Below are 141,251 nucleotides of genomic sequence, written 5' to 3' on the forward strand. Positions count from 1 at the left end.
GACGAAATAATCTTGAAATTATTGGCAAACAGTTTTTCACGTGGAAATGATTTGAATTATGTTGTGTTTGATTTTATTTCTATCGAATGACAGCAGAAATTCATAGATTTAGTTGTATGCTTTTTTATCGTGCTCTACTAGTTCGTGTTTCATTATTTATGTTTTTATTTAGTTGTCATGAGATAAATTAAAGAATTCCTAAAAGCCTTAGAATATTTCTAAACATTCGAATACACTGAAACCTTGTTTCCCTGTTTCATGGAACCTTGCTGACAAATCGATCCAATAGTCTCTGAGTGTCCCTGTTCAAATAGTCGCCACCGATACCCATTAATCAATGACGATGACGAATATTTAGGATCACTGGTGTTTATAGTTTGTTTAGCACGGGTGTTTGTTACCACATGGTTTATTAACGCCAATGGATTCCTACGGGTCGGTATTTACTTGCATCGCTCTCCATTGTTCAGTCGGTTTGTCGAGCTCGAAATCGATCGGTCAGTATCGAATCAGTCATACGGCCTACGTAATAATTCTACCGCGATCTGAAGATATAAGATTACCCAGCAAAGTATTGCGTGACTCTGTACATGCGACTCTATCGATTACCGAAAGAATTGTAGCCTTTTCTCACGTTCGAGCAATGTTCTTTATTCCTGAGTTACGTATGTGCCTGCTACGTGCGTCGTTAAAACGAGACGTGTTTCTTAATTGCGACACCTATTATGGCGAAGAAATAAGATTGAAGGAAAAATATGGCGGCATTATGATACGATAACCACAGGATAACACGTTGTTTATCCGTTCTCGTGAAAATAATCTACTGTGGATACTAAACGTTGTTTATGATTCTGATATAAATTCTCAGAGAATTAGAAGTCATTAAGCACTGTGAATTAATTTATTTCGATTTTAGAAAGTGCATGGTCTATATTGGAAAGGAATTCGGAGTATATTACTCTTTGGAATTTTAAATACTGCATTTTCAAATAAACTTAAATTATTATCGTTATAAACAAAAATTTATGAACCAAATTGTATTTCAAGATTTATTGATCCTGTTTCACCTGAATATTTCACGGGTTGTAGAATATAATAATTCATTATAAATATAATATCAAGCTCCCTCGCATTCTCAGTTGAAACGTTGACAAAAGTCACATTTAGCACACGAGCCTGAATTTTCGAAAAAGTGTATCGCTAAAGGATCGTAGAGCATATGGAGAACGCGATCTCAAAAGACGTACGATCGTCGAATGTCCGACGCTGCGTGAAACGTGACTTCTCGTGCAGGATCACTTGTCTCGTTGGAAAATGTTTATTGGTTAATTGCATCATTCTTGGCAAGTGCCCGGCTGCCAATTGGCTCTGGCCATCAATCGCTACGCGGCCAGAACGCGTTTGTCCGATATCCGAGCGAAAGCGTTTCGCGCGACTCTCGACCGATTTCCTTTTCGGGTCCCCGCCGAGCGCTCGTAAAACTCTCGCGTGTTTTGTCGCCCGATGATCATTTAACGACGAGTATAAACCGATCATTGTCGCAGTTGGTTTACGACACCACTTCTGCGCAACAAAATTTCATTCTACGTTTTCGATAGGGAACACCTGTTATTTGCTACAAGAGTAATCTGTCTTTAAGGATTAAACTCGCAGGCAAATCTCCTTACAGGCTTAAGTTCGTTAGTGACTGTTGAAAGTAGTGTAGACAGTGAAATAAAATTGTACATATTTGTGTATTATAGATGGAGGACAAAAAGTAGAAATATATGTAATATTAAAATTACTTCGTTTACTAAGAATTCATTTTTATGCGAGTTTGTGTGTTTAACTTATCTAGTTTGATTGCAACTTCCTGCGCACAGAAATTGCAGTCACGAAACTCAGAAAAAATGATGTTGATGTTAATATGCTACCTTGAAGTAATACAGACGACTCATTTGATTCTGTTTAGCATAACATGTAGGTACCATGCGCACGGGAAAATTACGTATAGCTGGGCACAACTTGCTAACATCACACTGATGCAATCTACCAGCGCATATACGTACATAATTTGATAGTCAGTGATAACCTAACGATAACATCTATTAAATAACAGCTGCTATACTTATTTAAAAAAATTAGTACGTTGAGAATTTGAAAACTCAAACGTTTTATTAATTTAAAAATTTATAATTTGAATATTTAAAGTTTTCAAAATTTCAAAATTTAAACACATGAAATTTTGAAATTCTGCAACTTGTCTATACAAGTTGTCTAGAAAAGTCAAATGAACCAGTATCCCTTACGATTGTTAATACATTTCATCACACTAATAATACAAGTATATTACTAAATCCCAAAATGATCAGAGCATAAAAAAAGAATCCCCGCCAACACTATCAATAATTCCTCGCGCCTAAGGGGTCAGAGGGAGGTGGGTTAATTCAAAATATGTATCCCAGAGTGATTCCAATTTCGGTGAAGCGATCGAAAAATGATTTTCCGCGAAAACACCCATAAAGCCGCGATGTGCTCCGCTGACCGTCACTGTTGCCACGCTCTCTGATAACGGACGCACACCAGAACGCGCCGATATCAGTCGGCCGCGCAAGAATTAATTGCCGAACCGGCGATAGATCAAGCGGAAAGTTTTATCGGGCGTCGCGAGCGCGCAGTTAGACGGGTGAACGCGTGGCCCGTTTCGAAAAAAGTGTCACGGCACACAGAACACCCGCGCGTACACACAAACGCACGCCCCTCCGCGCCGGTGTATGGAGAATCTTTGAAGCGACGTGATGCGCGGCGGGATTCGACGCGTGAAGAGTCGTTGGGACGCGTCGCGTCTGAAAAGTCGCTCCCGCGGAACAAAAACCGATCCCCGTGTGCAGGGGGGAGCAGGGCCGATAAACCGGTTGGAAAAAATAATTCTGGCGCGCGTCGATAACGCCTCGCGAACGGCAGGAATGGAAAACAGAAAAGGGTGTTTCTTTGGTCTCGCGGAAAACGCTTTTTATCGGCCGTGCCCCCGCGTTTCCCGTCTGTCGGGGACGAGACAAAGGGATGAGACGACGAATAAAAGGGGAAAAAAGAGTTAGCTCGGCGAAGAAGAAGAAACACAGACTATTACTTTTTAATATATCGTCGCTTTTTATTGCGCTTTAATCGTTCCCTATTGTCCGACGACGTCGACGGCGACGAGGATGAATGCGGTCGCGGTTCATGCGCGGCCAGATACCATACGATGAAATAAAAAGGGAAAAAGGGAGAAAGTCGGGAGGGGGAGAAACGCGGCTTCTGCGCTCGGTAACCTCTTAACAGAGCGCTCTGACATTGCGGTAAGTGCAAGATAAAAAGAAGAGGGAGGGTAGAGCGTAACGGGGACGATATTAAAAACGAGGATGGGGTAGGGAAAGGGGTGGAGAGGGGGGAGAAATCGGTAGGAGTGTTTTCGTCACAGCGCCAAGGCGAGGAGAAATGACATTACATACCGTGAAGGCGCGATGCAGAAAAAGCTCTCGAGCTTCGAGCAACGCTTCGCGCCCCCGTCGACGACAGCCCGACGACGACTACACACCGACATAGTCGACGACTGCAAAAAACCGCTTGAAAAGCCTCCGAGCTCGAATGATCGCCTGGATCCGAGGCGAGAGCGCGCGCCCGCACGCTCACCGATTACGTACAAGCGCCCGCGACGTTTACGCGCACAGAAGTGCTCGTCTCTACAGACCTCGGTGACTACGGCCAGCTGAGAATACTAGATATGCGATTCGATGATTCACAATCGACGTGACCGTAATGACTGTTCATTGTTAAATGCGTAGTCGCGGAGTTTAATGGCTGTGATTGATGCGCGACCTTTTTGTGTGTGAAAGTAAGTAAATACGAAAAGCTGGTGATATTATTGCTGTTATTATTGGGAGTGTGTATTATATTCATTTTCAGGGAGTTTTTGGAGGAATACTCTGTGGTGGATATTTGATATGGGTTTTTGCAAGCTTTTGTTTGACTACTGATTTTAGGTTTCAATGAAATTAACGATGCATTGGTGGCGATCTTCAATGTAAAATATGACCTCTGAAACGTGACTATTGCGAAATCGAATTTTATCTTCACGTGTATATATATATATACCATTATAAAGAATTTTCCAAACAAGTTAATTGATCTTTCCTAAATTTTCATTACTATAAAGTCCTCAATCACTACATTATCATCACTCACTCCAAACTCACCCCTGAGACCAGCCAAAAAGGGTGAGCTCCAAAGGCTCGCTAGGACAAAGTGCAGACGCAGAGTCAGAGAAAACCGACAGCGCGCTTCTGGAAGCTCGCGAGGTCTAGCTCGAAACAAGCGGGCTACAATAGCTTTCCCGATGCCGACGCGTCTATTTACGACGAACTCAGTGGCGAGGTTCCATCGACATCGTCTCCACCCTCCTCGGGTTAATAACAACCACCGCGCGAACGTTCCCCTCTCGCATAAAAACTGATCGTTGGAAACGAAAGATACGAGAAATGACGAGTTCTTCGGGAGTGCGTAAAGTGGCGCGTATACGCGCGTGCTAAAAGGAGGACGTCTGAAGGGGAGACGGGGATCGGCGAAAGCAGGAGCGAGAGAAAGGAAGAGAGACGAGAGCGGTACGCGTCGAGGAACAACGTTTCGATTCGTCTTTTAGCGTGCCGATGATCGTCGAGACGCCTTCGCCGCCGCAAAACCATAATTCCCCATCGGCGAGGAGAAACCTCGGCCGCTTCTGACGACCTCGGTTACTTTTCATCCGTCAAAATTCAACGGGCGCAGAACACACAGAGCGATACGTGTGTGCGGACGCGCCGCGGCGTCGGGGGGAGAAGGGGGTAGAAGGAGGGTGGAAGGGGGGGAGGAGGAAGAAGAGCCGCGAGGAGGACGGAAGCAGGAAGGGGGATGAGCGGGTATCGAGTGCAAGAGGAGGACAGACGTTTGAACACGGTACACGGCGCGAAATGCTCTTCACTGATTTCCTTCTCTAAATATGGCCGCCTTCGTACATCCTCTCTTTCTCTGCGCCCGAGCATCGCCGCGCGCCCCCTTTCCGATAACCACCCATAACCGCCCCTGCTTGCCCGAGGTTCTACTTGATTGCCAAGGCGTCTTAACCTCGGCCTCGTCTGGTCCGCGCGGACTCGCGCGTCTGCCTCTCGGCGCCGCGGGAAAAACCGCCGAGACGGGCCTATAAGAGCGGCGAGCTCGCGGCGACAGCCAACCTGCGCGCGGAAAAATCGCTGGCGACGCCCAGTGGGCGAATAAAGAGGCGTAATCGTGAACGAAAAAGGCCAATCCTGCCGGAAGAGCGCGGCCACGTCGACCAACTGGCTTCCATATGGCGCGAACGGTGACAGCCGAGCATTAAGTCCGCGCGGACTGCTCCCCACGACCTTTATTATGCCTTTCTACGTGCCGGTATACGTGTGTATAGACACGGCTGCACACAGACCTCGACTGGCCTATACTCCCGCTGGGTCTCCTCGAGTTCCGAGTCCCCGTCGCGACGCGGTGTAGCGGCGGCTGGGGGAGGAGTGGAAGGGGGGAACCGAGAAGAAGGAAGAGGCTACGACCCCTGGGGTCGCGGAAGAAAGAAGACAGAGGGGGGAGCGCAGGACGCGGACGGTCACCAAATGAACGAACATTTCCGTGGCACGGGGACCGCGAAAAACGTTCAAACGCGGAGAATGGCGTTGGTAGAGTAGTGGTGCTGCCGCTGATAGTTCCCGAGGTCTGTGTAGTGGTGACGCTCGAGTCGCCGGGGCCACTCCACACGGACTGGTCCAGCCAATTAATACCAACGCCTTTCGCTCCCAGACTCCGAAAAATCCTCTTGTTCCTAGCCGCGACAACGAGCAGCCACGGGCTCCATTCGACGATATCGTTCCCTGGTAGCCCGACCGTTTCGTTGACAAGTGCAACGAAGGTGTTATCCCTCCTCTCTGCCCCGCCTGCCAACCGTGAAAAAGTTTCGTCGAATCGGATGTCGGTCTCGAAGGACTGTACTGGGTGTCCCGGGGTTTATCGATCAAACGAGGGGAGTCTAGACTCTGGCAAGGTAGTAACTAGGGATGTTGGAGTATGTATGTTGAGATGTTTCAGATTTCGAATGTTTGACGTTCGAGTCGGGAAAAGTTTGATCTTTTGCAGCGATCTGGAAGATGAATTAAATTTCGAGTAGTTTGAATTTTTCTACAGTGCAATTGGAGTAGGTTTCTAATATTTTCAGCTTGGAGTATAGCTACTAATTCAAATATTCAAGTGTCTACCTGTTCCCAACGAATTCAATTCTCAACTAATTTTAAGACTTATCTTCTTTGCCTTCATTTATGAATTTCGAAGTACCTATGATAAAACACTAAACTGTATATTTGCAAAATTGTTAAATTAGAACAGTATGTAGTTTAAAGAGTTCTGAGTCGTTATTCCACATTACTTCCAAATTAGATATCTGTTATGTAAAACGCTCTAACTACTTATTCAACCAAATCAAATTTCGTCGAAGATGCTAAACGTATCAAAGTTCGATATTCGAGTACCTACTCAGCTGGATTCAGATATTTCAATTTCTCTCTTATTCTCATTCTATGTACACGTATAACTTTTATCTGTGTACTTGTATCGTAAAAGAACGTTCCACACCTATGATCTTCCTCGAGTGGAAAGCTTTGAAGCGAGACGAAGAAAAGAGAGAATCCAGTTTACTTGCTAATGAAATTACTCGTGCTCGATTCCGTTAAGCTATTCGAATCGATCCCACGCTATCGGCCGATTATGGACTTATCGCGCGAATCGGAGCTACGAGTTCGCGTTCCACGCGCAAGTTGTTCGATTTAGCTGGCGGCTCGGGTTAGCGTCGAAGTTTTCGATGATGTCGAAGGGCAACGCTAATAAAGCTCGGGGGGACAATTGCGACGCGTCGGCGCCGGAATCTAACGAATACGCCGACGCGGCCAATTATATCGTTACCGAGGGTATTTACGAATGTGGCGACGCGCGGACGGCCCGCTTTGGGCGCGACCCCCCTGAGCCCCTCGATGAAATCGCGAAAAATCGACCGATACGAGGCGTGGCAACCTATTATCCCGAAAATAAAGCGAAAGAAGAGCTGTGAAGCGATTCGCGATACGCGCTCGGCTTGTTATTTTCGAGAGCAGCTGAATTCGATATATGGGATGTCCTAAAAGTATGAGATTAAATTAGAGTATGATGACCTGTTCTGTTACTGTTCTGTATTTTAAGCGGGATTTTTAAGCTGCGAATATATTCTTATTTTCGTATTGGTGAATGGAATAGGAATTTATATTAGTAGATAGATTGATGGTACGAAATGATAAGTAATAGATTTCTATTTTTTCAGGCAAAATATGCAGAGTGTCTGAAAATACATGGCCCTAATTTCAGAGGTCAGCATATGATATAAAAATAGAGAAAAAGATTTGTGTAAATAGGTATTTTAACTGGCACTGTTTCCAAATGACAGGTTGTTTCGTATTTCTGATTAACTGCAGCTATAAACTGAGCTAATGCAGTCAATTTCACTCAACTATTTATTAGTAATATATAATGCCTCATGTGTGGTCTCTCTAACTATAAACTCTTTCATAACATTCTATAAATCACTTTAGTCCGTTCTCTTGACACGAACAGTATTTTAAGTATTTTCTTTGACGAGAAAATTCTATGAAAATATTATGCAAACTTGTAGAAACATTTTTTATTATTTTTATGCCTTTAATTCAACTCTGAAATTATGTTCGTAACACCAACATCGGAACTCGTAAAACACTGCAGTAAATAAAAAAATATGATATAATAAGTCCTAAGAGTGATAGACTGATGACGATAATTCTTTCCCTCATTTAACAAATATGTATAAAAATAAATCATCAAGACACTTCTACAATATCGCATAACAACAGGTACACAATATCATGCAAAAAAGTCAAGCAAAAATGACCTCGATTCCCGCAACAAAAATGTCAGACAAGAGAAATCTGTTAGCGGATTTATCGGAAGCTGACGAACCTATGTTTACAACATTTTATCCAGCAAATTGTGACAACTCATCCCCACGATGAACACCCCATATATATGTTTGACGTATCAATAAATTATAATGAATTTTGGCACGAGGAATGTTAACAGGCGTCGCCGCGTGTTCATAAAATTCCGCGCGCGAGCACGCCCGTAACGCGCCGCGTTCTCACGAGCGAGCTCTGTCAATGCGCATCGTTTCGCCCGATATTTTAGGGAATTCCAATGGGTTCCATCGCGACCGGTCCAGATTAAATTAATAATCGATTTTACAACGGGGGCCGATTTATTAGCCGGACCCCGACTGTTGTACATAAAACTGCACTTATCCTTCTCCCTTTTCCCTGCCTTCGGGCCACCCTTCTCGCCCCAGAGCCCGCCCTTCCGCCCCTTCTTTTCCTCCGTACCCGGAAATTCCGTGTCCCCTTCTCGGCTCCTGACCGACGCTCTTTCTACCGGAGATTTCGATCGATCGTTTTCAATGCGGTGTCATTTCGACGAGGGCCACGTCGAGCGAACACTCTCGACGCTTAACGATCGTTTTATAAAATGACGTGACCCTCGTAATTTCATTATGCCTTAATCCGGCGGGCGCTCGCGTTTCGACCACGGTTGCCGCGAGAGAAAAAGAGAGACTCGACGAATAAACAGGGGTGGAAAGGGTCGAAGAGGGGGATGGAGGGCGGGGAACGGTGAAAAAAAGGGGAAAGGGAAGGTAGAAACCTCTCCTCGATATTCAAGAGTGGCACTCGCAATATTAACGAGCGCCTATTAGCGAGTGGCAACCGGTTGAGGGAAGGGAAATCCGTTTTGCCTTTCTTTCTCCGCTATTTCCCTCTCCTTCCCGTCTAAATACAAGAAGGGTTGGCGCGAAGCTTCCCCCGCCCGACCGCGCCCATTAAATCATCCACCCTGCCTGGCTCTTCTCCGTTCTCGTTTTACGAGACCGTTTTTTAATTCGAACGTCCCCTCGCCACGGCGTTCAATCTTATCGCGCGATAGACAAACTAAATGTCAAGCACGACACGGCCGAGACGTGCCTTAACAAATGTATTCCGATGGTGGCGGCGTCGTTCGCGCCCTGAAGAACTTTGCCGAAGAGGAGCGAGGATGCAACTGGTTAGCGCGCTATTTGAAAAGTGACACAACTTAAAGAGAGAAGAATGCAGACCATAACCTACCATTTAACGTAATTCTTAATAGTATTTTCTTGTTATACTTGTCATCAATTTTATCTAGAATAAGAGTACGACATCACTAACGGTTTTAAAAATTACATGCTCGCAGAAATATGTAATTGCATAGACATTACAGATCAAACAGAAGTAACCCTTTTCCTGTGAAACGCCTCAGACAAGTCTACAAGACTGACCGAATATTTAATGGACTTTCGTGTCTCATGTTTTGAAATACCTTCCTCAGATTTCTCAGAAAATCATTGGTTTTCGAGCGTCCTCTGCGATTTTTAGGCGGCGAATATAGGAAACGCAATGTTTCCGTCACTGACGCTGGTAATAGTAGCAAATGAGAAAATATTCCTACCATACCACCCGATGTACAAGATGTCCCACTAAACTATTCTCCTTATTCGTTTCAATTATAATTTCAAATAAATGCTATTTACAGGAGTGGCTATTTCAACGATCTTCTCAAGTATACGCAGTAATTGAAATATGTTAATTCTGAATTACTTTTTTCTAGGTCTAACTTTTTTTTTAAGCATTATGTTGGCAATACTTTGTTAATTGCTTAAAATAAATGAACTTTAATATTCATCAATTCTTAGACAACAATTATATAATTAGATCTATGCATTCAATGAAAAATGTATTATCAAGTTATGAAACATTCTTCATTTTAATAATACATATACATTTCACTATTTACAACGATGTGGAAATGCAGAAAAAGTGTCTAATCATCAATGTACTAAGTAATTTGACTACAGAAGGAAATTCTTAGGAATAAATGCAACTTTTGTAGAATTACCATTGACTGTCTTACATACACGTACATAAACAATTGTATCTGATTAAAGTTCTGTACATATTTCAACTTACCTCAAATAGAAGTGCAGCTTATGAATCGTAAATACAATTTCTGGCATCTGAGAGAGATAAGTTCTGATTTCTTCTTAGTACACTCCACTTATTTCACTTTTTATAAAACACTGCGTAAAAACGTCAAGGAAATTATCCTTACAGTTTGCCGAACGCGCGTAAGCTAAGGACGCTATAATTTTCTTGAAGCGTTTCAACAGTGCTACCTATAAACGAAATCATGAACTAAAAAGTTATACATTGCGATCAATTTAGAAATTCAAATCTATACAGCCATAATTACACGCAATAACAATCAATATGATTTCTTAAAGCTAAAGCCGTAAAATTACTTCAGTTACTTTATTAACATTATATATGATCTATCAAATATTTTCTACTCGATGTTACTTAATATTAATACGAATGCATTTTTCATTTTTTTATTAGGCTTTTTGCTAGTTTTCTCCTTGTTGGTGACCAACTGCAAATTGCTTGTCAGTTAGAGTGATTGAAATTATTTCGTGTGTAGAGGCTTTGTCAGAATTTTACATAAAGTAACGGGTATTTTGATTCGTATAAAAGATTCGTCCCTGAATTAGCAACGTTGGCATTAATTGAAATCAATTATCTACATAAACCATACAAAGATGTATTATTTGGGTAAAGTTTTATAATGCATTAATCAACAAAGCTTACGGGGTATAAACTATTGTCTTAAATGACGAGTGATTACAGTGGAACGTATTAAATCAGAGCTAATCGTTTTTAAATACCATCGATAGTTTAACATTTTCCTCTTTCTTTTAAATTCAATATTGAACTATGAGTTATTACAGGTGATATTATTTCGAAAGTGTCATCGATATTAAACGGACAGAATTTGTATTAAAAAAAATCATTTTAATATCGACGACACTTAAATAGCGTGTAGAATATATGCATAGGTCACAAGATAATAATTAATACATATCACCATCTGTATAATACCTACACAGGTGTCATTTGAGTAAGAATACACTTTGTTTACATAACAATAATTCTACGAAAAAACGCGCCTTAATAATAAAAGTTCTGATATAAAGGGCGTCTTCGGGGTTAATTTATGCTTAGAGTACGACGGGAGAGAGCAAGGGTAGCTAGTTACCTGTAATTTTTAATAACACAAATGATACAGTATTAATTATTTAACATATTTATACATTGAAAAATCATTCCATATAGTTCGTAAAACTACAGCCTATGTAGATTAAACAAATAGTTTCCATAATATTATTGTGTGATATTATTCAAAGATACGTTTAAATTTATCAATACCATTGTGTTCCACTAAACTGACGTATAGAGATACTATTATTATCGTGATATCTATGATTACAAATTATGAATATATCTGGTATATTCCTTGGTCGCTCTGTAATTTCTCAACTTTTGTTTTTGCTACCTCGTTTCTCCTTTACAGATACTCTAAGCCATTCGTAAATTATATCCTTCTTATAAATTATTACTTCGGTTGTTTATCTTGATCCGCGAAATATTTAGTCGCGTTAGGGAAACGTAAAGGATCGGGGAAGTCTGGTGTCCCGTATCTGCGTGGGTTCAAGCAGTCTCTAATTGCTTGTCCAAATGCACGTCTGACACCAGGGTCTACGGCCACAGCAACCGCAGCACCTTCGACCTCTTCGACACCCGCTCGTGACACCCCTTCTCGTACTAAACGTTCCATAGACGCCGCTATTGCTGAATGGTTAGGGGTTGGACTGACTAATAGTCTTGGTTTTTGTTGTTCTATTAGTTTACGACGTTTGGTAGGCAATGTACCCAAATAGGCGTCGCTGAACGTTGCCACACCACCGTTCATTCCTTGCATCTGTAATTGACGACGTTGCCTCACGCCATCTCGGGCAATAATTGGTAACCAATCCTAGAATTAACAATTTCTTCTAGTTCTGTTTTTTTTAGAATACATTATATGCATACAGGAATTTAAACTTACGGAAGGTAGTGCTTCGTGGCCTGGAAATGTTTCTGGAATTTCTTCCCCGTCATCTGGTGAAGATGCCTCAAAGCTTGTTTTTTCTTCTGCTACATCAGTCTCCATAGGCTGTGATAATAGGAATTTTTTTAAATTTCGTACTCTGTTGTTTGAAGAAGATAATCATGTCCTATTTTTATATGAGCTTACCTCCGCATCGGGTTGTGTTTGTGAAGGTTGATGTGCTGTAGCTGAAGGCACTGTAGACTGTTGAGAAGGTACATTTTTGTAAATTAACAGTGGAAGAATCTCCGAGTCCGGTGGCTGTGCGAAGTGTAGCAGATAAGCACGATACGGGCCAGTAATTGTATTGAACAGCCAAGGACGTAATATAGGATTACGTCCTAACATTAAACTCTATTCAACATACAAATTGGTTATATAAGTATTGAAATTAAGAATGTAGTTGAAGGGCTCGATGCAAAAACCGGTCTGCTCCAGTTTTTAACAAAAAGAGGACTACTAAATACTACACGTACATTAAAATCCGCACAAATAGTCTTTTTTGTTAAAAATTAGAGCTGACCTGTTTTTGCAGCGATAAAATAATTTTGTGAAAAAAGATTACCATTGAACGTGTGACAAAAGCTTCCAATCCTGCCTGACCACCACGAATGGAATATCGAAGTACCGCACATAATTGCCTTCCTGCGTTGTTCACGATATTGATAGTTTCTTGTCCAAATCTTGCATCGGTAACTTCTATAAATAAAAGCTAATATATAATACTGCAATTATAATTAAAATTTGATTTTCTACACGGTTTTGTGAACTACGAACCACTATCAAATAGTAATTGTAGTATTTCATTGGCATGGCGACGAAGTACAGCTTCTACAGTTGCACAGATATCTACACATAAACCATTTCTACTACTAGTCTCCTCTTCTGGCATAAATAAATTCTGAAGGTGTGGTCCAAGGTTTGAAAACACTCGCTCTATTACTTGCTCTTGTAGCACTGCCGGTGTAGATTGTGGAAAATTATTTTGGAAAAATTCTTGCAACGGTCTTCTTAAATTCGCAATTGGTTCCGAATTTCCAATTTGTAATCTTAATAAATCCATCGACGTTATATTTTGTAACTAAATAGTTTTGAAAATAGAAATTATTTGATATTTAGTATACATACAAAATGTTAAGTATATATTCAGATTTTGTGTAAATATATTAACTTACTATTATTATTGATAAACTCGCGAAGAAATTTCCTTCATTTGCTAAGTCTTGTGCCGAGAAAAATGATGCAAAGGGAAGCAGAAGCTCTGCCAGGGTAAGAGCTTCTTCAACGACATTGCCGTTCCTACTAATAGAACATAATACGAAAGTTGGTACATGATTTAATAAATAGACAATCTAAGTAAGCGAAAAATGTCAATTGTACCTATTTCCTCCTATAATTCCCACATGAACATTTCGGTTATTAAGCATCTGCATTATATTTCCTAAACTTCCCGCTATATCTGCATCTACAATCAATGAAAAAGTATGTATAGTAAAAGAAAAAGAAATTTGTACATCCTTAGTTCAAAACAAGTAACAGGTATAATTTGTAATGCTTACTGTTACCGTTAATGCTTATACTAGCTTGATTACTTGCACCTCCTACCATTTGTCGCAATAAGTTCGCGAACTGAGAATTTGCACTTGGAGTTTGTGATGTTGTTACAGGCGTTGTTGTGTTCGTAGAACTAGTATTACTAGCCGTAGTCGATGTCGTCGCTGAAATGATTAATTTCATTAATACATATTTCTAATATGCTAACCAGCAATAAAATTTATTGCTTATAATATTTAATTAAATAAACCTGTTTGTGCTTGGGACTGAGTTTCTGTCGTAGGTGCTTGACTGGTCCGTGTTCCCTGTGATGTAGAAGTGACAGTACTGGAAGTTGTGGTCGAAGTACGACGAACGTGGTGTGAATTACAAGGAAGGAACGGATCAAAATCCAGTCCTTGTCCCATACTCATCCCAACACCTAAAGGATGAGTCTGTTGATGAAATATGTGCGGTCGTGACGTACTTCTGGTTTGTGTGGCCGTAGTAGGATGGGTATCAACGTTGCTTCTACAATAGAAAATACAATTGAAAACGATTAGAAGTATTAGAAATGATTACAATAGAAAAATTTTCTTGCAGTAATCATACCGTGCTTGTGTACTTTGTCCAGCATTTGTATTTCCATCGAGCAGCGAAACTGATGGTTGTCCACCTGTTGAGGAATTTGGAATTGCGATTGTCGTACCGATACCACCGCCTTGTACCATGTGACCAGCAACACTTTGCATTAAATTTCGTATGAAATCAGTCGGATGTGCAGAACCCCAAGGGAATGTACCAGTAGCACCACCTACTCTTCCTGCAAACAGAATGTATAGATAACATTGAAAATATCCATTTTTTAGATCTTCAATAATGATATTCTTTTATTGAGAACACACCACTGTTATTGTTATTGTTGTTATTGTTTTCACCAGCTTGACTTGGTTCGCTTCCCGATGCAGCGTCCATAGTACCTTCAGGACTAACTTCCATCAGCACTTCAACGTTATTTGGTAAGTTGAAAACTGTACCTGGAGAATGATTTTCATTTTGTTACCTATTATTTTATTTCATTCTAAATGTAACAGAATTATGACACGCACCAAATGGAGATTGTGACTGTTCTTGTTGTTCTGCTTGTTGCTGAGTGCCAGCTTCAGCCTCTGCTTGCTGATTGCCTTCTTCAGTACCAGCTTCATTTGTTTCTAATTGTGCAGATCCACCCGCATTGTCGCCATTTTCTTCGGCACTGTTATTGTTATTTGCGTTCCGACCATGTAAACTGATATGTGCCTAATAGAAACACATTATAGAATAATCTCGTTACGCACGGTACCGAATTCAAGTGTTACAGTGATCCGATATTATCCTCACCTCTACCTGAATTGGTATTCCGGGTTGTAAAATAGCCGAGTGCTGAATAATGATTGGTCTACATCTCAAATTTCTAGGTGGCTGCTGGCTCATATCGACAATTATGTCGCTCAAAGCATGACAAGCATGAGAAATGTAGTGTAAACTTTCACTGACGCCGTCTACGATTCTCTGATTTTCTTCTACACCTTCAGGTCCTGCCTAGATATTAACGAGTGTTTTATTTCAAACTTTTCTGAAAATAAACCAATGTATATCTGCATCACATCTTGAAAAATAACATGCACTTACTCCTGGAGGTAAAGAAGGATCCGCGAGCATAAGTACGCAATAACGTTCTAAGTAAGGTCGTAAACGATCATGAGTATTTGATAATCTGTCTAATAATTCCGCCATTTGTGGAGGTCTTGGAAGCCTGAAAATTATGAATTCATGAATCACGTATCACAATCGAATAAAATTGCGACTTTCAAATTATAAAAAGCATGTACGAAATGATAATTATTGTGATCTAAATTCTTTATTACTTAATTGCCTATTATTGTCAAATGTTCATGCTTACTGTTCAGATTGTGATGGTTGTGACTGTTGTGCATCTGACCGATTCTCTTCATTAGCATTATTTGCCTGTCTTGCCTCAGCACCTTCATCACTTCTTCCTATTTTAGAAATGTAAAATTATAAATAAAAATATGTACAATATTTTTACTTATAATTTGCATATATGTACAAACCTCTGTTTGTTGTGCCATTATTTACTTGCATACCCATAAAGTTTGCTGCAACTGCCTCTGGTATTATGCCAGCACAAAGTGTTCTTCTAGGTCTGTTATTATTATTTTTAAAAAAGCGGGGTTTATAAGTATTATAATTTATAAATGAATGATTTATTTGTACTATTATAAGAATTATAATTACCGCGATGCAAATCCTCTTTCACTTGATTGCCCACTATTATCTGATGTTGATACTTGTTCGGAGCTTGACTGTTGTGGTTGCTGTGTTTGTTGTACATCTGACTGACTACTGTTAGCATTATTTACTGGTCCTGCCTCAGCACCTTCAGCACTATGATTAAAAAAAGACGTAGTTCATATTTACGAACACTATAGTTTATAAACAAATGCGTTACTTATACTACTACAATAATCATAATTACCGTGATACAAATTCTCTGTCACTTGATTGCCCCTCATTATTTGATGTTGACACTGGCTCTGGTTGTGACTGCTGCGATTGTTGTGTTTGTTGTGATTGTTGTGCATCTGACTGATTATCGTCAGTAGCGTCATTTCCTGCTCCCAATTCAGAACCTTCATCACCAATTCCTTTTTTTCCAGTTTACAAGTGTAAATAGAAATACATTCTATGATTCTGTGTAAATTGTCTGTATACAAACCTCCAAGTAACGTGACATAAGCTGTTGCAATAGCAGTTGCGAGAGCCTCTGCTAATCTGGCACCAACATTCGCTCTACCTTCAGTATTACTGAAAACAATGAGCAGTTTACAAGTTTATTCTACCATGCTGTATTAATATTATATTGAATTATTATTTTTATTCACAACTGTTCTGGTTCTAGTTGTTGAATTTGCACTTCCTGGGCTAGTGGTGGTTGATTATTTTCTGCTGGAGGAGGATTCAGGGAACAGTTGGGATTATCAAGTCTGTCCATAAGTCCATTTGCACGATCAAGCATTCTCCTTGCAACGATTAAGCGACTGTTGGACAAACTGTTGCTCAATTGTGGTACTGGCAATCCTATTGGAAGAAATGAAACAGGAAAAACAAATTGTTAAGTATACGAATCACATTGTATATGAATATTAATTATTATACCATGTCCTTCTACAAATTCTGCTGGTACTGCCATTGCGCCCAAGTACATGGCATTACCTCGTACTTGGGTACGAGTGAGCCGGTAATGTGTTCTCTGTGGATTCTGCCAATTCTGCGCGTTATTCTGACTCTGACTTTGACCTCCATCATTTCTTCGTTGACCAGGCCTAGGTGGTGCTCGCTGCACCAAATGTATAACTTTTCCATTGACATCTAAATTACAAATATTCAAATTATTGTGTAGTTCTGAATTAAATGCATGTACTGCTCGTCCATAAGAAGTTGGCAAAGAAATGTGGGTCTGATTTGTGTATAGATCCGCATTCCACTTCAGATGCCGATGTTCCTGATTTTATGCTATCCCATTAGCCAATTTTTCACAGACGAACAGTACCTTTGAATACTTTTCCTTACCATAATCTTTTAACTTCTTTTCATCTTGAAGAACTCTGCCACAATAAATAAGTCTCTGTGAATCTGCTGGTACAGCCACTGAATCTGCTATATGTTCTTTGAAACCTCGTACTGTGATTTGCTATAGAAATAAAGTCAATTATAATGTTTTACTATAACTAAAAGTACTTTCTACTAATTATTTGATACTTAAATACATTTCTTGTATGTCATGTTAACCATATGTTGTTAATATTAAACAAGGGACAAATAAATTCTATATTACTGCTCCTTAAATTTCATACTCATCTCTATCATTACATCATACATTTACATTTTTTATAGAAACAAAAAAATCTTTAGATCTAAAGCATTACAGTCTTACACAATATTATGATCATATTGATAATGGAAAATTGTCTAAGTTAAACATTAGATATGAGAATCACCGAAATGAAAAGACATACATTTGTAACGGACATATTAATAATTCCAAAAGTCATGCAAGAGAGGTTAGCTATCAAAAATATCACAGAATTATGCACAAACGCAATAAATTTCTCAATATACATCATCCGTACGAAAACAGTTTCCAGAATATGAATGAACTAATATTGCGAAGCATTGCATTAACAGTCAGTAGACACGCCACTGGGGAAGTTGCAGGCAATAACATCGTTCAAGTCACAAACAAGTAGCTGTAGTATTCGGTATCGAGAAAGTGGGCTGAAAAAAGCGAACACTTACGTCGTCTTCCAACGAGAAGGCGTGATTTTGTGAATCCAATGTTTTCACCGTAAGATCAATCATCGTGAATCGGCCGTAACTGACACGACACAGCTAAAATTCAGGAAAATGAACGACAGATTAGAGGCGGGGGGTACGTAATATAGGATCGTCTCGGTACACTCACGCAAACACGCAGGTATGACTGTAAACGACACTCGATGTTACTAACGAGTTAGTAACGAAGAAACTGTTCGAGGTCCGAATCGCGCAGAAACGTTTGATTTTCACGTAAATCGAGTCGTGGTTATCAAGAAATTACGTAATTAAATTCTATCGCACCGATTTTACCGTTTATTCGTTTTTTCAATGAACTCACCGATGAAATTTAATTGCGACGGCCGACACGATACACGTTATTTTACCCAGAATTCGCTTCACCAGCGACACCGTGCAAGTCTTGCCAATTATCAAGCAAATTATTCCCTAGAAATATTCTGTAGGTTCGAATTTGCCAAGAATCACTAGTTTCCTGTAATACCCTGCGATCACGAAGTTTTTCTTGCTTTGGTTAGATGGCGTTACCAATCGAAAGATGAATCGATTAAGATCCATTGATTTGAATCGATGAATCGAGTGTTATCTTTCTTGTAACACAGAAGAGAGGATTTGATAAGGAATAGAGTAAAGAAACTAAAAAATAGTAACAAGGTACACTAGTAATGCAACAAATTTTCTACTGCCTTATAGTTAGGTTTAATGATTACCTTTTTTATGTAGAAATAATTATAGTCCAGGCACAAGAGCTAGTTCCAAATGTGTCATTACCTGCAAGTTGTTTGCAATATTCACTTCTGTGTCAACAGGTTTTATCTGAATACAAAAAACGAATTAGCTATTTTTTTGAAAAGTCAATTTTCATATAAATAGCAGCTTATTTCTACATTCGCGCATTAGAGCTAGTAATTTTTATACAATAAAAAAGAACCACAAATCATATGAAAAATCCGGTATATATACTTCAAGAAACTAATTCCTTTCTTGCATTCAGGTAAAACCTGTTGATATAGGAGTGGGCAAACCACTACAGCGAATGACACATCTCGAACTAGCTCTTATATCTGAAGTATATTACAAATATTTTTATGTAAAAAACTGAATTATTTTACGTTCCTAAAGACAGCCTATGACAATCAACTTTGGTCCAATAAAAGCTGTAAATGACAGTGTACTCGAATATAGTCTTGTCACTCTAAACTCTTTTACTTAAATTTAACTAACTTGGCTAATCTAAATAAGCCTATAAAGTATAAAGAGATCGATATCGTCGTTCGGTAGCAAAGAGTCAACTTTCTTTTTTTTTCTTTTTGATGGAAACATCGATTCGAGCACGCTACCGTCGAACGCATCGAAATCCACGATCGGCCTGCCACTGGGCATCGCGTGATCCAATGCGAGGATGAAAAAGAGAAGCGCAGAAGACTCATGGCAATCCGATCGCATTATTCAGATTAGGGCATCGACTGAGCCACGCGGGTATGCGAGCGTACACGCGTTTCTTTGTATGCGTATAAACGTGTACATACTTATATCGGTAGAAGATAATACGGCCGATCGTGCACCGCAGAAGAATGTTAATGGTGCTTCAGTTTTGTATGCAGGAAGTGACGGCGCGTCCCGTCTCATACCGTAGCGGGCCCCGGCGCCCCGGCGTCCGAGCAGAAAAAGCCCCAATAAGACCGATAGAACTGAAAAACCGAGAGATTCACCCGTGGCCGTGTCGGAGGAAGGAAAGAGAGATGCTCCTTTAAATCCCATCATAAACACACACTGCCAGGGGCTCTCAACGCTTCTCAAAAATATACAATCCACGCGCTACTTTACGCATGTCATTATTCCTCCACTCCCCTTGTCACGCGTGGCAGCTGCATTTTTAAATTACTGCATCATTTTTACGAACAGTGTGGTAACAGTGTGGTAACAGTGTGGTAACAGTGTTTTCATTGATGAGTAACGGATTTCTAAGGGCACAGGTTTAATACAATAAATTTTTTATGGAATAGAAATCTTTTTTAATTTATTATTGTAATTGTAGGGAATTGTTTTGTGAACTATGTCACCGAAGACTATTTTATTTTTATTTTTAATCTAAAGAATTAGAGTTAAAAGGCTATGATCGTAAAAAGGCGGGAAAAAATTTGAATTTAAAATAGTTTTGGAGCACTGAATTAATTTGTGTATCTAATACAAGCGATACAATTGAGAATACAAAATAATTCGTGTTGGAACAAATTTGGAAAATGTACAGAAGCCAGGTATATATTTTCTCCTGTCTATTAATGAGCGTAATTCTAGAGTAAAGAAAGTTGGCGGATGAAGACCGTTGCGTATCAATGTGGCGATAGAAAAACTAAGGGTTACATCTTGGCCCTATGAAGCAAGAAATAGAGAGGCGCCAGTCAGAGTTGCAGCTTCGTAATGATGTAGTTACATATCTCGATTTAGCATGGCTCGCAGTCTTGTCCGTTACTGGGTACTTAACTTACTTTACTAGCGCGAGGTTTGCCGCTCTCCTACCTAGGAGCGAGCTGTAGACACAGCTCGCTCGAACAATAACGACAGGACGTAGAAAAAGCAGCTGAGAAAAAAAAGAATGTTACACAGAAAAAAGAAACAAGGTTAAACGGTAGAGAGTAAGCATTCTTATTAAAATAATCATTAGCAACATGCTGTAAGAGGAAGAACCCATTACTATCTGATACTCGAATTAATCGCTACCTAATTCGCTTATCCTACTCTTCGACGCTCAAGAGCTTCTCGCGCTAATGGATCACTTCAATACGATAGCAGAGGAACAGTTATTGGCTTCTGGATTATCTGTTTCCTCGATAGTTACATGGATTCGTGAGTCAGCTGTATTTGCTGTACGATGTGCATAGTATTCGACAAAGTAAAATATTGATTTTTGCAACGTACCAGCAGGCTTTAAGGTAGAACAATAAGACCTGAAGCAGTGTATGCGGAGTACGAGTATCAAGGGGAAAATGGTAGGTGTATTATTGACAAACAGACAAAGTTGTCTGTTTACATAGAAAGCGCTTTTGTATACCGAACTGATTTTGTTCTGGCCACGTAATAGTAAGCCATTTTATGAGATACCTACACATATAAATTGGTAACAGGATGATAAAAGGTCACTGACCAAGATGGAAATTATCATAATTAAATTAAGTTAAGTTTCAAGATTATTTTCAAGACTATTTCTAAAAACACTAAAAACTTCACAGGTGGTTTAAATTGTGTCTTCTATCTTGTATCTATGCTTAATTATTATAAGTACTTGAATGACTAAAGGATCCATAAACACGCGACCAGAATAAAATAGACAGACCGTACCCCGAAGTACAAAAGGCAAGAACGAACGAAAGCATTTATTTTCACAACTACCATTAAATCGCAACGGAATGACCCCTAGATATCGGAATCGATCGATGTTTCAGTCCCACCACGACTCCTAAGCGCAATCGGTATGCTCCAAATACCGGACCCCAAGCGAATCCTCCGAAGAATTCGAAAGGCCAGCAGGGGCTTTGACTATCTCGCGCCACCTTAATGCCCCTATATGCTCTAAACTGCTACTGGCTGCTGCCTCCTTCTCCCGTCCTCGTCCCACCTTCACGTCCTTCCTCGTTCTTCCACGACAAAGAAAACGAGGAGTTCGCGTGCGTGTCTCGAAGCTATGCAACAGGGAGATCCAGGGAAGCTGGGAGGGAGGGATAAACCAATATACCGAGGCCGGTAGCAGCGAAGACTGCGTGACACGTCGGACGCGTGCGTGTGCGTTGGCGCCAGGCCGCATTCTCGCATTCGTTAACTAACACATCGAATTAAGTCCCTCTACGTCGAAGCTCGTGCCTTCTCCCTTACAGCCCCCCTCCTTCCCTCCCTTTATCTCACTGGTCCGTACTCTCTGCTGCGATCCCTCTCGCGAAATCGTCTCCCCTTTCGGCCCCTTCGCTCCCTCGCGATATTAAGAGCGGTCACGGATCCCAAATTTGCCATCCTCCGGGAGGGGGGCGGGGGTAACCGATTTGTCCTCGTCCCGTTTGCACGCCACCGGTACGTGGTTAAGGTGACCGGTTTCCACCGGTGCAAATCGTGTTTCGGGACAAAGCGGTTCTCGGGAAGAGTATCGTCATCCCAGTCTTATCGTCCCGCGAATCGAGACGCACTGTTTTCGTTATCGATGATGATATAATTACTAGGATGCAGTTCTGGATCGAGGAGTGGGCTGTGTCTGGCTTCGGCTGGTTTTTGTTGGGCTTCTTCGTGGTAGTAATTATTGCATTCTAAGGTGATTGGTTTTTGGTATAGTAGTGTAACAGGGATATTGAGTTCATAGCTTGTTTCGAGCCACTCAATGGTAAGGGGTTGACAGTAATAGTACATCTGGTCTTGGCACAGTTTAGAATTCCTGAGTCTTGTATGCAGTATTAAGTTTATAGGGCCAATGTATTGTTTTCTATTTCTGAAAGCAACAATATCCAGTATATAAGTACATATAAAATTTGAAAAGCGTGTCTGGCTATAGGGTCCACAATTTTAATTTATGCACTGAAAGGGTGATTCAAGTATTCAATCCTTTTCAGACTAATAATGTAGGATGATAAAAAGGGGTCGAGAAAACAATTAAATTACTAAAGTCACATAGTCAATTATGAAATGTCGCTGTTTCTTTCTGCTATCAGTACATGCGTGGACTCGAATGCAACTTCTTTTTTTACCACTTCGTCCTACATCGCGACCAACTTCTTGTAGCGTGCTCGTTCATCTTCGCGTGGTCGAGACGAGATTCGTTTAATGTCATCGTTTAGTTGACAGAGCACGATACGACATTCACGGATCATTAATGATATGAGCCGAGCATGAAGCTGTCGCCGATTCTTTTTCACACTGATGTCCAGGGAAAAGAGCGACGGATGGAGACCGTGCGGAGATCACGCCGTGGAAATGCGGCGTGAGGGTCGTGAAATATTTGCTTTCGCTTCAATGATCCAAGAAGAGACGCCTGATCGACGAGGTCGGTAATTAATCGATATCAGTTTACAATGAACGAAAGGGAGCGTTGGAAGAGCGGTTATGATTCCAGTGATCCCATAATGAATGTTAATTACCAGTTAATGGGTAAACTGTGCGGGTTGCTGACGTAGGAATTCTCGTCTGTTAAAAGTTTGCAGATTGATAGACCGTGCAAGTAGGTTATTGACTTATTATTTGTTAGATTTCGTAATATAATAATGTAAATTGAAGTGACTGTCGATATTTTATTGGAAACAAGGAAAAGAAAAAAATTCTGCTCCTCAATCCTTCTAGTAATTGTGTTTTATATTGGTGATCAGTTAATTTATGATTTTTTGTCTATTGAAGTTAATGGTAGTAGCACCTTACTCATTTGACAATAACCCAAATCTTAGATCACCCTTTGAACCCCTCATAAGGAATCCCCATACATGAAAAATATCACCTTTATTTATATATACACAATCGTGAAACATATCAGATATCAATATCTAGTTCAGACATTTAAAAAGGATCAGTAATAGCATATGTGATAGCAACCGGATTAGTTCCTCATCGCTTTCCCAACATTTGCACAGAGTAACACTACGATAATGATGATAATAACACTGGGGATATCAAGGATGATATGATTATATGACAACAAAGGCATTACAACGATGACAACAACAACGACAGTAGTACGGTAATAATAATGGTAACGAGGACAGCTACAAGACAATGAAAATCCATTAATGGTGATCATGAGAGCAACAACAAAGGACGACAACGGCTACTACGATGACAAGAGACAACGCTGACGGCAATGACGGAGGACAATGACGACGATATGGGGATACTACATCAGAACTAGCATTCCAGAAGCGTCCTAAACTGTTTGTCCACTTCGATATTTATCATCTACCTCACCCTGGACACGGTCCCGACTCACAGTGGGCCCCAAAGAAAAGGGTGATGAGGATCTCGCCATGTAGACAGGCTTAAAGGGGGGACAAGAAGGATGTCTGGCTATAATAGAGGCGCCGTGTAACAGCACTCATGCATCTCATTAATATGCTACAATTAAGTATGCATCGTTGTACGCGGACGTTGTTGATTAAAATTGACTGCAAAATTGACACTTGTTAATATTTATTAAATCACATCGTATGAAGATGTACAATGTGTAACATAGTTTATATGTGGAATTAATAATAATAATACCTTATTACATCACACGATGAAAAGATTGTATACGAATAATGACAATGAAGATATAATACATGAATGACTGATTAGTATGCAAGGGGCAAGATTCAGCGATTATAGCCATTATAAAAGCTGATCCTATTATTAATTATTGACCCCACTAATAGGATGATTGAAAAATACTTATAGGTTTTTGTGTCAAAAATGATCAATTACCTTTCATTATTCAAATGAGCTGTTAGTCAGAGGGAATCATGTATAATATATAGAAGATGAGGAAACAAATTAGCTTTAATAACAACTTAAATTGTCACGAATACTTTGATTACCGCGTCATCCGTACGTGGATGACAGTATGATTTATTTGACACTGGACAATATTAATAATAAAAGTCTCACGAACTTAATAAAAGTCGGTAGAAATTCTGTCAAATGTTTGAGGAAACTTCGCAAACCAGGAAATAACTAGATAGATCTAGACATCTTAGAAATCACACGATTTTTCTCGTTCTTATTTTTAATGTCACAAATAGTACCAAAAAATTGATATACTTGGAGGATTATCCATTCCCAATGTTTAAACAAAACAGCACATATCCGAGACGTTAGTCACCGGCACAATCACGCCGGTGAGCATCTTAAACACAGCTCGTACGTCAACAAAATGTATCGTCTGAGGTGTTCAAGGGATTACGCGCCTCACGCGTTCGATTGTTGAATAATCATCGAGATACAGTACGCGATACGACTTTGCTTTCAAGGTATCAGCCGTTTACGAGGTCCGAGCGTCGATCGTACACGTCTACTAGCTACTGCAGACGGAGGAAGAAAGACGCGGAGGCGAGCGAGAAAGAGGCAAACAAGAATCAAGCAAGGAAGGAGCGAGAGGCGCACAGCGAAAAAGAAAGAGAGGGACCCACGAGCAAATTATCTGGTATTTTCTTTCTTTGCGGCTAAGCAAAGGTCAAAAGTTGAGCAATGCTCTCGTTATCGGTGCAAACACCGCCTTCGCAAATGCAGCAACGGAACGGACAGATTTACGACTTCATCGGCTTGCGCGAAAACGTAGTTCCCGCTCTATCCTTTGTCAAACGAACCCTCCTCAATCATCTGACAAATCTCTCTCTATTGAACTCCTCTAGGGTCACTGACAAATCACAGGATTCATGAAGGACGAGATGGGTCGAAATGGGTCCTCCCAGAGAAGTGACCATCCTGAGTGAGGCTCAGTGTCCCCAAGGACTGGCAGAGGCTTAAGCCAAAGCCAAGGGGTTACTCTGGATCGTTTCACGTGCGGAGCTTCCGGTTGTCTGCCTCAGCGAAACGGGAGATAAATAGATCGACGGTCACCGATAAAAAGCGACGAAGGGAGGAGGGAAAAAACGTAGAGGAGAGACAGAGAGAGACGTGTCGTGTACGCGCATAATGTACGAGTCCTGAGAGGAGCTGGAGTCCCTCCCGGAGGCGCGGCGCCGCGCCGCGCCACGGCACGACGTTGCGACTATAAGTAAGTCTCGCGCGGCGCGCCGCGGCTTAATGCCGTTGCCGCGTTCGTGGCGCCAAGAGGAGGGCCCATTGGCGACGATAAGCCTCCTTCGTGTCCGGCACGGACGAGAAAAAGAAAGAGAGAAAAACGGAGATAGACACACAGCAGCCAGCTTTCACCCGCGTTTCAGCAGCGGCTACACATATACACACACAGAGACACGCGTGTACGCATATACCCCGAACGGGGTGTGGATCGCGACAGTGTAGATAATACGTAGCTGTCAGTCGTGTTCGACCAGTGTCAGTCTGCGGTTGGTGCCGGTGAACAGTGGCCGCGTGTCTTTCCTCACCAACTCCCCTAACAGCACACACTCCAACCCCTATCGAGGGGCCTATCCGAGCGATTTCAACGGCCCGCTTCCTTCTTGAACCGTATTTCGTATCGAGGTGTTGCAACCCGACCGATGGTTTCGTAGAAACGCGAGCGTGACACAGTTCATCGTTCAAGTTCACGCGGAGTGACACGGTCGAAGGCTTCTATCGTTCTTCACCCGTCGAGCAGTGGAAAAAAACGCTTCGAACCGAAAGAGTGTTCTAACTGGTGCCCTGGTGGATCCGTCATCCGGTCGTGTTCGCTGGTAGCGGGATAAAAGAGCCGGGGTGCAAGTGTCAGTGACAGAGGAAGAGGGGGTGCGCATGGTCCGTGCGGCCCGTGGCGAGATTCACCCCTGTCCACGAGCGCGGACCCTTCTACTGACCGTTTGGATGGTGATCGTCGCGGTCGCGTTTTGACGTTCCGACGACCATGTCCGGTCTGTTTTACACGCTTCTGGGCCTGGCGGCCAGCACCAGCCTCCATTGCGCCGTCCGACGAGAGATAAGCCCGTGCACCTGCCGACAGGAGGAGTTCTCTAGTCCCGTTATCAACCCGGCCGCGGCGGCCGCCGCTGCCGCGGCTGCTGCCAACACCGCCAGCAATGCTGCCCACCACGGACACGGGGAACGGATCGAGGTGGTCTGCGAGCGCATGGATTCGTTCGAGCAGGTCGCGGGGGCGTTAAGGGGCAAGTTCACCGCCGAACAGCAGATCACTCTGAGGGTCTCGCACTCGAACCTCAGGGATATATCGCGGCACGATTTCAAAGAGCTGCGGATGTCCATCACCAGGCTCGAGCTCAACCACGATCATCTAGGGTGAGTGTAAGTTTGCACGCTCACGAGCCGGTCCCTCGAGCTTCCTACGTGTCAGGCGGACTCTGTTTTCTACGCGACGCGAGCGGTAATCTCAGTCTTGCTGCTCTTTGCTCGTCTATCGTTGATCTTCCTTGTGTTTATTAGCACCTTATCGCCTCTTTCGGAACGACCTCCCGTCTAACGATGAGTTTTACCAAGCGTTATTTTTTTTCGTCTTTCGATGATTCTTTGGGAAGTTTCACGAGTTTTACGTACTTTCTTTCGAGATGTCATTCAATATTTCTGTCAGTTGAATTTTATGCACTCGTGCACTGTTCATATTCTGTTGCATAAAATAGTACAAATTGTATGTTAATACTTATAAGAATGTATACCTTATCAAATGTCAACGAACTTTACCTCACAATTAGGTTCCGTGCCAAAACAGTGCATAAGAGCTAAAAAAATTTCAGCGTTTGTGTTAAATTTGTACTCTATATACCTAGATTCGTTTCTTCCAAAATAGAGGAATTTTTATCTCGGTTAATACGTTCAAATTAAACCTGAAAATAGTGTAATTAATAGTCCTCTATTTTCTCTCTTTTTTCTGCCTCTCTACGGTAGTCCTTAAAGACACATATCGATGATTGAAAAGTAAAAGTCGCTCCCCTGAGTGTTTCATTCCGCTTTATTCTTCAAGAATGCAAAGGTTTCGCGTAAGGAAATGCGTGTCGCTACGAAACAAAGCGCTCCATCAGCCAATGTAGCAGAATGAATACTTTCGCTCGCGATTGACCTCGCGATTTCAAGGAATCCTCTCCCGTTCATGGAAGATGTAAAATCGAAGAAATTCTTTCGGCCCTTTCTGACGAGCATTAAAGGAAATCGTTTGACACGATAATAGTGATATCAGCCACGCTTGCTCTAATCATGCGCGTGTACACTCGATCCATCAAATGTGATTCTAAACTTTTGAAACTTCCTTTTTTATTTATTTTTCTCAGAGTTTTTCCGTTATTTCTGTTTTCATACATTTTAAGCAATTCAGCTCTTCTGACAGTCGCAATTCTGTGACGCATCATTAGTAAATACGCGCAACTAGAGATACTTTGATTTCTAGAATTTATTGCTGCAGCTATCAATGATTAGCGTGTATCTAATCGAAATGATTAGCTTAAAAAAAAATTATAATTCTTTTTAATATTTCTTTTCTTTCTTTTTTTACTTTTATTCCTCGTTGATTCAAAACGACGTTACTTTGACTGCCTTAGTAGCTTCACTGCTGAGCTCTGACAATATTTAAGAAGAAGTGACTCGATGGGTGAAATTTGATCTGATAAAAGATTCGTAACGCTGAATAATAAAGTTGACAGTGCATTTCGTTCGTTTTAACCACGAATTTCTCGATCATTTGCGAAATAACTTTCGTAAAGCGTACGATACAAAGAGCACGTAGACAAAGAGGTGAAAAAGTCAACGAAACTATGTACACGCAGAGTCAGCGCAGAAAGTAATTATCGCAGGTATTTCTGCGCAAACATTTGTCATTCAAGGCTCATAGAGGAGCACGCGTGCAAACGCACCACATGCATTGATACGAACGACAATATCTTTACAAAAGGTCATCGTCTGATGTTGCGAGCACTGAATAAAGATGTTTGTATATAACAAAGAAGTGGCTCCAATTAGCGTAATTATTTCGCAGATCGACGGTTACATAGAATGCAGAGTGGCAGCGGGAAACCTTTACGAGCGTCCTTCAATTCGTAATGTGTTCACTCGAACAGGGAATGTACACCGCTATCTGGTCCAACTATTTTAATCTTCTTCTTTATCTACAGATGCCACTTTTTATTTTTATATATTTTTATATCGTCAAACGATAATGTATTAAATAATACAGAGATAAATACGTCAGAAATCAAATCCTTTTCTGCCTCGAAAATTCCCCCATCGAGGTGATTAAATTAACTGAATTTTATTGAGAATTACCATAAAAGAGAGGCGGAAGAGGTGGGATAAAAGCGAGAGTAATTAAGATAAAGCTGAGGTCTTTGTTCGAAACGGAGCAAAAAGGATACCTTCGAAGAAATAGGAAAGAAAAAGAAGCTCTGTTGCGCGATACACCGATACGCGAAATTGGCCTTATTAATGCCAACTTCCTGATTAGAGTCGAATGTGGCGGGAGTGACAAGTTTTCGCGTTTCTATTATAGAAATTACCTTTGTCATAGTAAGAATGACACAAAGGACGAGCACTGGTCTTCCTTGATTATCCTGATACGAGTACTTTGCCGAGAGAGATGAGAGAAAACGAAAGTCCTTGAGGAGTGAACGATCATCGAGAATGCGTCTTCTCACGAGAGACAGAAAAGGAAAGAAAGAGGCGAGAGCGGGCGCGAGAATGAAATCTTAATCGTGCCTGACCTTTTCGACGACGAGTTATCGACGGGCTCAGCGCTTATCGTTTCGGAATAATTAAATAACGAAATGCTGGCGTGAACCAACATTATGTGAATAATCGAACGATAATGACTGCCAACGCCTCTGTTTCGGACATTCCATTGTACCTTTACCTTTTGAGAGGGCCTCAAGATTATGTAAAATTGCTATATAGAAACTAAGCTGAATGAAACACTTTTATCAAAAAGAACTATTTTAATTGTGAATTGTCTAATTTTATGGAAATAGTGTACTCTAACTTTGACTGCTATGTTAGTCTTATTTAGGCAACAAGTGTAGAAAAAAACTATTAGAAAATAAATTGAAAAGTTAATTAAGGAAGAAGTGGAAGAAGCCTTGGGTTTATATAATATTAAAAGCGCTGTGTTTGTTTTGATATAAGTTCTGGTAAATATAGCCTAGTAGTTCAACTATTAAATTACTATGCAGGTATTTTTGTAATAAAGGGATAGTTCTCAAAACATTCAGTTTAATTAGTATTCACAGAAGTCTCGTGACAAGTTGTTTATACTGAGTGAATAGTTTAACGCAATCCTTCTTGCTCCATAAGTGGAGCATGACGGAAAAATTCGAGTTTCCTTCTTTGGTCCGTGACTAGGACAATGAACACTAACTTTGTTACACCACTGATAATTGGTAATTGATTGTATATCACTCGTTAGCAGTGTGTTTACAAGAACACATGTTGTTCGGCGTTTGATCGCTTACAGACGAAGATAACGTGTTATCGAGAAATGGCACTCGAGGAGGTTTAAGTTTTTCGTGTTCGAGAGTTATCTGGGGAGATCGATGGCCTAACTATCTCGATTATAATCGGTCCAAATATATGTAGCAACTTACCATGAGTTTTCATCGATTGATTAGCATTTTTCACAAAAAATTAATTCCAGTTTTTATATTTCTCAGACATTTTCCATTCCACGCATAGTAATTTTAGTTTTAAACAAACCAGTTTTTAATTAACTTCTCTTTTTATTTATTTCTTAATTCTCTGTTTTCCCAGTTGCCTAGGTTAAAAATTCCTATCTTTTTTTATTTTAATTACATAATTTAATATTATTTATGATGTTATGTAGATGAAACTGTCACTCACATATTGGTAACGTAGTAGTCAAAAGGTTAAACTTTGGAAGGGTTGAATATTATCACGAATCAATTCATCGTAGATCCATCGTAGATACTTCATTACATACTGAATAATAGGATTAAGGAGCCTGTTCGTGTTTTGTAGGTTCGTAGACGGCAATGTTTTCGCGGGTTTGGGAAGAACGCAGTATCTTAGTCTCGCGGATAACGAGGTACCGTCTATACCGAGGCATATTCTGTCGCATCTGTCATTGCTGAGGACCCTAGATCTCAGCAGAAATCGGATAAGCCGTATAGACTCGGATGACTTTAAGGTATGCATGTATACACAACTCATAAAAATCTGCTTCGCTATTCTACTGTCTCTATTTCCAACAGAGATGGGCAGGATTTTATTCTCTTAATTGTGCTGCAAAGTGAATCAATTTTTACTCAAATAAGAATGTATCTCATTAATTATATTAATCAAAATAATTTAAATCAATGCCCAACTCTGATTCAACTTTTATTATGTACAAAATCTACATATACTCGATTTTATGGTCCATTGCGATGGAATGCCAAATAGTTGACACGTGAAACACGTGCGTGAAAATGAGACACGTAAAAGGGATATCGACTGGCAATCGTACATACGGAGTACCTCGTAAACAGGAAGAATATGAATGCGATATTAATGATGATCAATTATAACCGTTGATGTAACCTTTTTGACCGTTATAGCGCTGACGCTTTTATCGAATTGATTAAATCTGATCTCCTTTAAACCGAATAACTTCTGGGATGTATGAATCGTCTTGGACGTTCATTACGATCCCTGTTGCATGAAAAGGGGAAACTTTTTATTTAAGGCTGTACTCCAAACCTAATTCAATCCCCCTCCAAGTTCCATAACATTTTTCTAGAACACTTCCCTCACAACTAAAAAAAAAAGGAAACATAAAGGACAACATTTCGTAAGAGATGGGTAAACATGAATAATCAAACTTATGCTAACAAACTCGCAGTGGGAAATAGGATTCACTAGAGATTACACATTCTTTGCGTTTCTTTTCCCACTGGAACAGATAAACTGAGCGAATAATATTTTCTCCTAAGCACGTTTCGCGGTCTACGCGTGACTCGATGATGTACTCGCAGCCGGCGTATGAACGAACAATTCATCTCGAGAAGAGGAAGACAGGCAGCAGAGGTTGGTGGGGTTCCCCTGGCGCTTGACGCGCACGTGACCAAACACGTGCAGAGAATTGTCCGCCAATCGTTCTCCAGACGATTCGTGCTACTTGCGAGCCTCTTTTTTTACAACTGCCTCGTGCTGTTTACCGCACGTTCTGTCCGCTGGAACAAAAAATAAAAATACACCAAAGCCTTCTGTTCGCACCTCTGACACCGCTGTGCTTCTACCATGTAACTTTTTCTTGCTTGGCAGCGTATAATCGGTAATGTACGCTACAAACTAGCCGCTCTTCGTTACATAAGATTCTTTCTGGGATATATCATATTTGCAACTTATCTTCGAGTTTGCAACTCAATTATTTACGTACCGAGTTATAACCTTTGTATTGCTTGTTTGTATATTTTAAAGCAAAGTAAGCATTTTATTGTCGCGTATTCATTTAAAAAAGGAGGGAAATATAGATGGTGTTTTAATTATTGTTTAATTATTTGGAGAAAGAATGTGTATGTTTATCGTACAGCGGTGAACAGCTGAATTGTTGATTCGTATCGATTGGTTTCCGCAAATACAGTGCAACATGCATACACCTACACGCTTTGGACATTCCAACCACGTAACAATGCCTCTTCAATAATCCGTTCGCACTTGTTGGTGATCCGTGTCGCTGCCGCTCTCGATTGAAAGCTACGCGTCCTCGGATTTAATCGTCTCCAACGACGTTAATCGCGATCCCTTTTAAAATGTTGTCTCATTTTCTTTTTGCGCATAAATCGAGTGTTCTGTCGCCTCTAAATAGTTTGCAGCCCGAAAACGCATTCTCATCGTATGATTTTCAGTACAACCCGACGCTGCAGCATCTCTCGATGGCCGGAAATGCGATCTCGGAAATGGTACCAGGTTCTTTACCGCCATTGGTCAAGCATCTCCATGTCGGCAGGAACCACTTGCAAAGCCTGAATCGAACTTTACGGTACGAGAACTCTTTTTTTTATAGATGATGAAAATAAAAAAGTAACCACTTTTTAGCATTTAGCATAAAAAGAACACAATCCAATTTTTCAAAAAATTATGTCCGAGTTCTATCTTTCTTATAGCAAGTAAACGATTATTGGATTGCTTGAATAACAAAAATGCTGATTTTTAAAAATATACTTAATTTATTGGAAATGTAGAATATTCGATAGGCGGAAGATTTCAAAGTTTAATTTATATCTGAAGGATTTAAAAATGCAATATAGTTTTTGGATTATTAAAAATTCATGTAAGAATACAACGAGCTTCTAGAACATATCCGGACATCCTGTTTATTGTTCTGTCACTGCTTGTTGCTTAATTGGCTCTATTCGTCGTTAATGCAACGGGCAGTTCTTGGGATGACCGAACGATCGAGCAAACGTGTACTGGGATTGCATACGGAGGAGAGAACAATTAAGCTTGCGCGTTTAATGTTCACTATACAGAGTGAGTTGAAGTATGGAGTGTAATTGAGGATTTAAAATAAATCTGTGTGATTTTTAATATTTGCGCTTACATATATAATAGTTATTTACTATAATTTGACAATCTTGGGCTTGTGCTAATTAACAATCAAGACATTTATCTAAATATCTTGTTATTATTGCATCAACTGTTTAATCTTATTGTAAAATCCAGTACAATCTCTTTTTTATTTGCACAATCTTCTCCAATCCACTCTGTGCATCTCAAAAAGCAGCTGCTCTTCATCGAATTGAAATCAAAGAAACCATTCGAGCCACTGGAGCAGAGCTAATTTGATTTGTTTTAAACTCTTTGGGAACGAAAGGCACGCGATCCACGTGGCTCAATTTTGTTACAGAGATCTGAATCAGTTGGAGTGGCTACTAATTAACGCGAACGAGCTGACATCCTTGGACGGCGAGCTACCGTCCTCCGGGCACAACTTGAAGATGCTGTATGCGGTCGACAATAAACTGACTCACCTGCCCGCGGAATTCCGCTATCTGCATCGTTTGGAGACTCTATTCCTCCAGCACAATAAAATTCGTAGCCTGGACGGAACGTTGCAGAAAGCTCGACGATTGAAATTTCTCGAACTTTCGTACAACGACCTGCAAGAGGTAATTTTCGCGCGTGTTTCCCGTAATCTGGTATATTATCGCAATTTTTTCATTCCTGTGTTTTTCCATCGAAAGCGATGATAAATTTTATTCGATTTGGAAACGTAATCGATCATGTAAGATTGGCACACATGACCCAGTTTGATAAAATTTACATATGTTAATTTCTAAAAAAAGTGAAAGTAAACTTCGCAACGATAATTCTACAATAATGTTATCTTATATGATATGATTGTTCTGAAATTGACTTTGCTTATCATACAGATATTATTGATATATTTTGTAGAATTCTCTGATTCCGTATGGCAGAGAAATTTAAACTTCCTTTTAACCAGTACTATGTATCAATCTTATTGCACGTTTCAGTGAACCGGGAAAAAGCTATTTTAATTTAATAAGAGATTATCCTTAATCCCCTGTTCGAACACAGCGAAGCGTTGTAAAACACGTAGATATACAGTTGCGCAAAGTGCAAGCGCACGATCGCGAAGCATGATAACGCGTGGAGGCGTTCGTCCAGTGTTCCGTGCATTAAGTCAATTACTGCATCCTAACGTAATTATTATGTCGTGCGTTTCCGTCCTGCGGATTAAATTTTTATTGAAACGGACGGGTATGCGCCGGTCTTCGTCATATACATAATTCGTTCCACTGACTTATCTCAAACGGCCGATATCAAGGGCTTCACATATCACGACTGAAAATATTTAATTGAGAAATGGGTGAAAAATTCTATTACTGGAATTCTATTAGAATCTTATCTAATGGTAATGGAGTAGAAGTTCAAATTTTTAAATATTCAAATATTCAAATATTAAAATTTTTAAATATTCAAACATTAAAATTTTTAAATATTCAAATTTCAAATGTTCAAATATTGAATTTTTTAAGTAAATATTCAAATATTCAAATTTCATATTTTCAAATTTATTTAAGTCTTTAATACACTGTGTGTTGCAACTTGTATTACGTTCCTAAACGAAAACTGGGTATCTAAGAAACAATTGTTATGATTATGAGACATATGAAATGAACTCAGAAGAGATATCAGTATTATAAGAAAAATATTTTCCCTCAGCTAACAGAGGAAGACTTCATAGAGGCAGAGTTGTTGGAAGATCTCGAGCTCGGACACAATTCTTTAAAATCGCTAGGCGGTGGTGTCGGTGCTAACGGTGATGGAAACGGGGGCAACAGTGTCCTTTACCCTCTCAGGTCGCTGAAGAGCTTGAACTTGACGCACAACGAACTTCACGAGTTCTCGTTTGCGTCCCTTCGTGGTCTGCGCGAGCTACGGTTGCTTGATCTCTCGAACAACAGGATCACGAGGCTCCACAGAGGGAGGACACCTTCTGAGGTATGTGTTCAACGTCTCGATCAGAAATAGATCACGTTTTCATAGAGTCACGAATAAAATTTTACAAGAATAAAATAGAATCTCCATTTTCAAGTATTCATTATTCGAATACTCCACTATCTGAAAATTGAAAAATTCCAGAGGATGTTAGACTCACAAAAGAGTTCACAAAAAGACGAAAATGTTTATGTTACTACACCTAACAATTTTGGGGTATTTTACTTTAGCTTAGATATTGGCAATTCTACAGTAACCAAAAATATATTGTTTCTACTTGTTTCTATCGCCTTTATAGAACCTAGTAGAGGAGGAAGGAGAAGAGACAGCAGGTAGCAATATCCAAGACATGCGACTGCAGCACAATGAGCTGAGGAGCTTGGACGGGTCGTTGTTTCTGGGAATGAAGGAGCTGCAGAGGCTGAATCTCAGTCACAATGCTCTGGGGCCGACAATTGGGCCGCGCGATTTACGGGGTCTCGACGGTCTCAAAGTCCTTGATCTCTCTCACAATGAGCTCACCACTTTGGAAGACACGTCAGAGGTATGTCACAAAATGAACTCTATCGATAACATCTTAATCGACGTTCCTCATTGACAATTGCTACACGCGTAGTTCCCCTCAAATGTACATGTGTCATCTCCATACAATTGCTCTCACTTATACTATACCGATAGCCTCTTTGTAATGACAACTGTTATATGTTAGGCTCTAACAATGAGAAGAAAAATATATTTGTGAGATTAAGAAGAAACTGACGTATACGAATTTGGTAGAAATAAAATGATGAGTCTTTAACATGAGAAATGTGACCTGTAGTACCCTCGAGAAATTTCTCAGGTTTTAAGTTTTCCTGACTGTGGTTATAAAACAAAACGACATAGGTTACATATTTCTATCTTCAAGGCATTGACGAGCAAAACTTTGAACCTTACTTCTGTATCATGGACTTGCATCTTATTGTAATTCTTTATAAGAATAAATTTTTTCTTTATTTTTTCTTTTTATATTTTTTCTTTATAAGAATAAATTTTTTCTTTATTCTTTATAAGAATAAAGAATTACCCCATAATTCTTTTACCCCTTTACCCCTTTATAAGAATTATCCCATAGATTTCTATGACAACAAAGTCTAAACTTCTTAGACTGAATAACAATAATAAACTCCATTTTTTAAAAATATGATATGTCGTTTTGCCTTGTAGCCATAGATACATACTCTCATATTAAATCTCGAACTAGATTTGTCCCTTCTGCCAAAATCTATATAACGCAAGAAAAATTATGTGCAACTTAGACGTGGCTCCCCTCTCTGGAAGAACTGAACGCGTCTCACAACCGTCTGGTGACGCTGTCCGAGAGGGACTTCCGTGGGTTTCCGGTTCTCTGCTGGGCGGACGTCAGCGCGAATCGGATACGGACCCTGATGCCCGAACTGGTGATGAACACTCGTTGTACTGTTCACGGCGTGCAGGATGTGCTTCGTATATATCTCCAAGGTAAGCGGAACCCGTGCTAGCGAGACGATTTTTTCCAGAAAGCACGACGCGTAATCGTGTTTGCGATCGATAAAAAGCCTCGTGGAAAATTCAAGAGCATCGATGCCCTCGCCCCGTTTAACCAACCGTAAACACGATTGATAAGGGCCAGAAAAGGCGAAGGTGACGCTCGAATGAAGAAAGAAGCGATGGTAAACACAGGTGTACCGCGGCAGGCACGCGTGTTACTGGATCGCTGATTCGATAATGACGCATGGGGACGCATGGGGACGCATGGGGGTGTTTGTTTCTCTTTTTTATTTTTCGTAGAACACTGGCTTGATTTATCGAGTAAGACAAATTCGAGGGAATCGGAAGGTCGTTTGGCAAACCTAAGGAAATTGATTTCCGTTGCCACTTGTTTGAACGATGATAGATAGGATTGTGAAGTACAGGTGATTGGATAATTGTATGCAGATTATGCCATATGTGTAGGTGCTGACGAACTTAATATCGTGATAACTTTGTTGCGCTAAGCTTTATCTCAAAAGGATTTAGAATTTTCAAAATGCTTTTTCAAAAATTGTATGATGCTTGTGGACCATTTAACTCAGGAAATACAAGCTCTTTAATGAGATCATTTTCATTTCAATCTGTACGATACTTCTGCAGGTGAATATGCTCCGTTTTTGCAGTATTAATTATAGAGTCTTCGTCCCTTGCAGCTCAACTCCAATAATTCACTACTTTAAAATTGTTTTCCCTAACTCGCTCTTAAAGATTCAATATCGAAAGAATAAAAATCAAGATAAAGAATTTCTGTATAATTGAGATAAAAACACGCTAGTTGGTCTCGGGTCAGGATACAGCATTATGCTAATTAATTTGTTAAGCTACGAGTTCTTACCAAATGGAAGCAATTAATTTTTCCTACACCTAAAATCCCAAAAAACCTCTATGCCCACATTAATTCTCCCAATACTATAAATCTATGGCCTGTGGTACAGTCATCGTCGATGTCTCGGTTTCCACCCTCGCAGGGATAACGCGACGTTCGGCATGCAGACGCGCTGAATGGGCGCCAGCTTGTAATTAATAAACACGTCGTTAAGTGTCGCGAGGACGGGCGAGAGAAGCGGCAGATGGAAGGAGACAGAAAGGGAGGACGGGTCATGAGAGTGGCCGGTGCCGGGAGAAAATAAATTGCTGGCTGATAATAGCGGTGGCTCCCGTTCGCCGCTGGTGCCGTGCATTTATTATTTTGTTATAAGAGTTACATTTCACGCGATAACCCCCGTTGTGGCGCCATCTCGTATTATTTATTGTGTACCGAGGACGGTTCATTCGCTGTTGTTATTGTTCAAATATACGATTTTTCGTGGCGCCGTTATCGTGTCCAATCCCGTTATCTCGGCCCCGGTTTCATTATGTCTCGAACTCGCTTGTTCCTCGTACGCGGACGACCGTCTCCAGTCTGCTCTGGCCGAACCTTCAGCGATCCGCGACGTCCCCTTCTTGTTATTGAATCCGCGACTCGATTATGTGTTTACGCGGTCTTAACGACAGCATAAACAACCGTCGACGTAAGCAAACAGCTCGCTCGTCGTCGTCCTCCAGTCGATGATCTCTCATCGTCAGCGATGATCAGAGAAATCTGATAGAATGAGTTTAAACCCTGCTAAAGCGAAGCAGATGCTCGATTATTTGGATGAATTAGCGCGATAATCGAATCGAACGCTTGAAAAGCCACCCAAGCGGTTTAAATTAATCTCATTAACTTTTGGAGATGCGGTTTTGTGCTTCTTGTCGATTTCGCGGCAATTGAATCCTTTCAAAAGAACAATTATTAATAAAGTAGTACATGCTTTCTGTGAAACTAGGGAAGATTATGTCGGACATGTACTTCAAAAATGACATAACTCAAAACACGTGATTTTTAAAGTATTTGAAGGATAAAGATGCATTCTAAGTATACACTCTATAATTTTCAGATTTAATGTCCAATCTTCACAATCATTATATTATCCAAGTTCGATTGAAAACGATTAAAAACCCACTTCAATGATCAAAATGACCCTATCTATACCGATAGTCAATATTGTAATTATTTCAGAGAGTATATTTATGCTAATTAACTATCAAGTGATAACTTTGAAGAATATATAAATTGAAATTCCTCTTTGATGAATTGTACCGTAAAGCAATCGTCGCAAGTGTTCCCAAGGCCGTCTCTTCTATCGTTTCTATCCGTTATTTGTTCTCTTCGTCATTCGGCCACAGGAAAAAAGGCCGCAAGGAACGAAAGAAAGTTTGCGATCTCCCGATCCGTTTTCTGCTTACAGATAATCCAGTGCTGTGCGATCCAGGCCTCGCGGATCTGACCGTGGCCCTCGAGGTGAATCACGCGAAGGTCTACGGAGTGGCCAACGATTGTCCAACCACCGCCTCGACGCCTACCGAGCAGACGTCGCCTCTTCCACCGTTACCCGCGACGCTGTTGTTGGCCGCGGCGGCGGCTGCTTCCGGCGGAAACGTGTCTTTCGCCGCGACCCTCGAGTAAATCGTCCACGGCCGCGGAGGATCGTGAGCGATCGACCGGATAGAGAGCTCGAGGAGGGAGAGGTTCACAGACGCGAAACTGTTGGGGGAAGTTGTTCCGAGTCGTGCAGCTGGCCATCGTCCGCGCAGGCTGCGCGTGCAACGAACAGTTTCGTCGCAATGGACCGGAAGTGCGTGGACTCTGATGACGGTGGAGAAGGTGCCACCTCGCCTCCTCAAACGTAACGCGCCTGCTTCAGTTGGTTCGTTTGATACGCTCGTCGGGAAACGTGCCGACGGGCGTCGTTGTATAATGCGAAAGACAGATGCTCGTTAGCTCTTTGACTGTAAAGCAGAAGCTTTGGCACGCTTGGGAATTCCACATAAACGCGACACAGTTTGAAAAGTTCTCATCTAATTTTGACAGGACTCTCCGCTATGCGCGGTATGACATTAATGCAGTTTTCGATGTATAGTTATTGGTTCGTTTGCTGTGCGTCATATAAACGATATTTTCAATACTATGTCACTTTCGTAAAATAGTAAAAATGTTATACTAAGGGCGTGTGTACGTACGTACATAGGTGTACACGCCTTTCGTTATACATATGTATTAAATGAAAAGTAGCAAGTCTCATTAGTCTTACTAAAAGAAACACATTTGTCTTCAATATGATTCTTACTATTCGTAAGGGGAGGTGAATGTATGTACATATACCCCATTCGCAGTCAAAGGGTTAATTTGAGAAAAGCGAAGAACCAACGAGAAACTTGTCGTTGAGGTTGATCGACGGCTGGCCACTGTTCGATAGTGGAAGAGTCGATCCCCTGATCGATGGACGTGCAGGTGTCCACTAGTAGATATTAAGCGACGAGAGATATATATTTATTTTAACGAGCTTCGATCACATATCGCGAGAATGTGGTTCCTTTTATCACGGAGGGAACCGGTTTCCGGCGTTTCGCGCGGAGGAAATGGTATGAGGACTACGAAATGATCCGCGCTCTGAAGAAAGAGAGTGTATATGCCTGTGTGCGTGTGCGCGTGTGTGAAAAGAATGAAAGAGAAGAGTGAAGAATGGAAGAGTAACGAACAATGAGTAATTGTACGAATTTAGTAGCAATCTACTGAAAAAGTCTCTGTTTTGTAATAGGACACATAACTACACGCTGTAAATAGTCATTAATCCAGCTAACTCTTAAACCATCATACGTCCCGAATTTCGCGCATATCATTCCTGCCTACATTTTTATTAATATCCTTCGAGGTAATTGCGACTACGTAGCACAAGTTACGATAACGAAACGGTATAAATTCGGTAGGGATAGTTTCGAAGTCGATTAGCCTTTACACCTCCCCTTTCTTTCTTAATCGATCTCGAAACGATCGTTCACCATCCACGCTTCAAAGTATTATATCCGTAAAACTATGCCTTTACTGAAGCAACAACGAGGAATATCTTGTTCCAAAATGTCTCCAAGAAACATCTTACAGAAACAATTTATTCATACCGAAGCAATATTTCTGAAGTCCAGAGCCAAAATGTATTAAGTACACTTCTTCTCAGTATAATTTAATATACTTTGGTTCTGGAACAAACATTCTTCTTTTTCAAGATACATGTGAACAGCAACAAGAAGTTTCTCTTTGTTGCTTCAGTGAAGATATAGCTTAACGCTTGCGCGACGTATCGTGTATCATCATCATATTTCGATCGCATTAGATTATTTCGATTAACAGTATCGGGGTGATACGAGCGAGGTCCAGCGGAACTATGACTTTTGTATTATTGTTTTTGGTTAGGACAAGAAATGTTCATTACATGCAAAGTGTAATTTGCGTAATCCGCTAGATGTTAACCGTATCAGAACCGATCACTGAAAAACGACAACGGAAGACGGCTAAATGCGTTCTACATCATAGTATAATCTATCGACATTCCCATCTCGTTGACGTGTTCGATCTTTAATTAGATTCTTGAATGATCGAGTAAATGAACGATCGGCCGGGTCAATAGTGTAAGTGAAATCTGTTAACTTTACGTTGTATACGCGATATGGACTGATTGGCAGTGGGCGATCAATTGACCCTCTGGTTAACTCGTGCCAATAGGGATGAATTGTTATCAACGTGCTTCTACGCATACATAATCAATTGGCCCTTTTCATGTACCGTGTAAGGCACATGAATAATTTCGTACGTAATTTGCATTAATATTCTAAATTAATTGCATTGATATTCTAAATTAATGTGACGCGAGCGACAGGGAAAAAGGAGGAATTCGGTGTCTTGGAAGCCCTATTGGATGGAAGAAACCTGAATTTCAATGAAAAATGGTTATCTAGATGATTCGATGCTTAATTGCCTATTTAAAAATAAAATTCAACAGAAATGTAAATATTCAAAGTTCTTTTCTTTTAAAGTTATAAAAAAATCAGTGCCGATAAAGTCACATTGTTAAAATATGACTGTAATGTTTTGAATCTGTTTTCTCTCTGTTTCTTGGAAATCACTATTATTGGTCCTTCTTTCATACAGAAACTAGAGACAGTTAAAATTATGCACAGACAGAATTGTTGATGCAAACTGCTGGCTTCAAAATCAAAGTAATTTATCAGTTAAGTATTTTAAATAGGTGAATTATTAAATACTGCAGGAAACAAAGAACAGATTATTGAGTATTAGACAATATTTATAGCATTCATTTGATATGTATTTAAAATCTAGCAATATTCACGGTTTTAAACAAAACTTATTCTTGCATAGCCATGAAACCACCAATATAATTATGAATGTATTTTCATAGGTGCCATATATATATATATATAGAAATCAAATGGAGACCTGTTTGAAACGTTAGTACCTAAGTAATTTAACCACACTGTGATTAGCAGTTTACTGTTTCTAATGCAAATTGTAAGCAGATAGTATGTCAAAACACGTGACAAAATACATGTAACAATACCAGAAGATTACTGTGCTAATGATAAATATTATATTTTAATAAGATCATACCAATGTTAAGTCTGCGATGTTTAGCATCATAAGTTCAATATGTGTAATAAGGCGGTTTAGATATCTTTAGTTTTTATTAATAAAGGCTTTAATCTTATAATAAACAGGTTTAATACTGTAAAAGTATATATTTTCCTCAACATTAACATATTGTACAATTATTATTTTGTATTTAAGTAATATTTTATAAAAATATGCCTCAATTTACAAAGAAACACAGTCACGTCTAAAACTTCTGAGTTCTTAGAGAAGTCCACAATTCCTTTAAAATCATTCAAATATTCTTGTTTGAGCACTGGTTGAATTTGTTCCACTGAAAGAAACAATTTTAAATATATTTAAAACTGATTTTATTAATAATTTCTGTTTAAAATAAATTTCGTACCTCTCCATTGAGAATCAGAATTACATAAATCTACAAAATATGTTTCTTTTTTTACACCAGCATTAACAAAAAATGATACCCTTATTTGTCTGTTATCGGTATTATCAATTAATTGTATATGAATTCCTAAATATTGTTTGTAAATCAAACAAGCACGTTTAAGAGCATCATTATTCTTTAATTTATTCTCTTTCCTTTTTTCGTACTCTGAAAAGAATGTTTTTAAATGTTTAGTATATTTTAATTGATTATTTATATCTATATGCATACAAATATACATTTAAAAAAAAATACCTTGTTGCAAATCAACCATTTCAAGAGACAAATTATCCCTCTTTAATTTTGCATCCTCAACTTCTTCCTTCAACTTATCTTGCTGTTTAACAGCATTTAAGATCTTTTTATCTATTATCTTCTGGTTTAATTTTGTGGCATCAATTTCAGACTTTAAATTTTCAATCTCTTGTTGCAATTCTGCTATTTTATTGATATTTGAAGTTCTTTTTTCTATACACTCTATACACGTAACACAAACACATCTATATTTATGACAAGAATGGTTCATTAACTAATTTTTTACTTATTCATTATGCTATTAAATAAACTTTCAAATTTATTTTTTATAGTTTATTAGCTTTGTAAGATATTATAAGAGGTCAATTATCGAGATATTAAAATCCTATTAATGTTATTAAGAAACGAATGGAAAAAAGGAAGCATAGTTGGGCAATTCGATTTCTGTTTGAACAGAGAGGGAAAATGATTCCAGTTTGACGTAAACGTTGATGACGTCTAACAATCGATATTTATTTAACAACTCTGTTTTAGATAAGTAAATTTCTATGATTTCATTAATATCACATACATATACAGACATGTTTGATCAGAATTCAATAAAATTTGTAAGTTTAATTGTACTTTCTAGACGTACCTATTTCGTAAGCAGCTGCTTCTTCGACTTTGGCGGCAACTTTCCCACGAAAGTTGCAACAATACGACGCTAACTTTTGTAACACAGAAAAGTCTCTGTTCTGAAGAGCCTGTGCAATATCACAATTAAATTCTTCCATCGTCAGTACATTATTTTTTGTCAAAAAACTAAGAACTGTGCTTCTGTCGAGATCTTCACGAGTTTAACGTACAAACACAGTATTTACTAGAGTAGCCATTTAAGATTTAAAGAGTCAGTATTACCAATGGACCAACGAATGTCACTAGCTGATGACTTCAGCATTGAAGTAAAAATTACTATATAGCTGTACAAAAATTATGAACATATTCAATCAAATATTGCACTACAGGTTATTGTAACAACAATTATTTATTTTAAATATTCATGTGTTAAATTGTAGGCCTCCAATATTACAATTGAGGAACATTCTATAAAAGTTTACGAAAGTAACCACTGCATATCAGTACTCTGAAGTAGCTTCTAATGAAATAGTTCTAATTTAAATTAAATCATTTCAAATATTAAAAAAAAGTTTAAATTGCACTATTTAAATTTCGAATCTATTGCAGTCGTTTCTTGACTCATATCGATCCATACTTATAACACAAATGTTGTATTCCTTATTATTTAACGGAATTTATATCTTTCTTACTGAATATATGTATTTAAATTAAACGCAAACTTAATACTTTAATTAATTTTACCAAACGTAATCGCGATAGTATTAAAATTAACCTCATTCTCTTCCTTTCATCCTTTTTTACTAATCAAAAGGAAGACAGAACACATTCATATGTATGTTAAGCTTAAATAAATGTAACTTAAATATAATAAAATGCTAATTTAGGCATGACTTCGATATATTACTGTGTTTCATCATTTATACATAAATGAGGAGTAACAATAAATTATTAAGAATGTTTAAAGATTACATATGAAATTTACGTGATTATGTGTGGATCTTGTGGAGTGTCCTAAAGAAAGGAAATTTTATGAGCTATTTGAATTAGATAACAAGTATTATTCGCGGATTGCAGTAACAGGCAAATATTATGACGGACAGGCTATTCAAACAACTCTTGGCGCTCCTATGTAATATGGTAAGTTTGGTTTATATTGACACAGTTGTTTTTAGTAATGTCTCAGGTACCATATATAAGAACCGATGAAATCCGAATCAAGCACACATTTCCCAAAACTCGATCAGAGCTTGGTACAGAACAAGCACTAGTGAAAATGTTCAAGCACTTGCAAGTATTCGCCCTCTTCGCCATCGCTGCTGCTCTGGTACGTCCAAAATTTCCAATTTCACACGATCTCACACGAATTACTTGAACAGTTATTTTTCTTACACAAGATATACATTTCTTTTCCATTAAAAATAAATAATTTAGTATAAATGAAACATTTAGTATTCAACAAATTTTCATTATAGCGGAATACCTGTTTCCTAGTTATTTAAATTCAAACTTCAATTTATTACAATTATTAACACGCACATTTAAATATTCTTATATTATAAAATGTAGTATTGTTCCTACAGTTTCTACATTAAACTGTTTATTTTTTATGTTATACTGAGGAATGTGTTACAAAATATGAATTTTAATCAATCTTTTGAATACAGGCTGTTCCAGTTGCCAACAATGGAGCCCAGACTAGCAGCGCGGTAAGCTATAATACTTACACATGTATTAAACAAGTTTCCCCATATATTTAATATTCAATATTCAAATACTTCCTTTTTGCCTATGATTCGATATTAGACATTTGTTCATATGTCATCTTTTTTCTTAATTATATTCAATTACACGTTCGCAATTCAGTAATAAAATATGCGGTTCCATGGCAGCTTAATCATGCTTCAAATCCTGCGTCCAATCATCTTACCGCAATTTAAATTAACAATTTTCAGGGAAATTCCGATGACACCATTGGAGGCCAAATCTCTGGCATCATCACTGATGTGCACGATATCATTGGTTCCGCTGAACAATTGTTAGAGGGTGGAGTAAAGGACATCGTGAACGAGACCTCGAAAGTTGCCCACGAAGTCGCACAGAATGTCAAAAACATTAAGAATGACGTAGAAAAAGTTATAGCCAACGTGACCAGTGAAGTCTCACAGTCCCTGAAGACCATCAACAATGACACCGCCAAGATCTTGAACGGCATGCTCAAAACCGCCAAAGGACAGTTAGCCGACTTCGAAGACCAGCTCAAGATGGTTGTAAATGACATCGAAACAGACATCTCCAAACTCTCCAAAGTTCCCCCGAAAGTTGTAGAGGATGTTAGGAACAAACTGGGAGAGCTTGTGAACGCTGCTGGTGACGCTTTACAAGCCGCCTCCGAAGCTGTAGAAAACAAGATCCACAGTGTGCTGGCTAACACTGGCAAAATCATTGAAGATGTAACAAACGGTACGGCGAACAAGTTGCAACATGTTGGACTGGCGATCTCAAGTGGTTTGAAGGGAGGAAAGAATGCAACCGCTGACGTAAAGAATCACACTAAAGATTTGGTAGAAACAGCTAAAAACGAAACCACAACAATCGTCGGTGACGTTGCAAACATCATAGACCAGAACTTGCGCGACACTAAAGACAACGTTGACAAAATAGTTAACGTAGCCAAACAAGTTGTTAACAGTACAGTAAATGATATGACCAAAACCGCTGTCAAAATTCTGGATGGAATAGTAGACACTGGTGACACCGTCGGACATCAAGTAGCCGATCTTATTGACAACGGAATGAGTAAACTGCCCAATGCCACTGAAAGAATTGGTCTTTTCTTGAACGATACCATAGATACTGTGAACGACCAAATTGAGCACATAATCGGAAACACTCACGAGGTTCTCATCAGTCTTTCGCAGAACAGTCAAGATATGCTAGAAAACGTTCTCCAGCTGGCATGCGAACTTATTAATGGTACCGCTAACGACGTTAAGAGTGTCACCTTGAGGACAAACGCATTTTTGCACAACGTGACCGAAAGGATTATCAACCGCATTGGAGGAGTTCAAAACACAACGACCCATGTTCTGAAGGAGATCGGAGATGAAGTAGAATCGAAATTGGGATCTGTTAAGAAAGACATTGAAGGTTTACCCCTCGTACCAGCATTCATCAAAAACACCGCCGCTGATCAGGTTGACCAAATCACTCGCAATGTGATCTCAGCTGTTAACACCTTCGAAGACACAGTGAAGAACACGCTGCAAGATGTTTTGAAGCAGACTTCCATGATCGTGGACAACCTCAAAAGCTTGGCAGATGCAGGTACAAACGATGCCCAGGAGCAATCCCAGGCTGCTTTATCTATGGTCAAGAACATATTTGAAAATTTGAACGAGAGTGCAGGCAGTGGCTTGAGGAACGTAGTCAATGCGCTGAACAGTGACACTAGCAATGCTGTGTCCTCGGCAACAAATATTCTGCACAAGATTATCGACAATGTTAGCCATGCTGCAGGTGGTCTCTTTGGTACAGCCAAAGACACCGTTCATAAAACTCTAAATGACGCAAAAAATATAGCTGACAATCTTCGCGACAATGTCAAGAAAGCAGGTAGCAGTGCGGCTGACGGTATTCATGATACTATCGGTAACGTTTTGGGAGCTGTTGGAAATGCTGTGCACGGCGTCACTTCAGACGCTACCGAAGTTGCCTCCAATGTCGTTAATGGCGTAAAGGGTGCTGTAGACAATACTGTAAACGGATTGGCAAATGTTGGAGAATCGGCAGCAAACGGCGTTTTGGACACTGTTGGCGGTCTTTTTGGTGGTCTTTAGGTAACTAAATTATTCTATAAATAATAATTTTACAGAAAATTACAATTTAAACACGAAAAAATAATTGTTAACTATTTTTTATTTCAGACGATGTCACCTGGCCATACACAAAGTCACGGTATTTTTAAGGTGACTACAATGCATTTTCTTTTTAAATAATTTGTATAGAAAATTAAAATATCGACATCTAAATGTACTTTAAAAAAATAACATATTCATTATTTGTACTTATATTCACAGTTCCCATCTGCTGCCTGAATGAAGAACGGAAATACTCTAATGTGTAGGAGAGAATTCAGAAATCAAGAATTAAATCGCTAAATGACGAATTTTCCGAATATAAAGCATACAGTATTGGGAATTAAAATCCTTAATCCAAGAAAAGAAAGAACTTAAATGTTTATTGTATTGGATTAATACTGACTTTGTTGAAACCAAAAGATTGCATATGTAACTGTTATTTGTTATGAATAAAAATTAATGAATAAAAATTCTTATTAATTAAATAATATTAGTTTAAATTATTGAATGTTATGTTAGATTGCGGCTCCGACGATTGTAAATCGTTCCAGCAAGTCACTTCGGTCATTTCTAAATTTCCATCTTCTGTCAGTGTTAAAATTTGTTTCCCTGAATTATCTTTGAGCTTTATTGCTATGTCTGTGTCAGAGTTTGGCATTGTCATTATTGCAGAATTCGATGACTCGTTAATTTCTACAGGTTGTAAAACGCGTACATATATTGATTGACCAGTTGCAGGCGTACTATCTATAAATTAAGTATATTTTTACATTAAAAACATATTTCTTGCATATATTATTTTGTACAGTAAAATCCTTACCAGAAGTTAAAATATGTTGTATTGGTAGATTGTCTGAATTGGATAATCTTATTATAGGAATACTGTTACTATGATTTGGAATTTGTGATTCTGAATATGTTTGAATGGTCATAAGTGGTACATTTTGTTGCATTGTTTTATCCAAAATTGGAATGTTCATTATAGTGTCACTAAGATCTTTCATAGAAGATTCTGTAAAATATTTGTAACATAATTTATTAAGTTAACAGGAAGTTGGCTTTTAAAACAATACAAAATTAAAATTGAATAGAACCTGCTTGCTCATCTTCAATTCCAGTTTGTTCATTTGAATGTTCTTTCAAATTGCAGTTGTGCAAATCTTGCTTATTTTCAAAGAAATATACACCACATTTATCACAAAATATTTTCTGTTTTATCTGATCTCTGTTATGATGTGCAACAAATGAATTATGAGGTGTTGTGTATTGACACTTATCACATTGCAACCAAACATTATTCTTTTTATTCTTAGTCTTTTCATTAATGTGAGAAGATAAAGTGATGTCCCTTTTTTTACCCTGACAACTGGTTGCTATTTGATTATTGCATTTTGTAATCTGTGGTGGTTGTGAACGTTTTTGCTTTTCATTATTGCCAAGGAGTTCTCCCTTTTCCAAAGAATATTTTTGTTCTAAGAATCTGAGAACATTATCTCGCAAATTACACATCTCAGATTCCAGTCTATCAAGCGTGTTAATAAGATTGGCACAACTTCTACAAATTACATCATCTTCTGATATTACTACCATGTATCTGTATTATATATACAAAAAATATTAAACTAAATGTTCTATCTACAGAAAAAATTATGATACTACCTTTCGCCAACTAATTCCCCAAGTTTTTCTATTACTCTAGATCTTGATGTTTGTGTCCTACAAGTGGCCAATGCATAATGACGCCCTTGGATTTTTGCATCGCATACAAAACATTGCAACTCTTCCGAATTTTTCGAATCGGGACAACTAATCTCGATGTTGGAAACAGATACGTTTGTACAATTAGTAGTAATATCTTCAGGACAAATGTCATAATACTGTCCTATCGACAACATTGAAGATGTATTTGCCATTTAGTAAATGATAATAATTATTTTTATGTTAAAAATCAAGGTTAGAACACAGGAACGGGGAATGTAAAATGTATTATTTGCAAGAAGTTAATACGAAATAAGAAATCTATGCGTAGTTGTATTATGAGAATTACACTCTACTTTTTTCTTTCATATTTCGCGACATAAAGACTGAATTATTATATTTATATAACATAAACTTTTGCTCATTTCATGACAAAAAAATTAAATGTTATGCCATCTCGTGAAGGTTAATGAAAGTATAAAAAAATGATTAAGACAGTGAATGAGATTGAAGTCGAAAAGAAGAATAAAGTAATTTGTTCAACTGAAAACTTGTACATGTAATGTATAGATGCTACCTATACATATTCAAGTACTCGAATAGAGTAGATTTCCATGATATAAATCCAAAACAATCCAGATACTGAACTACTCAGACTCGACTATGAAGTCCGCATAAGATCTCTATCCTTATTACATCTAAACTACAGGCAAATAAGCACAGAGAATAAAATACAATAAAATATTATATAATAGTATTTATTATACTTATTTCTACACGATAAGATTTACCGAATTTATTATACGGCCACTTATATTAAGAATTACAAATCGATATTCATTGTTTCCCAAAGATATATCATCAAACAATTATGTGATACACAAATAATCGCTACTTTTACACAACTATACTTAAGATACTTGTACGAATAATTTCCTTTACAATTTCTGCTGACATTAATGTCACTAAATGTGCGTACATAGTGACTTTTTTGAATTACAAAGGAATTGAACATCTCATACACTTTATAATATCGAGTGTACATTTCAAACATGTCCAATAATTAATAAACGAAACATAAATCGAATTATGTTTGATCCCGTTAAATTGCTGCTCTTCGCTAACTTTATATGAAACTATACTAATTTCAAACTTTTCTACAAACACGACACTTGACCGGTCAATATCTACAACAAATTCATAAAAAACGAAAACTATTACTGTACATACTTCTGTCTTTGCGAGCTTCATTAAAAACAATTATATAACTTCGTAAAAATAATTCAATCAAGTAATATAAAACGCTAATCGTAAGCTGTTTAAGATTAGCATCTGTAAACTTTTACACATATACTAGGGGAAAAACGATAAAAAAACTTATCAGGATATGATTGAAACGTACTAATAATTCTTGGACTTTAGATATCTATCTTTTCAAGTTTTACTTTTGGCTCTTGCTTCTTTACGGTTTCTTTTTCATCTATTTCATTTTTCTCATTCTCCCTCTCTTTATCCTTCCCAATTTTCTTTTCTGAATTACGGAAACGATCGTAACGAGAATCTTCATCATCGCTTGATTTACCACCTGCCTCTGTTTCTCTTAAAATATCCCCTAAATCTTTGTCAACATCGTCCCACAATTTATCGCCACTGTCACCTGGATAATCGTCGTCATCATCTTCTTCAGCCTGCCCATTTTTGTTATCCTTCGTATTCTTCTCTGATTCAGATATATTTAATTTTGGCTCAGTTTTTATCGAAGAACCAGATTCGTTAGTATTAATACTATCAGTTGTGGTTGTCAATAATGCATTGTTTGCAGATGGTACTTCAGAATTAGTTGGAGATTTAGCGTTCTCCGTAGTATTAATGGCATTTGGTGTAGAAGTAGCATTGGCAGATGACGATGATTGTAAATGTATTCTCTCTGCTTGTCTACGTAATGCTTTATCGTCATTATCTCGCACATACCTATGTAACATATTTAAATAATGAGTATGTTTAAATTACGCGAAAATAAATAGATTTTTAAATTTCACGATTCATACCGTTTGAGGTGACTTCTTGTTGAACAATGGAGTGCTATCGCCCTTTCGCTATTTTCACTACGCGGCAGATATACCTTACATAATTCGCAGAATTGTACTTCAACACGTTTTATGTATTCCGCTCCAACCTTGATCATCTGCTTGCTCTTCGGTTTCTTTTCCGCATCATTTGTACCCTCGTTTTCCGTTTTTTCTTTCTTTTTTTCAGTCGACTCTTCATCTTCTGCTATAAATTGATCATGCAGTAACTCTCCAAAAGGTTAGAAATCATTCAATTATATCCAACGTACCGTCAACATCACCCACAGAGTCCAAAGTCATGAAATTATCGAGATTAACTTCCTTGTCATCTTCTTCGGGTCCGCTTGAATCAGCTTCAGCTTCACCATTGCCGGCGTTCATTCTTTCCTTTAACGCGCTTTTCCTCTGAAGAGAATAAGTGACGGAAATATATTAACGTGTTAACCATTGTTAAGCGTCTTGAAAAAGACAATACCTTAATGTGATCCAAAGAGCACACGTGAGTTTCAAACAACATTGGCGATCGAAATTGGATACGACAGATACGGCAAAATGGAGTGAGGAATCTCTTCATTTGACGATGAGAGTCTGATAGTTGATGCACAGCTTTAAGAGAGCGATAGTTAAGCTTGCAAATGGGACAGAACATGGTACGAGAAGGTAAAGTACCACGCGCTGCATCACGTGTCTCCACGCGTCGTTGCTCTTGTCGTTGCAAGACTCGCATACGAGTCAGAGTGGCTTTATGTTGAGAAGCGATTCGCCTCATCGCAGCACTGTGGCGACCGGAGTACAAATGTAGCGAGTACTCTTTGAAAGTAACACTCCTGTGAGCACAGTGTGGGCAAGTTAATTTAATGAACTTCCTTCCGTCCCTTCTACTAGGCAATTCTTCAGAACCAGTATTTCTACCATGCTCTCCTTTTTCATTTTCGTCCCTTTCTTCGTCATCACCATCGTCTTCATCATCCTGAAAATGTATGTAACAAACGGGTTCATTATACTGTAATAATTCTCATAAAATTGATAAAAATTAGATAAAAACTGTTTTACCTCATGCTTTCGATCATCATCTTCTTCTTTCACCTCATCTTCCTTTTCTTCTTCGTCTTCAGTATTTTGCCTTTCCCGATCTTGTTTCTCTTTCTTTCTTTTCTCATCTTTTTTCTTTTTCTCTTCCTCCTCTTCATCTTCTTCATCGTCACGTTCATGTGGCTGAATTAACGTCGATAAATGTTATAGTAAGTATCTGCTATCTTTAATAGCCGTACACGTTACAAAATGATAGGGGCAAATATGCTAGCAGTCTTATCGAGTTACCTTTTCATCATCATCCCAATTACTCTTGTTATCATCATCTTCTTCATCGTCATCGGAAAATTCAGCGTTAATAGCTTTGGTCATCTCTCTATCCTTGTCCTTCATGCTGGTTCCTGATCCTGACTCCTTTTTACTTCCGGATAGCCTAGTAGTACCGCTACTAATGACACAGCAATTTTGTTTTGATTTACATTATTTCCCTTCGTCTTGTTCTGGTTCCTTTGTCTTTCATTACATCATCAACCAAAAGTTTTTATATTTTTTTTCTTAGTTGTTATATAACAAATATCGCGACAGTATTTCTTTCTTTTTATCCCCCATAATGAATGCATTTCGTATTGCAATAAAGGTCTTTAACTATTTCAGCCTTTTTGCATTGCATTGTGCTCTTTGTCTTCGCATTTTCGCGCTTTTAAAAGTGTACATGTAAGAAACAACGTTCTTATACTGGCTTTTAGTCACCGCTATTACGTATAAGAATGATTAAACAATGGATCTCGTAAAGTACAAGTATTATAGTAGTTCTCGTATCAAAATTAATTACGTATCGTACATACATAGTTTCAATGATACGCACATTAATTTGCATTTATGCGTATCAGAATCGATTTCCCTTTTCTATTAGAACCCTGCGAAAAGTTTGCCTCTCGACAGTACAATATTATATATTGGTTTCGTGCGATCATTTGTGTCATGTTTTTTTTTTTATATACTTTTGTTTTCTTTTTACCATTTATGTCTATCATCGTCTCGACTCTCATTGTCATTATAGTCAGATATATGTATATGTATATAGTCAGTTCATTCACTGACAAATATAAGCAAGCAGGCTACTAGGACGGTATTTGGCGGTTTGGTAAGTGATTTATGAATTTTAATTACCTCCTGCGCATTTTGGTAGTGGTCATGCGCACACGCTGGATGTAGTCTCGCGATCGCGATCCTAGCAGCTTGCGTCGATAGTCGAGCGAGTGCAGAGTACGCTTGCGAGCCATGACGACGTCCGATCGAGAGCTCATGCGATGGAATCCACCCCCTCTGCCGCTGCCGCGTGTGGAAATGCGACCTCTGTAGTTTGAGCTTTGATGCGATATTCGCCCTCGGCTCGAGGTATATCTTTGAGTTGGAGGTGCCATTTCGCTAATCCGAGGGGGTGGTGGAGGTGCATAGCTCCGTGACGCTGAATGACGGTCCTCTGAGCGATGGTATGACGAGGCACGCTCGCTCTGTCTCTTGTCCTCATACACGGCCGAGGATGATGATCCCTTATTGTCGTCATATGGTGTTGACGTTGACGAACCACCGTACGACGAAGAATACCTCTGTGAGCCGCTACCGCTACCTCCACCCTGCCAAATCAAATTCAATTGTGCTCCTTCCCATTGTATTTTTCTCTCTTTTTCCTGCCCATCGTCTTTTACTCTAGCATACATTTCTCCCTATTTTGTTCCCTCCTATCACATATATTTATCCTCCATACAGATACATCTCTCTAATTCCATACTCTGTTCTTTCCTTTGCGTTCCCTCATATTTAACTTTCTTAGTGCCAATCGCTTAGTATTAAAATCATCCAACATTTGCACCGTTACGGTCACTACACCCATTCCCGTTGGATCACCAAATTATATAGATTTTACATTCCCTAAAGCTTAAAAGCCACCTAAGTTACCATGTTTTTATCTCTCACGTCTCAAACAGAAATAACTCTGCATACCGGTTTTTTTGTAGTTTATTTTACAGTGAAAACGATCGTTATTTTTTTCAAAAAATGTAATAGTATTCTTGCCATTTCGTTCGTTGACACGATCTCTGAATAGTAGCTATAATCAGTATTTGCTTCCTTGAAGGTATCGAATGAAACTGAATTCTGTATAATTCTCTATTTAACTGCCGATAGACCTTTCCAATTTGAATGATATTAAAAACGGATACTTGTGTTTTTATACATACTCTTATTTGTAAAGCACTCTTTCATATGTTCTATGTCTCGTATATGCTTATATGGATCAAGGAATCAAATAAAAGTAATAAAATTGTAGTTCTAATGATTATGTCCTTGTACAGTTTTCTTTAAGGGGAAAGTATGATGGAAAATGCTTTGTGTACTTCCGTTGCTTATATAAAGCTTTCCAGCATATATTCTAGCATCAAAGTTTACCTCTAGGTACATGGTAAAGTATATAGAAAAGGCTGATGGTTTCTCGGTCATTCTTAATCAAACGTAACATAGGATGCATGATCCTTTATATTGGAAAGGTCTATGATTACTTTGATATTACTGACAATTTCATTATTTCCAATAAATAGTATTAACTGACGCAATTTGGAAAACTGCACAAGGCATGGTTTTGTTAGAAATTTCTGCGATGCGGCAATGCAGGGACGCTGTCAATGTTTCGATAACTGATCTGCATTGTGCAGGGAAGTTGGTTCAGTTGCACGTGCTGTTATACACAGAGAACAATACAGATGTAATGCCAGCATTTTAAAATTCATACTTTTCTATATATATGTATATATATATATATATCTATTCATCTGTTCACTCTGATATTTTTCAGGTTGTTCTCGTAATGCAACTGTGTGCAGGTAATAAAAGTACCATCTAGGTGTATTTCATCTTTTAATTATGTGATGTTTTCGCAGTGTTCCACCAGTAGTGTCCCAACGCAAAAAGAATGGGTGTTCAAGTAGCCGTTGGCTCGTCGCTTGAAAGGAAAGTATGACGACTTATGAATGCCTTGCCTACTATTTTTATGATTTTTTTCTTTTTTTAAAAATAAATATAAATATTGAGACGAGTGTCCTGAAAATACTTTTTACATAGAACTGAATATTTTACATTTTATACTAAAACTTTTTGAAGAAAAACTTTCAGGACCATCGTTCACTCATCTTATGTAATGAAAAATTTAATAAGTTTCTGTGAAGCAGGGCTTTCAAGATGGCAAATCAGTTCTTGACCACAGCACGGCAGGAAATTGAAACAAAGTAGACTAGTGCTTACTTCAAATATGTCTTGTAATGAAAATATCACAACGCAGATATTATAAAATACATACCTGGTAAGAATCACTTCTCATCCTTTTACGGGTTGAATCGCTTGACGATCGATGCTCATCTCTGCCAGAATAAGAATCCTAAGAAATAAAACACATTTGACAACACAAACTTGCATACATTTAATTATCAACTTCTTTGCATACTTACCCTAGGTCTTTTATAGCTGTTCGAATGCTCACCTCTTCCCCCTCTGCTAGAATATCTTTCAGATCCTCCTATTACGAATATAAATATTTTTTAACATTACCGGTTACATGTTTAAGTCAATTTATAAAGAACCACAAACTTTAACTAACCAGAATTATATTTTGAACGAGAATCATAACTGGTTGTTGAATATTTAAATCTTCCTCCTCTAGAAGAGGAGTAACCTCCTCTGCTAGACATATTTCCTCCTGTGGATCCACTATTCCATTCATTTCCACTACCACCACCTCGTCCTCTATAAGAACTACCTCCGCGAGAATTAAACCCACGGCCACGAGAACTCATACTAGAGCTATAAAAGAAAAAACAGTAATTTTAAAATATTTTGAAGTTTTACTTATAATTATTACTGTTATTGTGCATTTCTTAAATAACAGGATCATTGATTTCTTGAGTAATACATTTATAATTAACAGGCAGAAACAAATGTAGCATAGTTGCGTAATGATGCAATATGCATTTCTTAAAGATTAAAATTTATGTAAATACACATTCTTTTAAATAGATAAATAAAAAACATATGTCAGTTGAATCATGTAATATTGAACTTAAAAGTATTTTGATCAATTTTAACAATACAAAAAATGTTTGACTCAAACAGATATATAACTCTAAAAAACAAATAGCATAATATAGATAACTTACTTCACAGTTAGAATTGGCAACACTTTAGTTATTTAAACTTTATCTGATGCAAGTGGAACATGACTACTTATGGCTTTCATAAAAAACAATCATCATTATTTGCCTTACTAGACTAAACTTTTTTTACATGCATATTCTTTTCATGTTCTTGAAAAAATATTAATTACTTTTATACTAAATAAATGACTGTGTATATCTGCACAAACAAATATATAAAGTAACTGTTACATAATACATAAATTTAATAAAGCAAAATCCTATAGTATTAAAATTTATAAGCATATGGTCTAGACTATTACCAACCTGTATTTAATGTAGCTGTAACTCATAATTATGACTTACAGGTGAGTTATAGGTGAGTCAGAAATGATGTCAATAGTCTATAGACAAAACAGGAATGTTTATATATTACGTTAAATCATTTATACAGGTTCAGGGAATATCAGTATATCTATTATAGTCCCTAATATTTGTTTTACATTTTAAATACTTAATAAACATCATCTATAAAACAATCACAAGAAGATTGTTGTGTAAAGTACATAATTAAATCTAAATATTTGATTTCTTAGAATCATTAACATAATCATAACATTATCATGCAATATTCTTATGATATGTCTATTTAATGATAGTTAAGTTCGTAAAATATATTCATAGAATAGAACAATTTTAAAATAATTTATTAATCATTTTGCCACACTTCATTGCCACCACACTTAAGACCTGCACATCATTTTGCAAGAATAATCGTTTCTACTATTATCTACTTGAAGTATCAAGGGATACTGTATAATTTTTTCTTATTAGTAAAAGTATGAACACACTGCGATTACAATTATTACATTACGATACGTGTATTTCGTCTAAATACAATTAAGAGAAGCACGATTTAGAAGTATTTCCTTCGCGATTGCACAGCTCCGGTATCACTACTGCGGCATATATTTGCATTTAACAAATGCAATTTATAAGCATTTTGCACAAAAATACGCGATAAAAATGTTTCTATGTTGAAATGCGAAGCTTTCAATAAAATCGAACACGTTTTCGTTACGGAGATCAATAACTTAATTCTCTATTCTCAAAAATTTAATGGCTTCGCTATACGGAAATTTTGAAAAATATATAATCGTTCATCACCGAAAATGCATACTTGTTACCTAAACGAGACTTACCTTGCCTATAACACGTGATTTTTCCTTATCAGATGCTAATGAATACAATTTGTATAGTATTTCACACGAAACTCCTCAGACATGCCGTGGACGCGCGATTCAGATAAAATGTCTTCTCTGTGGGGCTGTGGCGTCACTCTTCTTCCAAATCTGGTGATCTAAGGGAACAGCGGAACGGAACCGGAAATGAACGCCATCATTGTTCACACTTGTATTTGTATTTGTATGTAGTTTATTTACGTTGATCATACGTTGGATGATTTATTTGTTGATCTTGAAGTACATAATAAGTGTTACAAATTAATGATTTTGAAAGTATTTTTTTTGTTACTTGTTCATAATATTTTTAGAAAATCGGTTCTCGGATCTTTAATATGTAGTTGTACAGATTTATTGAATTCAAAATGCATTATGTATCTGAAACCTACCTTAATTTGAAAAATGTAATATAAAAAATTATTTTTTCCGTTATTTTACAAATATTGTTTATATATTTTTTTATTTATTGTGCTAGAATATGATTTTGTATGTATATAGTTACTATACTATGTGCTGCAATATTAGTTTTTGTATATAATGTGTATGTTACTATATAACTTTCTACAGACTTATTTGTAGTTTCCACTGTACTGTTGGTATTGTGCAATAATAGTAAAAAGCTAGTATTATATTAAAAAAAAAGTAAAACATGCAGTTGGAAGGAGAAATGATATTTTAGGGCTTAAAAAATGAGAATGATAATTCAGTCTTATACAATCTTATATATTTTAAACAGATCAGGAATTTTTGCAAATTCATTACACGCATACATTAATATTACATAACGATTATGGTAACAATCATTTAGTGATAATTTGTGTAATTTTGTCAAAGATATTCAAATCTATAACCAAAATCTATAAATTCATTGGAAGTCGGTATGTAATATTTGTTTTGCCACGTAATTTTATTTGACAATAGCATCACTGTATCGAAAAAATTTCAATTATAATTGTATGAATGTACAAATGCGTAAACCTAATTGATTTTATATCATTATTTTCATCCTTAATTTTATTTACATAAGAGCTTAACGTATTTTTTATGTAAAGTCTTTTCGCGAATAAAATTGAATGGCAACCAAAAAAAAAAAAACCATTTATGATACAAATATGTACAAAGGATTCACACACACATATATATGAAACTTAACATAAGCAAAACGTCAAACTTTTGTTTCACATTGTTATCATAAACGGAGAAAATATCATTTTAATCTAATTTTATCATTCTTCTCTTTTATAATATAAAATGTCTATTTACACACAACTGAAAACATGTTAGGATTTGAATATTATTTATTACGATTGATAATAAATATCAAAAATATCTCGTATGGGCTGATTAATCAAAAATATGATAATATCTTTCCACACATATTCCAGAAATATTTCGTAACTTGTAATAAATAAAATATGTAACAGAATGTTCATGTAACAAAAATGTGAGTAAGATGGTTTGAGCATTCATTCAATTTAAAATTTACAGTTGGGCAAATAAACATGCAAACACTTTAATTCCTGTTGTTCGAACCTTACTCACATTTTCTTCGTATAGAAGTATAAATATAAAATATTTCATTTTTTATGGTATTTAAATCATAATTATGAAATTTTATCTTAACCATCCAAACCGTATCCTTCGTGTATAGATGATTCATTTGTGTCATTGGCATTGGAATTGATACTATAATGACAACAATTTTCAACCACACAATGTGCAAGTTCTTTAATACGTTTGTATGGTCTCGGATCTGTTAGCAATGCGAACAATTTTTCAAGACCTCCCTCTTTTATAACCAACATACAATACCTTTGAGCTGTTGAAATAATAATTAGTTTTAATACAAGTTTTTATACAAATAGGGTGGAATGAAATTTAGGAATATATACTTACGATAAACAGTTGTGAGATTAGCAAAGGCCCAAACTGCCCAGTGTTGGCATTCTGGTGTATGATATATATCTAATAAACGTAGTAATGGTGAAAATGAACGGTAATTAATGTTACGTTCGGAAAATATATCCCACTGTTCAATAGCGTCAACCATAAGTTCAAGCACTTCACTCCGACTTGGTCGTCTAATTGTCCATGCTTGAACACCATCAGATGCTATATGAGCTAATATACCAGCAGCATTATAAGGTATCTAACAACAAAATAAATGTTTTAAATATTATAGTATTACGATCATTAAAAAAGGTATCAAAATACCTCAATGCCTTCATTGGTCGAGTGTAATAAATTTGCAAAAAGCCTTATATTTGTCCGTTGCATTAATTGTACTCTGAGATGTTTTACTTCAGCGACATTACCCAGTAATCCCATCATGTTTTTTAACAAGTCTTCTCTATTAGGGTATTGCTACACAAATTTTATTCATAAAAATTTAATATCTTATTATTATTAATTAAATAAAATTGAAAGCATTTATACCTTTACACATTTATGAAATAGTTCCATTCCCTTTTCATCAAAAAATCTTTGACAATTTAGGGGAGTTTCATCAGTTACATTCCACATGGTTGACCATGCTACTGCCAAAACATCATCAAATATGTCACACTCAACTCTTGTTTTTATTAAATTAAGCATTGTCTTGATGCAGCCGAGTTGACCTAATAAACTCTTTTCTCTGCCTGTTACATGGCATGCTAAGCTATTTAGAAGAAATATTCCAATACGCTGTACATAGCTTCCATGCTCTGCATGTGTGGCTGAATGCAACAGTAGTTTCACTAATGCTTCATAATTTGACATCTAAGAAAGTATAACACATTAATATTAGCTATTTAACTTTTGAATATACCATATCTGATACATACCATATCTTGCGGAATACGGAATTGACATAATGTTAAGCAACCATTCCTCATCATAGTGTCTTCATCCTTATAAATACTCATTCCAGTGAGTAAAGTACGAATAATTCTTTCCTTGAGTCGTGGTTCTAGTTCACCTTTCTCTTTCATTTTTACAATATAAAAAAGTATTGCACTATAAGAAAATATATATTATTATACCAAGCTTTATATAATTTTATGACATATCAGTTATTATATTATTTCCAATTGAATACCTTCCAGATATCTGTATGTATTTCTCTTTTGGATGTTTCTCCATTGCTTCTAACAGTGCACACAATGCTTGATCCATTCTATGAAAGTTTTCATATCTATACACATGATAAAGATCATTTAGCACCTTTTGCAAGAAGCCAGGTTTATTATTCATGCAAACATGAGCTGCGACCAATATTTGATCTTCATTTGCATCTCCTGCTATCTGTTATTTAGAGGAACAATATGAGTAAATAAAAAGAATAGAATACAGAGATTTTGACACTTGTAAACTATATGTAATATTTTGGTTGCCATTACCAATTTTGCTGGTATATTACGTCTTCTGCAAGCTCCGTCATTTGTTCCATAGAGTCCCAAGAACTGCAAAGGTCTGTCTACTCTTGAAGCAAGACCCGGGATATCGCAAAGTTCATTATTACTTACATCATCGAATTCAGAATAAGAAGAGTGTTTAACTGTTTGTATTCCACGATCTACTATTTGTACTCCTGCTAGATTTGTGCCACTAATATCTAAAGAAGTTAATTGTGGCAAACCTTTTACAATGTCTGATAAGATTGTATTAGGGTTTTCAAATCTTCCCTGTGCTGGATTGAATTGAGAAATGTCCAAATGCCTAATCACAAACGTCAACAGATTAAATCATACATTTGTCTCAAATTTATTATGTGATGAATTGTGATGAAAAGAAAATAAGTACCTTAATTTTTTTAAACTGCAAACATTCTCAACAAATGTTGGTGCCTGAGTATTAATCCTAACATTATGTAGAACTAAAGATACTAAATGAGGGACCAGTTCACAAAAATCAAAGTTTATAACTAAGTTACAAGATAAATCTAGATGAGTTAAATTTGTTAATCCATTCAAAAGTATATCATATTTTGGACCACAAATTGAAAGGTATTCTAAAGCCAGACTTCGTAAGTTTGGTATCTTAAACACGTATCCTCGTTCCTGATATTCTGGCAATTAGAAGAAATATTTATGTTAATGTCACAGATACATTGTAAATAATGATACAATAAAATATATTCTTACCAATAAACTTTGTTGGTATATTAGAAGAGCCCATTCCACGAAACGCTAAGCTAACCAAATTATCTGCATTGGCATTTATGTGTTCGACAACAGCTTCTGTTATAGCAGGACAGTCTCTAAGCTCCAATTCAACAAGTTTATGGGATGCTAAGATTTTTGCCGAATAATCAGTCATGTTAGATCTCTCAACTTTGACACGTTTAACTTTAGTTGCCGATGTATCGCTGAACATATGAAAGAATTCATCGTGATGTTCCACGATGTTGCTTCGCAGAACATGTTCAATAAGCTTATCGCAAATTTCAGAAGGCAAAACCAATCCTTGAGAAAGGCTTCGTAAAGGGATTTCTTTCGATAGAAATTGTGATTGCTTCTTTACCGAGATGACGTCTAAATTTTTGCAGATCACTCGAAAACATAGTTCCACGAGAGATTCTGGTCCTACGTATTGATGTAAACGAAACAAGTCATCTAAATCCACCATTCTGCACGGCAATTTAGATAAATTGCGTAAAAAGTCTCATAAGAAACTACTGGCAACAATTACGCAATTTCAACTGTCAAATATGTTAAAACACAGCTTAGGGCATCATTACTGGCCAAGTCCTGTGGGAGAGAGCCGTCTTGCTAACATTTTATTTCTCCACAACCGAGCAACCAGATCATTCTACGTTCAATCGGTCTAACGCCGAATCGTTCACGAACGAGTCCAAAATAAGTGCGATTGCCTTAAATGTTCGACGAAATTCGTCCGATATAACTGACTGGTGCGCAACTATGTATACACATACACGCTTCTGATTTTGACATTTAACTTGACTACCGTAGTAACTTTGTCCCTGAATATTTGACTATAGCGTTTAAAATACAGTTATCAGCATTGTTCATGAATCATTTTAAGTTCGTCGCGCGAAATTCTGAATTATGAGACTTCCGAATTTTTGTTCGTCTTTTTTATGGAATTTTTCAATAATTAAAATAAGATTATGGATTATAGAATGGAAAATATGTATTATAAAATATTTTACTTCAGATTCTTTTACAGATCACACATTGCTATAAAAGGTACATTTACAAATATAATACTTAATTAAACGTATAAAATACATTACACTTATTATGTTTCTAGGTACAAAATTTAACTTAAGTACTGTTTATTAGTATAAATATTTATGTTTAAGAACTGCAAGCCATACATGCATCTCCATTCTCTCGAGAACACACGAGTACAGCTTCAATATCTTCATTATTTTGATCCTGTAGCCAGCCATTATTTTGTGCAGTAGAAAATTTGTTATCGTTTTCATTTTCGGAACTTACAGACTGATTTGCTATATTAGTATTAGTATTTTGTAATTTTGATTTATCGACTGTGAATTGAAGAGCATTTGCTGCCGGCTTCGTTCTTAAGTAGTACATCCCAGTCTTTAAACCCTGCGCATAACAAAAAATATATATATTATGAACTACTGTATTTGATTAAAATCGATGAAAAAGAATGTACATCAATTTAAAATTCTGAACTTACCATTTTCCATCCATAAAAATGCATTGATGTTAATTTTTCTGATGTCGGTTTGGCCATGTGAACATTTAATGATTGTGATTGATCAATGAACGCACCGCGATCTGCTGCCATTTTTAAAATCGTTTTTTGTGAGATTTCCCAGACTGTTTTATAAAGCATTTTCAAATCATCTGGTATACGTTCAATGTTCTGCAGAATACAATTTGTATTAGTGAATATTCTTTTTGACATTAGCGGTAAAAGTTAAAGCATATGTTAATACCTGAATAGATCCATTATTTGCTATAATTTCATTTTTCATGTTTTCATCCCAAAGATCTCTTTCTGTTAAGTCTCGTAACAAATGAGGATTCACAATTTGAAACTCTCCAGATAAAACTCTTCTTGTATAAATATTACTGGTATAGGGTTCAATAGATTCATTGTTTCCTAATATTTGCGCAGTAGATGCAGTAGGCATTGGCGCGATTAATAAAGAATTTCTAACTCCATGTTTGGCAATTTTTTCTTTCAATGCACTCCAATCCCACAAATCAGTTGGTGTAACATTCCACATATCGTATTGTAAAATCTAAACATGTGTAAATATAGTTAGTATTCTGTAACAGTTTAATTTGGCACAGTATGGGCCAATAAAATGGAAAATGAACTGCTATTTAAAATTACTTACTCCTCTACTAACAGGACTACCTTCGTAAGTTTCATATGTACCCTTTTCCATAGCAAGCTCACAACTAGCCTCTAGTGCACCGTAATATAATGTTTCAAATATCTGAATATTAAGTTTTTGTGCCTCTTCGCTTTCGAATGGGTATCGCATCAAGAGAAACGCGTCCGCGAGTCCCTGGACTCCAATACCTGCAATACGTATGTTAAATATTTATTGATATAAGTGTACGATACTTTTACTATATATAACAAAAAATTTACCAATAGGTCTGTGTCTTAAATTTGATTTCTTTGCTTCTGGAATTGGGTAGTAATTAATGTCGATAACGGTGTCCAAATTACGAGTGACAATTTTTGTTACTTTTCGTAGTTTCTCGAAGTCGAAAGTCTTATTAGTTGCATTTACAAACATATTAACAGCGATAGAAGCCAAATTACATACAGCGACTTCATCTGGACTAGAATATTGTACAACTTCTGTGCATAAATTACTACTTTTAATCGTTCCTATATTTTGATGATTCGATTTACGATTACAGTGATCTTTATAAAGCATATATGGAGTTCCCGTTTCAACTTGTGCTATAAGAATAGCTGTCCATAGATCTCTGGCTTGAATTTGGCGTTTGTATCTCTTTTCGTTTTCATACCTAATAAAATATACTAATGTAAGAAAACAAATAATTCACTTTTTCTTGTAGGTCTCATACACTATAAAATATACTTCATGTAAAGAGCTTCAAATTCATCTCCCCAAACATCAGCTAAGCCAGGAGATTGATGAGGACACATTAAAGACCAATGGCCGTTGTCCAGAACCCTTTTCATAAAGAGGTCAGGAATCCATAAAGCATAGAACAATTCTCTTGCTCTATTTTCTTCCTTACCTAATAAATATTATAAATATAGTACTATATGAATGAAAAAAATATGAAATACCAATCAATCAGTAATTTACCAGTATTCTTTTTCAGATCCAGAAATTCAAAGATATCTGCATGCCATGGTTCCAAGTATATAGCAAATGCTCCTGGCCTCTTGTTTCCACCTTGATCAACGTATCGAGCTGTATTATTATATACTCTGAGCATAGGAACCAATCCATTAGACACACCAAGTGTACCAGCTATTGGCGTGCCCCTTGCTCGAATACAATGTACATTTAGACCAATGCCACCAGCTGATTTACTGATGAGTGCACATCTTTTCAATGTATCATAAATCCCATGAATACTATCTTCGCTCATAGTCAAGAGAAAACAACTGCAAACACATGAGTTATAAATTATAGATTAAATTAAATTTTGCTACAATTTGAATCACATACCTAGACATTTGTTGTATCAAAGTACAAGCAGAGAAGAGTGTTGGTGATGCATGGGTAAAATATTTTTCTGATAAAAAGTTATAAGTTTCTATAGCTTTATCAACATTTTCACCATGTATAGCTACTGCAACTCTCATTAACATATGCTGTGGTCTTTCAACAACTTTCCCATGTATTTTTAATAAATAACTCCTTTCAAGTGTTTTAAAGCCAAAATAATTATAACTAAAATCTCTATCATAAATTATAGCAGAATTTAGCTTATTTGCATTCTTTTGTATGATATCGTAATATTCTTTGCTAATTACAGGTTTGTCTTTATTTGTATATTCTTCCTTTACATGATACAAATCATGCATTACCTCTGAAAAAAAGGAATAATTAAGGTAAGAAGAAATAAGCTATTTACAACACAGAATTGATTTGTACTTTTGCTTACCACTAAAACTCTTTTTTGTCTCCTTATGGAGATTAGAGACTGCAATTCTTGCAGCTAATATCGCATAATCTGGATGTTTAGTAGTCATAGTAGCTGCAGTTTCAGCTGCAAGATTATCTAATTCAACGGTAGTAACCCCTGAATATAAACCACTGATAACACGGAAGGTAATGGCAGACTTTGAAAGAAAAAATAAATAAAATTTAATAACATTAGAATTTACTTCAATCTTTAATAAGTAATTTTTATTTTATAACCTTAATAGAAAAATACATATTTATAAAATAATAGTAGAAAATTGTAATATGTTATCTTTAAATGACAATGCTAAAAGCTACAGCACACATCTTATAAGAACTCTCAAGTATAACAACAAGTTAAAAAGATGAACAGTTATTTAAACTTACCGGATCTACATAATCCATATCTAAATTGTAACATAATTTTTGAATTCTAGATGTTATTTTGTCGAAATGAACGTCTTCTTTGCGACCATCTAGCAACAACAAAGACAAATTTAAAAATTACATTAGAAATTGTTCGTGATGCAACAATTTTGAATTTCACGAAATAACCATGCAAATTTAACAATTATTCACATTATATTTCACTGTACTTACCACGCTTTATGACGTACATCTTTCCCTTTCCAACCATTTCTAATTCACGATAACGGACACTTGAATCAACGAACGCACTTCAATTTCTCTTGGCCCTACAAAAGTACAGCGTTCTTTTAGTTTGTGTAGTTATCAGGTTTTGGCGCGAAGCGGAAGTAGAGGAAGTAGTTAAGCTGTTCACGTGACATAACCAGTAACGTCCGTTATTTAAATACAAACATTCAACAAGTATATGGCTTTCAATCGAAATGAATTATTTCCTTGCAATTATTTCTGTTCTTTTTTGCTACAAATCTGCAATTTTTTGCTAGAGTAATAACTTTTTAATACATAGATACTTTGTGAAGTGTAGTTTGGTGTCAAGAAAGTACTCCATTTGTAGAGGCAAAAAGGGACAGCAGGTCAGGGTGATACCTTGAGATACTCATCTCACATCGCTTTTTAATATTGAGACTTATATAATTTGTTCAATCTTGAAATAATTTCTTATTTTAAATGAATTTCATTTTCAAGGTAGAATGTCGCTTAAATTGGATTAACTCACATCTGAAATACCCTCCCGATGGTCAATTTACCAAACTTGTACATTTTTACTCTATTTTATACAACTATTTCCAATGTATTGACGAGATATTCCTAATATCTAAATTCTATATACAAATCTATAATAGTTTTACTTTAAAAATATAAATATCATAATTCATGTTCAATATTACAGATTGCCGCACATTCACAGATCATATTATAAGTGTACGAAAGGAATAAGTGGTAAGAGTAAGCGCTTATGAAATAGTTTCAATCAACGTTTACTAGCAAATCGATGACACGCCTCCACAAAGTCAAGATCGAACGTGGTACATTGCCTCTTAAGTGACGCTTATCAAAGAAGAGAGCAATTCGCGGCCACAACGGTATGGTGACTCTGTTATTAGCGTACGCTAGGGGCCCTCTCGTCATTCACATAGTGCACCTAAATATAGTGACACTGTGGCACTAATTTGTTGAATGAAACGATAGGTGTGTTGGTGCCTGGGGGACTTGAACGGCATTGTGGGGTAGATCTACAGGATACGTCAGAGAAATCTCGGCACTCGCTGCTCTTGAGCGCGATTTGTGAACCCAACGACACGGGCCGACACACGACGCGCTCCGTGAATTCTTCTCCATCGACGTAACTTCATCGCACCTATCGATATATCGGCCCAGTGGAAGTCTCGTTCGGATCCTTGCTCGTGAAACTGTGCACACGTATGTACGTTCCTTGAACTGCATGGATAAAGCATAACATTTTTTCTGAATGAACGAGTTTACTGAAATTTTAAGAAGTGTCAGTTGCTACTTGTTCAGTGATCCCGGTAGATCTCTTTCGGATCGTTCCATTTAAAAGTTTTCAAATGCCTCTCCGCTCTTTCTTTCTTCTCTTTCGCGAGGTACCGAAGATACTTTAAATAAGAAGTGCGAGAAGAGAATGGATCTTCGACACTACCTGTTCTTCTATTTGGTACTTTGTCTCTACAACTCCAAAAATTATGTAACCCTGTCATTGCATTTTCCCAAGGACATAGTTATTGAAATCACCAGGAGCACCGTATGCAAACGTCCCAAACTTTATTTATCTTCATTCGTTCAAGCTAGTAGCCGTATACAATTGAAGCTTATTACACAATTGAAGAGTAGAAGTTGTAAATCGTTTTACACCCGGAACGGTGTCTTTAAAGGGCGTTGCACCCCGCTGAATTTGTCGTTAACGAACGTCCGCGATGACATTTTGTTTAGATCGCGGCCGATCCTCGAAATCAATTTGTCGCCGCGACGACGATAAATCTGCCGCGGAGAAGATTGAGCATTTAAGGTGGAGCGACGGAACCGCGAATGAATAATTTTCCACATCCCACTTGGCGAATTGGAAATTTAAATGGATACGTTCTATTGCGACGAGACGTCCGCCGATACGTTGTTTCACGTGACGATCTCTCCCGATGACATCGTTTCTTTCACCGATGGTTAATTTAAAATGGGACAAGGTTGCCCGATGGGAACAACGGTTTGACAAACGTGATTCCCGGAAGTGGCTCGTTGTCTATCATCCATCATCATCAAGACCCTTGTACCATAGAAGTGTCTCACGTAACGACGATGACCGTTGAACATTTAAAGTTCTCCAGAACCGATAGTGTCATCTCTCAATGATTACCACTGATATATAACAAGAATTAATTTCTTGTCACGGGTGGTAAATTATGAGCAACTCTTATACAGTTTTCTTCTGTGTCTTCTTCTGTATGAGAAATGTTGGAGGTTTCTGAAAGACAGAAATTCACAAATTTTAAATATTATACTGTCTTATAGTGCAAGGAAGTATAAAATATTAAATTGAATAATATATCTTTTTTTACTTTTTTATAGATTCGAGAGAGATTCAATAGGATGAGGTGAATTCGAATCACTTAGTACTTCGGATAAAAAAATAATGCCTTCAAGCGGGTCACCTAGGGTATCTAAGGTAGACAGGTCGACGAGTCCTCTGCCACATAAACCCGTGAATCCTGTCCAAGAACTGAAAGCTTTGTTCGCTGAACCGCCTTTAAGAGTCTCGAATGGAGGCAAGGAACAGGACTTCCGCTTCGAGGCAATCCAGTGTCTGCAGTCGACTGTTTTTAAAGAACCCAAAACGCTGCCAGATCGAGGAACTTGGAGTAGTAAAGTAAGTTCCTGAAGATTATTATTGTAAACTATGTAACACATACTCTACTTTTTTAGGTCGAATTCATCCTATCCGTAGTGGGCCTGGCTATAGGATTAGGAAACTTGTGGCGATTTCCTTATCTTTGCTATAAAAATGGCGGTGGTGCTTTCATGGTTCCTTACTTCATCGCCCTTGCACTTGCTGGGATTCCCATGTTCCTCATGGAACTCTCTCTGGGACAGATGATGACCATAGGTGGACTGGGCGTCTTTAAAATAGCTCCAATTTTTAAAGGTTCATGTTTCTCATTACTTTATCAAGATAAACATCAAATAGAATCGTAATTTTTGATTATTCTAGGAATTGGATACGCTACCTGTGTGCTGTCCTGTTGGACGAACATATACTACATCATCATTTTGGCCTGGGCGCTCTTCTACTTCTTAGTTTCTTTACGAATTGGTATGAAAGTAGTATACTAGTTGTTCTGTATTTACTAAGAAAAAATTCTTGCTACGAATTTGTGCTTTTTGTATATAGACGTGCCATGGAGAACATGTGGTAATCCTTGGAATACCCACTACTGCCTCACTCCCACGGAGCGTTTGGATGCGTTGTGTTGGCCCGAAAACGGTGATACCATATGTGCCACATCGATTGGTAATTTAAGTCACACATTACTGAAGGATCCTGTAAAAGAATTCTGGGAGTAAGTTCTTGCTCCAAAAGTTACATTTACTTAAAATACTGTTTGGAGCAAGGTCTTCATTCTTTCATTCTTCCTCTTCAAAAAGGAGACGTACCCTTCAAATCTCCGATGGTATAGAAAATGTGGGTTCGATAAGATGGGAACTGGCGGGCACACTGGCTGTTGTGTGGATCATGTGCTACTTCTGCATTTGGAAAGGCGTGAAGTGGACTGGAAAAGTAAATCCAAAAAGTTTCATATCGTTATGTAATGAGTGTATTTGTTAATTGTAAATTTTGAACAGGTCGTTTATTTTACGTCGTTGTTCCCCTACGCTTGTTTAGCGGTTTTGTTGGTAAGAGGATTGTCGCTACCAGGGGCGATGGAAGGTTTGAGATATTACGCGACTCCAAACCTTTCGAAACTCGGTGATCCTGAGGTATTGAAATATTCGTTATTCTTTTTTCTTCAATGATATTCTTAGAATAGTTTTGTAAATTATTTTAATAAATACTCGCATATTTAGGTATGGATAGATGCGGTAACGCAAATATTCTTTTCATATGCGCTGGGCTTAGGTGCGTTGGTTGCTCTTGGAAGTTACAACAAGTTCAACAATAATGTTTATAAGTAAGCGATACTTCGATATACAAAAATAATTTTAGAGTTATATTATAACACTTAGAATTGTATCTGAAGACATATTTAATGAATTACTGAATACAGTGTTCGAATAGAGGCTCGATGGTAGACTCAAGTTTCCACAGTACCATTTTTCAGCTTAAGTTTCTAATTGGCTCCATGTTACGAACTTATACTGAGACAATGTAATGACTTTGACGCAAGACTTATCTATTTCAGAGACGCACTTATCGTTTGTACAGTGAATTCATGTACCAGTATGCTCAGCGGAGTCGTCATATTTTCCGTGGTTGGTTTCATGGCTCATGAACAGCAGAAACCCGTTGCGGATGTAGCTGCCTCTGGTAATTATATTAAAATATTTCTTTCTAAGATTTCTTTTAGTTTTTATTCATATAATTCTTCCAATTAGGTCCAGGATTAGCTTTTCTTGTTTACCCATCTGCTGTTCTGGAGTTACCGGGCTCCTCGGTTTGGGCTTGCTTGTTCTTCTTCATGCTCATTCTTATCGGTTTAGATAGCCAGGTAATTCAAAATATTTTAATGGAATTCGATAATTATGATTAATTATGTTTTATAGTTTTGTACAGTTGAAGGCTTCATAACAGCCGCGGTAGATGAATGGCCGCACCTTTTGAGGAAAAGGAAAGAAGTATTCATAGCGATTGTATGCTTTCTCTCCTACCTTGTTGGCTTAACTTGCGTTACTGAAGTGAGCAAGAACAAAATTTTGTTACTGTACAAAGTTTGTCAGAAGAAGTTTCAGCGGTGATATTTTCAGGGAGGAATGTACGTATTTCAACTCTTGGACACGTATGCCGTGAGTGGATTTTGTCTCCTCTTTCTAATGTTCTTTGAGTGTATCGCTATCTCATGGGCATACGGAGTAAATCGCTTTTATGATGGTATCCGTGACATGATCGGTTATTACCCTTGTTGTTGGTGGAAGATATGCTGGACTGTTACTACTCCTGTTATTTGTGTGGTAAGATATGAAACATTTTTCAACAGTTTTTTTAAGACTTATGACATTAGAATAAAAATAAAACTTTTCTTTATCAGGGAGTTTTCACGTTCAATATAATCAAGTTTGTCCCAGTAAAATATCTCACGTATGAGTATCCATGGTGGAGTCATCTCCTGGGATGGCTTTGTGGTCTTTCCTCAATGTTATGCATTCCTGCCTACATGATTTATATTTGGTTTACGACATCTGGAACTGTTTCTGAGGTATGCAATTAAAAAATGATCAGTTTGAAATTCTGAGCGTACAATACTCGCATTTATTTTCAGAAATTCCGAAAATTGGTAAGAATAGAAGATGATGTTGCGACCTTACGATTGAAACTGAATCCAACAAAGGCTGCTTCTATTAATGCAGATTTGGAACTATAGGAGTATCACTGTGACTTTATTTTATGGTCATTAACGATATACATGTGTTATTTTAAAAGGACGACTGGAGAGAGCCATAATTTCATATTTTGAACAATATCATACTGCATAATCATATAATCATTTACCATGACAAGAAACTAGTGTTGGTACAAAGTGAAATACATTAAGAATAATAAAATTCAAGCTTATAGTAAATGAGAGGGCTTGGATTTTCAAATTTAGAGTATAATTAAGATAAAATAAATAATTTTATTTATCGTAATTTACATACTCTCAGACTCGTTAATCATAATAAAATAAACAATGATGTAATGTGTTTCATACACAAATGTTTCTAAAACAGAATAGATATACATTTTCATTCTTATTGATAGATTGACGAAATTTACAATTTGAAGAAGCAAAAGGAAACAAAAGTAAGTTTTTAACTTGTAATAAATCACATACAGTATTTTGTGTACAAGTATTAATTAAAATACTTAAATTTATTTTTCCCTACTTTGTATTTCTTTAATACGTCCAATAAGCCTTTCTTTCCATTCATCCTCAGACACAGTATTTGCCCATTCTGGAATTGCTGTGGTTGGTAGTATAAAAGATGCCATCATAGATTTTACCTGATTAATTTTATCTGCATCCATATCAATGTTTGATCGATTATGAGGAGATGACCAAACTTCAATAGTCTCTGACATGCAGTTCTATAAACAAATTTTTATTATTAAAAGGAAAGCATAATAACATCATATTTCAGTAATTGTGAAGAGCTACTTACATGTTGTGATTCTAACTGTGGCAGAGGCAATGTTTGATTAGGTTCACCTGCATTAGATGTCCACTCTTCATCCTAAAAATTAATATATATACTTTCTTAACAAGTTTAACTATTGGTGATTACTAAAATATAGATTAACATACATCATCTTCATATAACATTGGGTCACTATCAGCAGGTACTTGAGATAGAGGGACATATCCTGCCATTTCTCTTTCATCGTCTTCACTCTCTGAATCATTTGTTCCTCTATGATCTATTTGTAAATTTGGTGTATTTAATGTTTCTTCAACAGGTTGTTGTGTTGGGTCAGGAGACATTGTGCATTACTTGTTTCTCTATCACACTATCTATTTTTATTTGAAATGAATTTATCACCTATTGTCTTTATATCTAAAAATTTCTAACCACTGTTTGTATACAATGATGATGTTTGTACTGGAATTTTTAAGTTACTTGTTTTACATGAAATAAATAAAATTCAAATTGTGCTAACGAATATTTGGATGGAATATTTTAACTTGAAGAATTATAAATGTCTAAAAATTGATTATAATACGACGGTTTGACAGTTCACAGCGTTCACAGCTGATTTCGTGTTCTCATCCAGAAGATTCGTTCTGACAAATTTGTGAAATCCTGCATTAACTTCTGTCGGTATAAAAATCATGAAAAGTCAAATGTAAGTGCTGACATCTGTGGCTTCATCGAAGTAACTCAAATTTAGTTATTTTATCTGTGGAGGGGGAGTCCGCTACATTGACGAAGTGTAGTCAATGTGATTCTTTTAACTAAACGCGTATGCATCATTCAATGAATTTTATGAATTAAAATATACATAGAAAGATTCTGCATAATATTTTATGATGTAAAATGATCTGTTGCTGAATTATTGACCATTTTTGTACATGTGATTCATGTAAACATAACCTATAAATAATCTGTAAAGTGACACGTGAATTAATGTTTCACGTAAATATTTTATTTTTTTATTTCTTTTTGTTAGAGACATAAATGATTCTACTTTTTATACTATGTACGTATATATAATTTAGCGTATTATAATAGATATATAAAATATATTTAATAAATTTGATTAATGTTATTGTAATTAAACTTTGCAGATTAAAGACAAGTATAAAAAATGGATCTGAGTACAGCTAAAAGTAGTAGATTTCCTTTTATACCAGGAACAAAACCTTCAATAAAAAATTCACAGTTACTTATTTCAACAGGAATTCCTGCCTTGGATCATATAATAGGTTCAATATATTTACTTCAATGAAATCTAAGAAAGAATTGTTTATTTTATATATTTTTATGTCTCTTTTTTAGGTGGTGGATTACCAATTGGTTCTTTGTTCATTATAGGTATAAAAACTAATATAAAAACTGTCTCTAGCACACAATTAAAAATCTTATTCAATGTACTTTAAATAGCTTTAATTTTCAGAGGAAGACAAATATGGTACATACTCAAAAGTTATGTTGAAATATTTTATGGCTGAAGGTGTAGTCACATCTCAGCCATTGTTGATTGCATCGAAAGATGCTCAACCATTACAGTTTGTGTCAGAAATGCCAGCTGTTATAACAGATATTTCCATGGATCAGACTCAAAAAATGGATGAGCAAATGCAGATTGCTTGGAGGTATCAGAATTTGAAAGTAATTGATTCATCTCCAAGTGGAGGACAGGCTTTTGGTCATTTTTATGACCTTACAAAAGCAATGGAAAAAGAATCAATAGAAAAAGCAAATATAACACAGTGGTATGATGATAGTTGTCCTACAGAAGATGGTATATTTGAAAATTCAGCTTATACAAAATTATTGAAATGTATTCAAGAAACATTAAAGAGAGGAGAATACTTAATTTCGGAAACACCTGCAAAAAGACAAGTTTTAAGAATTGGTATACATTCTCTAGGATCTAGATTATGGTTCTCTGATTCTAAGAATAGTTCACATCAAGATTTATTGAAGTTTTTATATTTCTTTAGATCACTCTTAAGGTATTCCTATGCAGTTGCAGTAATAACAGTACCTGTAGAATGTTTCAGTAGCTTTGTAAGTTTCACAATATTGCTGAAACTTATTTTTATCTACACAAAGTCACCAATTGTTCTCAATTTTTAGGATGCTGTGGTACAACGAGTTGAACACTTATCAGATATTGCAATTGGATTAGAATCGTTTATGGGATCCCAAAAAGAAACGAATCCTCTGTTTAAGGACTATCATGGTTTGTTGCATCTCAAAAAGATGCTCGCCTTAAATACAATAGCACCTCACAATCCAGATTCTCGGGATCTCGTATTCAAACTACGTCGTAAAAGATTCGTCATCGAGGTAAATCTTTTGAATTTACTAACTTAAAATTGAGCAAACTGTACATATACTTTCACTATTGTATTTCAGGTTTTACATTTACCTCCTGAGCTGGGTGATACTGATCAACGGGAACAAGACGAAACGATACCGCAGACTGGATGTTCTAGTCAGACGCGCAAAAGCTTATTAGATTTCTAAAAAATTCTTTCATTTTCACAAAATACATTGCAATGTACAGAAATATTTATATATGTATAACGAAAAACCTTGTATAATAATTCTATATTTCTTTAATAAATGAGTTTCTTATAACTACTGTACTTGTTATTCCCTATAAAAATAGTGGTAACTATATCTCACAGGAATATGAGAGTATGGCTCGTGCTATTTTAACCAGAAATGCACACTGCAGTGGGTGAATTAATGCAGACAGGAGGAGATAGGCTTCGTGAACATTCACAATAATGCACGTAATACATTTTCTTGTTCTTTAGTATTACGATACATTTTCATTACGACTATAATCGTATCGAAATATGTATAAAAGCATACATTATGTAAGAACTTAAACTTTAAACAATTCTCAAATTAATTATTAAGTGATAGTTATGCAATTTTGAGGAACGCATATATATGGCAGAATAAATATTTTTCCTTGAGCAAGTTTTTCCAATTTTCATATCATTCCAAAATTGTGAATCAATTATTTTTTGTAATTTCTATGGAATCGCAGCCAGGTGAATTTTAGTCTCAAAGCCCAAGCCCTCCAGGTGAAACTTGATAAACACCAGTCATATCTGTAACAATCACACATGTAAGTACATATGGACATTTCATCCCCTCCAGTTTTTGTTTTGTGCCTTTCTATTTCCTTCCGGTTCCATCCGGTCGGTCGCGCATGAGGGCCTGCAACGCAAGCGCACCTACAGATGCGAGTATTCGTACTCCACCACGAAACCACCTAGCACGCGCGATGTTTTCAGTCCTCCACTTTGCGTGGCCAAGTACACCTCGTAATAGCTGTAAAAGAAACTCTACAACTCGCGGGGAACCAATTTAACGTTTTAAATAGCGAGTCTTTCTATTTTCGCGACGATTGATGGAGCCTCATAGTGTGGAATTAACGTGACGCGTGGTCACAGGTGTTCAGAATTAAAAATTTCAAAAATCAATGTGCGCTTTTTAAAATGGAATCTAAAAATTTTGGGATATCGCGGATCTTCGTGTGTTGCTCGAATGTCCTTTTCTTGGTGAGTCGTGAAAAGACAATGGTCTAAGGGTGGTCCATCTGACAATGAGAGTCAGATATTGTATTGAGAGTGCTTTTGAAGAGAAATTATCATACAGAACCAGAGTTTTTTAACTTTTTTGGCTTTCTTGTGGCTCTCTTCTTCCTTTTTTCCTATACCCCATTTTTTTATTTCCATCTTCTTCTTCTTCGGCACCTATACAAAATCATAACTTGACAGACAATTTAACAATACTGTCCATGACAGCAATTCTAAAAAACTCTCAAACGAACACGAACCTTAAAACTAAAGAAAGCTTCAGAGCTCAGCTCCCAGGTTCCAAGTTTAACGTCTCAGCCAACAAGTAGTATAGCCTACTCCTTTTACTTCCAGATATCAGGTTTCGGCTTAATGTCACTAGGGGCCTTATTACTAGCCGACGACGAACGAATTCTCCTGTCACGACTACTAGGTCCAGGGGACATACACCCCGAGCAACCCCTCTTCTACTACCTGGCCTTCGCAGTCGTTGGATTAGGATTCCTGATAACGCTGACAGGACTCTTGGGCTGCTGGGCGACGTGTCTCTACAACCGATGCGTTACAGTCTTCGTAAGACTTTTCTAATCCGAAACCAGCAGAAAACATGAGACAAATATTCATCGATCGCGATTTACATCCGTATGTAAAACGATATGTATAACGAGTGTAAAAAATTTTGTGATTCTCGTATTTCAGACGGTCGAAAGACACACGTATAAGGGTTTCATGTATCAGTTGCAGTTCAGTGCGTTGCACCTCGAACGTTCCCGGCGTGAACGCGCGTTTTAATCGCTCGGAAGTCAAGGTCTGTGTGATCTGCGCGGTTCTTGGTCAGACCCCGACGGTCAGTTCGCTTGGGAGGCTTAACTAAAGTCAGATTTCCCGCTTTGCACGGTCACGCGTCGCTGGCCGGAAACGGATCCACGTAAATCCAGGCACGCGTGCCCATGGAAGGAGGGCGAGCCCGTGTATCATTTAAAAATAGGAATTATTCAGGAGTCGCTTGTTAGGCGTACGCGTGCACAGCTCGTGAACGCGATCAACATTCGCGATGGAGACTTCAGATAGAAAGAATAAAATCGTAGATGGTTAATTAGCTTTATTTGTGAGCCCATTTATTAGTAACACTCTGTTTGCAAGATACGAGCAGAAAGACTGTTTTGGTGGCAATGAACGAGATATTAGTCTCATGTTTTAGGAACAGGTGTTTCTAATGTTTCAATTATCGTTTTCGAGAGTACTTTTTTATAGCTTTCACGTGTAAGTTCAAGTATTTTTTTCAGGAGAGTTAACAGCGCAACTAATTTGGTTTCACTTTGCTGTCAGAACCGTGACGCTGTTCTATATTTCAGACTAACTTTAAAAATTGTATTGTTGAACAAAATGCTGGGACCCTTCTTTGGCAAGGATTTAAGCATTTTTTATCGTTGGTTTACTTTCATGTTTCCAGTATGTCATCACGATAATACTGCTGATTCTCGGTGAGTGCACCGTTTGTGTTCTCGTCGTGTTTTGGCCACACGTTTTGGGCATTGATGTCAGACCAGCGCGACTGATAAGAGCGTTACAGCGCAGTTATGCTGTTCCTGGTCGAGAACAGTTCACTGCAGCTCTTGATCTTGCGCAAACCTCGGTACGTTTACAATATTCCAACAAACTATTTAAATTCTAGGAGGCCTTGGACTAACTAGGCTATTTGGTACCAAGCAGAGAATTGTTTCGCACCGAGTCAAAGAGGAAACGGTTCACGACTCATTTGGCCCGGAGCGGAAGGGTGTCTATGCTTTCTCAAAACGAGCGATTCGCGATTAATGTAGAACGCAATTACGCACACACCCCTCTGACAACGAATAATACTAGTGAATTGCATCGACCTTTTCAGTTTGCTTGCTGCGGCATAAACGGAAGCAGCAATTACGGCACTTCGTGGTGGCGGCTGCAGGAAGTCGGCCGAAGAGAATTAGTAGTACCTCTCAGTTGCTGTACCCTGAATAACGCCAACGAGACTGACTCCTTTCTCAACCCCGAACCTGCCAATCTTACTCTCTGTCAGGCTTTGAACCCTGCCGAGCATCAATATGCTCGACACACTATGGTACGTAATGAGGAAATGACTGAACGAATGGAAAAGACTGAGTGTAAATGTTGTGACAAGTGATTAAGATCGAGGATATGGTAGACGTCGCTTGTCGTTGCTATGAAGTGGTCCATCAGGAGTGAGGCACCTGTAGGATGTAAATTTAGTAATATTTTTCATTTGAAATTATTTGATTTTTTTCTTAAATCTTTGGGGCACAGGAGTTTAGACAATAAAAACTCTACTGTCAGAGAAATTTTATTTAAGAAGGAACTGATTGCTCTACTTCGAGTTAAACTATCTTATTTCAAAGTGGGATGAAAGATATCCCACAGTGCATACAAGAATTAAAAAGGTGGGGCACTTTTTATCTTACTATGGATATGCTCTATAAAACGAAAAATTAAATTCAGTAGAGGAAAACATTTTCTTTCCATTATTTTCTAATAATTGTACTCGTTAATATTGTCATTCAGGTTTTAATAATAAATTAACCAAGTCAATTTCAATTTATAATTAATGCAATTTCGATTTTGCCGTAATTCACGAGGGATTTTGATAAGCGGTTTGTGTATTAAAGTGTAAATTTTGCGGTGGCTATTTAGCCATAGAATCGATGCTGGTGTTGAAAGCATCTGTCGATACGTTTTCTATCGCGAGCACACGCTCAATAATGACCCGCATGCAAATACCACCGCCTATGGGAAATCCATTCAGATGCGGGTTGCGTAAAAGCATCGAGTTCCTATCTCTTAATCAATGTACAGATGTATATATCTGGACACGGGTATTTCGTGTCGTAGTTTGTTGGAAAAAATATGTGCACGCATAAAGTTCGTTACGCATTGTATGAGAAAGTTTCATTATCGTCATTCGCGACGGGTATTAAATATAAAACGTCCATATTGAAATCTAATTCAGATGCACTTCTGCCAATATGGCTTTATCGCATGTGCAAATATATTGTGAAACCTTTCCTTATTATTTATACAGGCCGATACAATTCAATTTCCGCTTTAGAGAAATGAATGCAGTTTGGAAAGTAGGAAATGACATTCCTTTCTATTGCATCTATGTTTATTTCAGAGGCATTTTTAATATACTCTTTTAACGTACAGTAAACTTGGTACAAGTTTCACAGAATTATTAAAAATACCAAAAGGAAGAAGGTGAAGAGAATTTAATTAGAAATAGCAATCATATCAGTAAACATTGTTGGAATTGACCTGACCCATATGCGGGTCATGGAGTTTAAATTCCGATGAAAAGCGCCTGAAATAAGGCAACCTGCCGCTCACTACTGTAGATTTAGTTGCGTTAATAGGCGATTCTATAGTCACTATAAAAGACTTTATTCAAGACTGTTTGGAGTCTTTTACATCCACACTAGATTCCCAAAATCTTAGAAATGAACAATTTACTGAATTTATTGAAAAAACACTGTATTACAGGGTTGCTTAGAGATGCTCGAGAAATGGACACAAGATCAAGCTTTGATACTGCTTACAGTCGGCCTAGCGATGATTTTCGTGGAGGTGGGAGCACTTTTGAGTACCTTCTTCGTCTGTTCGAGAGGCAGCAGAAGGGCCAAGTCTCAAGCGTCGACGTTCACATCTACACAAACTCTGAGTCCCTTTAGCGAAAGCGATCACGATTTCGGTGCGACTTTTCCACTATATTTCCCTTTATATCTCTTAAATCACTTGATAGTATTCTACAATTATCACTGTATTATTTTTAGGTTTAGGAATCGAGAATCGAATGCACGTAGCTGGGACGACGTTCGGTGCTAAGTCATGAAGGTGGCTAGAGGGCAGTGAGGGTAAATCACCAATGGATGTCAAGAATATTGACACGAAAACCGTATCCAATCTACCTAGACTCAACGATGTATCGCGGTTCGGGAGAAGCATAATCGAGGAATGGAAGAATCCCCCTAAAGATAGGAACAACGCATTACGAAGCGATCAGTTGTACGAGGAACGAGCCATTGATGTTGTACCTGATTATCAACAAAATCAGAAAATTAGAAACGATTCTAAATTTAGCGACGACAAGAAAAATCCGACAAAAGCAAGGCCTCACAGCAGTGGCACTGTCAGGAGTATCCCTATCAAACACTATCAAGCATCGCTAGCGCATAACATCGGAACCCTCAGACGATCCGATGCACCTCAATTGCAATTCGAGTCTTCGATTTCTGAACCTGAGAAAAACCTCCTCCACTTGTCGAAGTATAAAACGACTCCCTTAAACCACACATTTTTCACTCGAAACGAAACTGAACGCGTATCTCAACTTCCTCGACTAGCTCGAGTCTCAAAATCTTCGGAGGTCGTCAGCCCACATAGATGGTCCTGTCACTCTTGTGATTACCAGCGCGAAAGTGGCAGCAATAGTAAAATCAACTCCAAATTGAAGACACTAGACAGAAGGATCGCTAAAAGCGAGCACAATCTCTGCACGCGTGATGATGATCAAGATTTCAGCGACTTTGATGATTATTTTCACAAATCTAGCTCGCGGAGATTCAATTCGCGTCGAAGATCGGACGATAAGGTATCCAAAGATGAGACAGTAAATGAAGAAATGGAAAATAGCGCGAGACAATCACAGAACGATGAAGTTCGTGTTAGCAGAAAGTGGGGGACAATCAATCTCGAGAGAGGACACGTGGGCCAAAAGATATCTGCATATGAAGAGAACGCAAGACGCAGTGGACGTAACTGGAACCCTGAGAAATACCAAGTGTCCCCGGAAGCAAAGAAGCATCGAGCTATTGGAGTGCCATTGGTGGGAATGCACAACGCGTGTGGTTTACCAGTGGTGGCTTCTTGGCACGATCACGATCTCCTGGAATCCTTGAGAATCAGAAGCAAAGTACTAGGATCTCTAAGACCGATCTTCAAAGGATCTCACGCTTCATTTGATCTTAATCGAACGCATCCAAAGAGAAAGGCACCGCAGCCGAAATCAAGTACTTCGAAGAAAAATCGTTCTGTACGTTCAAGGAACTCTGACAAAAAAGCTGATTACCCGTCGGTAAGGTCCTTGGTATCTTTGGAAGCAGGCAGTGGTGATATTAGGAAAAGGAGGAGACGTCCCTCGTTGAAGGCTAGGAAAACGGGAACGTTTTCTTCGAAAAATTCTATAGCACAGCAAAAGTCGAGTTCGAATAAAAATAAAGAAAATTCTGTGGGCGATAACAACTATACGCAGTCGATGGAAGCTGAAAGCACTAAAAGGCAAACTTTATATGCGAGAGATGATGGAGAAGATGCTGTGCAGGTTTTGAAGAGTTTGTGTTTGAATCCTTTGGCTCGAACAAAGGCGGAAACGGGTATGATCTGGTGAAACGAGTGAAATATTTATTCTTGTTTTGATGGTTACGTAAATATAGACAGTCAGGTATTTTGAGATTTTATACCATGTAAAAAGTACATAGTCCAGATTATTTGATACTGATTTGATTACAACTATTCTTCTACTTATCGTTTTGTACTCATACATGGTACATGAGGAATTATGAAGAAATCATACCTTGATGTCTGTTACTATAACGTATGTGTATGCTTTGTACGCTTTGTAAATAGCTTAAATGAGTATACATTGTATTCTTGAACGAAATACTAAAAGACCCTTGCTACCCTCGTTAGAAGAATTCGACTAATTGTAAGTCGAACAAAACGTGAAGTTAAATATTATTGAACAGTATACTTATCAACTTTACTATTTTGTTCTGTATTAGTATGTTATTTTTGTGATAATAAAACTTTAATTTCATACCTTATAATAGTTTTTTTTAAAATCATTAGAATATAGTTACTGACAATAATGAAATATCATTATCCTATATCTATTAACAAATAGCAGCCATTAGCTCGGACAAAACCGATTGCCCAGGTCTCACCACGTGGAGGTTGCTGCGAGTGGAGACCCATATGAAGATCGCAGAAAGGAGAAAGGATTGACAGAACAATCCGTACTTCGAATCAATGGAGAACAAATTTAAACGGAAAATAGAATTGAACGAATTTGGCATTTAAATAAATAAAGAGACAAAGCGCAATTTATAGCCCTGTAAGGGGCGGGGTACGTACAAAAGGAGGTCAACAGAAAATAGGGGCACCAGTACAAATAAATTGAAAATTTGAGCAAAAACTCACTGGTTGTCCAAGATGACCACTGGTCATTGGTCAACTGACCACTGATAAGGGGTGTCCAGGGGTCCAGGAGTTCCTCCAGGATCCCCAGGGAGGTCCTCACCCGCTGGAGGACCGGCGGAGACTGAGGCACTCGTGCTTCTGCAGGGGTATTTATACTGCCTCAAGGAAGGTGAGAAACCAATCAGAGAAGTTCTTCGGTTATTTAGAATCTCGAGACTGATCTAACGAATACTAGTTTGCGAAAAATTGATATTTTCCATAAAATAATTATCTCAGCAACAACTTCTGGTACACATATTGTTAATAACAATTACATGCAGCGTACACTTGCATAAATTATTGATATTTGCAATTATTAGTTAATGAATGTGGAAATTACTAATTTTTGGTACATTATTCTGCATTCGATTAATCTTGCAGTATAGTAATTGGTTCCGTTCTTCTGGTCGCTCGCTCTGAAGTGTCCAGCGGGCGCGAATCGTCCTGGTGATCCTTTGAAGGAACGCTGTGGACTAGCCTGGGCTATTCTGGACTACTCTGACCTGTGAACAGCTTGACCATTGGTTAGATGGAAAATCCATGGGACTTCGATTCCATCTATCTCCTCGTGGGTCCTCGTGGGACGTGTACTGTCTATCTTTAACGTTTTGAATCATTTTTCTTTATTAACTTTACTAAGTGATTCGGATTCATGAATAAGGACTACAGTTTAGCGGAACACTTGCGTTTGCTAGCATTACCGGCGTATGTGACGGAAACACTGCGTTTCCGACTGAAGTCGGCATTTCAGAACGTGAGACGCGAAAGTTCATTGAATGTCCGGTCTATTCTCTATACTCGACTGTGGGTATATCCTGTACACTCGTTTGTGATGGTAGTTCAAAATCGATTTGGTACAATCATAGAGGGCGCCACAAACATACTCCTACGCAATTACCATATGAGGAACGAACTTCGTGGTCGATTCAAAATGCAGAACTGTCACAGCGGAACGATAATATACTGAAGTTTGACGTATATTTACAAAGAAACTGGAAACTTGATAATTATAATAGTTGATATAATTGCATGTATGCAGCTAGACGATATGAATATTGGAAAAGAAGATTAACTTTAATCTTGAAAAATTCAATGTCTGAATTTTAAGTGTGAAACTAAGTGACGATAACTGATGACGATTACAATTTCCAAACATTGGTTCATTTGCATTGTCAGCTGTATTAGAAAACCGCGTATAAAATATACTCGATTCACGGAATCTCAATCTGACTCGGTCAAAGTAAGACATTCGCCTTGACTTTGATAACATAAAAATTTGTTTTATCGAAAAAGAGAAACGATACCGTAAAATGCAGGCCATATGACTGCAAAAGATAGTTGCATTGAGGTACAAATTCGCTTCTGGATTTTCCTATCGCTTATTTATATTCTACGAATCGATCAGTCACAAATAAGTCGATGAGATTCCTGCTAAAATTTATAAGCAATCTCACCCGTTCAAGAAAATGACCATAGTTCCTTGAATGGCTGGTTTCTTCCATCAGTTCTGAATCATTGCGTGACTGGAATCTAAAGTATGTATTATTTCCAAGATTGCTTATCCTATACTTGACAAACGTAATATATGTTTATCAAGCTTTTAAGTTCACGAGCAACAATAACTACATGATTTTTTATTCATCCTGCCTTCATAAATTGTATCAGGGAACTTGATGAACGCTTCATAAATCTATTTCACGAACACCTGATAAACATGCAAGAACATGCAAGAAAATATTGAAATTGAAACCTGCAAATAGTGCGTATCGATATTTAATTTAGAAGGTTATCTGTATTAATAACTCTAAAGAATTAGATAAACGTTTTATCTGTTTTCGTGATTCATAGTCAACAATCGACGTATGCTATTACGATCGCAGTAAGTGTAATGAATGCAACATTGCAAGGCGAAAGACCAATATGTAATTATGTACAATGAATACCTACAAGAATTTGTGCCGAAGCAGTAGTATTTTCTCCAATTTCCAACGCGATTAATGCATTTGTAATAGCAAGAATGGAAATACGTGGAAGCGTGTGTGAGCTGTGTAAATACACACAGCGATAATACGATTAAGCGCTATATCGTGCGTTCATCTTCACGAAAGGCCCCTACCAAACCACGCGCGGTCTATATAAAGTCTGTTCAATAATCTAAAACGACATAGTTTCTGAACGAAGTTACAACACAAACGTCCACTGTGAGATCGTAAATTCATCGACCCTGCGAAAATGAACGCGAAAGTCGTCGCTCTCTTCCTGGCAGTCCTCTGCTGTGTCCTGATTTACGAAACGTCAGCTGCAATTGGTCCACGTACGTATCTTTAATTTAACAAATTTTTAATTATCAACCATATTATTTTTTTCTTATTTTAACGCCAGAACTGCCACAATTAATGTATGTTTATTTTCAAAAATGTTCAAGTCAAAATTATAAGCTTTTGAAAAAGCAAACAATTCACAGAAATGATATTTTTTAATATATTTTTTTAGCTTTACATTAGCTAAGAAAAATATAATATTTTTAATAAAATGTGTATAACCGCTCTGGTAGTTCTAGTTTATTGATTTTGTTTAGGAATTTTGAAAAATATTCCTATAAATACTTACATGAACATTATAGTTTCAAGTGTGTTTCGATAACCAACAATTTAGAAACACTTTAAAAAAATGACGACAGAGAAATGACAATATATATCAGTGAGCAAAATCGTTCTATTAAACATGGAAGTAGTCAGTAATCACATCATAGTAATCATATATCACAGAAATTTTGAAATGTCATTCTAACGTTTTCACAATATTCTTTAGTATGTACTGATGAACTTCGATCATTGCTACAGTAATCTCTCGATTTCTGTAAGAGGCTCATATCTACTGAGCACTTCATTGACCGCTTAACGCCTGATCTCATCTGATGAAATACTTTTATACAACACAGAAATCGAAACAAAAACATACTGTGTATTTGTATCGTTCGTCATGCAAACTGGGTATCAGTGTATCAGTCTAAGTGTTTAAAAAACGTTTGTTGTTCATGAATATTCTTAATATTTTGAAACTGAAGCTATGAATAGTAATTTTAAGCGAGTGAATCACACTTGTTCCTATTGTTGAACTAGAAATACAAGAAATGAGCATAGTTTGCGATATGTGACATTGGAAATAAAATTTTAACAATAATTTTGAACAATTGATAGAATGCCTGCTGCCATTGGAACGTGGACCATGCAGAGCAATGATGCTAAGATACGGATACAATCCTGAGACAGGAAAGTGCGAGGAATTCATCTATGGTGGCTGCTCAGGAAACGAAAACAATTTCAAGTCACTTGCTGGATGTGGGGAAACTTGCTCGTGAACGAACTGTGCTAGGTTTTATTTTTGTTGGTGATGTTTCTAATCCTCGAGAACTGAATAAATTATATGCGTAATACATCGTATTACTACTGTTCTGAAACAAGTAATCCGTTCAGTTTTTGTGAATGAGTTTACAAAGCTCGAATATGTTGTGAATTTATTGTTAGTACTCTCTTGAGAAATATGTACATTACAACAAGAAATTTATTGAGTTGGTTTAATAAAATGAACCTTATTTATTAACCTATTTCTTTATGGAATCTTTCATTACCCTTATTTTATGCCAGTTTATAGTTAAAGGAACGTCGTAAAGATTTTGACAATACATAGAAAAAGTATCGATAGAATGTTGACGTTAATCAGAATTCTCGAAAAATCCATAAAAAAACATTTAAGAATGACATGGTCATCTAGATAACTCATTTAAATGCGGTTAGCGAAGAAAAACATCGATTAGACCAGATTTGACGCCGATATTTGTCGGTCGCAAAATCACTGGAGTATCGTAAATAAGTTCATCGATAATGCAAATCCTTAGCACTGATTTGCTCATTATCATTTATCGCGATTACATTTCGAGAGCACTTATTTTCTTCTCGAAAACAATTTGAAAGACTACTAAAAAATGAAAGTTAACTCAATGGATAGAAGTAGTACTTATGTACATGCTAAAAACAGCTGATTGTTTGACTGATTATGTTAATAATCATGTTAACTAGAGTTTGATGCTGTAGATACGGTAATGATAATGGAACATGTTACAACAGTAGTAAATCGATGTGATTATTGTGGACTCTATAATAGGTATAAGTTACAAATTGATTTAATCGCTAAACAATTTAAGTGCTTGCAAACTGCAAATGGAATAATCTGCAAATATGTAACCAAGTCCTATGAATTCATCATATCGTGAGAAACTCTGTGCTCCGATTAACAATTATATTGTTGAGAACAAATTTTAAAGATCTTGTAATCCTTAGGGGATCAAATATTTCACACTCGGATATTACTAGAATCTCTATACTGCCCAACTATGAAGAAAATGAGTATCTACTAGCACCTTTAATGCTTGCTGAATTGGTCAATGCTCTTTTTAAACACAATATTCATCACAGCACATCTATTCCATTTTTGATGGCATAGCTGCTGTTTTTGTCATAATCTCTTCAATCTTTAGACCCTCCTACGTCTGACTGTAGATACAGGAAGTAATTTGCAACGTGTCTGTATCTTTAATCAAACAGTATCGCTGCAATTGCAGCCACAAACCAACCGAGATGTTTCCCATAAAGATTTTGACTGACAGATCTCCATATCTAGCGGCATATTGTAAATCGTACGATAGAAAGTATTCGGTCGGTGCTGGAGGAAAATCGTGTCGCAAAGTGCGGGTCGTGTAATACATGTTCCCGACACATTACGTGCGTTTTGTTTGTTGAACTGGAACCGTACGTGTCGCCCGTGATCCTAAACCTTCTATTTATGCTGAAAATTATCCAATTTCTCTGTTATATCGTCGTCCCGAGCGACGTACGTGCGTGCGTGCACGGGAACGCTTATTATTGGCCACACCTCGCGGAAGAAAATATTTTAACGATCGCACCCGACTGCTTCGCCGCTGTCCACTTTAGCAACGAATAATAGTAATTGTGCATCGTCTTTTATTACCCCCTTTTCTTGCCCTACGCGCTGTTAAACGTTGTTTCGTTATCTGGCACGCTAACGGGGCGGCATCGAATCCTTTCGGCACGCTGGAACGTTCGATAGCTTTCTATATTGACAACACCAGTTGCTGTCCACAGAAACTAATGCAAATTCGCTATCGGGGACTCGAGAATAACAAAATTGATAACATTATGTAAACGTTTTATGGACATTAATCCGTAAATTATATTGTGATTAGATAGTCTTCTGTGTGTTGATTCGTAAATGGATCAATATTTTATAACAGATTCTAAATATTAATCAGTTTTGTAGGCAAAGGTGAAAGTACGTAAGTTCTTTCGTTTATCTTGTAAGACAAAAACGGTAACATGGATTAATTTTACTTCTAGAAATTTTGAGATTTTACTGCTCGCGATTGAAATTAATTTTAAAAAGAAAGTGAAGTTATCTCGAAGTCAATTCCAGAATTACCTATACGCTAACAGTACCACTGACAGTTACTCTCGCGTAAGTCTTGGTCATCCCTCTCTCAGCATCCTTGTCAGAGTTCAATCAGCGAATCAACTTTCACCGAGCCGATATTTGTCCTTTAAAACGCTAAAGTCTCCTCGTTAAATCGAGCCAGGAATTCGTTGAATTAGTAGCTACTTCGCGAGATACGTGTAACGATCTTGAGCGCCTAACATCTCGTGTCTCGTACATCCTTCAAAGTTACTTGCTCGAACGCACAGCCGTACAAGGAGAGAAGTCCCGCTAACGATTAGATTGAATTAGGTTGGAAGTGAGATCCATTACTGTTACGTTGCCTTATACATTTGCCATGGACTCGGGAGGGCTCTTTAGCGTTAAAAGGGAAGATCGACGATACGCAGTATTTGGAAGGCGAACGACTCACTTATCTCCCTTGGATCAGATTTACGCGAGTCACATCACCGATCTCTTGCATCTGTACATTATGAAATTAACCAGCGAAGGACTGTGACGAACGTTATCAGGACGGCCATTGTGCTCGCCAGATTGCATTTGCCGATCTTATCGACCGACTCACGGCGTTACAAGTGTAACACGTTTCGCTCATTTCAGATTTTATTGGCCGCTTTATTTGCGGTCCTGTCGGCTGCTTTGACTCGTTTAAGGGAAACCTGGACGGCGCGAGGGAAAACACGTCACGGGCTGACACCAGTAAATCGAATGTAATTTATTGTTTTATCCCTTACCCTTTTGTTGAATTCCCTTGCCTCTTTGGGCGGCCCTTGCCAGGATACATGGATGCTGGAACGGTTGTGTAGGGATGTGCCTATAATGAATGGAAGAAGAAAATTAATGTAGAAGCGTAGGTTATTAAACATGAACAAAAGTTGGAGATGAGCTTCTTCCTTTACTGGAAATTCTTGTTAATATTAATGTAAGATTAAATTTTACTATGTTTTCTTCCATGTAAATTTAATGGGCACTGTCTGCTGTGATTGTCTTTTACTTACCTGATTTACTATTTAGCGAATATCTTGGAAATAAATATGTCAAATTCGATCGACTAAAATCTATTTCGAAAGGGCAACGGTGGGTCGAACAGTCTCGAACAATCTATCTCCGCCAGGAGCAGTGATTTACATACAACAAGGCACCGCAATGATTGCCTTCGGAATACATTAAGTTCGCATGCTCCGGATACAACGGAACCAGCAAACAAAGTACACACTGCCCTGCCTCTATTCGCGTCGAAGACATATCGAAGGAGCAGCGATCAACCTCGTGCCAGATTTAACCCTTTGTAGTCAGCGACAAACTGAACTCGATAAGTTCATCATCGTTTACAGAGAATGAGATTTCCTCGAGAATTGTATTCAACTGCAATAAAATTGCAGCACTCGCTAAAAATACTATTTGTTGAATATGAAAGTAATTATAAACGTGATATTTAAATATGTCTGAATTGTTATACAAATCAAAACTTCAAGTAAAAAAAGGAATTACACAGACGAGTACTTCTCGTATGACAGTTCAATCATAAGCGTTGATATTAATAAGGGGGTGCAAGTTCAATGCTTACTACTGTGGCATCAGCAAATGAATACAAGAGCCTTATGATGCGTCTAGACCAAGTGAGAAAATGCTCGTTGTTGTCCCACTTCAAGAGAAAATTCAATTATTATGAATATAATAAATAATGCTTGTATCACTTGAATTTCGTTGAAGTGGGAATAGAGCGAGTATTTGTTCGCTTGCTCGCTGGAGTGAAAACTCCAGACAATCAGTGATAATAGCGTAGCCATTAAGAAGAACACGGCATGTACAATCTCTCTGAGAGTTTCCCGTCAATAAAAATGATTTCCCCGCAGTCATAAAGCAACGCCTGGAAAACGCTGCACCTACGTACCATTGATAAAAATATCGTCGTTCCTCGGCGTGAGGACTCACGTGCGCACATACACGCGGGACTTAACTTTCCGCGACCGTAGATTAAGTTACGAACCAGCCTGGGCTATCGCGGCGCTATTAGAATTACTTTCAAGCACCCATTGTGATCTGCTCGTTTCCATAGATCGCTGACACAAAAGAAATATAGCGTAGGACACGACGATAGAGCCCTCGGCTATTGCCACACACGTGGCTGATAACCCCGTACGATCTTCCCCGGGCGAACACGCTGTAATTGCATGGGTTCTGCATTTTTCCACCCACATATAGAGACCTGGCCTCTATCGCCCTTCCTTTTCCTCCTGAGAACCTTTTCATAGCCCGCGCTGGCTATAGCAGGCTTGCTCGGAACTTGTGTTCACCAGGCATAGAGCATCTCGTACTACTTATCGGTACCAGCTTCAGGCGAGAGTCGAACCTTGAATTCGCCTCGATTCGCTTCTTCGACCACTTCTTATCGCAACGAGTGCACCAGACTGTTCGGACGATTATGATTTCGGTGGTTGGTGGGATCAGTCATCCTGCATGACATTTTAGAGGAACAGAAAAAGGGTTTTAATGTCCTTTCGTATGGCCGTGATGTCCGTGATGATTGCAATGATGTCTGCTGGAGAACAGTGCAGTGTCTTATTAGAATTTATTCTCTCATGTTTTTTCATTTTGAAATAGTTAAAGTGTACAAAAAGGAAGCTTAACGTTATAAATGTGGTTTAAAATTGTGTGAGTTGCAAGTGAGAAGCTGTTGGTGTTAATAAAAGTTTAATTACAGCAAGTGCTGAAAGCCATAAGCTTCGTAATGTTGTTAATGTAATTACGGGAAATATTCTCTTCAGGTAATAACGGGGATACCTGTTGCGTACGCATACTTTTGAAGACCGATCGTCGAAGTTTTTCTACTTCATGTATCCAATTAACCTTGTTTGCAAAAGTTTGATTATTGATGTTAATCACAGTTGCGGTACAAGCTGCAAGGAACAAATAAAGGAATTTATTGCAGAATCAAACTTTCTATTCTACATTTTTAGTTCACTCTTTCTTACAGAATTTTTATTTCTCGTTACGTTCACTTCGCGTATCTTTAAGCTTCGGATCTCTACTGTCGGAAACTCAATTCAATTTTTCTCTAACGATTGGTTACGACTTCTTCCACCGAGTTGGTCGCCGTCAAATGAATTTCGACTACTCGAAAGAAAGCACGATGATGAAGTAATAAGGAAAGCAGGATGGGTTCTGTTGATACGACCAGCTCCCGTTTGGATGCAAATCAGTTAGCAACTCGCCAACTTTCGCGCGCTCGCGTCCGCTAATAGTTCTACCTTTGCCACCCACTAATTATGGAAATTCCAGTCCGCGTGTGCTGTTCCACTCTTTCGGCGATCGCCGAAACTCGGATTACAGGCTACCACTTTAATGCGTTCCGGAAACTTTAACGATCCCCCTTTTTCCCCTACGTGTGTGATCATACTTCTACGTAGGCAACTAGTGGCACAGACAGTGTGCTCTCCAGACATTCATTTAATAAGAACAGCTGTTAATAGTTCCGAATTCTATTTTGTCTCTGAGATTCGAGGGAGTTGATTAGACGTAGAAATTAATTCGGTGATTTTTCTAAGATAAATTTACCATGTACTTATTAAAAACATGAAACACCTTCCAGGTAATTTTTGAATACCATTGTAAGGAAAGATAACCAGAGTTATAATTGATTTAATGCAAAAGCACCGAATAAATTTCTACGCCTAATATTTATCGTAACAAAGTCCAAACATCAATTATATCTTTCATATACTTGGAATTTTTTTACTAAAAACAAAATTCAGAGAACCAGAGAAAACCATAAGTAAAATCACAGTTACAAACAAAAAGTGAAACTTGATGAAGATATAACAAGATCTACCCTCTCCTTCTTAACATTTGGTTACGTGAGGCGTCAGATAAGGAAGTCCACCTTCAACCAATTCGCTCGTCATATTCTACATCATGCCGTGAAGCAAGCTTCTCGTATAATACTATCGTAAAACATCCGTTAGTCGTACACAAAACGGCGACCATTAAATCACGGAGGTATCGAGCAGTCGGTACACAAACGTGTCACTGTATTATCGCTGTACTATTTGTATCCGTTTAGACGACAAAATTGCTTCTATTACACGATTCGCTCACGACCCCAGTCGACCCTTGACTACTCACTGCGGTCCTCTGACAAGTTCACGCGCGCGCCTTTTATCGGTAATAATGCATCCAGTTTTATAGCGGCATGGTGTTTTATACTTTTCGTGACTCGTAAATTTCATAGGCGGTTTTATTGTTAATATCGTTTCGTGAATCTTGGAGGTCAGAGGAGACAGAGGGAGGGGTCTCCACGTCACTTCGACTCCCTAGAAGATTTATCAATTGGGAAAGACGACTATTCGAAAAATTTTAAAGATTTGAGTTATATGAAACAGAGTTACCTCTCTATGCTCCATTTCCTATTCGGGCTTATTATCACTTGATCCCGTGAATTAGGAAGATTAGAAAGAATTTAATTCTGCTCGAGAACATTCGTTGGATCAGTAATATTTTGTTCATGGAATCTTTTTTGCTCGGTAATCAATTAATAATATTGATTAGGTATCTGTAGGATTGTGACGTAGTAGACAAAAATCAGGTGAGAAAAAATTGAAAAAACAAATTTGATCGATATGCAATCTGTAATCTCTATAAGCCTATAGATCACACTTAACAAGGAATTCATAAAGTCTAAGACATATCTGACTTTGAGACTTATTAATAACTTGATGATACGTTCTGTCTTGTTCGAGGAGAAAGTGAAAAAATAATCCTAAAGAATAATACAGTTGGCCACAATCATTATGACTTGAAGATTTATACAAGAACTATCGCAAAAGAATTGTCAGATGGACATATACTCTAAAGTACTGCCTCTAAAAGTAGCTTGAAACGTCCACAGGTGATCATTTCGTACGACTTCCGACGTGTGATATTCGTCCACGCTTCGTTCACGCGAGCGTTACTTTCCTATCGTTGCGTGGATCCCATTTGACGCTTGACTAGCTGCCGCGTTTATGGAATACGATTTAGCCGAGGAACGCCCGAGGAAATTACGGCGTCTTAGGTTTCCATAATACCGAGATTTGCTGCTCCTGGAGCCACCTAATCCAGTCGCATGCAAGAAGATCCTCTTATCTTGAGGACACGTTCCCTGGGTAAGTAAGACGATTATCTTCGAAACCTCGCGTGAAAAGACACGAACGGCTGGCAGCGGAACGCGACCGATTGCGGTCAATTTTTTTTTACCCTTCCCCATCTCCCTGCCCTTCCTCGCGGAAATTTCGCTTTTAATTACGTCTCGCGTCGGAATCGCTATTGACGCGATGCAGCGGAGCTCGACGAAGAAGAAACGAAACCGAGACGGGGGTATTAGCGATATCGTGTTATTCCACGCTTCCACGCGTCGTTGTCTGAGCTCACGAAACGAGCGGAAGATTGCAGGTGCGTGGAAACCGTAGCATCGAAAATCATACCGTCGAGCAATTTCGAGGATCGCTGCTCGAGTGGGATTCCCGTGGTTTCGGACGAAAGGAAAGTTCACGACTCGAGGGTATACGTTCAAGGTAAACTGGCGGCCACCTGTTCCCATTATAATTTCGACGCTGGTAATCGGAGGATCTATCGCTTTCGAGGGTCGAAACAGGATTGTATAGCTGCTCCAATGATGATCGAGTTGGCTTACGATAACGAGTAATCAATGGAATAGTAGTTGTGAAACGTAAGCTAAATGGGGAAGGTAAATCAACTTTGAGATTTGTGGAGAATAGGGGTACCTTTCAAGTGTTTTCGAAATTTGGATAGTGCAAGATCGTTGAAATATGTCTTTTTTTTCTAATTCGATTTCTTTAGAATAAGTTATAAAGTTAAACAGAGATTATTGGTTTCGAAGAATGGGGTAATTGAGTGTCTCTCAAGTGTCCTACTCCTGTATTTCCACTACGAGGGACTTCAAGTCAGTTTTAAGGGACATCAATTCAGCAGTGTACTTGAAATTTAAACCATAATTTGAAATGCGTTTCACCCCTGTCAGAAACTGTTGAACCAGTCAACGAATAAGATCGTTTTACCTACGGAGAAATTATTTTCCTCTTTGGCAGGACCGGTATCGATCCTCGGATTTAATTGCACAGGAGCGAGCTATCTTGACTGTTTATACCAGAAGGTTAGATCCTGATCCTCCTTAATCCCCCTTCAAACTGGTAACCTGAGATGTTTCAGTGTCTTATGGGGGAGGTTCCTCGGACATCCGAGAACCTTTTCGAATTTACGTTTGTTTACCTACATACCTTGCGGGATGTGCTATCGATTACTGACAGGGATTAATGAACCGAAAGTAGGACTTAAGCAGAAGAGCAATAAAAGTATTGACGACTAAAAAGCATCCTACGCTACTACATACCACGAATGCATGTGACAGTTCGACCAAATACGTGTATTTGAAATATGCAGATATTTCTTGCCTCGCTCACCTTACATTAAAATCTTCAAAAGCTCTATGTGTATTTTGCCCAAAAATATACCGTGGTGAATTGAGGTATCTAGTGGAAGTGCCGCTTAATCTAAACAGATAAGAAGAAATCCTGGTCCTGCCAGAAGCTAATGCTCTCACCTTCCAATACTATATATCCAATAATATTAGAATTTACAAAGTCTTACCCCAGCAGGAGACAGAAGTTAGGATCTTCTACTAAAGTTCTAGAGCAGATGGGACTCGGAGGTCTCGCTAATGCACTGTTGCGTGGCAAGCGATTTGGAGCGAAGGCGGGCGAAGGATCGATCGCAAGTCGCGATGTGCATAAGCGGGCAGTCTTTAGAGACGCTGCTGGTTGATTTACAACATCCTCTCGCATTGATCCTGCTGCTGCAGCAGCAGCAGTAGCAGCAGCGGGACCAGCGATGGCAGGTGTAGTAACGGCCGCGGCACCAGGCGTCTCCTCTCGCCGCACGGAATTGTGCTGAGTTCGTGCTGGCAAGGCGACGTACGAGTGATTTGCATCGAGCCCGCAGCCCACGGGAGGAGCATAACGGGCCAGTTAAGCCACTCGACGCCGTTTCGTGTCTGCCACTTGGTCACCGGTAATTAACAGGCACCGTAAAGCACCGTATGAATCGAGTGGCAACGCGCGACATGCCTCCGAGGCCGTGTCAAGATGCTCCCCGCGCTCAGACGCGGTCTGGCTTTTCTTCGGCCTTCTGCTACCTGTTATTCCCGACGATTAATTGTCACGGAAACGCTGTTGTTTCAACGGAACTCCTCGCCCCTCTCCGTACACCGTTGTCGACGTAATTTGTAGCATTTGGGCGAGTTTCAGCTTCGAGTTGCGCTGACAGGAATCTCTGGCGGTGACAACACTCCCTGGCAAAGTAAGTTCTCGATGTCGGGTGTCGGACCAGGGAACCGCTGCTTGAGTGTCACGCGGTTTTAAAAGAGTGACGATAACTTCAAGGAGTACCCCAGTTAAAGACAGTATAAAAGGTGCTTGAAGTGTACTCAATTAGTAAAGGCAATACGTTGTCCTTGTAGAAGTTCAACTCAAGACGCTGTTCGTTTACTCGAGCTACTGTCTGATCATAAGAGATTGTATCTCCTGACTCGTCCCAATCGCGATCAATCCACGCAATCTTCAGCAGCAGGGATGGTGTGAAACCTGCTATCCAGTAACGTCACAAGGCAGAAAGTGACCTTTTTATATACTGAGAGGATTTCCTCACCCATCAGTGATTGCTAAAAGTCCCCACCTCATTCGAAAAGTTCCCTCTCTACCTTGTGACGTTGCAGAACGCAGGTTTCGTACCATCCCTGCTCAGCAGGACAAATAATTGTCAGGAAATCAACAGTATCTATTTACTCGAAAGCTTCACAAATTGTCACGCCGCTCGAGAGCAGCCTATTTCCAATTTCAAAGACCGCCTGCAATAGTATACCTTCGGCGCCTTTGTGATTCACCTTAGACGCGATTCTAGTCGCGACGTCGAGAGGAACACTCCTCCAGCAGAATACACGGCTATCTTCGCGTGCCATCCTCGGCATTGTGCGCCTCCTGCGAAGCCCATTTGCTCTCTGTTAGAGGGTTCTGCGAGATGAAGAGGCGAGGAGGGCCCCCTCCCAGTGGTTGAGGGCCTGCGACGGCGTTCTATTTAATTAAGTTTGCATTGTATCGAAGCGCATGCTACAGGAAAAGATCGTTATCGAACTTTCGCGAGATATGACGTTGGCTGGCCCACCACACTTATCAGGGACGATCTGCTCGAGCAAATGAACGACCGTTCGAACGCTCACTCCTAACGAGATCGAGAACTATGCCGCGGCGCACGTTCTTCCTACTGTTACCGGGAGAACGAACGTCTCCAGGCTTCCACGCGGAATTTCTACGTTTATGGGCAAATGCAGGAAGTGGCGCTCCTGGAGGTTGCTGCACTCTGAGGGTTGAAAGTGAAATAATTACGGTCGCAGTTTCGGTTAAGCTTCACGAGACGACTGAAATGTTATCTCCTTAGGCGAAACCTGATCTCTTTACGCGGAAATTCCTCGAGATCTTTGGTTAGAACTGTGGTCCTGTCAGAATTCATAATTCTCAGGCACCGCTGCGAATGAAGCTGGCTTTATGTGAGGTTTTTCTAAATATATATTTATCTGTATAACATTGTACGTATATTTTCTACAAAATATTGTAATCTTGACCCAACGTTCTCGAGTAATAAATAATTCATATTATACGCAAAGAGAGTATCTAGAATTTTGAACTATGTAGCTAATTTTGGGGTCTTTCAAAAGCTGAATGATAGTCTGTCTTTAATTTACTCAAATAGCAGAATTGAAGTCCATTTCGTCTGTACTTCAGCGTTCAAAAGCAAATTACGGAAGCATTCGTTCTTTGCATTTTTCGACATCACGGCATTCTGCTATCACACGAAGTGTTTTGGAAATTTAAACACGTTCTGGCAGCAATTCATGTATACACGGTGAACTGTACGCATTCCATTATAAAACACGTATCCTCGCGCACGCTCGCCCAACTTTAATTACCCGTATAGAGATTTTTCAAACAGACATCGCTCGTCGCCATGCAGGTTGCGTAGGATCAAATGTGCGTCGCATTCCTGGAATATTTCGCGACGGTTCCATCGGGAAAAGGTACCTTTTTTCTCTGCGTTCGACGCGAATCGCTCACTTTTGAATGCAGATAATCTGTCCCGCTTTAAACGCGTCGGACGTGACACGTTTCCGACTAATAACTGGTAATAATACTCGTCACCGAAAAGACGACACGTTTACGAGAGCCTTTTTAATATAACGAACGTGATCGAGTTGCATCGAGGGTGCATCACGAATCGCGAATGTCGAAATAACGTTCGAGAGGTATTCAATACTTGTCCAGTCACTAATTATTAAATCAATTCTCTGAAGCATGTAGAGTCAGTGACTCATAATTCCAAGAAATATTGTAACACCTTTAATTTTAGTTTCTTTTTTTTTGAGAAGTTGCAAGAAAATTAAAATATTTCTTGTAAATGAGTTAAGAAGAATAATTTATGCTCGATATCCAAGCATACCTTTATGAAATACCTACATAAAATAAAATTATGGTACAAGTTCGAAACGAGAGTGTCAATATAATTCCTCTCCTTGTTGTACAAATTTCCCACGAAATGCTTCCGCAAAATTGTTTTTCAGCTCGGCCTATAAGATCCTCTCCTCACTGTGAATTGTTCTTAAAGGCAAGAACGATTCCACTTCTTGCGGGCCTCTGTCTTTCGTTCTTGCTCGTTCGAAGACAGCATGGCACGGAGTAGTGCCGTCGAGGCGATTGTCACATTTCCCGCAACTTCACCGGCCCACTTTATCGTCCCCCTTTCCTATCTATCGTTTTCAGCGCAGTATATCTACGTCAGATAGCGCGGCGAGGTACATTCGTTCTAGAAAACGAAATTCCCTCGAGTGATGTCGAACGGGACGTTCGAGGCACGTTAATTACTATTATTTTACGCGGGTGGTCCGAGCGGAAATGTAAAGTGGAGGCCCGTGGTCTGTTGTTCCTTGATCATCGATTAGCAAAGGGAGCTGTCTGAGGGATCTGATAATACGCGTTTGCAGTTTTCAGGTATTCGTTCGGCCTCCAAAGTGGCGCAGTTGAGGCTGTAATTAATCCTGTCGTTCAGTCACCACGAGGTAGTGTTAATAAAGAACAGCATTCGAATGTTGAAGCGTAACTGGTTATCAATTAACCGTTCCCCGTTTACAACGCGATATTTAGTCTCGAAATTTACAAATCGATAAGGTCGGTGCCCACTATTTTCGGACGATGAATGCACGTATCGTTAATCTATTATAATATATGCATCAATTTGCTGTCAAACGCATTCTCCCGAATACACGGCTGGCCAGGAACGAGGTACGGAGGCGTGGCGACGGGTCCGCGTTGAATTCCAATTTTCGTCCTGCAATATTTATGAACTACATTTATCCTGCAAAAATAGAACGGCGAAAGCCGCGAATTTCTCCATCCTGCGGTTACGTAACGCCGTTTTTGTGGACGAACGAGCGAAATCGATTTCAAGACCAATACTGCACTCGATGAGCAAGACAGTTGCATCAGACGATTAAATTTTGACGAGTGATGTTAATAAAACGTTCAATTACCTTTGGACTATCTGCGATAAGAAAAAAATTAAACCCGAAAGTATTTGGGCTCGTGGGAGGGAAATTCTGCAGACATTGTTGTTGTAACGGTCAATTAATCGATACTGACGGTTATGAATCACCCACTGTAATACTACTCGAAGTATACACAATCGATCCTCTTGCTGTACAGAGTATTGCAGCGTAGCGGTTGCGGTCAACATTAAAATTTAAAATCAACGTGGAGATTGAACGTCCATTAGTGCTAAAGACGTACCAGAGGTGGTGGAATTCCAATTTACAACCAATCTATTTAGGAATGTGAATGTAGGTTTAACATAAGTTTATTTTATTCTTCAATTCAGTATTTGATCGAAATTCTCGAAAACAGTATTCCAGAAAAATTGAAAATTATTATTTAACATCGACACAAATTTTTGCAAACTGGAATTCAGGTAAAAAGGAAATGTCCTGAATGCGCAATTAACAGATTAACACGAACGCAACCAATATGCGAATACCATCGTTCGGGGTAATGCAGTAGCTTCGAAAGATCGTCTCCTGTCGTCATAACCGCGCGGTTAAATGGCTGTCGAATACCAGTAATGAATTTCTTCAAGGATTAATTCGAAAGTCTTCATGCGTCACGCGATTTAACGAGGGCCTGGTGACATGTGTTTCAGTTTCGGCTATGCGCTGCTTGTACGTGCATATCTACTGTACGTGTGCATCGGCTTCGTACTTTATCAGCCATTCGAATCGAAAAAATACGCTCTAATGAGCGAAGCCCGCGTCGTTAAAGTAGCCCTTGAAAGATTCAGCCATGATAAATCATCGTGATCAGCTGTCAAGATATCGATGCCCCTTTTTCTTCCGGCAATCTTCGATAGGTACAAATTAAGAATACGTAATCTGCAGTTCGGTGCCGTTAATTAAGATACGTTTACGCCATTATCAAATTTCTGCGTTCCTCATCTCTTCTTCTTAATTGTCCCTTCAACTTCTGTGGCGGTGGTTGCTTTCAATACTGATATCGCGGTCTCTACTCGCTGCATTACAAGGTACCGCAAAGAGAAGTCGCGCTTCTGGTTAGTTCTTTTTTAAAAACAATAGCCTAAGTAAAACATCTATTAAATTACCCTTTTATATCGAAATGCGAGTGATCAACACGTTAATCTCTCCTTGTAAGTTTCTAGTGAGTAAAAGTCAGCTTAGTCATCTTTTCGACATTCACGTCCAACAGTTGACGACAGTAAAATCTGACAAAAAGGGATGCCCCTGGTTCAGGGGATATTTAACGATTGTCGTAAACCTAGTATATTCTAGGTTATATCGCTAACGAATCATCCAGTTGCAGTGAGTTGCGAGTCTCCGAGGAAATCGATGCAGTTCGCCTGGTACTCTTGCCGCTTTTACGCGGATCCACCCGCGTAAACGTGACAAGTTGCAGTTTCCGCTCGAACGTGTATCATGCGCGACCTCGGACACTGATCTGTATATACTGGATATGCTATGCAGCTTCTGAGGGTAGGCAAGCTCTCTGACTATTTAAATCGAGCTATTTCTGAGCATACACCATACTTTATCATTTAAATGGAGTCAGTAGTACTAACTCGATTCCATTCGATATTACCTACATGTTATTTGGTACCTAATTTTCTATTCATATTCGAGACATATGTATGTATATTGCCGATAGGAAGATCGATTAAACAAGGCTGACCATTCATCTAATTGTAAATCTACTTCTGATGCCTTCGTATAGTATTTATTTACATACCTGGTTACATTAAAAAATATAAACTTTGTTAGTAAAAACTATTGATTTACATGACGTTTTGATTTGCTGTGTACCTAACGCTAATAAGGAGGAAAATACCTGTTAAAATACCTAGTTAGAAGGTGTCTCGAATTGAAACACATGAAAAAGAAATACTCACAATTCAAAGGCTTGGTCTAAGCCTTTGCACTAGCTCTCGGCCTGGCTGTTGAATCCCAGGGGTCAGACTGCACCAAAGTTGACGTGTAGATAATGAGAACCCAAAGCGTTTCTTCACGAAAGTTCTGGATATCGTGCGATAATTTTCGATGCAGACTTCCAAAAGAGCAGTGAGTAGATACTCAGAGCAGTCATCTATCCAAGTTACTGGTCCAAGGCGGAAGAAGAGGCCAGTTCTGGTTGAGCAGCGGCCGCGTTCGATCTCAGCGAGTTTAAGTAATTTGTCGTTGCCGATGGGTTAATGTTATCCATCACTAAGACGAAATTTACGATGTAATAAGGCCAGGGGCCGACTTCTACGATCTATCTCTAACGTCTCTAATCGGCCTTCCCGCCCTTATTCGTGGCGTCTTCCATCGAATGGTTTCCCTTCGACCAACCTTTATCGCAGTTTCCATCAGCTTCCGTGACTCCTGGTCGGAGGTGCGTCAGAGCTCCACCTAAAGCCCGATTTCTTGCCCTAGCTTTATGCCCGACCCGAACGATTAATTAATACGACGGGTCACGGGGACGAGCGGCTAGAGAACAAAGATACTATATTACTCGGTTATCGAACCATGGCCTCCTTTTGTTTCAGAAAGGTGCATGCGCTTCTTACATTGATCCCAAAATACGATCTAACGAGAAGCTCTTTCCCTGTGGTGCTCTGTAATCGATGAAATTATACGGTATTATGGACTTTGAAATATTTCGTGTAGCGGCGCTGATACTTTGCGCTAGGTCTTCCCTTATCTACACTCTTAATATTTCTCTTGAAGGGGTGTACTGTAATTTCTTACTAAAGCGTAGACGTCAGAATTTTATAATGAGACACTCGAAAGGACTATAGCTTTAGATTTTTTCAAGAATTTCGAGAAATAAGTGATCTGAATTCCAAATAATGCAGATCTACTTTAGTACGGTTAAAGAAAGTGATTTATTTGTAGAAATTAGAAGCTGATTGAATGGATGAGCAATTAGGTAAAAGGAAATCAGTGGACTCGAATGCTTAACTGATCTTCCGAGCTTGAAGAAGGCCATTCTTCTTATTGTCTAAAGTCTGAAGTCCAAGTGAGAAATAGAAGTTACAGTATCGATGGCTCTCGGTGAAAAATGGGCAGAATAGTCAGTTTCGTCAGTTTGCCGAAAGTTAGTGGGAGGTAATACAAGGCTTCTTCTCGACGACGCTGGAATACGATCGCGGTGCTCAGTTCTTCCGCTGAAGTTTATCGAGTCGTAACTTGGGTTCCCTTAAGCATCGTCAGGCGTCGAGCAGAAAACATGAGGAATGCTCTTGTGTTCTGTTCGACGAGGCGGAAAACTTGAAAGTTAATTTCAATAGAAGAAGAAGGCGAAGGGCACCCGATGGAATAAAGATTTCTGGTTAAAGTACAAGATCGATGCAGCGAAGTTTATAATTGTTTGTTACTTTATTCTTAAATATTCCATGACGCTTGCGTTATGTTCAGCCGAAGCACACGAAGGACACGTAATTTTTTATCGTAGATTCCGTGCGATGAGAGAATTAATTTTGCGACGAGATGGAAACAATTGTGATAACGAAGATAGCTTTAACGATCGTGTAGACTGTGTAGAAATAATTGAAAAATCAAGCTTTATCAAATGGACGTCGCGTCAATACAAAACTCACGGAGCTAGGAATTATCCGATAAGTGTTATCATTTAATGAATAGTACCAGTAACAGCTTGTTACACGCAAGAGGATTTTTACCACGATTATGGATTCTCACATTTTCCTTTAGAAAAGATTTTCATATAATAATAAAAACATCTGTTCCATTATCAAGATAGAAAACTGATTGCAACAACATGAGAATTTATTTTTTAGTTAAAATTTGATACGTATTTCCATCGGCGTTAATGGATGATTTTTCTGTAACACTCTTTCAACAAAGTCCTCTAAACCGATTAACAGAAAAGAGAAACAAAAATTGATTCCAATTGTAATGACACGAATTTTTCTGACTTATACTAACTAGATACTTTTTTGATAATACTTCGGCACTTGAAGCACCAATTTCTTTCTCAATTATTTGTTGCAATTTAAGGTGAATTAAAAAAATCTCACTGGTTGCAGTTACAGTTTGTTGTATCAGGATCGAGTTGCTTCGCAACAGCTAGCATACACGCATGCAAGCGTGCACAAATGTATAACGCAGTCATGTGATGATACCACAATTAATTGCAGCCTCCAGGAAGACAAGTTGGTATCCGCTGCTGGGGGTACATCGCGCAGGAGCGCGTTACGAGTACGATAGCTCGTTAGTCGTTCTATTCCGCGTGTCACGTGATACGGAAAACTCGCGGTCGACGTGTACAGAATAAAAGAAAATCGTCAGCCGAGGTCGTGCTGATCCATTCAGTTTACGGACCAGAGGGAGTTCGTCTCTGCGAGTTTACAAAGCGAAACTCTATGAACACAGGAACGAGTCCTGTTTCATTAAATTATGAAGGCAGTTAGATTTCAGATTTAGAGGATAAGTGTAGGATCTTATAGACCACAATTATGCAGTGAAACATTACACATATGTAACGATACGAACTGAAAAAGGTACTACATAAAATCCTGATAAAATTTCTACTAATAAATATGTGTCTGAAGTGATATCCTTAAAAATGGAAATTCCAGGACCCCTACACTTATCACAGTTCTTCCACCTACTTTCAGTCTAATACCTGGTACGTATCAGTTCCAAAAAACGAAACCATCAGAACTAATTAGTTAAACAAACCCAATCGGGCGCTCCCCTACGCATTCTCTCGCGAGTAATCTCGTTTCTTCTCGGTGGAAGGCAGCCTTGATCCCGCGAGTATCGAGAAACGAGTCCAGGAAATCGAGGAGAGCAAGCAGACGCGCCGTCGTCGTTATTAAGATTTCATGGCACCTCATCCGGTACCAAGATCGGTCGAGGTAGGCCGATCTGGTATTTACACGGGGCAGTAATTCATTTCAGTGCCGATAAATAACTCTAATGACAGTTGAATGGCTAGGAAGGCGGGAATCACGGGCAACAAGGGCTCAGGTTGCAGAAGCTCGCCGGGTCTCTGCTGCCTTCTGTCCGCTAACGGTCGATCCACGTGAAAGCGATGCGAATCACGTTTGCGCGTACCCGCGGTCGTGTCGCTTCTCCTCACTCCGGATCATTAACCGCGGATTTATAGAATTGATCATTCTCCATATGGAAACGATACGCGCACGTCGACCGGAAAATATGCACATATCCGATGGGAAGCGGGGATTTACGGGCTTGCACGGATTGCAGGACGTAATGCTATCTTATCGGGTTATTTACTTATCGTAACGGCTATTTCATGAACGCGACCAAAGATCGTTTCGCAGGATCGCGGGGAATTCCTGTTCTTCGACGCTAGGAACACCTGTCATTGGAAAACGAACACCTCAAGGCGGTTTAGTTTTTGTTCTTTAATATTGCTGTTAATATCTTTCTCTAAGAATTTTATCGTATCCTCTTCGGATTTTATTCATTCGGCTTGTGTCGGTACTTTCAGGAGTTTTAAATAATTCTTGAAAATGTATAGGATGGTTGGTAACAGATTTCAAATATTCTAAGGGTTGGTTCTAGGTGTCAAAGTGGGATAAAAATTGTGTTTGAGGTTCGTTTCAGAGTTATTTATTATTGCAAAGGCGACTGAGGTTCGCTTGAAATGTGTCTGACTCGGGACGTATTCTACTGCGGATATGTTTTAGCCAGGTCAGACGCACGGTTACTATTCTTTAACCTTTCTGGGTCAGTATTTTAAGCAAAACAATGTAATATACATAATATAAAAACCTTGATTCTGTGAAAGTGTTCCACATATTTCTCCACTCCTTCCACAATGTAGGTATAAGCATTTCACAAATAATATTGAAATGTCTTAATTACACATTTTTATTGTATACTGATACTGACGCGCCGATAATGCACTCTCGGATAAAGTATTGCAACATTAAGAAACGATTCCATCGACCAATTAAATTAGATCAAGTACTTTGTTGAAGTAATTTTTCAGATTAAAATGAAATATAATTTACTCAACAGGTATGCAAAATTGGTGTTTTCGTCCAGAATAGAGGAGAGTAAAATGGTCGTTTGAGTAGTTTAAGCGCAACAATGATCACAACAATTTCACGGAGAGTTCTTATTAGCCAATAACAGTTACGGAGTTGCACGCGTCATGTAGGAGTGCAAGAATCAACAGAGATGGACCCCGAGAATGGAGTAACACGTTGACCGTTACTTCTATTATCAATTACTGCTTTTACGCGTGCCAGACAACGTCGCGCACCGCTCGTTGCGACCATAAAGTCACCCCCGCGTCCAAGAGCCCGACGACATGTGTAACAATGGCAATAACAGTAGCTCCGCCGATCCAGGCAATGATTTCAAATTGTTTTACGCCGATAGTAAATGTCAATCGATATTGCTCACGTGCCATCAAACGACGACACTCTTTTTCTTCTTTTGCCTTACTGCCAAGTCGTAAAAAACTACTCCCCCTGTGCAAAGTGAAAAACTCCCACGCCTCTATTGATTTTCTAGTTTATTTTAAATCTTCTGATTCTAATTCTAATTTTATTGTAATAATTCTAATTCAACAACAGCGAGAAACGTATTACAAAAAAGAACAAAAATTTGTAAATTTGATGACCAAATTGAAGATAACAATGGAGATAACATTAAAGTCTAGGATCTCTCCTGAGTCGATCACTCAAAAATATCGAATTTCCTCTGTCACTGATTTTATACTTCAGAGCTATTTAATTTTCTACAGAACAAAATGATCAAGACAGTGGACGTAATGCAATGATACTTGGACTATTGTACTTGTTCAAGCAACAAAAAGGGTCTACTCACAGAACCTATCCGACTATAAATTAACCCAGCAATTTTTCGAATCTAATAATGCATTCTAGAGCCAGACGCGATACTTCAAGCTAACGAGGAAATTAGAAAAAGTGCAGTTATCTGCCATCGGTTAATCACTGTATTCGATTAATTTCTGCTATTTGAATCGCTCCCTCGATCATATCAATGACCAAGTGGATTATTGTTTCGCTGCAATGAATTATCATCGACAGCGTCAACCGTTCCGTGCACGAAGCTATTAGCTCGTTCGCCTGGTTGCCACACGATCGCTGCCGATCGGTACGACTCTATTGGAAACTGATTCGATACTTTAACAACGTGGGGATATTGCCAATGTTTTGCCCATTCCTTGCGTGCACCGGCGCGATTACCATCGTACAAATGTGAGCACTTTGCAAACATGAAAAACGCATTTGCGTATGCAACTTTGATCGCAGTTATTTTTGGTTGCCGAAAGAATAAGCGACAATCGCCATCCAAAATGCTTTTGTGTTACTTTTTACATGGAACTCGATAAAATACAGATTTTGTCCACTATTGTTTCATGATAATACGGGCGTGGGCTATTCTCTACCTATGTACACCGCATAAATGATGTTTGAATAGCGTATGGACAATGTAAATTTTCCTTTACTGTTCGATAGTTAATTTCGCAATTAAGCCATGACAACCATTGGGTGTTTTTGCAAAGGAAAATTGAAATATTCAACATGTTGGCACACATGAAACGATAACTTCCTATTGTTTGTGTATAATCGAAACATGCAATGTGAAGCTATGAGAATTATCCCATTTAGAACAAATAAACTATTCACAATATTCCTACTGCATTCAGTTTCAATGAAAAACATACAAAACAAAGTGACTCACCTTTTTAGTTCTTCGAACATTCAATCAATTTCATGTATTTTGTTCATATGATTCAAAGACACGTGTATATATTTCTCTAACGCACGTATTTATTTGTTCGTTGTATAATAACATTGGAATTATTGTTAGTAGAATGTCCAACGTAATTCAGAAGCAGAAAAGGGAAGGAAACTTTGGTGTTATCTGGCAGGAGTGGAATACAGAATTCCATTCTACACGATTATCCGAGTTAAAAAGGATTATGCAAAAGAAGTGAGCCGCGCGCCTCCTAATATTTCTACGCAATAAAAATTATACTTATTCAAATTTATTCATAAGCTTTTTCTATCTCGGCGGCATAATTGATATGAGGCGGAGGGGGTGTTTGCTGAAAATAAATTTATTGACGAGAACCTTGCCGAGACAGATTGCGTGTCAAAATAAAAAAGAAATAAGGGAACAAAGTTATTCTTCGAATGAACTTTTAACGACGCCTTTACGCGTTTATTCTCTTTTGTAATTACGCTTCAACTTCGCTGAAATGACGCTTTGAAACGAATACAAAATTGAACAAATATTCCTTTGACGTAATAAAAAGTTTACACGGCATTGCTCAGTCTCTCGGACCGGTTGTCGTGGTTAAAAATATTAAAAACGACAAACGGTGAAATTCACTCTTTACAACTTCATCATCCATTCCATTTTAAAAATTTCACTCCCCTGTTACGGACTACAATCGATAGGAAACATCGCTGCACACCGTCGAAACGATCGCCCGCGTATATTTCACGGCTGTTTCGAGTGACATTGTTATTTCGAAAGCGTGCGCACCGTTTTGGAAAATGAATCCTGCCGCGCGTACATGGGGTCGCGTGTCAATCGGTGCTCGAGCAATCTGCAGTTCAATACGCCGGAAAGTAATTTAAGTTGTTCGATTTATTGCTGAATGTGTTGGACGTTCTTAACTCTCGTTACACCGATACCCAAGTTTCTCGACGATACTGGATCTCGCTGAACAGTTTAATTGAAATCCGAAAATAATCGGCGAGTCGTGCGTAGAGTCGAGTGAGCGTTCTCGTTCGAGCAGCTCCAATTTCAGTAATTTATAGGAATCCTAAAAAATTGAGGTGAATTCGAGTGGTCTGCTCTCGAAGAAATTTTCAGAATTTTCATTGCCTGAATTTCCATTCGTCTCTTTTTTTTTGGAGAGAGTATTATTCAAAAATAGTTCGCGCTACGAAAAGGCGTTCCATGGAGATAATTTTACGCGAAGGATCGATTCGTTGCAAGTATCGACAAGTGTAACAAGGGGAATACTACGTTATTACGCGAAATCACGTTACTCTGATTGAAGTCGGTACGATGTTACGCTTGAATCGATCCCGACGACGCACTTCCACGTATTCGCCAATTGTCGCTGTAGTACAATCGCGATATCTCCATATAACAATCCATCAAGTTCTGGCTGATTTGCCCATTTGCTTTGATTATTCTGTCAATCTGCGGCGCGACGATATGTTCATTTACGGACTGTGGCGGGAATATCTGAGTGATGTCATTAAAACCAAATAATATATAAACAGCGAAAATTTCTTGTATTACTACTATTTTCTAGAGATATTATTTAGAAAGGAAGTATCATTTTTATGTTACGTGACCTATAAAGCAGAATTTTAAATAATCACTAATTCTATTATGGATCCTGTGTGTGAAAATCATAGTCTACAGTGTTATATTTAATTCCCATTTAATAGCGTTATATTTTTATTTCAGGCTAAGCCAATAAAGTTGAATATAACGCGAAAATAGAGAATAGCTTACAAATCCCCTGAGCATCATACAAAATTAAATTGGTCGATCACTCTACAGCCTGACATACTCTGTCTCTATACTATTATTATGAAAGATATTCATCTTGAGCATAAAATTCCATTCTTTAATCACATAAAATTTCTTTAAAAACAAACCAACAATCTGTATTAACGCAGCAATTATAGTAACTGCCCACTCTAAATATCTTCGCAGTTATTTATACCAGGTTCTTCAATTAGAAACATTTAGCAACAAAAAACCTAAAAATCTCATTAATCCCGTAATTTGGTGTCAGAATAGTCTCGATAGTCGAACGCGCAACGAGCCTTTGTTACTCCACCAGCGAATCGACGTTGAACTGTTTTTGTCCCCGTTGGTTGGCCAACCACCACGCTCGCCGTGTAAAATTATTGCCCTCCACCTACAAGTAACTGGATCCCGTGCCTTCCGAGTGGAACAAAGGGCGCCGGGGAGCGGAAGGCGGGCGCAGGGGCTCGCTGCAGAATGCGGCGCAACGCCGTGAAACACATTACACTGCGAGCAGCACCTTTGTGACGGAGGTTGCCTCGTGCACGGTGAACCACGATATCGGTGCCCTTTCTCTCTTCCTGGTCAGACGGCGTACCTCCGCCGCCGCGAAAATGCTTGATATTTCCTGAACATCCCACAGATTACGACTGTTTCGCTTTTGCAGAGCGATTTCGACGCGATTTCGACGCGATTTCTACTTGTTACGGGGTGACTCGAAATTATTGTGTATTTGATAGTTTGAATCGGTGCTCAATGTTTTAGGGAAGATAATATTGTACAGTTTCTGTATTAAAAGACTTTTCGAACTTTGATTTTGATTTCCTGACTGAAATGGTTATTGAGCTACTGTATCGATATAAAGTTGGCGATTTGGAATCTAGGAGCTTCGAAAATGTGAGATACTAATTTCTATAATCAATTTTTTCTATTAACAAGTTCAATTTCAATTCTCGAAGCAAGGATTATGTGAAGTGAAAGAGTAACACCGAGGAAGCACAAGTGTAGAGATTGTATCGAGACAACGTAGTATCTTCTCACGTAACCATCGTATGACCGGTTGCTCATCGACAGGTGCCAGAAGCTGAATTTTTCCAATTGGAAAGTAAAGTGAAATAAGAAATATGCTAATTAAACAAAGAATGTCTCTTTCATCGTGTCTTACTGCCTCTCCCTTGACTAAACGGTAGTTCTGAATCACCCAGTATATTTGCACGAAACTGTAAGTATAGAAGTTTGTGTATTTCAGAACTATCCACGTATGTAACATTTTGCATAGCTCTATCTTACCCTACATATACCTCTTTTCTGTGGATCGTAGACGTTTAATACTACACAAACTAGAACTCATCCACAGGCACCTATAGGCCATAATAAGAGTAAAGTGGGGGAGTGTTTTATCCACAAGTAGAGTCTCAGAAGCCATTAAAGAAACAAGTAAGTTGGCACAGTTCCAACTCTGAATCCATGCGTAATACCAACAAACCTTTTTGGATTTGGCATGCAGGAAAATGATGTCGTGGGATAACTTAAGTTGTAAATCTTCAAAATAAGTATTTCTCAAGTCACTAGTAATTACGTCTTTATTTATTGAGCACCCTTTGCGCACAGTGAGCAGAGTTATACAATCGGGACAAACTTTAATATTGATTAATTGAACATGGAATTATTGGTTAACCGTGCACGAAATTTATTGGAAGTGAAATTGACCCTGCGGCGACGTTCGGGGATTAATGACACATATAATTTGCCTTCGGTGATTCTTGTAAAGGCGATATTGCCGACACGATAGAGTTGCTTCCTGGATATAAAAAATAGACGCTCCTGGAGGGTGTCGAGCCTCGATATTTCACGTGCAACGTTAAATGCGAGATGAATTTCAAAGCAGATAATAATAATACACTCGTTTCGCGACCCCTTACATGCGAGGCTCTCGACGTTAGCGGAATATAGATCGCAGGTTCGTCGGCGTCCCTGACAAGGAGGAAATAATCCTGAAAAATGTTCAGCTCGAAAAGGCTCGAAAGTTCTGACGAAGCAAGTTGTAACAATTGTCGAACAGGCCGATCAAGTTCCTCGCCTTTCGTGAAGCAATATCTCAAGCTAACCCCTTCTGGCGCGAAGAAGGCGTTCTGAGTCCGATTATTAATTAAGTCGTCACGTGCAGCATTCAGAACCTCCACACAATCAATGTTCCTTAAATTATAATGGCTTAAGCCAGCAAAATGATTAACTCATAACTGAAAGATATATTTATCAGTAGTTTGGATAGAATTGAATTGGAAATTCTATTAAGAACTTCTTTAAATAAGAATATATATTTCTGATCCTCTTTCTTTCGATTCAACTCATTCATTTCACTTAATTGGCCTCCTGCAACGATTAATCTTCATTTCAAGATAAATTACAAACATAACTCCAACCATAAGTTACGTAAAAGTTTAATCTGGTATTTGCCCAACGCAAGTTAGCTCCTCCTGCGAAACCTCGTTGAAGCCATTCTTAGTCGAGGATGACCCGGTCAACAGGTCACCCTAGAATACATACCTATACGCCACTAATTCGATAGGCTTCTCATATACGTATCTCGCATGACAAAATATTATGCACAGCCACAGCAGAAAATTTGTCAGGACAGATCGGCGCAAGATAAATCTCAATTGATTTAACGAGTGACAAGAATTCAAAGTGGGCACAAAGTGTTTGCAACGAAAGCCAGAGACGGAGGCCCATAAAGCAGAGGACAGCTGGAGGCACGCGTGTGTACGCAATAGAAAGAAAACGAGGCAGCCCATGGGGATCCTCCTTTTGATCGTTTTTGACGAGCCTCAGCACTCGATGGCCCGACGTGGCCGTTAATTAGACCGGCTGGCGACTCGCCCCTGGCTGCACTTGCCAATTGCAACAGCGGCTCAAGAATCCAAGGTGGCGTAATCCCCTCGCCATGTGCGTACGCTCTCGGAAGAGGACCTCGAGCGGGCTGAAATAATTCAGCACATTACACGCATAGTTTAGCACGCGAGCCATCGTCTGCCGCGGCAACCACCGACCTTCTTCAGCGTCCCTCCTATCTCCCCCTTCTTCCTCCCGCCGATCTCGACTCACTACTGCTCTCCCCTATCCCAGCTTCCCTCACCACCATTTTCCTTTTTCCTCTCCTCCATGCTTTCCCCGCGGATCCTGTTCCCCGATGTACGCTCACTCCGCGGAGGCAGATCGTCCAAGAAGCTTTCGAGCCGATCGCGCACCGGATTTCGTGTTACACGCCGATTCCGGTTCGCGAGCATCCGCGAGTGCCTTTCCCTCTCGCCTATTAGGTATACCTAATGGGTGTTCCTATTCGATCGTATAAACGCTCATTACCGTCTCGATCCCCTCGATTCGAGAGAGCACAAGGCTTCTCGTGTACGGTCGCGTTTACAACGTCCTCCATGGCTCTCCTCTCTCTCGTTTCGAAGAAAAATGAGCGTCCAGGAAGTAATAAGAAATTCAAGTCGGTATTAATGCGGGGAATATCGCCGAAGCGATCGATCGGACGCATAAATTCTGCGCGCGAATTCGCGGCTCACCGAGACGGTTGCGTAACACAGTTCTTTCCGGCGAATGAGTGGCCACGCGATTGTCGGGACCGAACGCGGTGCCGTTCGGCTGATACGCGGCCCAGACACGCGAGTATTTAATAATGTGCATTAAAAAATAATTGCACATTCCGCGGAAAGGAGGCTTTTAAGCTGCGCGCGTTACGAGACCGAGCGGATGGATTCACAAAGGCTCGCGGCCCCGTGGAATTTTTCATGAAAGTTAAACCTTCCTCTGAAATTACTTATTCGCTATGGCTGTTTCGCTCGAACAAATATGCTTTGAAGTGTTACTCCGACCGCGTCGCTCTATTGCGACCGCGCGTAGTGTCTGCCGCGATGCACTGCAGGTCGAGACGCAACGCGGATGGAAAGAATGACGTTAAGAGTCCGCGGGGGCATTTTGGGGCCAGAGTGCGCCGATTGCTGCGCCCCTTTGAAAAAGCCTGGCTCAAAAGAGGGTGGCTGTTTCTTGTGGGTGGAAGAAGGAATATTGTTTGGTTGGTCGCTTTGATACTATATGCATGTAATATGCTTTGATACTATAGCTGAGAATTTATTGGTTATTATTATTGTAGAGACGCTCTATAGAGATAACAATCTTCTCCACTTCTCACGCCACACTAAACACCTTGTAGAGCACAATAGGAAAGTTAGGTGTTTCCAGCAGCTCTGAACGAAACACGCCTCTTAGACTGTTTAACAAGACAAGACCAGATATCTAACTGTTCAGGATTATACTTCGTGCAAACAGGAGGATTGTCAAAGGAGTCGTTTCGTTGTTCGTCATTATAATTACCGCAAAACCATAACCACTGCTGCAAAGTTGTAACTAAGATTTAGACTGCGGGCAAAGGATGCGCGGAGGGCGTTGCGAACCGGATAATAACGCCGAGTAAACCCGCCAGGCCATGATATTATTGCGCCGAATGGTCCATTCGTATTCTCACGGGGATCTCGTCTTGCTGGGACGTCGGTCGTTGCATTGTGGTCGGGCTTCCCTTACCGCTGAATTCGATTCGCGACCGCCGCGGAACAAACCGCCACACCGTGATTCTGATGCGTGACAATTCCTCTTTTTTCCTCCCTCACGAAGAATCGTGACTGCCTGTATCGGATGTCCTGTCGATGTACCTTCAAAAACCGCGGTGTGCAAATAAACTTTTTATAAGAGGCCTGATCGGTTTGGCAAAAAAAACGGGCTGTGGGTTTTTTTTTTAAACCGAATGGCAGGACAGCTTTTTAATTTTTACAGTATACAGGTTGGTCACATGATGGACCATCTAAAGTATTGATAGCATTTTGAAATATCACAATTCTAAAAGTAATTTTTCTGTAATGAAATGGACTTCATAAAATTTTTATGTAATTGGAATGCTAATTAGAATACTGAATAAAATAAATTTTAGTACGTAATTGTATGTCCTTATTTACGAGAAAAATATTCTCTCTATAATGTGTTTCCTGTAATTTGAACAAAAGTTATACCTCTGTATCTACATATAACTTATCTGTTAAGCTGTATTTCATCGTATAGCTATCCATCTCAGGCCTGATGCAAACTTCTGAACCTAATAGTTCAACTATCCTCTAAACATTTAAGTACCCCCTGCAGCAGAAAGTAACAGTACCCGTTAAACGAATGTGTTCAGGAGAGAATACTCATCGTGAGCGCTCGTACATGTTCTATCAAAGTTGAACGGAACGATCGTCTCATTTTATTTTGTCAGTTTACGTCAGCAAAATTTCAAGAAGAATTATATAGAATCAATACTTCTCTCCTCGTATCGAAGAATTAAGAATCTTCTGTAGCAGTAGCAAAAACTTGAAAAATCTCGAAAAGGTATTAATTTAAGCGTGTACTTGAATGTACGTGCACTTTAGCGCACCTGTGCTTAAGTGCAAATGTACTTGAGTACGCAGCCGTCTCGGCGCGAGTTTTGAACGCCATTGAAGGACCTTAGGGCACGAGCCCAGTATCAAGGAAGTCCCGATACACTGTGCCAGGTTAATTCGAGTCTTCCTGGAAAAAAGTGGGAGCCTCAACGCCGCTAACGATACTTCGGCCGCTTGAAAAATGGCCATGGCGTAATGGCGGCTGGCTAAGTACCTCTGCCTGCACTGTCGACTATTCGTCATAATTTCTTCGCGTTCCCGGATCTGTTCGCCAGCGTGAAATGTTAAGGCGGGTCGTCCTGGGTCAACCACGAACCCACCGTGGTATTTTTTGAATGTTTAAGGGAAGTTCTCTCTTGGTTTCTTTCCTGCTTGCTTTTTTTTTGTCGCTGACTGAAGTGGAAGCTCGTAAAAAGTTACGAGCCGGTGAATAAAAGTTGAATGCTCAATTAATGTTTCGAGGGGAAAGGGAGGGAGGGGGCAAGGTTGTGTTGCTAACGAGCGTTTCGTTTCGAACGTTAAACATTTTTTGAGTTTTTAATTATTTTTCGAGAGCTGGCCGTTTTGACGCACTTGTTCGAACTGACGAGCCGATTCTGGCTCGTTAACCTCTATACAAATTACAAATACGTGGATTTTTTTGACGAATAGGCTTTTGAGATTATATTTTATTACTAAATAATGACAGAACACATTGACACATCTGTAGCCCAATTGGAAGTGCAACTGGGCGAGTTATGGGTTGACGTCTGATCACACATCGGACATTTCTACTTAACTATTCTATGCGATAGAAGAATATTTATTTAACGAAGCTTTGCGGCATATTTGCGTCATTGCTTCATGCAGAAAAAAATACTTTCAAGTATGCATTCCTGATTCTCATATATTACCAGGTAGAAAAAAACGTTTTTTAGTAATAAAAAAAAGTAAAAGGCTGTAATAAGTATTGCATTACTTCAGCAGGAAAGCTTTTATAATCTCGAAAGCATGGAGCTAAAATAATTGCCATGCATCCATGTAGAAAACGACGCCGCAATCAAATAACCCTAAAACTAAATGTTCCCACATCTTCCTTAATTCCAGAGCTAATAACCCGTAATATCCTCAACTTTATACTCCTTATATTGATAGTAGGTAATTGAGTCGCGATTCGTTTAGTTGCAATTTGCGCCATTAATTTAGATTAAGGACACGCGTATTAAATCCCGTGGCAATTTATTACGCTGTGTCTCGAGGCTTCTGTGAGTCGGCGCGCTAAACGGGATCGCAGCGTTCAGGGGAGATGCGTAGAAGGAGGATTCCGCAAATTCTTCTCAACCCAATTACGCGACCATAATATCGGTCCATCCTAGCAATTCCTCTGGGAAACACGACCTGTCACATTTTCAAAAAATTCGAGTTACGGACCTAATTCAGATCTAGAATATAAGACTTATATTTTCAATGAGAAGAAAGGGCATCAAAAGAATTTTGTTCACTTGCAAATAAAGGTTCAAGAAGACACAAGTTCATGAGACGATGCACCACATATCGCGACAAATAACACTGTATTGACCACGAGATACACGTAATTATTTTGAGTAACATGAAAATATTAATTAAACTCAGTAAGTTCTTCCCATAGAAATGTTATTGAAGGAAAACGTGTTTTCAACGTGGTGTTAATATTTTCCTTGTCTATCATCACACGTCCCGTGGCGTTTATGTCGAATACCACTCGAGGTTGAGAAATTGAAATGCCAATATCTCGAACACAAAAGCTTGTGATTCAGATCAATTTGCTTTGCAATCACAGATTTATTCTCATGATAATGTTCGAATCATGCTCGCGCGAAAAAGAAGAGGATTTAATTAGGGTGCTTTCCAATTCCTGATACTGGCTGGCAGCTAGTAGGACGCGTCGTTCGGGTAATTCGCAGGGATATTATTATAATCAATCCCGTTATTTCCTGAGCGTGGCGCCGGCGGGAAAGCGTAAATTTCCAGACTCGTTGGTGCGCATTTAATGATACACTGATTAAACTTTATTGATTTGTCGGCCGCGGATTATCCTCTGCGAATAACCGCGACGGAAATGGGACAAATTGTACGTGAAATAACAACGATCGTCGTTCTGCGCGCTCGTTGACGTTTATTTTACGGTTTGAGCGGGCCGTAATCGAGAATAGAAGTTCTCGCAACCCCCCGGCTGTTCGCTTTTAAAAACTGTTTTCGTACCTCCACTTCACCGGTTTAATGAATGTAATTTCCGCAAAACTCGGCTGAGTTTAATCTTCTCATTTCTGTTATTCGTCTCTACTAATTTCTACGCGGACCCCGACCGTCCACCACTATTTTCTTCTCTCTTCTTTCGCGAGAACACGGCACGGGAATTTGAGGGGAAAATAAGTCCGGAGGCGGACGAGTGCTGCGGAAGCGATTAACAGAAGACGAACAGCGAAATAAATTAGAAAGTATACTTCATTACGCGGATATTTAGCGCGGGTAGCTTTTTCGTAATTTTCGTGGCTGCTCCGGGCAGAGGGGGAGAAGAACAGAGAATGGAAATAAAGAAGTGTGAGTGGCGTGGCCGTTTCCGAGTTCATCGACTTTTCAAAACAGAACAACCAGACCATTCGTGTGTATTCGACACGTTATGAGCTTAAAATATCAAGCTTAATAACTTGAGTACAAAAAATTATGAAATTACACGCGAGCGATCTATAATCTCCTACATCCGACCATGGCGAGTCGGGCAAAACGATGACTAGGAAATGAACGTTCAGCAACAAGTGTACGTTGCAACGTTTTCTCCGCTTAAACACGATCATTATTGATTCAAATGTCAGCGGTCGTTTTGCATAACCGACGGTTGCGCGTGCACGCGCAAAAACCAGCGGAAACAGGGCGGCTGCATGCACTACACTCGCTGCGTTTCTTTCGATAGAGCCCTTTGGACAGGAGCTAGAGAGCCGAGTTGCACAAAGGATCTCATTTTTCAATTTCATCGGCTTTGAATCGACTTTGAAATTGCTTTTTCGCAGTTTCCCTTTGCCTACGTTCAATTCCCGCTCCCGCTGCTAGGTTTTAGATATATTCTAACACGTGCAACTATTCTGGACGCTAATATGCATCGGAGATGTGTACGAAGGATATCTGGTGATAAATCGCGGTCTGCAAATGGATATAATTCTTTAGAAGAAATATCAATTGGAAGTAAAAGATTTCTCTTTGCAAGAACGTTCAGCTTAAAGGTGCGTATACGAAACGAAACGTCTGATGTGTAACTGTATTTTATACCTCCTGTTGATTGCAAAATTCCAACTCTGACGAAGGTATTGCAGGATATTGATGGTTCTCGCGAATGTGCACGCATTCCAAATTTAATTTTAGCTCCGCGGTGTACCGAGAGCAGCGTCAATTAAACATTCTTTGCCGAAATTTTGCAGACGGCTTGCAATTTCCGGGGTAACGAACCGAAAGGGAAACCGCTTGTAGCGAGAGAACCGACGGTATTGCGAGCAGAACTGCATGAACTCACAGTTGCTTTCGGTCGTGTATACAAATCTCCGGCCACGGAATGCACGGCGGATTCTTTCCTCGTAAAAAAGATATTTTCGCTGTGAGAAGCATCGTGGAATATAGAAGTCCCTCATCTCTGTAATACCCAATGCTCTTGGGACAAACACATAAAACAGAATGTTTCTTTTTTCAGTCTTTCTAAGAATATTTAGCGAATCAGACAATTATTATGGATGAGTGCAAGAAGTGTTCTACCACTGTTTAATTAAAGTCAAATTAAATGCATTGCATAATTTTCTTTCTAAAGGCATTCCAAAAATTGAATAGTGCATACCTAATTCTCTCAAAACAGAACGTATTCGTTCAGACCTTTTTTCACAGCTTATGCAGGTTTATAAATTTTCGGCTAGTTTTGGTGTCGTAAGTACGTCAGAGCTCTGCAGCAATTCCTCGAAACAATATTCTCTGGAAACGTTTTTGACTAAATCTCGCAGCATATGTGCTTAGTTGAAGAAGCGAAAAACCCCTCGCGTTTCCGTTTGTTCTGTCGAGAATATTGAAAAACGTTTTCGATTCAATCGAAATCTTGGTCCTATGTTCAAACATTCGTACATATATTCTTTGTGTGGTTAAGATACAATTTTACAGAGTGCACATGGTCACGGCAATAAAATTCGCAATTTTCCTGTCTGACCTATATACATCCGCCGAGTTTTCGATGTATTTCATTGATCAACAGAAACCTTCCGATAGGAAAACTATATTTGTAAAATCGGATCGATTAAACATGAAGCATAGATAGATCTCTGTTATTCAGTGCACAAATCTTCATCCCCTATTTGTCTAGTACCCTCTTCGAAAACCTGTCCTATCATCCTAAATCCGCACATTCCACTGGCTTTCAACCCATCTCTCTACTCCTAATTTCCTACGTTTCATACATGCAAATATTACATTTAAGCTATGTATTAATATATTTTTAATAGAAAATCATGAATAACAAAATTGCACTAACGATTTGCTTCAAATTATTTAGCTATAGCTCCACTCTCCACAGAGCAGTAAATGACGCGCGAAGAAAGAACGATTTAATTGTTTTATCATCTCAAGGAACTCAGCTGTTACTCGACAAGGATCTGGTTCGATACAAAAAAACCGGATACAATTAGACGAGACGTTCCTCGAACGGTGCAGCTCGTCTATCCCAGACTATGTCGGACTGTTATTCTTCGACTGACGTATCCATCAATCACGGTTACCGGAGTCTGGAGTTCTTCCCCGCGCGACGTAAGAACTTTATTGTTTTAATTAACCTGCCTCTCTTTGTTAATACCGGTGCGCGTTTGTTCGTCGAACCGCGAGGCAGTTGCGCACGACTGGCTCTCTTATTATCGCGAATCTCTTGCCGATCGTTTCGACGAAGATTGCCACGGTCCGAAAATACACGGCATTCTTCGGTCGAACACGGAGCAAATGACGCTGTCCTCGATATACGAGGTTAAACGGCGAGATGCTTTTTCAAGGCGGTTCGCGTTAACTTATGTGGAACGTGTCAGGCAGAAAACGAACGTAGCAATTTTGGGAGACATCGAGCGTGGTAGAAGATACTCGATTGTTCCCACGATTATTGATTTTCTGTTTCTAATAAATCTTTCCTTGAAAGATGCTGGATACACAGTAGCAGAGATGCAATTGGAGTATGGGTGGCGGGAAGTTTCATCCATTTGAGTAACCCTTTCATACTTGGTATAGCGTATTTTCACAAACAAATATTGAACAATAAATGTGTTTGCTTTTGGTGAGGCTATAGTGACTCTCTATTATTAATAACAAAAAAAGGGAAAACGCATCCTGCAAAGGTTAAAATAGGAGCAAATAATATCGTTCCATTTTAATCTACTATTTAATACGTATTTAATTGAGTGGGTCGGTCAAAGTGTTCGCGAAGTTCTGTACCTCTATTCATTCTAACAAAGGAAATATTTGCTAATGAGAAAAATGTTAAATAGGATCGTGATACCGCTTCAATATCGGGGTCGAACGTATATCAGACGCGGTGCATCGAATTAAACCGAGCCCCCCTCCCCTAAAAATGATCGAATTTCATGGCTAATTAACTGGCCGACGTTTATCCGCAACAAATACGTTAATTGAATCGGCGCACGAGCAGGAACAGAATACCACGAACATGTATTTTATAATAAATATTTATTTAGGGCAATAATCACGAAACAGTCTCGCTACAGCTAATAAACCGATTCCGGATGTGTTTACCATCTGCCAGACGTCATTAAGAATATTTTCACACGATTTCCCTATTTCGATGATAAATATTTATATCGCGTCGCAAATCCGCCCGTGTAAATAATCGAGGTAAAGACAAACAGAGACCATTGTGTCCCCAATTGATTTCTTTCTCATTGCGCATAATCGATTAACTGTGGAGCCCACGTGGCTATAGCATTACATAGATTAAACCTTTTATAAAGTAAGACACAATTGTAGTTACTTGTCATATACTTAGGTGTATAATTGCAGTCCCTTTTCATTCCAATCCTGAAAGAAGTAGATACCATTCGTGACTCAGGAGAAGTCCCCTGGAAAGCACTAGGGGTAATGCTTTCTAGGAGACTTCTCGTGGAGCACGAGTAATTCAATTTACCTCCCGGCGAATAATCTTATGACTCGATTCAATAAACATAACTACAAGCAGGCACCTCTATGGAAAGATTGTTTTCACGCGCCAATGATAACGTAAGGAATAGGTGATTTTTTCAGAACCATCCGCCAGATTCGCCACGCGATTCCCTCCGTGACAACAAGCTCGGGGGAAAGTCGTCGTCTCGCAGTTCGCTCGAAAATTTAACATCCTCCGAACGACGAATGGCTTCGTGCCGTGAAGATACCAATTACAGATGGATATACCGTCGAAAGCGTGAAATAATGCAACAAAGGGAAGTTAGCGGGCGACATTTACGGTACGCTAAACTTTCGTGACGATCGGCCTGCAGATAGAACAGTAACGACGGAATCGTTCTCGCTACTTAGCTTCGTAACTATTCTCGAGGAAGCGTCGCGGCCCGGAAAATGTCGCTCATCGTTCGCGATTTGTCACGTTCTACCGCCGCCGGCCAACTTTCGCGCTGACACCTTTCGACGAATCAGATGCACCCAGATGTTTATTAGTTTCTTCGAAAAGTATGAGGGAATGGTTTTTATTTCAACTGATAGAGAATGAGATCTCGGATCTGTCTTCTACTGTTGAAAAGTGTTCGGTCTTTGGAAAAGTATACATAGCTATTCAATATTGTTTTAAATAACACAATTAGTACCTACCTACTTTATATTTGCAGCCTGTCTGTTAAAGATTCAAATAAATGATTTATCTCCAGTAATCAAGCTACACTTGAAGCTGATGAATACAACCGAACGAAAGGATTTCAACCGATGAGTCGTTACAGGGTTTCTATTGCTTTTCTGCTGGATCCATCGGATTCATTTTCGAATTTAAAATCGCAGAAAATGATTTCATCGCATTACGAGAATCTAGCCATCCAGTGGAACTCGTGTCTCTATTAAGCGGCTTGCTATTCACGGAATGAAACATATACCTTTTTCACGACTCCTTTTAACGAATCGCAAACATAACGGTGGACTTGTGTCCCCTTAAAGTAGATTCGCTTTGCCAGAGATGGGCTACCAAATTAAATTACAGTTCCCTCCCACGACATCTATATTTTCATAACCTTTTTAGCGACTAGAAGGTCATTAAAATCTTAGTAGCCGTGCTCCGCCAAAGACCTTAAAAGGATATATCTGGTATCAAAGTTACTAGAAACGAGTATCGACCAGGATTTTCACGAATATCTCGCATGCTTTAATCTTTCATCGATTCCAGGAAAAATGCCTTGGTCCTTTTCGTTCGCGATTACGATCACAGAGAATATGAAATACGGAGAGAGCGAGCTGCCACTATGCTCGTGAGGACTAATTGATCTTGTGACACAGCGAGTCGGGATTTTATTAACAGGATAACGCCTCCTGCTTGTAGAAGAGGCGACGAGTAGGTAGTAAACAGTAACCCATCATTAATAACCTCCCGGGGTAATTAGTAACTGCAGCGGACTGCTGCTGCATCGCAATTTGCATTAGCTAGCGTGCTTTAAATACGCGAATATCTTTGCAATTAAAAACAGTAGGTAGGTATAATTAACAAGATATTTGTGCGATATCAAAGTAAGTAATAACGTAAGCAATACCGATGACGAAGACATCGTAACGTATAGTATGGGGATTAAACATTAATTAAGAGAAACTAAGGAGAAGGAAATCATACAGTAACGAGGGAAGCTCGGTGTAAAATTTCAGCTATAAAAATTCATCTTTAAATAACGTAACTGTCGACGTTTTAAGTTTGTGACTTACCAAGATCATATGTGTCTGACCTTAAGTCCCCAAGATTAAATTTCTTCGACTTTGACTTTCCAGGATTAAAATTCCTTGACCCCAGGCTTCTACGGTCAAAGCTTCCTCTTAAGCTCTCACATCTACCTTTCTACTTTGTATCAGAAATTTAACTAAGCCCATCCTGAGCAGTAATTTCCTTCGGCTACGGCCAGTAGTGTCAGTTTCCAAGCTTCCAGACAAGTACAGTAAATGTCCCAATCCCATACGCTAGTGACTGTAATGTTATTTTCGTTTAAACGCAACATAATTGAGCAGAATGGAAGGATCATCAAAATTTCGCCAAGAGCCAGCGTTGTAGCGAATCTCGCGCGATTCGACGCGGAATGTCTCGTACCCTCGCCGCGTCCGTGTTCACCGAAATTCCTCTAACTGTTTCCAATCGTGACAAGCGTGGAAATAAGGAGATCCGTGCGGCGGTGGCGGCACGGCGCGGGGTAATTTATCGCGTCGACCTGTGCCGTGTAGCCAATGTTTCGACTTTTCGAACGTGTCCGATGCCAACTATTACCGAGGCGGGCGCAAAGAATGCGAGAAGTGGTACACCATGCGGTGTGTGCAAGCGCCGCGAGTCCCCGCGAATATTCGCCTGCACACACGTGCAGATGCCCGTGTATGCCCAGAGCGCATACACGCGTCGCCGTAAATCTCGTTACGGGCTTATAATTTCGTTCGAGGAGAAATTAGGCGCAACGCTTAGGAGCCGCGCTCCTCGCAAATTCAATTTGCATAACATATCCACCGATCACTGCTCGACGCGTCGTCGCCGCAAAATGGGTCGTCAGAGGATCCCGGTGCATCGGTACATCGCCATTGCGTTTGCTGCAATCAGCCAAACGCGTTATCTTCGAGTCGTCCCGTTACGCGAGGAGACGATCGCTCGATAGAAAAGTTCGCGGCAGCGGGCCTCGCTGCGCCAATGCCAGCCTTTATTTGCATTTTGACCGTGGATCTTTTTCCCCCTGTCCTCGCCGCGGTATTTCGCGGCTGCAGGACCGAACAAATATTGATACAGTTCGCGTCCCGACTACTGTGTTAAATATGCATGAACTGGGGAGAAAGGTACGCGAGTTTTTACCAACTCGTACGAACCGCGATTGAATGGAATCGGAGATTGCTCCTTGGGAGACACCTCGCGGAGACGTTTATGCGATCGAGTGCGCGAACGATGTGCTTTCAACGCGTCGCGTGTTATTATTGAAATGGGAAGCGGTAGAAATGTTCGGACGATGAACTACGCCTTCTGCCAGAGATTCTAGTTCTTTGAGGATTTAGGTTTCTTATGTACAAGAGATGAGAGAACAATGAGTACTGGTAAAGTGGCGAGTGAAAGGTGGAGAAAGGAAATTCGAGAAATGTTAAGCACGCTGAATCGTAAAAGGTATACGCGGTGTATCAATTATTCGTTGCGATAAGATTATCGTTTCTCTCGTTCGAGATGAAAAGTATTCTTAATGATGCTGTGCTTTCAGCGCATCGTCCTCAGATCGTAAAGATTCGATTTCTGCGTGCAGCGGTTCGGCTGAAACGGGGACACTTTATAGCCGGCTAATCCGTGAAATATTGCTCGCGTCATCCAATCTCCGCGCGGCGAGTTAAGGGACTGACGACGCTCGTCGAGACAGACTCAAGACGCGGCGTTTTCTTTATTTCGACTTCCACGACAGATAGCTTCGATACTACACGTGTCGCTCCAAGCTTCGCGAAGTATCGATTGAGAACTCGCCTTATCAAGTGGAAGGCTATATCGGTCGTAAAAGGATATGAAGCAGCCTGGGCGGAATGTCAAGTACCTATATAGCTGCTGCGCGTCTCGCTTACCTATCCCCGAAACTTTTAAGACTTTCATTCCCCGCCCTTCGGAAAATGCAGTTGCAGGTGCACGGTTACGTGGAACAGAAGTTCACAGAGTAGACGGCAAGATTTACTATCCGTCCCGTCAGCGTTTCGCAACGAACGCACGGTTGGAGATTATGAGAGCGTCATCCGCAACAGGCTTCACCGTCGCGTCGCGCTGATTAATTATTCAATTAATGCCGAGGTATTTTACCCCCAAGCTGTCTGGAAGAATCGTGTAACTTCTTCGTTATGGGACTGGAGAAACTTCCCTCTTAAAATATTAAACCGACCGGCAAGCTTGGGCTTCGAAGATGCACGTGTTTCTAGGAACTGCGTCGTGTAAAGCCTCTAATAGGGAATTCTGCATTATCCTAACAATTTTTATACCGTCCTCGAGGGTATACCTTAGGTAGCTGTTCACTTGGCGGTAGTGTACGTATATTAGAAGAAATAAGCGCTACTATTAATGGGTACAGGGTGTTCCACGACAGGTGTCAGAAATTTTAAGGGATGATTATACACGCTAAAATAAGACGAAAATGAAGATAGATAAAATAGCGTTTGGAGGTTTGTTTCAGTGTTGTTAGTTATTGAGAAGTCTTCTAAAAGTCATGGGAAATATGTCTGATTTGAAGCTTATTCTACTGTAGCTATTCACTAGTCAGGCCAGACACAGGAAAGTCAGTAGAATAAGCTTCGAATAAAACAGAAAAAATAATCACAGTTCAAATACACTTCAATTTCTTGAAAATTCAGTTTTTAATCCCCTCGTAATTAATTTCTAGACTAATTCATACACTTGAAATAAGAGTACTCAACCCAGCGTTAACTTTCTCCGAAAGAAGGAACTCGTAGTTTAGTCTCTAGTTTCATAAGTGAACTGTTCGCGGCAGAATGGCAGAGTGCAAGGGAAAGGCGAAGCGGCATGGTCTCGAAATTTGTTCCTCACAAATAAGGATATTAGTTGTACAGCGGTAGAACTTATTACGACTGTAACGCGGTTATCTCCTTTTAATGTACCGTCTCTGAGACAACAACGCTAGAAGACGATTAAGAATCATGGTTCCGCGACGGGAATGGATGAAACTGGTAACAGCTAATGCGAACATAACGTAATGTGACACTACAGATATACGTCCGGGAGACCTGTTCGCGAACACATCGCCATGTGCCGTTGGAAACTCTCAGAGAGGCCCATGGGACACGAGGAAGAAGGAGGGAAAGAAAGGACGAGCCTCTCTGGCTCTGTAACGGCAGTCAGCCTCCAGACGCCTATTAGAACCAATTATCCATTGCTCTGCAACACTGAGAAAACACGCTCCGTCCCGCCACCCCTCGCTCTTCTCTTCGTTAATGCCTATCATATAGGTCACCGCTAGGAGGGACTAGTTCTTCGCCTCTCGGTGCATATACGGAAGTGAATGCCATCGTAGATTTCGACCTTCCTTTCTAACCAAATACCCCTGTCTATGTCTATTAATATTATCTACGGTGGCCTGCATCTGTCAATGTAGTAGAGTAGCAGTGTAATATGTAATAAGTAGGATGAATGGAAAGGGTATACGTGGGCTAGCTCTGCCATTACTCGAACATCATAGAAGACACTGATCATGCTTCGTGAAGTATGAAGCGAAGAAAATCGACTGTTTTATGAAGAGTATCTTAATTTTATGCAGTGAGCTGTTTGAGATGTAAAACAGATAGAAATTGTACCGAAAAAACTGGTTATACTTTATCAACTCTGTTACTGACTTAAGGATTAGTCGACTTTATGGCTTAGAATATTGAATACAATATTAATTATAGAAAAAACTGAGTAGGTGATTTATAAGTGAAAGCAATAACTACCTGCTTTCTTGGAATACTTGTTTTATTCTGAGCAGAACTAAGGAGCTGCGAAGCTTGGGTGTATCATGGGAGACGTTATGGAAATATCTTCTCTCCAAGAAAAAAGCTGAGAATATTCCTGTATATTTTAATAATCTCACTTCGTGTTGTTTGAAATGAATGAAACGCTTCGGGTGACCAAGTTTCGTGCGACAGGAATCCCATCGAATTGAACTGATATGTACTCAAGTTCTTTGAAAGGCAAAAGTTCTCCATTTATCGGTATTTTTACTTGCAAGCACGGCGTTATCGCTTGGCGCAACAACTTCCACGAAATTCTCGTAACGCGCACGTGTTTTGTTGCAAATGTGCACGCGCGTAAAGCAACATAGTTTGCCCTCTCTTTACTTATGCATAGCCGCTGCTTTCGTATGTATTCATTCGCAAACAACGCGCAGTCTTACTTTTAGCAGAGTAAACAAGTTTATCCAGTCGCGGCGGCGAGTTCCTTGGGAACTTCGCTCCTACTTTTACATTATAACTTCTCTCCGAGCTCGTGTTCGTATTAAAATGCGAGAAGCACAGAGGTCGAAACAGACCGTTCCGAATCTTCAATCCTGCTTAGGTATCTGTTCAGAGATCTTGCTCCAAAAAATGAGGAGGAGATGAGGAAAAAGGATCTGTTGATAGCCCAGACAGCTCAATTTCTGAAGTTATCACTCGACAAATATGATAGAAAATTTGGAATCGATTCTGAGCTAGTAGTTTGAGAGATTTCTTCTTAAGCTTTCAGGTATACTCTTCATTAATATAAAAAATGCTCAGTAATCAGCATTTTCTTCCTTTCGACTTCCAAAAGCGAGACACACCCTAGTATTATGCATAAATATAATATTGTCTGATTACAAGTTCATTGCTCTATTTGTTCTATCTAGATATGATATAGAATCCTAAAGTTTTGTTTCTAGGCGCTATCATTCACATCTTTTACAAGACCAAAGTAGGCCGCCGTGAGTATAAGTTGACCCCAAAGCCGTATTTCTTGCTATAAATTAGTCAGTGAATTACGAGCTTATATCGAGAGACTAGTGTACTCTGAACGCCACTCTCCTCGCGAATCCCGTTAATCAATCTCGTTCGCCAGTGGTTCCATTGCGTGTACTGCATGGTAGCCGATGAGAGGCATTTCTAATTGGAAGTCCCTGATCGTCGATTACTTTCACGACCTCGTGGTACAGGTAGCGTGGATACAATATTGCCAGACTTAATGAAGTTTACCAGACCGATGCCATTAGAAGCGACGTTCTGTCGAAGCCTTCCTTGCATTCTTCTGCACTCCCGACAGCCACTGAAATCTGGGTAGACCGCTAGTTCCAGCTTCCTTCCTCAACTTTCCTTCGACTTATGGAAATAGTTCGCGGAATCGAATTAATCAATGGCTAAGCTCAGAATTTTCTGCGAACTGATTGAATACAGACTGACCAGGTGGTTCAAGCGCAAAACCTCCACTGAAAGTTTACCCAAAAATGAATCTTTTTGTAAAAAATAATTTCGAGTTATTTTTCTTACAAATATCACATTATCTAGTTCCACAATTTTTCGATCACGCGGCGCGAAAAGGGATCAAACCTTCAGAGCGACACTCTTCCTGTATTCAAATTAATACTACCTTTTTTAAACCCTCGTAAGGTACCGGCCCCGTATAAATTCACGAGCGATCATACACGAACGCTCCTTTTACGATCGATGGATCCTTCGGTTTCATGATTTCATAAAAATAGGGAGCTCCCGATATATTCGCCAGAAGGGTATTTGCAAGTCCATCGTGGTAAGGTTTCATTCTTCAAAGCGTTTGTACGATCTGAATTTTTTTCCCGTTTCGCCACCGAGTGTGGCAGCTACGCGCATTTAGATGGCGATTTTCCTTGGATAAGTGTTGGGTTTTTAGGTACAAGTGCCTTGCATCGACCGATCGCAATGTCTCGTGGTTCACTCGCTTTATAGCGTCACGTTTGCTTTTGTTATTGAGAGAATATCGATCGGGCGGGTTCGAAACGCGCTTACAGAGCGATGCCGCGAAATTAGTTTCGCTTGGAGGCGATGGGTACACCATCCGAAACTGTAATTCGCGATACAGCTAATTAATTCCCGTCGTACGCGACTAGGTAAGAGGACCTTAACGGGCACATCCAATAAATCGAACACGCCGATCGAATCCACGGACGAGTGCTGCTTCACTTAGCTCGACAAGGACGATTCTAGTTTAGGTTGCCAGCTGGAGAACGTTCTGCACGGAATGCAATCACGAAATTGAAAATTTATCGAAGCGCTATGGATAAGCTTGGTGTTCTAGCCTTCGGGTCAGTCAGCTACTGGGAGCATTGTCATGAAGGGAAGCTAGAACTCTTGAATCGATTCATCTTTGCAGTTTACTTTCGCTGTAGTGAAGGCGAATGGTTGTAATGGAATGTCTCGTAGTCATTGAAGAAAAATGGAAATTCTTCAGACATTTTTGTCTGTTGGCTAGGAAAGGTTCTACTGGCGTCATTTTACGTTGATAATTTATCTTCAACATAGTTACAATAGAAGGGTATAGATCAGAGTGCACTTTAGGTATTAGAAAGGAGGTGAGGACAGAGAATAATAACTCTGTGTTTTAGCAGTTACCAGGTCGTTGATTAAGTACTTTCCCTCCCACTTAACATGTAATAGTACGTTCCCTTTTTAGGTGGGAAACACGAGGATCAGGTCGTAGCATGTGAAACCTATATATAGATACCTTCCTGATATTTTCTATTTTATGAAGTTTATTCCAATTGAACATATTCGCTATAGCTCCAGCTACCTTTTTGTCGAAGTTAAAAATAGTTAAAGAGTCTCGAAATTACTACTTGTCATGTTACCATTCGCGATGTCTGTACCATGTCTGTCTAAATCTACTGAATCAGTCAGTATAATACATCCTGAGTAACTTAATAATCTTCCCTGATTTCAGGTTAATGAAGTTTTAAACGTCCCTCAAAGACTTACCAAAAAACAAGACAGTCCAGAGGAAGCTTCCCCAGCCCCTGACAACGTAATTATTGGCGTCGGTTTATTCGTCTTTGCAGCCTCTTCAGAAAACTATCTCCTGTGTGTTTTGTCTCTAAAAAGGTCTGTATAATTGCTGATTGTTGGCTACTAACGAGTACTCTCATTTTTTGCGGTTTTCTACGAGCAACCACTAAATTGCTACGCGAACAAAACCATAGTAAATCGAAGAGCAAAGTGGTGCAATGGTTCCTTGACCTTGAGGACGTCCGTGAAACGGCGGTGTAATGAAACATTACGCCGAGTCGAGAATAGAAGGTAAACGTTCGACGAGCATAATCATACGTTATAGTTGCTATCGGTCCATTAATCGATTTATTGTAATTACTAGAGCAGCGAACCGCGTAATGAGCGCGGAGCGAAGGCTCGCGTACACAGTCAAGGAGATAACATCTTCTCCAGCATGGAAATTTACATGGAAGCTTTTCGTACAGTTGCACAGGAACGCCCCCTGGTTATTACTTAGGATTCATTTATCACATTTTTATCGGGACGTTATTATTCTCTATCCCCGATTCCCATTCCCGGCCTTGTTCATTTGTTTCAACGCGCTCGTTGCATCATAATTACGACTGAAACGTTCCTATCTTAAGTAGCATCACGTAATCGCGGGAGCTATCGATCTTCCCAGCTCCCCTTGTGCATGATCCTCTGCGCAGGGGGCTCAACCTCGATCAATTTTCTCCTGGTCGCGACGTCTTTTTCCAGCTAACAAATGAGGCGAGCCTTTGCGTGCAACTATTAAATCGAGCACAAAGCAAAGCGTCTGAGTCGAGTTCCAATGATACCGACATCCTCTGTAGGGAAACTTTGTTGCATCGTGAAGTTAATCAATGCACAGTATTGTTTCGATGCAGGTTTATGGCTTGGAATTAGGAGCTGAGAGAGTATAAGAAACTCGTTTCTAAAATCAGCTATCGCTTTAGCGACTTCAGTTCGAATTCTCAAAGACGAGGCTCGAGTGAGGCGAGGAAAATGAAAGAACAGAGAAAGAAAGAGTCAGCACCCATAAATTTAAGATGCAAGTGGAATACTCCCTCGTTAATTGCAACGATTCCTATCCGGGATGCGACAAAATCCCAATTTTCAAACACTGGAGGTTAGCTACTAAAGGAAGGTTTATTTTGCGCCCACAGCTATCGTCTTTTATATCTCTCATAAAACTGAAGGCAACTAACCCCACACAGAGATCTATTATAAAAATCGCGAGTACAAGTTCGTTACGAGGCGCGAAAAAGCAATTAAAAGGCAGGGAGACGTCCCACCGCGATTCGTAGCATGATACGAGATCATTCGAAGAACAGGTCGCGAAGGGAAAGTAATACTCCGGGAAAGAAAGACGAAGACGGTACTCGTGGAAAGTGCAGGACACGTACGAGGAAGAAAGAAAGCGCAGATGGACGAGAGGAGCGGCACACAGTTCTCATTATCTGGCACCGTTTTAATCTTCGCCGGTGGCGGCGAGAGTTATAAACAGAACCGGTGAACTCGCGTTACACGACCGGGCGAAGAAATGAAATGAAAGAATAAATTATTTGCCGAGGCTATTCGCGCCCGATTCCCTTACTTTTATTTTCGCACTGCGCCCATTCATAATTAGCATAGTAAAGGCAACAGGAATTATTCAGCCGCTGCGTGATAACGCGCCAAGATCCTATGCGCTGCTTGCCAGCGTCCTCTACGACTTGGCATTTTTCCCTACCGGCCTGCCATCACGTGTTTTCCATTTTTAATCACGATTTCCACGACGATAATTCTCCAACCAATATACGTAGACCAATAATGGGAAATATGTTTGATGTTTGAAGATTGGAAGTCTTTGCTACGCGTCCTGGAGTCCTTTTAAGCTTGTAGCTTCTGGCACAGTGGATCTTTACGTATTTTTCGTTTCACCAATATTTCATGACTATTTGAAAATTAGTCATAGATATATTTTTTGTAGAAAAACGAGTTTTGGAAAATATTTTTTTCTTAATACGGAAGAGAAGTATTCTTTTACCTCTTTAATATAATTCATTCTGTCCGAAATTTACTATCTTAATTGGACAACAGTGTTGCTCACAAAGGGAAATTAGTGGTACACATGATACTGATAAATTATAGTCACGAGCATGCTGAATACTACACCCTCGCTAGTTTAATATTTCGCACGGAAGTTTTCGATTTATCCAAGTGGAAATAATGATGCGTTACCGATAATCTACTAGAAGGACCGTCATGGCGAGCGAATTTTGATTCGACATCCTCCACGATCTCGAGGCTTTGATGTATTCCGCCTCTCTTGTTAGCGCGAGCAACTGCTTGAAATAGTTGGCCACTGAACGAAAAGCAAAAAGAGGACACGAGCTCGCATTATTTCCACTTACGGCGCATTCTCGCTCCCTTTCAGTTCCTTGAAAATCGAGAGCCAAAGGATTCCTCAAGTTCATCGCACATGGATGAATATTTTGTATTTTGAGTCAGTATGAATGAATTACGATAGTAATTTCTAGAAACTCAGGAAAAACTTAGAAATTGTAAGAAATGTTTCTGCGCAACACTATAATGTTTGGAACTTCACTTAAGAGTTATTACTTGTTACAAAAATGCTTAAAGTTCGCATGAAACGTGTCTGATTTAGGCTTTATTCTACTGCCAATGCGCGGCGTATACTAGTCAGGTAGCCAGGACAGACACAGCGAAATCAGTAGAATAAGTCCCATGTCAGACACACTTTACGCTGATCATTTTTGATCATTTAGTCATTTTTAATTTTCTTCTTATTTTGATGTGTAGATCGACTCCCTAAAATTTCACACGCCTGTTGAGAACACTCTGTATAGCTACTATTATACAAAAAGCAAAAGAATAAATCTCTCCGTTAGTAATCTAAATAATTTTGAAGTAAAATGACCAATTTAAATAATATTCAATGCTAAAATAACCATAGCTATCAATTACGGCGCAACTAAAAATCAATGAGCAAGGTGTGTGCACACTAATAAATAAATCTTGATTTACACGAAAAGTTCCGCTAATATTGCTTCCCTTTAGTTAATAGTACATGCAATATTACCACAATATTTTACAATTTTGCGCACATGTCTATAAATAAGTTCGTTCCAAGCAAAAATTAGTGCGTACTTATTCAGAAATGTCTATAAAAAGAGGAAAAAGGCGCGATACGTTCGATAGGAATCCTCGAGGTATAATAAAAATTTATGCCTCCGTGGTAACTGTATTTCATCTTAGAAGGATTTCGTATTCTCCCGCTGAGCTGCGAGGAAAACAATTTATCCAAGAGCGAAGAACTCGAAAGCAAACTTGCCTGTTGCCTGGGCAAAAGAAGAAAAGGAAATAGCATGACAGAGCGAGAACATTTGTGTTTTTTCACGCTCCAAAAATGATAATCGAGAGGCGTGTACTGCGTACTTGGTTTCGTCGATGAAAGACGATGCAGTAAAAGCGTAACCTTCCGCCACGTTACAGCTCCTGGTTACGACGAACTTTATGGCAGAACGTTTAAGAATACGCGTTGCAACAAACGCATCCCGCTAAAATACCCCTTCTTGCTGTCTATGCAAGAATGTTTCAGAGTTAAGGGAATTTCTAGCGGTATTTCAAAGTTTATGTCTGTTGCGCGTAATCTCACAGAACTGAGAATTCTGCGATACATAGGCGTCGAATCTTTTTAATCTTTTTCCATCAGAAAAATAACCTTTAATTCGAGAGAAACTTTGTTATGTAACATGACGTCAACAGAAGTTGGCAAGTGAGCCCAAACTTTCAGTTATCATTGTACATGCTACTAAGATTAGATTTTCCTCGACTTTGGTGTATCAAGAGAACATGTTAAGTGATAGAAGGAAACCAGAATGACGAGTGACGTGACAAGTGCTTCTTATCTCGTTTTATGAAGCAAGAACAAGAAAAGGGTACAGTTCGACGTTGAGAACACGTCGGGGTTCTCAGCAGGCACGAAGAAATGTAGATACTGTTTCGACTGGACAGAGTGAAAAATGCTTGATAAACGAGTGTATCCAAGTGCACAAACGTATCGTAGTTAATTACTCGGTAAATATAGAAAACGTGAGTGCGAAGTTTCACGGTAGCCGCGCACGGTGAGAAAGCAGGCCAGGGAGCAAGGCGAAACGAGTGATTGTTACCTCGATTGACAAGGGTATCAAATAATGCATACGACTACGTCGCTATTAGTATAATTACACACATCACGGAGACACGACCGATAAGTCTCTGCATTGCCACTGTCATGAAAATTACCAGGTTGTGACAGAGAAAAGTATTTCCCCTCGAACTGATGTCAAAACGCGAAAAAATTAATTTCACAGAATTCTCTCAGAATTTCTATCACGTTGGTCTCGAGCAATTAAGAAACGTTCAACGAAACGCCCGCGAGGAGTTAATATCAATTACGGGCACGTAATTCGTTAAAATTCATCAGTTGCATCGCATCTCATGTAAACTTCGAGGAATATTAATTAACGTACTCAATCAACGATCAATCGGTACATCCATTGTTCTCTTTTTCCCCCGTAAAACACGTTAATGATACTTCACGCGGAAAAGGTGTGTATTACAGTGATGTGGGAGGGGATCCAGACGTTAATTAAAAGCAGACATCCCGGAATTTCGCGTGGGTCCCAGATGTTGAGGCTCGATAGCCAGAAAATTAATAATAACTTCAGCAAAGTCTCGGAATTCTTCGTGAGACGAACGCGATATCGCTTGGCGCGGGGAATGCCGCTCGTAACGAGTTGGACCGATAATTATTAGATCGTACGAAACTTTTTTATCGGTCTCCCGTGAAAATACCGCCGCAGTGGAAACGAGCAACCCTAATTTACGCTCCGGTCGCGTTAATTCGTTGCGATAGTTACGCGTCGAGGAAAAGTTGTCGGGCAAAAACAACCGGGTAAGTTCGAAGTCGTAAAGGATCGAGATTTTGATTAACGATCGGTCAATGACCGAACATTTTTCACGTTTCCATGATAATACAGGTGCAAACGCTGTCTTCGGGCGCGATAAATAAAGCCGACTTTTACGATCCCCCCAGGGTTCATTTGTTAATTTACCCTAATGCTGCTCGCGCTACGCAGGGACCTATTATTAATTAAATTATCGAACGCGTTACGATTCAATATTTGCTTATCCCGCGGTCCACAGCTTCTTTCGTAACAATCTTACGTGCCGCATTAGTAACTATTAGATTGCAGACCTTTATGCAATTATATGAAATTTCAATGTGCACAAAAATACAGAGTTCATAAAATATGGAAAAATGTGGAAATTATTGGAAGATAAATACAGTTTATAATACTTGAAGCCTGAAACAAGTCTGTAATTAGAAAATATGAATTTGCATAAACGTACGCTGTCTAATTATTAATTATCGACTTTAATTATTAGTTGTGACGCATTCTCCTTTATTCAAAATTGTAAATTTTGCATCGCTGCATTACAGCAGATTAATTCATTAATTGTCAACTATAGAAACGCTTGTTTCAGCGATGGTATTTACTGTCTGCGAAACGTTCTACACTTTCTCCTGCAGTCTGCGTTCACGCATTTTTTCAGATTCTACAAGGCGAGTCACACAGGTGGAACTACTTTGTAACTAAACAAATGTTGCTTTTGATAAAAACTGATTGAGATGAATGTGGCGTGGTTCAAAGGAGGCCCTGTAATTCATTAGAAATGTTTCGTATCATTTATAGCTTCTAAAAGTTTAATCGTGGCATGTCATCGATCACTAGCAGTGCCATTAGTATAAGCCAAGTATCGTTATTGCCACTCAGGTGAGCTTGGAATCTAAAAAAATTCTGTTTCGAAATACTTCAATCACGGTTTTATATTACATGTATCTACTCCCAAGTCTGTGACAAAAACTGTCTAAGTATAGAGCCCTTCTTTCCATCCAAGAAAGGACCATTCCTCAGAACTTCATTTAGGTGATATAACAGGAGTAGTCACGCAACAGCAGTGGTCCCTCTCAATGTCGTTTCAAGAGCACCCTCGACCCTCCGAATCCAGCGTCCACTATAGGTGGACTGATTTTTCTTCTTTCCAGCGGACTGTGAAGAGGTCGCCAGAGAAGATAGAAGAAGAGGAAAATGGGCGAGCAAGAATTTCGCCAGACGATAGAAAATGCAGTGCATCGTTGGTACATGCATTCTCTGACCAGAGGATGCGTTGGAGAACACAAGAAGGCACTTCAGTTCAAGCGATGCGCAACGTACTGTTGATATAAAAACATATTCTGCCTCCCATGATACGAGAGATGGGAACAGAACAACTTTTTTAATAATATTCGACTAGTAAAGGAATATATTAACGGAGAATTATTTGAGGGTGAAATATCGCGATATAATGTAAGATTTATTGAAGCGAGGAATCTATTCCATCATCAGGACTCAGAGTTCGTGTTCCAACTACTTACTTGGTTCCCCCTCGACTTGAAATACATATCTTTCTCCAAATAAACAGAAGTTGAGGAAACGGTAAGTATCATCGTCGTTTCTCGTCATTTCTGATATTCACCTCACGAACCTGCAAGTCTCTCATGCTCCTTACTCTTCCTCTCCTTCAACAATCTTCCAGTTGGCTAATATAAGACTAGACCTCCGCGTGCTTTCTGATAAACGATTCTAGCGTAATCATACCCTTCTGACGATGAGTAACGAGGGAAATCTCTTGAAATGCGAGGTCGGTACATTTCCGAAGAGAGCTGAACGCCACGGATTTTATGTAAATTTTACTTCTCTAAATTAACTGTTTCTATTAAAATAAAGTCATTCTATGTTTGCCTCGTGTGTAGAATTTTAGATTCTCCACAAGGAAGGCTCTTCAGCAGTAGGAGAGCCCAAAGAGGATGCAGATTAACCGCATCTCTACGCACGAAGGTAATTAATTGTTGTCACCACCACACGCTAAAACCTTCACAAATTAACGCCCTTCCTCTGCTGGTTTCTTTTCACTGACCTCCCCACTAGTATGCGATATTCACCGATGTTAGCATGTGAATTTGCTTCTCTCTTACTGTCTGAATAGATCTGTATTTTCATCATTAATTGAGCCCCTGAGTAGAGAGTTCACTGTCAAGGATAAATAAATCTCCCAGGAGTGATTTATTAATCGAACGATTTGATGCGGCTATAATTGCTCGGGTTATATATTTCCAATTTTAACCTCCGATCAGTTATATCCGGCTATAAGGCAGAAATTAATTCCGGATGCAAGGTATTTGTAGAATCGGTTATATTAAACGTTATTAGCTCCGACGTTTTTAACCCGAATCGAACGCAAATCGGACGCATCGGAATCTCAACCGATTACTCTTTCTCTTGTTGAAAATATCGAACGTCTGTCGCGAGCCACGTATAATAAAAACCCAATCCGCGCATCAGAAAAGCTGGGATTACTCGCGAATCCCCTGGGCGATCAACAACAATGCTCTACGTCGATATCGTAAGATTAAAATAGGGAGCGGTGCAATTTTTCAATATCGACCACCAACATAGTTCTTCAAGATTTACACTTTCAAGAGATAAAGGGAAACGCTTTCTAACTTCATTCGAAATTGAACGACACGCAATTAAGTATTTATTACAATATTACATTATTAAATAAACTAAGAATTAGAATGGCGCCTGTATTAAATACTATGGCAGTGAAAGTTTCACGACGATGTTTTTATTCGTCGATACTATGTTCTTATCGGTTAATATGTCAGAGATAATGACTTGTGAAAGTAGGCAAAAAATCTGGCTTCACTTCATGTAAAATTTGCTGTTTTATCTTAGTGACAATCATGATGAAAGTAAGAGGTGCACGTTTGCGTTTACAGCATTCGTTCGTGAACTTTCCTTCTTAATGGCTCCTATTGTAACTTTTCTAATAGTTTACACGTGACCTGTGTGCTTTCTGAGTGAAAAAATTAGATCAGAGGTTTAAACATGTTATAGAGAGGAATTATTATAAGTAGTACGTACAATTCAAACAAATTTTAATTTTATTGATAGCTTTTAGTGGTCATTTTGATGGAGGCATCGCAATCCTATGCAGAAAGCCAGAAAACCAGAGAATCCTGCAAATCGGCAAAGCAATACGTCCACTGCAATATGTCCCACATTTTAAAATCAATTCTAGACTCCAGAGCCAAAGTGTATTAAGTCAGAAAGAGAATAAGTAGACTTTGGCTCCGGGGTCCACAATAATGTATACCTAATATCTTCTAATTTGATCAATAAGGAAACCCCCCTTTTCATTATCACAACTTTACTGATAAGCAATTTTCTCGACTAAGGAGCTTTCACCTTATCGTTCTCCAACCGAACATAAAGTTGAAGAAACCGTAAGTTAGCGCTCGAACGAAGACTCGAATGAAGCGATTTTCTGTCTTACCTTGCGGGGAATCGAAGTGATTTCAAGCCGAGAGATATCTACGTCCGAAAATCGCGGAGCAAACCGGTAGCTGTGCGAACTTCCAACGTGAGGGTATTGTCTAGGCGAATTTCGCCGATCCAATTTTATCGACTCATCGGGACTTTATTCGGGGGAAACGAGTACGGGCCGAGAGAAGGAAGTCGAAAGCGGGCGCGAATACGAAATTACGAGCGGAGAACGAGTCCCACGGCTGTTCTCTGACTTCCGTTGATATCGCTACTCGAGCGGTTCGCAGCGGCGCCAATATCCTTAGGGTGCCGAAACTCACATCTTCGTGACGGTAAACGTTTCGACGAACTTTCCTTTGCTGCGCCCACCCATCTGGATCTCGTGATTCCATCGTTCGGACCTCCTTCTCGCCTAGAGTTTCGCTCTAGCGTGAACGCGCTGCAATTTTATCAGGACGAATTTTTTGAAATGAATTTTCGCCACAAAAAAGAGTAAGAACTCACTGGAACACTCTACATAGTCTATGGTAATAATACTTAATTTTTTAATTACGATCATGTGTAGGGATGCGCAACCACGTATCTATTTTTTCAAAGTAGAACTTCAGGGTTCAGGTTTCATAGCGTCTGAGGGGATTTTGACTCTGAAACCTCTTCTGTATGAAATTCAGTATTAAGTAACAGTTGTTCTTAGTATTCTGAATGGCACCTTGGTATCCAAGGAGGAGGAGGCATCGGCGAGGGAGAAATGGAATATTTTGAATATGAAGCTTCTAATGTAGAACGCAACACTTGAAGTTATATCAGAAGTATATCTAAGACTTTGTCTTAGAAGCGCCTTTAATATAGCTCCAGAGTTAAAGTCTTAACTTCTCTTTTTCCTTGATGAAATCTCTTGTTCGATAGGTACTAAAAGACTCTCTCAAACACTGATGAAGAGTGGATTCTAAAACTCGAGTCTCAAAGACTTTAAAACGAAAGTCCCCTTAGGCATCCCTGATGGATCTTTAACTTTTAAACTTTAGTTATAGCTACAGAGTCTCAGAAGGAAAATTGTTACGCTACATAAGAAGTCTAAATAGGTGATTATTCATGAATGGTAATGGTAACACAGGGAAGGAATTGAATTCTCAAGATTAAGAGGCTATATCATGCTGTATTATTAGAGTCTGTATCATTTCATGACCCTTCTTTACTATTCGTGCTGAAATCAAATTAAATACTTCTTTTATTGATAAATTGATTCGCAATGCGAAACGTGCGATAGCGTTTGCTAGCACTCTCAATTTATATCGCTACTAATTATCAAATATCTGCACGGTCGAACAATAATGAGACAGGCAAAATTTGAAAACAATATGCTGAGTTCAACGTGTGTGAAAGTACTTTGTTTCGGTTTCTCGTGGTGTGGTCGAGGCAATGAGTGAAAATTTAGGAGAATGATAATAATGATCATGTGTATTCGTTATTAAATTTCGGCACATTTTCACGGATTATTTACGGACCACTGATAATGTATAAAATAGCACTCGAGGCTTTTTAAAACAAATATCCGGTAACAGGATCCGTATATTTGTAATCAACAAAGTATACAAATATACTTTTATGTCCTACTTATCGAAGCCTCCGTATGTGTGTTAAATAAATTTTCAGATTGCGTTGCTAAAAGGCTAATGAAGCGTCTACTGCAGGACGTTCATCTGTCGCGAAAGGGAAAGCTTTAATTATCCTGAAATTCTTGGAGTTCAGCATACTATGCGCAAGGTCTGAAGGACCTTCGGTCAGGCTGAAGCCAAGGTACCTTTCCAAGAATCCCAAATTATGAGATTGCTATATAATAAAGCGATCACTGATTGCCAGTATCTCCTTGGCCTCGAATGCTTAAGTTGCGCCACAAGGATAATATTAATATTCAAAGATTCATGCACGTAAAGAATGTTTCTTTATTACTGGGACCTACTTTAAGAGGTAAGTAAGTCTGTCATTTACCTACCTGAATCTTCGAATTATCGACCATGTTCAAATTTAAAAATACACATCTATTAAAAACCTACTTGAAAACTTGAATATTTGACCCTCCAAAATCCATTGTTCATAGCAGCATATCCAATAAAATAATCTACATCTGCGTGGCTAGAAAGTCGCACGAAATCACCACGAGACGATCTTAATAAATTTCAAGCAGGACCCGCGTGCAGCAAGGAGCGATGCTCGATTAGTATCGACGAAACACGCGCAAAGAAATTACCCCTGTCATCGCAACCATTCCAGCGCAATATCGTGGCGAAACCTGGCGTGCACCGTTTCAAGATTAACGCCAGCCAGTAATGTACTTCTGTTCGGTCAGGAAATTTGAACACTGCCCTTCGCCTCCCCCAAAGAGCCCAAGGTTCCAGCGACGCGAGGCCTCGAACCCCGAAGACGAGAAGTTACAACGTGTGTGTCGTTATCCCTGACCCTGTACGCGTTCACCATATGCCCTGTGCCGAAGGTCTCCTCGGGGTTAAGCGCACGTATTTCGTCGCTGGGGTAATTTACCGAACGACATCCTTGGGAGGTCGTTATGATCCGCGGGGAGGCGCGCGTCCCCTGTTTGTTTTAGGGGCCGTTATAAGGAGCGCGTAGAAGAATCGTCGACCTCCCTTAATGGCTCATCTGCCGATTTATCGTTCGCCATTCGAACGCATGCCTTTATGGATCGTAAAGAGCCCAAGTTTCGACTGCAGCCCAATTACTTCGACAATAACGCCAAATCGTGGTTGCATTGTTGCACGTGCTCCTTTCGTTCGAAACTGCTCGTTCTATCACCGGGGAACACCCAAATTGTTTTCCTTCGATTTTTATGTATTTCACCTAGTACCTCTAGACTACCCGATGTAAGTACTCAATAATTGTGGAAGCATAAATTGTCGAAATTGTGTACCCCCGTTATCATTCAGCGCAAACTGTTGCGAGAGATATTATAGAGGGTGATCCATAAAGGTTTCTATATTGAAATTTAAATTCAAATTTAAGTGTTAAACGATTTTATGGAGCACTCTATAGAATCTTTTCAAATTTTCTACTGTACATCATTAAGTATTCCACTAAGCTCCATTTACGACTCGATTAGAACTTCTCCCTCGCGAATACTGCAAGTTAATCTATTTTAAAAGTTGATAAAACTCAGACGCGATAAGGGTCCTGAATAACTCGAGAATTTAAACTCAGCCGAGGTCGTCTCGAAGGTTAATAAGCGTTTCCAAGTCGTCCTTCCTTCCCGATGAAGCGAAGTTGGCGATTGAAGTTTCCTTCAAAACTTGGCAGAGCGGTTAATTTTTTAGAAACACACTGAATTGCTCGCTTAATCCGCGTGGCCGCTGATAGCACACTCACGAGTTTCGCGAGGGGGAGAAAGAAAGTAAAGCGTCCCAGCGATGGAAACGCGCGGGCTATACAAATATTTCCGAGCGGCAGGGCGGCCAGATTGAATGCAATTTATTACGCGCCATTACATAAAGGCTGCGGCTCGCCCGGCACGAGCCCTCATATTTTATGATAAATAACAGGTTGACCCCTCGACACACTGGATATATGGTGAATTAATGGTCCCCGTTTGGGTAAAAGTACATACGTCCGGTGGATTAAAATTATTAGCGGTGGTCGCGAGTCGAATAACTCAATGCACGGAATGCCTCCTTTTTTCCCCTCTCTTTTCCAGCCGCGCCAGGGGTTCTCAGAATCAGAATCACAATCAAAGCTGGTACACTTGCATTCGGCACGGCACAGGAGTAAGAGGGGTCCCCCGCTTGCATCAATTGACTTTGCCTTTTCTCGGTATTTATTGTACTTCACTGACGAGATGAGCACCGAAATCAGTAGATCTGTATTGTTGCCAGAATTTATCTTGTCAGCGGAGCATGACAGTTATGATTGCTTCGGCTGAAAGTACTGTAGTTGTCCCATTAGTAGCCCCTTAGAAGGAATGCAGGTCGTATTGGTCAGAGTGAAAAGAGTACGCCTCGTCTTCCAAGTATTTTCGTCTGTAGCGTATTATTGGTCAAAACGGCCACACATACTAACTGTCACGCATGCTGCACTGAGGAACAGGCGGAGCGAGTGAGAGACCCCTTTTGGCATTGTGCCATGTCGAGGAACTACTCATGGGAAGGCTACACTGCCTAACTATGGAGAAAAGCAGTAACTACAAAAAAAATGTGAAATTGAGTGTTTTGCATTTTTGGATAATTTTGAACATTTTGTGTGTTTAGTGCAAAATAGCAGTAAAATATTTTCTCAGTAAAACTTTTCTCCGTAGTTGGGCAGTACATAGGCGGGGCTTATCCACTGTGGCCAATTAGACCTGTATACTTTTCAGATGCAAGTCCACCAGCTATGAACATTACTTCGCCGAGGTAAATCTCGAATCTCGAGCAGCTTCCTCGCGAAACTCGTTTTTTCCACGCTAACCACTTTCTGCCTATAAATCAACCGGTGCAGCTCGTCGATAAGCGACTTTCATCCTGGAACAATCCCCGTGATCGTCGAAATTAAGAAACAAACCACGAGCACGTGGGGGAAGAAACGTTCGGGGAAGTGCAACTATGCGCACACATGTCGCGTCTGCGCGATAAATCACATGAACCTTCCTGAATCTTTGATTAACAGTTATAGCGTGGGGGAGCACGAGTCGTAGGTGGATCTACGGATTTTCCGTCAGT

General features: G+C 39.1%; 12 protein-coding genes and 1 long non-coding RNA gene across 25 annotated transcripts; 6 read left to right on the plus strand and 7 right to left on the minus strand.

The window, feature by feature from the left end:
• Positions 1-10,427: 10,427 nt before the first annotated feature.
• LOC143177027 (uncharacterized) lies at positions 10,428-18,425 on the minus strand. 10 transcript variants are annotated; one of them, XM_076374779.1, is made up of 24 exons: positions 18,368-18,425; positions 18,010-18,102; positions 17,284-17,404; positions 16,927-17,082; positions 16,596-16,791; positions 16,430-16,518; positions 16,190-16,358; positions 15,949-16,098; positions 15,765-15,856; positions 15,593-15,689; positions 15,322-15,445; positions 15,031-15,231; positions 14,760-14,949; positions 14,556-14,687; positions 14,263-14,473; positions 13,922-14,181; positions 13,677-13,835; positions 13,498-13,582; positions 13,293-13,419; positions 12,895-13,198; positions 12,683-12,816; positions 12,265-12,471; positions 12,076-12,183; positions 10,428-12,003 (listed from the first exon to the last, which is right to left on the minus strand). In XM_076374779.1, exons 2-24 carry the CDS (start codon positions 18,070-18,072, stop codon positions 11,584-11,586), a joined length of 3,795 nt encoding a protein of 1,264 aa, XP_076230894.1. In that variant the 5' UTR covers positions 18,073-18,102; positions 18,368-18,425; the 3' UTR covers positions 10,428-11,583. The 10 variants fall into 10 exon arrangements, with proteins under 10 accessions (XP_076230894.1, XP_076230893.1, XP_076230886.1 ...); XM_076374778.1 differs by having other exon boundaries at positions 16,190-16,325; positions 16,599-16,791; positions 16,870-17,082; XM_076374771.1 differs by having other exon boundaries at positions 16,599-16,791; positions 16,870-17,082.
• Positions 18,426-26,047: 7,622 nt separating this feature from the next.
• Ltl (leucine-rich repeat-containing larval translucida) lies at positions 26,048-39,261 on the plus strand. The gene is made up of 8 exons (XM_076374869.1): positions 26,048-26,937; positions 30,610-30,778; positions 32,478-32,611; positions 33,479-33,740; positions 34,819-35,097; positions 35,393-35,638; positions 36,393-36,594; positions 38,916-39,261. Exons 1-8 carry the CDS (start codon positions 26,549-26,551, stop codon positions 39,131-39,133), a joined length of 1,899 nt encoding a protein of 632 aa, XP_076230984.1. The 5' UTR covers positions 26,048-26,548; the 3' UTR covers positions 39,134-39,261.
• A 2,989-nt stretch (positions 39,262-42,250) lies between these two features.
• Positions 42,251-43,627, minus strand: LOC143177090 (uncharacterized). Its single transcript, XM_076374870.1, has 4 exons — positions 43,444-43,627; positions 42,807-43,028; positions 42,513-42,719; positions 42,251-42,440 (listed from the first exon to the last, which is right to left on the minus strand). Exons 1-4 carry the CDS (start codon positions 43,580-43,582, stop codon positions 42,289-42,291), a joined length of 720 nt encoding a protein of 239 aa, XP_076230985.1. The 5' UTR covers positions 43,583-43,627; the 3' UTR covers positions 42,251-42,288.
• Positions 43,628-47,119: 3,492 nt separating this feature from the next.
• On the plus strand, positions 47,120-47,630 carry LOC143176990 (uncharacterized). Its single transcript, XR_013001521.1, has 3 exons — positions 47,120-47,263; positions 47,351-47,392; positions 47,504-47,630. It is a non-coding gene; the product is annotated as an uncharacterized LOC143176990 (long non-coding RNA).
• An 83-nt stretch (positions 47,631-47,713) lies between these two features.
• Positions 47,714-49,314, minus strand: LOC143176989 (uncharacterized). Its single transcript, XM_076374690.1, has 4 exons — positions 48,944-49,314; positions 48,379-48,878; positions 48,105-48,296; positions 47,714-48,031 (listed from the first exon to the last, which is right to left on the minus strand). Exons 1-4 carry the CDS (start codon positions 49,195-49,197, stop codon positions 47,775-47,777), a joined length of 1,203 nt encoding a protein of 400 aa, XP_076230805.1. The 5' UTR covers positions 49,198-49,314; the 3' UTR covers positions 47,714-47,774.
• Positions 49,315-50,240: 926 nt separating this feature from the next.
• Positions 50,241-57,581, minus strand: LOC143188988 (uncharacterized). Of its 3 annotated transcripts, none has more exons than XM_076393567.1 (12): positions 57,467-57,561; positions 56,592-56,668; positions 55,733-55,935; positions 55,584-55,651; positions 55,436-55,513; positions 53,254-53,720; positions 52,372-52,531; positions 52,105-52,266; positions 51,527-52,021; positions 51,321-51,456; positions 51,031-51,256; positions 50,241-50,953 (listed from the first exon to the last, which is right to left on the minus strand). In XM_076393567.1, the coding sequence occupies exons 2-12, from the start codon at positions 56,615-56,617 to the stop codon at positions 50,401-50,403; spliced, it is 2,574 nt and encodes an 857-aa protein (XP_076249682.1). In that variant the 5' UTR covers positions 56,618-56,668; positions 57,467-57,561; the 3' UTR covers positions 50,241-50,400. The 3 variants fall into 3 exon arrangements, with proteins under 3 accessions (XP_076249682.1, XP_076249683.1, XP_076249684.1); XM_076393568.1 differs by having other exon boundaries at positions 51,031-51,253; positions 57,467-57,560; XM_076393569.1 differs by lacking the exon at positions 56,592-56,668 and having other exon boundaries at positions 57,467-57,581.
• Positions 57,582-59,124: 1,543 nt separating this feature from the next.
• LOC143177190 (protein zer-1 homolog) lies at positions 59,125-62,426 on the minus strand. The gene is made up of 9 exons (XM_076375012.1): positions 61,630-62,426; positions 61,289-61,553; positions 60,886-61,204; positions 60,585-60,790; positions 60,331-60,502; positions 59,942-60,265; positions 59,720-59,869; positions 59,402-59,654; positions 59,125-59,324 (listed from the first exon to the last, which is right to left on the minus strand). Exons 1-9 carry the CDS (start codon positions 62,111-62,113, stop codon positions 59,125-59,127), a joined length of 2,373 nt encoding a protein of 790 aa, XP_076231127.1. The 5' UTR covers positions 62,114-62,426.
• Positions 62,427-62,646: 220 nt separating this feature from the next.
• Rnrl (Ribonucleoside diphosphate reductase large subunit) lies at positions 62,647-66,370 on the minus strand. The gene is made up of 11 exons (XM_076392997.1): positions 66,213-66,370; positions 66,000-66,088; positions 65,593-65,770; positions 65,154-65,517; positions 64,785-65,089; positions 64,551-64,713; positions 64,088-64,476; positions 63,828-64,015; positions 63,420-63,728; positions 63,158-63,346; positions 62,647-63,063 (listed from the first exon to the last, which is right to left on the minus strand). Exons 1-11 carry the CDS (start codon positions 66,247-66,249, stop codon positions 62,806-62,808), a joined length of 2,469 nt encoding a protein of 822 aa, XP_076249112.1. The 5' UTR covers positions 66,250-66,370; the 3' UTR covers positions 62,647-62,805.
• Positions 66,371-67,332: 962 nt separating this feature from the next.
• Gat-1b (GABA neurotransmitter transporter-1B) lies at positions 67,333-71,869 on the plus strand. Of its 2 annotated transcripts, none has more exons than XM_076392999.1 (14): positions 67,333-67,464; positions 68,619-68,916; positions 68,973-69,192; positions 69,259-69,360; positions 69,439-69,607; positions 69,693-69,825; positions 69,891-70,025; positions 70,113-70,216; positions 70,448-70,572; positions 70,641-70,753; positions 70,809-70,940; positions 71,010-71,213; positions 71,291-71,458; positions 71,522-71,869. In XM_076392999.1, the coding sequence occupies exons 2-14, from the start codon at positions 68,683-68,685 to the stop codon at positions 71,621-71,623; spliced, it is 1,941 nt and encodes a 646-aa protein (XP_076249114.1). In that variant the 5' UTR covers positions 67,333-67,464; positions 68,619-68,682; the 3' UTR covers positions 71,624-71,869. The 2 variants fall into 2 exon arrangements, with proteins under 2 accessions (XP_076249114.1, XP_076249113.1); XM_076392998.1 differs by having other exon boundaries at positions 67,336-67,460.
• Positions 71,870-72,088: 219 nt separating this feature from the next.
• LOC143188639 (male-enhanced antigen 1) lies at positions 72,089-72,994 on the minus strand. Its single transcript, XM_076393000.1, has 3 exons — positions 72,545-72,994; positions 72,402-72,473; positions 72,089-72,327 (listed from the first exon to the last, which is right to left on the minus strand). Exons 1-3 carry the CDS (start codon positions 72,719-72,721, stop codon positions 72,112-72,114), a joined length of 465 nt encoding a protein of 154 aa, XP_076249115.1. The 5' UTR covers positions 72,722-72,994; the 3' UTR covers positions 72,089-72,111.
• A 156-nt stretch (positions 72,995-73,150) lies between these two features.
• Positions 73,151-75,037, plus strand: Elp4 (Elongator complex protein 4). Its single transcript, XM_076374646.1, has 6 exons — positions 73,151-73,437; positions 73,526-73,663; positions 73,737-73,772; positions 73,855-74,471; positions 74,541-74,753; positions 74,823-75,037. The coding sequence occupies exons 2-6, from the start codon at positions 73,546-73,548 to the stop codon at positions 74,931-74,933; spliced, it is 1,095 nt and encodes a 364-aa protein (XP_076230761.1). The 5' UTR covers positions 73,151-73,437; positions 73,526-73,545; the 3' UTR covers positions 74,934-75,037.
• A 697-nt stretch (positions 75,038-75,734) lies between these two features.
• LOC143188860 (CD151 antigen) lies at positions 75,735-80,024 on the plus strand. The gene is made up of 6 exons (XM_076393346.1): positions 75,735-75,985; positions 76,358-76,576; positions 77,457-77,639; positions 77,889-78,101; positions 79,535-79,742; positions 79,825-80,024. The coding sequence occupies exons 1-6, from the start codon at positions 75,923-75,925 to the stop codon at positions 79,881-79,883; spliced, it is 945 nt and encodes a 314-aa protein (XP_076249461.1). The 5' UTR covers positions 75,735-75,922; the 3' UTR covers positions 79,884-80,024.
• A 4,314-nt stretch (positions 80,025-84,338) lies between these two features.
• LOC143188871 (kunitz-type serine protease inhibitor Bt-KTI-like) lies at positions 84,339-85,895 on the plus strand. The gene is made up of 2 exons (XM_076393364.1): positions 84,339-84,602; positions 85,489-85,895. Exons 1-2 carry the CDS (start codon positions 84,521-84,523, stop codon positions 85,647-85,649), a joined length of 243 nt encoding a protein of 80 aa, XP_076249479.1. The 5' UTR covers positions 84,339-84,520; the 3' UTR covers positions 85,650-85,895.
• The last annotated feature ends 55,356 nt before the right edge of the window (positions 85,896-141,251 follow it).

This window comes from Calliopsis andreniformis, chromosome 3 (genome assembly GCF_051401765.1).
Source record: "Calliopsis andreniformis isolate RMS-2024a chromosome 3, iyCalAndr_principal, whole genome shotgun sequence".
Classification (NCBI taxonomy): domain Eukaryota; kingdom Metazoa; phylum Arthropoda; class Insecta; order Hymenoptera; family Andrenidae; genus Calliopsis; species Calliopsis andreniformis.

What these genes read in the sequence shown, in the direction of transcription:
- LOC143177027 (XM_076374769.1), bottom strand. Translation starts at nt 18,072, where the DNA reads ATGATTGATCTTACGGTGAAAACATTGGATTCACAAAATCACGCCTTC. An exon ending in GAATACCAATTCAGGTAGAG is followed by an intron (nt 14,950 to 15,030) that starts GTGAGGATAATA and finishes TGTTTCTATTAG; the next exon opens with GCACATATCAGTTTACATGG. An exon ending in CAACAATAACAATAACAGTG is followed by an intron (nt 14,474 to 14,555) that starts GTGTGTTCTCAA and finishes TTCTGTTTGCAG; the next exon opens with GAAGAGTAGGTGGTGCTACT.
- Ltl (XM_076374869.1), top strand. Translation starts at nt 26,549, where the DNA reads ATGTCCGGTCTGTTTTACACGCTTCTGGGCCTGGCGGCCAGCACCAGC. An exon ending in CTCAACCACGATCATCTAGG is followed by an intron (nt 26,938 to 30,609) that starts GTGAGTGTAAGT and finishes CGTGTTTTGTAG; the next exon opens with GTTCGTAGACGGCAATGTTT. An exon ending in CTTTGGAAGACACGTCAGAG is followed by an intron (nt 35,639 to 36,392) that starts GTATGTCACAAA and finishes TGTGCAACTTAG; the next exon opens with ACGTGGCTCCCCTCTCTGGA.
- LOC143177090 (XM_076374870.1), bottom strand. Translation starts at nt 43,582, where the DNA reads ATGGAAGAATTTAATTGTGATATTGCACAGGCTCTTCAGAACAGAGAC. An exon ending in AGCAGCTGCTTACGAAATAG is followed by an intron (nt 43,029 to 43,443) that starts GTACGTCTAGAA and finishes TTACGTGTATAG; the next exon opens with AGTGTATAGAAAAAAGAACT. An exon ending in TTCTGATTCTCAATGGAGAG is followed by an intron (nt 42,441 to 42,512) that starts GTACGAAATTTA and finishes TGTTTCTTTCAG; the next exon opens with TGGAACAAATTCAACCAGTG.
- LOC143176989 (XM_076374690.1), bottom strand. Translation starts at nt 49,197, where the DNA reads ATGGCAAATACATCTTCAATGTTGTCGATAGGACAGTATTATGACATT. An exon ending in GGGGAATTAGTTGGCGAAAG is followed by an intron (nt 48,879 to 48,943) that starts GTAGTATCATAA and finishes TATATAATACAG; the next exon opens with ATACATGGTAGTAATATCAG. An exon ending in ACAACATATTTTAACTTCTG is followed by an intron (nt 48,032 to 48,104) that starts GTAAGGATTTTA and finishes CTTAATTTATAG; the next exon opens with ATAGTACGCCTGCAACTGGT.
- LOC143188988 (XM_076393567.1), bottom strand. Translation starts at nt 56,617, where the DNA reads ATGAGTTACAGCTACATTAAATACAG. An exon ending in TACAGCTACATTAAATACAG is followed by an intron (nt 55,936 to 56,591) that starts GTTGGTAATAGT and finishes TTTCTTTTATAG; the next exon opens with CTCTAGTATGAGTTCTCGTG. An exon ending in ACAGCTATAAAAGACCTAGG is followed by an intron (nt 55,514 to 55,583) that starts GTAAGTATGCAA and finishes TTTATTTCTTAG; the next exon opens with GATTCTTATTCTGGCAGAGA.
- LOC143177190 (XM_076375012.1), bottom strand. Translation starts at nt 62,113, where the DNA reads ATGGTGGATTTAGATGACTTGTTTCGTTTACATCAATACGTAGGACCA. An exon ending in CGACCAATGAAGGCATTGAG is followed by an intron (nt 59,655 to 59,719) that starts GTATTTTGATAC and finishes TTTTGTTGTTAG; the next exon opens with ATACCTTATAATGCTGCTGG. An exon ending in TAATCTCACAACTGTTTATC is followed by an intron (nt 59,325 to 59,401) that starts GTAAGTATATAT and finishes TTATTTCAACAG; the next exon opens with CTCAAAGGTATTGTATGTTG.
- Rnrl (XM_076392997.1), bottom strand. Translation starts at nt 66,249, where the DNA reads ATGGTTGGAAAGGGAAAGATGTACGTCATAAAGCGTG. An exon ending in GACAAAAAAGAGTTTTAGTG is followed by an intron (nt 65,518 to 65,592) that starts GTAAGCAAAAGT and finishes CCTTTTTTTCAG; the next exon opens with AGGTAATGCATGATTTGTAT. An exon ending in TTGATACAACAAATGTCTAG is followed by an intron (nt 65,090 to 65,153) that starts GTATGTGATTCA and finishes ATGTGTTTGCAG; the next exon opens with TTGTTTTCTCTTGACTATGA.
- Gat-1b (XM_076392999.1), top strand. Translation starts at nt 68,683, where the DNA reads ATGCCTTCAAGCGGGTCACCTAGGGTATCTAAGGTAGACAGGTCGACG. An exon ending in TTATCGGTTTAGATAGCCAG is followed by an intron (nt 70,754 to 70,808) that starts GTAATTCAAAAT and finishes TATGTTTTATAG; the next exon opens with TTTTGTACAGTTGAAGGCTT. An exon ending in CTACTCCTGTTATTTGTGTG is followed by an intron (nt 71,214 to 71,290) that starts GTAAGATATGAA and finishes TTTCTTTATCAG; the next exon opens with GGAGTTTTCACGTTCAATAT.
- LOC143188639 (XM_076393000.1), bottom strand. Translation starts at nt 72,721, where the DNA reads ATGTCTCCTGACCCAACACAACAACCTGTTGAAGAAACATTAAATACA. An exon ending in CAATGTTATATGAAGATGAT is followed by an intron (nt 72,474 to 72,544) that starts GTATGTTAATCT and finishes ATTAATTTTTAG; the next exon opens with GATGAAGAGTGGACATCTAA. An exon ending in CACAGTTAGAATCACAACAT is followed by an intron (nt 72,328 to 72,401) that starts GTAAGTAGCTCT and finishes ATTTGTTTATAG; the next exon opens with AACTGCATGTCAGAGACTAT.
- Elp4 (XM_076374646.1), top strand. Translation starts at nt 73,546, where the DNA reads ATGGATCTGAGTACAGCTAAAAGTAGTAGATTTCCTTTTATACCAGGA. An exon ending in TAGAATGTTTCAGTAGCTTT is followed by an intron (nt 74,472 to 74,540) that starts GTAAGTTTCACA and finishes CTCAATTTTTAG; the next exon opens with GATGCTGTGGTACAACGAGT. An exon ending in GTAAAAGATTCGTCATCGAG is followed by an intron (nt 74,754 to 74,822) that starts GTAAATCTTTTG and finishes ATTGTATTTCAG; the next exon opens with GTTTTACATTTACCTCCTGA.
- LOC143188860 (XM_076393346.1), top strand. Translation starts at nt 75,923, where the DNA reads ATGGAATCTAAAAATTTTGGGATATCGCGGATCTTCGTGTGTTGCTCG. An exon ending in GCTCGAATGTCCTTTTCTTG is followed by an intron (nt 75,986 to 76,357) that starts GTGAGTCGTGAA and finishes TTTTACTTCCAG; the next exon opens with ATATCAGGTTTCGGCTTAAT. An exon ending in TTGATCTTGCGCAAACCTCG is followed by an intron (nt 77,640 to 77,888) that starts GTACGTTTACAA and finishes CGACCTTTTCAG; the next exon opens with TTTGCTTGCTGCGGCATAAA.
- LOC143188871 (XM_076393364.1), top strand. Translation starts at nt 84,521, where the DNA reads ATGAACGCGAAAGTCGTCGCTCTCTTCCTGGCAGTCCTCTGCTGTGTC. An exon ending in GTCAGCTGCAATTGGTCCAC is followed by an intron (nt 84,603 to 85,488) that starts GTACGTATCTTT and finishes AACAATTGATAG; the next exon opens with AATGCCTGCTGCCATTGGAA.